The sequence below is a fragment of the Malania oleifera genome, chromosome 5 (genome assembly GCF_029873635.1).
Source record: "Malania oleifera isolate guangnan ecotype guangnan chromosome 5, ASM2987363v1, whole genome shotgun sequence".
Lineage (NCBI taxonomy): Eukaryota > Viridiplantae > Streptophyta > Magnoliopsida > Santalales > Ximeniaceae > Malania > Malania oleifera.
Genome location: NC_080421.1, coordinates 15,627,948 through 15,772,126, shown reverse-complemented (window position 1 = coordinate 15,772,126; position 144,179 = coordinate 15,627,948). Strand labels below are relative to the sequence as shown.

Here is a 144,179-nt window from a genome sequence, read left to right as displayed (position 1 = left end):
TGTGGTTGAAGATTGAATGTTTTATTAGTTGTCTTGTTTATTGTTTAAGAGAAACCAAGTTATTGTTTGATTAAAAAAATAGATAAACAAGTCAAAGAATTGGTTAAATATTAAAAGAAGTTAAGTACTTTAAAAAAGAACTAAAAAGAAAGTTTTAAAAGCCAATTCACCCCCCCTCTTGGGAAGCTATTCCTAATTTCAGATAGCTCCTGAAATTTGGCAGCGTACTACTGCACTATCAGTGACTCCTACGTCAGATTCATGAGTTCCTCCATCTTCGCATTTCTAACCGTGGCCGAAAAATAACATTCAAAGAAGAGCTCTTTGAACCGGGCCCACGTCAACACTATTGGTATCGGTCAGTGCTCCTCCATCTTCTTTACATACGCCCACCATCTCTCAGCCTCTCCGACCAACTTGAACGTAGCAAAGGTGACCTTCTGCCTCTCTGTGCAGTTCAAAACATCCAAGATCTTCTCGATCTTTTGGATCCATTTCTCAGCATAAACAGGATCTGCACTGCTCACAAAGACCGAGGGCTTCAACCTAGTGAACTGCTCAATGGAGCAACCCAACTCAGTCGTAGGAAGATCTTGCCCCCTATTCGTTCGCACTACCTCAACCATAAGCTGCTGTGCAAACTCCCGCAATACACTAGTAGAGTCATTACCAGCCTCATGGCCGGTACCCTCACTACTACTGCCTCTCACATTGGCTGTAATATCCCTGGATTCCATCTTGAAAACAATTACGAGAATATATTAGAAAGGTAATAGCCTAAGAATCGACTGGTACTATCATGTTATAGACTCAATCCCTTCAATTCATATTCCTGATATTGACATACTCCATTAATTTGACATTATCATTCTAACTCGAATTCCGCCCTTCTACTAGGAAACGAAATCGTCGATGGATTGCCGTTATTTTCTAAACCTTTCGACTGATCCAAAAAAACGCAGAAGTCTATCAATGAATTTCCATCTCCAGATATACAAAGCAAAACCCAAGGTTTTATCCTTATCCTATACTCTGGTATATTCTAGACTACAGATTTAGCAACTCCTAAGTCCTGAACATATCCCTAACCAGATAGCATGCATCAAAACACACTTCCGACTGGTTAAGGGCTCTGATACCAACTGTAACAACCCAACCCTTTATATGGACCAGCACCGTTAACCTAAATACAAAATACTTGTACCTGTTCCAGATACATAGACAGCATACCCTAAATAGGGACATACGGGTATAAACTATGCATAATTACAATGTAAATGTAGTGGAAAAATATAACATTCATTGGGATTTCTACTAGACTTATGCCAGAGCTTACTATTACGTCTTCACTTACATAAATCCAGACATAGAATATAACCTGTTATTACAACTCTCCAAAAAAGAACTTCAACTAAGTTGAATACATTATTGGAATGCTTACGCTGCGCTAAAACAAAAACAATCTCTTAGGTCCCTCTAGCTACGAGGACCAACGACCTGATGGACTTGAAAAACAAAGGTTGTATAATGGGGTGAGACACTTCTCAATAAGGAAAAAGATATTACAATAGTGTGTGACCACATACGCATATTTTCATAAAAAAACCATATATATGTATACATAGAACATTTCTTCATAACATTGTAACGTATAAAATTTATCTACACGTTCAAGTATTTAATCATGCATATGAATATTAGAACAACTACCAGCTTGGTATGACAAGTTTGCCAGCATTGATACTTCTGACATTGTCCTGTTCGTGCAAACACTGTTGAGCATCTATCTATAGTCCGACTGCCCCTTGGTCTATTATTTCACCAGTAATTACAACTCCAACGCAAGCCGACTATCTAAAGTATCCACACTGATCCCTCACGTATGGTTGCACTGTACTGCCAGCATCGGAATCGTGCTTATAATAGTTTAGAGTATTTTTCAACCCCATCACTAAAGTTTTTTTTCAACTTCTTTTGGTAGCAAGTCGTGGTTCTAGTATCATATATATAGTTTATAACAAAATATAGTAACCTTTGCAATTCCAGTATTTTCACAAATTCAAATAATCACATCGGGTATAAACCAGCACATATCCTTTCAATTTACCCTTTTCACATATACAGCTTAGCGTATAACCGACATCTATTTTCCACATTTTTAGTCTAATAAAGTGGAACTCCAGCTCCCATATTTTATATATAGAAAATTCATACATTTCCGTTTCAACATACATCACACAAGTTTAATCCAAAAATCCGCTAAATGATGAAAAATACAGTAAACAACATTTAAATGAAAAAGTAAAGGATTCAAGCATCTCCTACTATAGTATACATGCAAATAAGTGATTTTTGAAAAATTTGGAGATTATACGCCAAAATCCTCGTTTTTACCAAAAATCATAAAAGCGTAAAACCGACATTTCTACTTAGTGGAATTTAGAAAATAAGCAGTTAAATGATACATATTAGCATAAACTAACTTTGTAGCGGTTTAGTTTTTCCAAAATTACTGTTGTAATCAAATTCCCCTTACCTTAAACTTGAAACGAAACTTCGTACAAAAATGGTCCAAACCAACAACCTGGGATCCTCGAAACCTAAAAACCACAAAACATAACCTTACTATAATTTCGACTACTATCCAAATATTCAATTGAAATTGAAATCAAATCCTTACCTTGATTTTTAGAAAAACCCAAAAATCCCCTGAACAACGATCTGATCTGCTAAAGTTGTAGAACTTCCTCCTCTGATCCACGCAGGAGCCTCCGTTTTTAGAAACAAACGTCGAATGGAGAAGAATCTTAGAGAGAGAAAGGATTTTCGCTGGTTTAGAGAGAGAGTTTGGAGAGAAACTTAGCATCTAAGCAACCAAAATGGATATTTATAGAGCCTTCGACCGAGTCTTCGTTGACGAGGCGGCGTCTTCGTCGACGAATCCGCCACACAGATAGTCGACAAAGCCATTCCTTCGTCGCCGAGGCTTTGAAGGACTTCGTCGATGAACGTGACCCCTTCGTCGACGAACCCAACTTATACGGTTTTGGGTATCCACATGCTCGCCATTTGATCTACAAGAATTCAAGTATCTGGTTAGAGTATCAACAATAATATTATCTTTTCCTTTAATATGTTCTACATTAAAGGAATAATATTGTAACTCATTCCTCCACCTAACCAATCTTGCTTGAATGCATCGTTTTAACTTAATTACCATGAAGTGCTTTACATAGGAACTATTTGTTCAAACGATGAACGGTTTACCCAAGAAAAGTTCATTGGCCCTAATTCCTTTAAGGACTGCCAATAACTCTTTCTCACAAACTGGGAAATTCAGCTCTGCTCCATTAAAACACTCACTTCAATGTCTACTGAGATGTTTTGTTTTATCAATCTTCCTGATTTTTAAAACACATTCCCATGCAATATTTGAAGCATCTATTTTCAGAATTATATCTAATTTTGTACCGTATGGGTATTCTAATTTTTGGTAAATTCTTGGCTTCTTTCTTTAAGGCCTTTACTACTTCAATATCCTTCGAAGTCCAATTCCAATGATTCTTTACTGAAACCTTTTTTTTGAATTGGTGTTGCCTTTTCTACCAAATTTTTTATAAATTTTTTGATATAATTCAATATTCCTAGAAAGCATTAACACTGCCTTCTATTTTTGAATTCATTAGGAAATTCACATAGTCGTTCTACTATATGAGGTTGAAGTTCCTCTTCACTCCCTTTAATTTTTAAACCTAAAAATTCAATTTGGGGTTTCATCCAAATGGTTTTCCTTTCTGAAAGAACCATTCTTTTTTTTATGAACACTTGTGCCTATTGTTTCAAATGTTCAAGGTGATCCCTAGTATTTTTACTAAATACTAGAACATCATCGATGTAAACTGCAACAAATCCATTCATTCCTTCAAACGCTTTATCCATTCTTCTCTAAAAGATTCCTAGGGCATTCTTCAATTCGAATGGCATAACTAGCCACTCGAAAAGCCCAATTGGCGTTATGAAGGCTATAGGAGCTACTGCTCTTTCTTTGACCTTTATCTGCCAGTACCCTCATTTGAGATCGAATTTAGAATAAACAGAGGGTTTCTCCCTTCTTATTCTATTTCTAAGAGACTCCTGATTAGGCAAGTCATACCCATCGTCTCTTGTTAAGTGAGCATTATAGTGGTAATCCTTGTACTTGTTAGCCAATGCGGGGACGTAGGCAATTTGCCAAACCACGATAACACTTATGCGTGTCACTTTTCTTTATTGCTTTTTAGTGCATACTTAGTTGATTAAATTGCGTTATTTAATTTCTACTAAATATTACAATTGATTTATTTTACTTGCACTGGATTGACTTTAGGGTTGTGAATATACTGCTGTTAGGATACTGACCTAAGGCATTAATTTTAAAAATACCAATTCACCCCCCTTTTGGAATCACGGCAAAGCCAACAAATGTTCTTTGTGTTTTTCGAGTTTTCTTTGAATGTTCCTAGTAGGCTGTTGATTCAAACTTTTGTAAAGCACAAATTGTTTTTCTTCTTGCCCTCTTAAAGTCTAGCTCCCCATGAGGTCTCCTGAGGCTCAGCCTACGCCTCTGACCAACATAAGCAATGTTAGATCATACCTTTCCAATACATATTTACGTGACCTGCATCGCTTATTTGTCATTCTGAACAGTATTCAACTTAGGTTGCCCACCAACTCTAAGTCTACTCAAGATCCAGGCCCAAACGAAATTTGACTATATACAAATAATCTTGACCTTGGTCTTAGGTTGCCCCTTTTCCCTTTCTTTTCTGATATATTCCAATTTTATAACATAGCTGCTTCCCAGTTGGCCCCCAACTCGTAGTTAACCTTAGCATGCTTTGTCGTGCTCCTTATTCAGATAGGCCACCAGCCCACAGTAGTTTTATTTTGGAGCCACTTTAGATGATAAGGCACACCATAGAAAAAGAGTATACTACTTCAATTGCCTTTCTGAATTTAAGATTTTTACTCCCGGTAACTCGTCCATCCATGATTGGAAATTCTAGTTCTTTTTGCATCAAGGAATCTTAATTATCATGGGCCTCGCGTCTGGTCAACCCCTCTCGATGGTGATGCTCTTCACCTTATCCTTCCCTTTTTGTATATACACATAAGCATTTTTTTTTATCTAACACCACCTTCCATTTCAGCCCGGCAACGCCACTTGGCCCCTTCTCTGTCCCCCTTAGAGCAAGCCATCATTCGGGAGCTTCAAACTAGAGCCCGACAAGGGATTATTCCCCACAATGAGCTGCTTAAGGAGCGAGTCCTTGTGCAATGTCGACTCAGCCCCATCTCACCCGGTCTTTACTTCTTATAAGCTTTGTGGCATACATATGTACACCTGCTTTATCGGGTCTTTCCGCCCCCTATTTTTTGTAGGTATGGACTTCAATTGTTACGATACTGTGCTTGCTCAAAAGAAAAGCAAAAGGCAAGAAAAAAGAAGAAGAATATTTTACAAGGTGAGTCTTCTCAGGTGGAAAATGTTCCTACAACAGATGACAAGCAGCTTCCCACCCAAACATCACCGTCTATTGCTGCTGCCTCCGGGGGACCTGCGTTGCAGGATCCTATACTTTCTGGTCCTGCCCTCCGGCATGTGGTACATTATAAAGATGTTCTTCAGCTAAAGATGACTATTCCGAAGAACCTGTCTCCCAATACTCGATGTACTACTTACTAGGCTGTCTTCTTGATTTTGCTTAAAAGTTTACTTTTGCTGTTCACTGCCATATGCTTACGTTGCTTTTATTTTCAGTTGGCAGCTATGGCTTTGTCCATGGAGGATAAAGTGGTCGAGATGTATCAGGTCTTTATGGAGGCAAAAAAGCGATACGTTGCCGCTCAAAATGAGCTACATGAAGCTCAGGCCAAAGCTGTTCTTCAGGAGAGCGCTCTTCAAGAGGAGGTCGCTAAGATTCAGAATGAAGAGATCCTTGTTGCTGCGAGTGTCACGATATTAGACTATCGTAACTCTAACCAGTTTATCTTCAATACCTATTAGCCGTACTAAGAAGGCTTTTAGCGATTCCAGAAGCAGGTTAAGACACTGCAATACTGCATCTTGATCTTCCCTACCCGACATCTGCTCACTTGGTTATGGTAATGAGAGTCATCAGTCAAGGAAAGAGATTGAAGAGGAGGGTTGAGAAGGCAGCGAAGCTGGTGACTAGAGAATTCAGTCTGAAGTTTTATTGCTTTCAAAGCCTATGTAACTTGCTTTTAAAGCATACAATTTATGAATAGCAATTTATGAATAGTACTTCTTTAATATTTCAAAGTTCCATGTGTTTTTTAGCTCCTTCCTTTCTAAATCTTTTAATGTGTATACTCCCAGCTTGATTTATGATGCTATCTAGTATAGTCCTTCCCAGTTGGGTTTTAGTTTGCTTGGCCCAGTTTCTGCAGGGTTGTTTCACACTTTTCTTATGACTAAATCTCCAAAGTTGAATATTTGTACCTTTTACTCGAGCGTTATAATACCTGGCCACCTTTTGTTGGTATGCTGCGATTTTGACCTGCGTTTGATCATGTCTTTCCTTTAAAAGATATAACTCTGCTCTTAACTCATCGTTGTTGTTCTCTTTATTAAAATGTTGCTTTCGCCAATAAGAGATTCCTATTTCTACGGGGATGATCGCTTTTGCTCCAAAGGCGAGCATAAAAGGGGTTTCCCCCGTATTTGTTCGCCTGGTTGTATGGTAGGCCCATATAATTTATGGGAGCTCTTCTACCCATTCGCCATATGAAGACTCCAAGCGTGTTCTTAGACTATGCAAGATTGTCCTGTTCATATTTCCTACTTGTCCGTTACTTTGAGGGTGCGCAACATGTGTGTATCGCCCCGACCTTTAATACGGCCCTAGAGTGCTACTATACATACATATCATGTACAAATCCTGATAACATACATAACTACCCGCCCTAAACAGGGACATACGGGTATTTCATAATGACCTGCACTTACATATATCACAAAAAACATAAACATTCATATGGATTCTAATAGACGTACCAGAGTATCTAACTGTCCCTTACATACATTAACACGTACGTAAAACATAAACTGCATTACATTCCCAAAAAGAAACCCATCCTGGCTAAACAACCCAGAACTCATACAAAAACTTACGTCAGCTAACCAGACTCTACGCTCCAAAGCCTTTCTAGAAGACTATGACCGATTTCCTGTAACTCCCTAAACAAAGGTTGTAAGATTAGGGTGAGACACTTCTCAGTAAGGAGAAAGATATTATATCAGTGTGAGACTGCACAATTATATTGTAACGACCCGAAGAATAATGATATTTAAATAATAAAGAGGGAAATAGAAACAAAAACAGAAGGATGCAGTAGACTAAAGCGTTCGTCGACGACATTGCATTTTAGATATAATAACCCAAGGAATTTTCTCATAGCCTCGTCGATGAACACAGGGGATTCGTCGACGAAGGTACAAAAGGGTCTCGTCGATAAGGGCATGTTTCATCGACGAGAAGATACCGAGAGAATGTTTTAGGCGATTATGAATTTCATCAACGAAGGGGAGAGTTCGTCAACGAATTGCCTATTAGACTCATTGACGAGATGACGTGGCTCGTCGACGAAGACCACAATATAAATAGCCCTAAACTTGATTTAATCGCAGAAAAATCAACGCAAATCTTCCCCTCTCTCTCTCCTACGGTCTCTCCTCCATCTTTCTTTGATTTCGGCCCCATTGTTTGCCGGATCGACGATCGGAGGCCACCACAACGCTCCTAGTAAAGTTCTCTCCAAGTTTACTGGGACGGATCGTGTGATGACCTGCTTAATTTTCACATTTTTTTTTTATTTTTTTCCCATAATATAATACAATATCACAAAACTCAGCAGATCATAATCCACCTAGACCTGTGCGTACAAGAGATATAACAATAACACAGTGAGGAAGGCTAAACAACATGAAACATAAAATCATAAATAACCCATAATACCATATACAATACCATCCATCAATATACCAGAGTTACTACATCCATTATATACACATCCTTAAATAAGAAAGACCTAGGGACATTTCATAAAATCCAATCGTCCGCACCAAAACTTACCCTTCAGAGAGAGCAGATCAATGGTACTATATTAGCGGAGCTTTACCCGCTCTCCTATCAGGGGCTCCTGAAATGGTTATAAAATTTTGGGGTGAGACACCTCTCACTAAGGGAAATAAACTAATACTAATGTGTGGCAACATGAGCATTTCTGTGGTATACATATAATCATTGACATAACCAATAAAACTATATATATATATATATATATATATCATTTATGGGAAAAACATAAATAATCAAAACATGACAGAACATAATGGTTTCCATAGCATAATTCATCTCATATAAATAATAATACAAAACAAACATCACTGGTAGGTTAGCTGGTTGTTGTTATATATTACCCCCACATGACTAGGTTGTGTGACCCGAATGCGGGACCTGACAATGGTTGGCCGACCACTGCCAAGTCAAAAGTACAGTCTGTAAATCTAATGGGTCTACCAGACTTGGTCCGTACACCAGGGGCGCTCACACACTTCTTAAAACCACATCGACCATCCAATCTCACACCACTCCGTACAGCGGCGTTAACAAATATCATGATAAATCATGAACACATAGCATCGGTACCGTGCAAGTGCTAGCCTAGACCAAGCCAACCAGGTTCTAATATCATATACCATATACTGAAACTGTGACACATGGATATTTCATATCATTAATTATCAAATCAATCATATCATTTTGCATATATACATATATCATGAAAATCATCGACCCGTACGCTGGTATTTCCCATTTTACCATAGCTCGGCCCGTACGCCCCAAATCATATCATAGCTCGGCCCGTATGCCGACAAACATATCCATAGCTCAGCCCATACGCTGGCAAATCATACACATAGCACGGCCCGTACGCCGGCAAAACATATAAAAATCTCGACCCGTATGCCGGTTTTTCATTATAAAAATCCATATCTTTATCATATTCCGAGAAAATAGTATTTCATAATAATTTCTACTCATGCCACACAAAACAGGTTTTTCGTATATTTCCATCATTTTCAACAGTATTTTCCAAATATAAGACATATATAAACATATTTATTTTCCTAAAATTAAATGTTGTAACAATGTACATATTTTTCATAAAATACTAGCTTAGTTTATCCCCTTACCTGATTCCTGAAAAGCCCCTAAGAAAATCTATCCTGCACCCATAGGGTTTCTCGTTCAACACCTTGAAAACGGCATTTCCCAGAACTAAAGTTTAATATTTTTACGCGTACTACACTTTCTACAACTGTCAAATAACCAAATATCGAGTAGAAAGCCTTACCTTAGATTTGGGATGATTTCCAACTCAGCCCCACGGACGATCCGCTCTAGCAGACTTGTAGAGAACTTTCCCAAGAGCGTCGTGCTGACTTCAGATCGTCGAATCGGCAAAAATTTGGTCCAAAAACTTAGAGAGAAGGAGGAGAAACCGAAGGAAGAGAGAGAGAAAGAGAATTCTGCACACAAATGAGCTGAAAATCACGTTTAACCACTATTTATACTGCGGCCTTCGTCGACAAGCCACATCATCTCGTCGACGAGGTTATGAAGGCAACTTGTAGACGAGCTCTCTCCCCTCGTCGATGAAATTCAGAATCCCCAAACCCCCGCTCAGTATTTTCTTGTCGACGAATCTTGTCCTCATCGACGAGCTCCTTTTATACCCTCGTCGATGAATCCCCTGTGTTTGTTGATGACAAGCTGAAAAATTCCTCGGGTTATTACAGATCATCGATGGGATCGAGTTGAATTTCTTCTTTGAATCAGGATAAGGCCTTTTATTCTGTTTTTAGCCTTCTAGCAGTTGTAGGAAATGATGGAGATAAAGAAATAATGATATTCTATTATGGCGAATGCTATTTTCGAGGTGTTGAGTAGGAAGCTCTGCGGGTGTTGGACCACTATACCATAGGGGCTTTCGAGTAGTTAGGTAAGAAAAATATGCTATGCTAGGAAACCCTTTTACGATTTCAGTACGAACTATATATTTTTATCAAATTATTATTCGGATTATATATATTTACAGTTTCCAAAACTTGATAATATTGATATTTATTTGTGTGGCTTGAGTTGATAACAGAACAGTACTATATTTATAGAATTTGTGAATGCCATGTTTATAGTTATTAACAGAAATACCATGATATTTGCATGTTTATAGTATGACGAATTTTTCAGTGTACAGTATACTTAGAAATATGCATTTTCAATAATTTCAGAATAACACGTTTATCAGTACCATAACGCCCCAATATACAGATATTCAGACAGCAGTTCAGTTATACATAAATCAGATTTTCGGTCAGTTTATTTAGAATTTCAGATATATTCTATGGGGTTATGGTTATTTTAAAAACCATAGTAAAAACAGTATATTACAAATATCAGTTACCTATATAGTATCAGACCCTGATGGATCAAACAGCAGAGCACGGTACCGTAGCTATAGACATTCAGTTCAGATTGCAACCACTTTACTCAGATAGTAAGTGGTATGAGGTTGATCGTGCCCATGTCGGGATAGGCTCTCCATCATATATGGATTAAGGGGGCCGATCAGACTGTCAGAGTTTAGTTGACTTACCCTGGTAGGGTAGCTAGGATAGGTCCCGCCTTCGGGCCGCGCAACCCTTTCATGAGGGGTTAAATCATGACATACAACCATCCAGGGAAAATTTCTCAGATATTATAAATATAAGTAGATTTCCAGAAATAGTAGTAGTATTATGAAAAGTAAATTTATATAGTTTTAATATATGTTATTTATACCAACATTTACAATTTCAGTTAGCCATTATATTATTTATAAATTAGATTATTAATATAGAAATATAACTCAGTAGCCACACACTAGTAATAGCATGTTTGGTCTTACTAAGCGTTGGCTCATCCTAGTGTTGAATTAATTTTCAGGTGAACCAACTAGGCGAGCGGAGCAGGCTCGCAGGTAGAGGGGCTATTGTACTGCCCTTTTTGAGAGTGAGTATTTTTGGGTGGCATGTTTTTGTAATCCCTTGGTATCGATAAGGGTAGTTTCGAGAGAAAAGTGATGATTGTATATCGTGGGTTGATTTGTCACTCTGGTATTGTATTATGTGTGGATTTATTTTATATGATTGACCTTCTGCTATTTAGGTTAATGATTGGATTTAAAACTAGGGAAAAAGATTTTATTTTATTAGCAGGTCGTTTCATATGTTCTTCTTTGAAAACGGTTACATAGATTGAACATTCTCAATACTATAATATATATATATACATATATATATATATATATATATTTATAGTACATATGTAAATTCCTGATAATGTATAACCCAACATCATTTCAAGTGAGAGTTCCCGAGGTTAGGGTAGGGTATAGGCCCATACAATGTACAATGCCTCTGCCCGGTACTCAGACTTGTGACTTTGCCCATTAAAGTTTTTAAATCATGTATATGCATATTTAGAACACCGTCCAGCTTAAACTATCATAACTATGCCAGTAACTCCCCTTGGTAAGGGTTGTGTGATAAGAAAACACTGATCGAGCCCTATTCGTGCAGGCATTGTTAGGCATCATAACATACTGCAATCCTACTTGGCCATCAACACCTTGATCCCTTTTGACCAGTGGCCCTTTTTACTAAGCCTACTACTAGGTACCCACACTGAAAAATAACTACATGTGGTCGCACTGTACCTCTGTTTTGGCAACGGTACCGAGCCTACATAATATAAGCTTTTTAAGGCTTCATATACTATTGAAACAAGCCGCGGTCTCAATATCATATATATAATTTACATTAAAATATAATAACCTGTGCAATTCCAGTATTATCACAATCTCATTCATGCATACTTTCATTCATACTGCGGTAAAAACTAACTTGTTACCTCTCAGTTTTACCCTTTTCTCATAGTTGGCATGGTATCTAATGTGCACTTGTTTTCTGCTATTTCTGATAGCTACTTGGAACCTTTGTCCTCGTAGTTTATATGCATGCATCTTAAATCAGTATAGAATCAATTCATATCATACGTCACACTTATTTGGTCAAATATACATTTCATATAGATTGGTTTGTAAAATATCATTTCTACTGCTATTAAGAGTTTCAAGCATCTCCTACTTTAGTTTTAGTGCAAATAAAGTAGTTTAAGAAATTTGGAGATCATATGCCAAAACCCCCATTTTTGCCAAAATCGTAAAATCGTGAAAACCGTAAGAATCGACATTTATACTCGGTGAAACTTTGCAAATAAGCAGTCAATAAGTACATATAAACATAAGGTACATATCCTATGGTTTCTTTTTCTAAAAATATTGATGTAAACAAATCCCCTTACCTTAATCTCGAAAATTGAAACCCGAGCGAATCGATCCAAAACAATGACCCGGGATCCCCAAAACCCAAAAACCGAAGAACAATACTTCACTAAAATCTCAATTACTACGTATCTATTGAACCAAAACTGAAATTAGATCCTTCCCTCAATTTTAGAGAAAAACCCAAAACTCCTCGGATCGAAAATCTGATCCGTTATAACTGTAGAGATTCTCCTCCTAACCCACGTAGTGATGTCAAATTGTTGATTCCGACAATATATGACATGAAATCTTAGAGAGAGAGAGGGTTGGTTCGTGTCCTAAAGAGAGAGAGAGAGAGAATTGAGTTTCCCTCATTAAGCAACCAAATGATATTTATACATAAGGTTGACCCAGCCAGACTCGTCGACGAGCCGAAGAAGGTCGCTTGTGGCCCAGAAGGTGACCTCGTTGACAAGCCCGAGATTTCAGAATCTCTGAAAATCCTTCAGTATCTTCTCGTCGACGAGCCTATGCATCTTGTCGCCGAGCAACAAAAGAGACTTCGTCGACGAGAAAAGGAGCCTTATCGACAAGCTCTGCTGTTTTATCCTTTTTGATTTCCTTCCTATTTTATTTATTTATTTTTTTGAATTCAGGTCCTTACAATCTCCTCTCCTTATAAGAATTTCGTCCTCGAAATTCACCAACCGATACCAAGCATACTCTACTTTACGTCGGAGACCTACAAAAAAGTCGGCAGCTACCCGTAAAGCAGCTCCGGCCCAAATTTATTATTGAATGAGATAATGTGTATGATAAGATACCTAAGGAAGTTTTATAGTGGAATTTAGAAAAAAAAAAAAAAAGTGTATGCAGTTGGTATACTGGTGTCATTAAGAATAGGTACGATAAAGTAATAATTAGTGTTGGGACTATAGGTAAATAGATTAGGAAATTTTCAATCACAAAGGTGTGCATCAAGCATCAAATTCTCATTTTTTATCCGTGATGGATGAATTGATTGAGAATATCTAAAATGAGATTCCATGATATATGTTGTTCATGGATAATATTGTCTTAGTTGATGGAACTACGAGTGAAGTAGAATTTAAGTTAGAATTATAGAGAGAAGTTTTGGAATTTAGAGACTTTGGGATAATACAAGTAAGATATAATATATGAAACTTAATTTCAGTCATAGTAGGAAAAATATTGAAGACAACGTAAAATTTGATGATGAAAAGATTAATAACACTAAAAAATTTCAAAAGTTTGGGTTTATTGTGCAAGCTTAATAAGAAATTAAACAAGATGTAATGCATATGGCCAAAGCATGTTGAGTTAATTAAGGAAGTATTTCGAGTGTGTTCTATGATCATAGAATGTCCTTAAAATTAAAAGGGAAGTTTTATAAGACGACTGTAAGACCAATTATGTATATACATCTGAATGTTAGGCGACTAATATACAATAAAAAAAAAAAAAAGTTGACAAGACGAGAATGCTAAAATGGATGAGCTATGTAACATTAAAAGATAAATTAAGGAATGAACATATTTATGATAAGTTTGAAGTAACTTTTGTAGAATATAAGATAGGGGTAAAGTTACACATAAAATAACTTGGAAAGAGATAGTGATGAATAATTTAAAAGTTGTGAATTTATTGAATGAAATTGTTTATGATCGCATAAATTGAGAAAAAATGATTCATGTAATTGACTTCATCTAGTAGATCTTAAGTTTGGTTTGTTATTATTGTTGGTTATATGTGGTCGTCAATTGAGAGTGAATTCAATTTTTACCATCAACATTAAGGAAAAGAAAGAAAAATATGAAATAATCTCATGTATTCATGTATGCTAATTATTTTTATCATGTATGGCTATCAAGAAAAACAAGAAACAAAATAAAATATATAACAAATTAATAAATAATTAATTAATTTTACACACCGTTGACTTTTTGAGTCTGATCTCTATTTTGAAGCTGACAAAGCACATGTTTCTTATGGGTGTATTTAGCGTGTGAATAGGTCCATTAATTTAACACGCACATAAGGAAACGACGATGGAAGCTTGCGGGACTTAAAGACTATACAATCAAACGCATTCCATGAAGTCAGAAGAGCAAAAGGACAAAGAAGATGTTTATTTTATGTAATTGCATTTAATTTTTTATATCTCTGGTCCATAATAATGCATGCATTTGCATGATGTGTTTGAATGCTCAGATAGGCATTAGATTGATCATAGGGAACCAAAAGACCTCAGGGATCATCCGCCAGATTTTTAGGGTTATTTTTTAAAGGCCTTAGACTGACCTTAAGACCCTGAATATTGCATAAAAATATCCCCCATAGTCTTGAAAACAAAAATCATATAATTAAGGATAATTTAATAAAAGGAGAAAGACTGAAATGCCCAAGGATGGTATATTCGGTCGACCGAACTCAGTTACATTGTGATTTTCGGTCGACCGAACCCCTACCGGGTCAACATGCTGACCGATCGGTTGACCGATCATAAGTATATAAACAAGCCCTGGTCGATCGAACCAGCATAGGTCAACATATTGACCACTCGCTCAATCGACCAAAATTATATAGGCAACGCCTTGGTCGACTGAACCCCCACGTGAGAAATGTCAACTTCCCAGTTGACCGAATCTCGTAGTTCAAAATCACCTGATCGATCGAATCACACGGATTTGGAAAATCGCACTTGAACCATGCAAGTCTGGTTGACTGAACCTATAGTTAAAAAATTCCCTGGTCGACCGAACTTGGCTCCACGGTCTACAGAACCTCAAGTTTGGTCGACCGAGCTTCTCGAGTTGGTGGATTTTTTACCGTGGTAAAATGAGGTTATTTTTAAATTAAACATCATTAATCTTTTTCTAAAATGACCTCCGTGTCCCAACGATCATAATTTCACAAACTCTATAAATAACCCCACATTAATCCAGATTAGCAACTTTGATTAACTTTAAAACCTCTAAAATCAATTTTTTAATCAAAGTTCCCCCACTCATATTTTCATTGTAAAATATTTTTGGGATTACAGTTTATTCTCTCCAATCTCTTCAAATCATTATTTTGAAAATCATTTTGAAGAGAACATTTTACTTTGGGTATTTATTTTACACTCATTTACATTTACTCTCATTTGCAACTTCATTTATTAAAATCGTTTTTAATATTTTTCCGGTTATTTTTTTCTTGATAAACATTTTCTTTGGGAGAAATTAATTATTGCACAAATCTTTTTGAACTTAAACTCCAAATTCTCCAAATACTTTTATTTACAAACATCTTTATTGGAGAACATAACAATCATTTTATATATTCATATGTTTTATTTGTGCATTAATTATTTAGATAAACACCCTTTACTCTACTGAGCTCAAATTATATCATAAGAGAGTGCATACATTTTTATGAGTTTGATGTGTACATCTATGCTTGTATTTAGAAGTTTTTTTATATGTACAGAAATATTTTTATTGTAACGGTTGGGTTCAGCCTGGAATTGAACTGGGGAGTCTCAACCCCGTAAATGAAACCGGTTGGGTTCAGCCCAGAATTGAACTAGGGAGTCTCAGTCCCGTAAATGAGACCGGTTGGGTTCAGCCCAGAAATTGAACTAGAGTTTTCCTCGCCCCGTAAGGAGAGGATGTAAACAACTTCTACTCCACCCGTTTAAGTGAGCAGACTTTGTGGACTCCTTAGGGGGTATGCCCAAGGCGGGGACGTAGGCAGTATTGGCCGAACCTCGTTAACAAATCTGTGTGTCATTCTCTCTCTATCTTATTTAAATTTCAATATGTGTATGTTTGTACATGTTTTGTTATAACCATCTTGCATGCACACAAAACTAATTTAAATGAGATATGCAGCACACGTGTATGTATGCACACACTGAAAACTTAATCGTTGTACGCACACGTTTTTAATATTGAATGGGATAAGGACTTTGGTGAATCGGCGTAATTGTTTAAATTAGCGAAAAATATTTTAAAACCCAATTCACCCCGCTTTTGGGATCACACCAATTCCAAAACACACAACATTCAATATTTTTAAAATCTTTTAATCCCATTAAAATAGTTTTGAACAATATTTTAATATAAAATAAAACAAATAAGAAATTTTTATTTTTTCTTAAATAAATAATTTTTTCGAACTGAGTTAAAAGTTGAAAATAAAACTAAATATGAATTTAACATTAGTCAACATTGTGTACCAATTCATCCAACAAACATTTGTTGACAACCACAAGTGTTGTAATTGAGACACAGAGTTCTACTCTTTTTTACCAAAATAGATAAATTATTAGGCAAATTAGATCCACCACGTCATCTATAAATTAATTCAATTAAATGTTGACAACTCTTAAGTAGACACATCAATAAATTCTAGTTAATTGTTCATTTGCCTTTTTTATTTATTTAAATTTATTCATTTTTAAAAGTAAAAAACCACACTGAAAAAAAAAAAAAACATTTTGAGTTTGAGAGGTAGCATTAGTCTTATTTACTTGAAGAAAAGAAAAATAAATTACATTCGTTAGTACCGTGGATCTAAAATTGAAAGTATATATAATTGTTTGAAAAAAAATATAAAGTTGTCCTAAAAAAATAAGTAAATTATAAAAGTATGCTTCTTAAATTTTTAAATGTGTCATGTCAAAATAATATTATAATATAAATAATAAAAATATATTTTTTCTAATAAGTATGAAAGAAGATGATATGTAATATATAAAATCACTTTTCTAATAATTTATCATAAGAAAAAATATATACAAATATGTACTTATTATTAATATTATAATGTTATTTATTTATTTATCTATTTTTTTAATGACTCATAACTCCTTTTTGGGCAAATCTAGGGGTGGTAAAACGGGTTAGCGGATCGGGTTTGAACATATCGTAAAGGAGTAAAGGTTAAATGAATTTGGGTTTGGGTTGACCAATTGATTAACGGGTGATTAACATATAAATTCAAACACGTCCGTTTAATTAAAGGGTACTAGTTAAGAATCCATTTAAAAATATAATTTATTTATTTTTAATTTTTTAAAATATTTCATATAAAGTAACGTTGTAAGTACTCAAATCGTGATATGTGAGTTTAAATAATAAAGAGAAGGGTAAAATTGGAATTTGAGCAGGCTTCGTCGACGAAGCTAGATTTTGTCGACAAAATTTAGAGGCTTGTCGACAAGGAGAAGCCAAGAGATTTTGGAAAACTAGGGATCTCAGGCTCGTCAACGAGGTTACCATCTCGTCGACGAACTGACTACATGGCCTCGTCGACGAGGGCAGCCAGGTCAAAGGGTTATAAGTATCCTTTCTCATTGCTTAATCACTAAGAAAACTAAAAATCCTCTCCCTTTCTCTCTAGAACTCATCCTACTCTCTTTCTCTCTCTCTTTAGATTTCTTCATCGTTCGTCATTGGAATCGACGATCTGACGTTACCACAAGGATCAGGGAAGGATTCTCTACAAAAACTAAGGATCGGAATCCCGTTTTGGAGATTTTCGGGTTTCAGCTTAAAATCGAGGTTAGGCTCGGTTTTCTTTTTTGATCCGGTAGTTTGCTAAATGACAAAGTCGTGAGTATTTTCTGTATTGTGTTTTGTAGATTTTGAGAACTCAGTGCGTTATTTAGGAGCCGTAGAGTTCGGGATTGGTCTTTTGGGGGAAAGGTAAGGGGAATCTGTTTATGTCGGTTATTTTTGAAATCGGACTCGGTAGAACTTTGGTTCACTGTCCTGTGTGTGTTTTGGCTACTCATTTGGGGGGATCTAACGGGGAAAACTATGAGTTTTTCATGATTACAGTTTTGGGAAAAAGGGGACGACGGGCGACATCCTTGGTTTTGTTGAAAACCGTATGTATATGATGATTTGTACTGTGTTATGGGGATGGTCGTGCCTTGACTTGTTTAAACTGTATGTGTTTGTAAAACCATGATTTCTAGATTACCAAATGAGTGTGGTATGTTTGGTTATATGAGCATGCATGAATGTGTTTTGTTGAAATGCAATAGGAAATGGGTTCCAAATTGTTCCAGGTACGAAAGAGTCTCCGGCTCTATATCCGAGGGCGTGTGTTGATCGCCTGCCATGTAGGCAAAAATGTCCGGTTCTATATCCGAGTGCGTGAGCCTATACGGACTGATCATCGAAGGGTGTGGATCCACCAGTTTGCGCCGGTACGATGCCATGGGAGTTTGGGACTAGCCATGTGTCGGTGGCGCCGTGTTTCGCGGGTTGGCTACAGGCCAACGTTGTATGTCGCAGGTCGGCTTCGTGCCGAAGGGTGTGACAACACCGAGATTGTTTGATCATGTGTGTGTGCGTGTATGCACTGTTGTGAAGTTTGTATTGGAACTGCATTTAACTGTATATGTGTTGTGTCATGATAACACTCAAATGCCACACATTGATATAACCTGCATTCTTCCTTACTGAGATGTCTCTCACCCCTCCTATACGTACATTTTTACAGGTCCTTCGAGTAACCGGAACTAGCGTCCTAGAGTTGGGAACGTAGTGGTCGGTGTACTGCGGGCAGCGCTTGGGTAAGTGCTAACACTTTTGTTTCGCGAGTTGCCGTTTTGGGGTATGTTGGCACCCGAATGTATGTTTTGTATGTATGGAGCCTGGACTCCGTTTTGTTTTGGTATAGACTTTGGTATGGTACAATACATGTATAGAATGATATTTTTTGCTGTGTATATGATTTGTGTATGGATGATTATAGGGTGCCTGGTAGCCCCACGGGGTCGGGCCCTCATTCATTATGCTGTATTGTTGTTATTTGTATGATACAGGGACAGGTTAGGTTACTAATTCATCCCTGGGTCCCATTTCCGGGTTTGGGGTGTGATATCTTGGTATCAGAGCCAACCAGGTTGCTAGGTCTTGTAGACTTGGTTAGGTGTAGTTATGTGTACATACTAGAGTATAGGAGGAAAGAAATGGGTAGAGTAGGTCGAGGGTTGTTTTGTTGCTAAACAGGGATTCGTTGGCGGTGTTCCATGTTTTTCCTGGAATGACGATTCTAGTAAAATCAGGGCAAACCATTGATGACTTTCGCATTGATGTGATAAGACAGACCTAGGCCTGTGAGAGAGTAGTAAACATGATTGTGTGTATTAATTACTGTGTTAACTGTCTGTGATATATGAGTCCTAACCAATTCCTATTCTGTTTCAGAATGGAGCCCAAGGATAATAACTTGGGGAGTGGTTCTAAGGAGACTGCCAGCGACGAGTCTCCGTTAGTGCCTCATGGGCTGACGAGGTAGGTTATGCGAGAGATCGGGCGGTGTGTTAGGAGACGCGAGAGCTCTCCTACTATTGTGGGGTGTACCATCAAGAGGTTCACACGCATACACCCGCTGACGTTTTTAAGAGGACCCAACCTGATTATGGCGGAGGACTGGGTCAAGAAGACCAAGAGGATTCTGGAAGTCCTCCACTGTATAGATGAGTAGAGGGTCTTATACGCTACCTTCCAATTGTCTGGGGAGGCAGGGCGTTGGTGGACTACCGTGAATCTGTTGGAAAAACAGAGAGCCGGTGTTTTGGAGATGTCTTGGAGCCGTTTCAAGGAGGTGTTCTTTGAGAGATACTTCCCGGCCTCCACTCGTGATGCGAAAGCAGATGAGTTTTCTGCTCTATCACAAGGAGATATGACGGTGCATGGGTATGTTGCTTGGTATATAGAGTTATCCTGCTTTGCGCTGTGTCTGATCTCGAGCAAGTACGAGAAGACTCGGAGGTTCGAGAAGAGTTTGAGGAAGGACATTCGCAGGTTGGTGGGTATGCTTCAGATCCACGAGTTTTCGATTTTGGTAAACGAGGCCACGGTGATGGAGATCGGCATCTGAGAGGATGAGGTGGATTAGGAATCGAAGAAGAGGACAATATCTTCTAATTCTCAGTCAGGATCTCGTCAGAGATTGTGGAATAAGAGGAATAAGGGCTCGGGTTACCATCAGAATACTGAGCGCCAGAGTACTCAGGCGAGTCAGATGCAAGATTGTTGTACCAAGTGCCTCAAATGGCACGAGGGCGGGTGTCGGTCATTTGGGGGTAACTACTATAACTGTGGTCGGTCAGGCCACATGGCTCGCGATTGTCATGCACCAAAGAGAGATATGCCTGCATCTAGTGTGAACCGAGGTAGTAATCAGATACCTCGAGGAACCGTTCAAACGAATACAGCTCCGACCAAAGTATACTCTCTTACTCCAGCGGATGCTGAACATGCAGGGAACGTAGTGACATGTACCTTATTATTGCTTTCAAATAAAGCTTCTGTTTTGTTTGATTTGTATGCGATCCATTCTTTTGTATCTGTGAGTTTTGTTAAACTGTGTGGGGTTGAGACCCAAGTCATGAACAAGGTATTGTCTGTTACTACACCATCTAAGAGTATATCATTCTGTAGTAGGATGTTAGCAAACTGCCTAGTGATAATTCAGGGAAGGTTGCTATCGGTGAATGTTATGGTATACGATATGTCGGGGTTCGATGTCATTCTGGGGATGGATTGGTTGTTTTCCAGTTGTGCTGTGATCGACTGTCGTAGGAAGGTAGTAGTTTTCAGACCTCCTGGGAAGCAGAAGTATGAGTTTGTAGGATTGTGTGTACGTTCGACGCCACAGGTCCTATCGGCATTGCAGGCAAGGAGGTTACTCTTAGACGGGTGTCAGGGGTACCTTGCTTGTGTGAAGGAACCGCCGCGGGATGAGTTGAGACTCGAGGATATTTGGTTAGTTAGCGAGTTCCCGGATGTGTTTCTAGATGATTTACCCGGTTTACCTCTGGATCGTGAGGTGGAGTTCGCGATAAAGTTGCTGCCTGGTAAGGCTCCGTACCGGATGGCTCCAGCGAAACTTTAGGAATTGAAAGAGCAGTTGCAAGAACTACGGGACAAGGGCTTCATCCGACCGAGTGTTTTGCCCTGGGGAGCTCTAGTATTGTTTGTGAAGAAGAAGGACGCATCGATGCGTATGTGCATTGTTTACCGTGAGATCAACAAGGTGATTGTGAAGAACCGTTACCCATTGCCTCGTATTGATGATCTCTTTGACCAGCTGCAGGGGACGCAGGTCTTTTCGAAAATCGACATACGATCAGGATATCATCAGGTGAGAGTTTGATATGAGGATGTTGCGAAGACTGTTTTTCGAATCAAATATGGCCATTATGAGTTCTTGGTTATGTCGTTTGGGTTGACCAATGCTCCGGCAGTGTTCATGGATATGATGAATAGGGTTTTCCATGAGTACCTGGACCAATTCGTAATGGTTTTTATTGACGACATTCTAGTGTATTCAAAGAGTTTGGATGAGCATGAAAACCATTTGAGGTTGGTGCTACAAATTCTGCGAGAAAGGAAGTTGTATGTCAAGCTGAAGAAGTATGAGTTTTGGTTGAATCAAGTTGCATTCTTAGGCCATGTAGTGTCTAAGGGAGGCATCTCAGTTGATCCTATCAAGATTGAAGCGGTGGTCGACTGGCTAAGACCGAAGAGTGTGCAGGCGGTTCGGAGTTTTCTAGGACTGGCGGGTTACTATCGTCGGTTCGTAGAGAGTTTCTCTAAATTGTCTGGGCCTCTGACACGTTTGACCAGGAAAGGGGTGAAGTTTGAGTGGACCAGTGATTGCGAGCAGTGTTTTCAGGAGTTGAAGCACTGACTGGTTACTGCTCTAGTTTTGACCATTCCTTTAGGGGATGGCGGTTTTGTGATTTATAGCGACGCGTCTCTGAAGGGTCTGGGGTGTGTACTTATGCAGCAGGGTAGGGTAATTGCTTATGCTTCTCGGCAACTAAAAGATTATGAGAAAAATTACCCTACACACGATCTGGAGTTGGCTGCTGTTGTGTGTGCACTGAAGATCTGGCGACACTATTTATTTGGTGTGTAATGCGAGATCTTTACTGACCACAAAAACCTCAGGTACTTTTTCTCGCAGAAAAAGTTGAATATGAGGTAGAGACGATGGCTCGATTTGATCAAGAATTACGATTGCATCATCAGTTATCACCCGAGGAAAGCTAATGTGGTAGCCGATGTGTTGAGTCAGAAGTCAGAACCTATGGCTGTATCTGCAGTTGTAGCTGAACATCACATCAGGCAGGATTTGGAGAGCTTAGGTATTGAGTTGGTCTTTGGGGATCATCAAGCTTTCTTTGCTAGTTTGGTGGCCTAGTCAACTTTGTTTGAGTATATAAAGGGTGCGCAGGCTAGTGATGCGAACTTGGCAGAGGTCAGGGAAAAGGTGCAACAGTGACTCGCTATAGAGTTTAACATCTCTGAAGAAGGTGTATTGAGGTTTGGGACTAGACTATATGTTCCGAACGATGATGAGATCAGAAGGACGATTTTGGAAGAGACGCACGTTCTTTGTATACTATACATCTTGGTAGCACAAAGATGTATCGGGACTTGCACGAGACCTTATGGTGATCTGATATGAAGAGGCAAATTGCTCAGTTCGTGGAGCAGTGTCTGACGTGTCAGCGGGTGAAAGTTGAACATCAGAGGCCAGCAGGTTGCAGCCTTTGCCTATTCTAGTGTGGAAATGGGAGCACGTTTCCATGGATTTCGTTACCGGATTGCTGCCAGCTCTTCACGGGCAGAATGCCATTTGGGTGATCGTGGACAGATTAACGAAATCTGCTCATTTCATACCGATGAAGGTTAGCTACCCTTTGAGTAGGCTAGCGAATCTGTACGTGCAGGAGATAGTTCGAATGCACTAGGTGCAGGTGTCCATTGTGTGTAATAACCCAAGAAAAAAAAATGAATAATAATAATAATAATAGTTAGTATTAAAAAAGAAAGTGTTTCTCTGTTAGGATCCTTGATTCCATGTTTGATGCCTAAGAAAGACCTTGTCTAAGCGAGTGCTCAGAGACCATTGCGGCTCAGTCGCTCCCTGAAGGTCGGCCTGGTCAAAATGGAATTTCATAGGATAAAACAGGGTAGACACTGTTTATATACGTAAATAAGTACATAAAAAAATGTTTTGACTGATATAATTTATAGAAATATATGATAAAATAATAATAATATAGGTATCCTATGCAGGGCCCACAAGACTGTGTGGGGCCCACATGAGTCCCGAAGCCGTATGGAGGTTTACACGAGTCTCAAAGCTATTTAGGATGCATAAAATCGTATAAGAATTATTCAAGTTACGTAGGATCCATTCGGGTCTCGAAGTTGTGTGGGGCCCACAAGACAGTGTGGGGCCCATATGAGTTTTCAAAATTCAAATTTAATTCTTATTCAAAAATAAATAATAAAATAAATAAATACTAAAAATGGTTCAAAATTAATAACAATGATAATAATAATGATAATAATGATTAAGAAAAATAATAAAATAATAAAATAATTAATTAACTAATTGATTAATTAATTAGGTAAGTGATTAATTAAAAATTTATTTAATGGGAATGGTGGCAAGCACTCCCACATGGCCTCCATTCCCATCCCATACTCAACCCATACCTTGCCCATTCCTTGCTCATTCTTTAATTTTTAAAAATTATAATTTCACCCATCTCCCCACACTTTTATAAATTTCATTTCTTCCCCAAAATTTTCCTATAAATAGGGAGCTCTCAACCTTCATTTTTCACAACAATTTTCCAAGGAAGAGAAGGATTAGTGAGTGAAAGAATTTGTGGTGGAGAGAGAATTTTAAGTAAGTTCTCACTCACCCACTCTTTCCGATCTCATTGCTTAAAGATAGTTTTTATGTTCGTAGCACACGGTAAAAGAAGAAGGTAAGTAAATTTTGATTATGTTAGTTTTTTTTTTATTTAAAATTCATACCCGAGTTTATTTTATAAGTAAATTTCAATTATGTTAATTAGTTCCACAAAATTTCCATAAGTTTATTTTTACGCATATTTAATTATACTAGTTCTATCTTTAATATACTTACATCTATTTTTGGGTTAAGAATTGTTCTAATCCCCTCGAGTAAATTTTCAGCATTTCTTTCTATTCGAAAATAAAATTATATATATTTTTAACACAAAAATTGTGTGGCATGAGTTTATTTTTACGTTACATTTTTTTATGAAAATATGAGTAAAGATGAGATTTTCACGATATTATTTTAAATTGCAAAAATTATAATAAGATGATTTTAAAACCCCTTATGGCAACGAAAGTTCAAAGTTATAGATGCTCGGTACCGCAGCTTAAAGTTTATACGGATCAGAGTGCACCCACACTGTTTACAGAATGGTTATTTATGTTAGTGGATTTCTCCTGAGTGCACACCTGGTTCCGGACCAGGACTTAATAAGGAAAATCTCACTTAAAGTTTACGTACGTTGATTTAGTTTGGTCGGCCAGCCAGCTAAGTCCAGTTTTCGGACCGCACAACCCAGTCATGGGGGTAAACATGACTTACGGCAAAAAGGCCTAAGGGTGATTTTTTTTTTATAATATATGTTTATACATATTTAATTACATGTACAAAGTTACTGATGATTTGAAGGAAAAGTGTAAGTTTACGTGAAAAGGATTATTCTGGTGCTTAAATGACGATCTAAGGAAAAGTATATGTATGTTTATCATAAAATATTTTTATAGTTTTAAAGTTAAAAGTTTAATTTAGCAGTTATAGTATATGATTATAAAAAATTTTGAAATTGATGACAAATGTTTTATGCAGAAATTTTTAAATTTATATTTATTCTAAAAGCAGTATTGAAGTTATAGTATTAAATATTGTTTTACGAAATTCTTTAAAAAGCTCATTTTGGCCACACACTAATAATAATCTTATTTACTTACTAAGCGTTGTCTCACCCCAATCGTATTTTATTTCAGATAACTCTGAAGGACATGTCGGAAATCAAGCTTAGCAAGCATGCAGGTGGGGATTAGAAAAATAAAGATTGATTAGAAATATTAGTATGGTTTTAGATATTTATGTTTGTGTAATTTTTCTTCTTTTGAAATAAATGATTGTAATATGGATGATTAGCGCTCTGGTTTAATAAAAATTGAGTTTATTTGCTTCCGCTGTAAATTAGTAGTAAAAAGTTAATATCCCAGGCCCCTCGGGGTCGGGGTGTTACATTATGTCAGATCGAGATCTAAGGTTTACTTCTCGATTCTGGACGAGCTTGCAGGAGGCACTGGGGACGAAGCTTACTTTTAGTACAATGTTCCACCCCCAGACTGATGGACAGTCGGAGATGACGATACAGATCTTGGAAGATATATTGCGAGCATGTGTTTTAGACTTCAGTGGTAGTTGGATACAATTTATGCCACTAGTTGAGTTCGCTTATAATATCAACTTCCACGCTAGTATCGGGATGACACTGTTCGAGGCTTTGTATGGTCGGACATGTCGATCTTCTTTATGTTGGGATGAGGTTGGTGAACGTCAGGTGTTAGGACCTGAACTTGTGCAGCAGGCGTTTGAGAATGTGGGTTTAATCTGAGAGAGGATTAAATTAGTTCAGAGTCGGCAGAAGAGTTACGCAGATGTTTGCCGCCGTGAGTTAGAGTTTGAGGTGGGGGTAAGGGCAAGTTGAGCCCGAGGTACATCGGACCATTCGAGGTTCTTAAGCGAGTGGGTCCGATAGCCTACAAGATTGCACTACCCTCAGCACTCTCGAGGGTCCACGAAGTGTTTCACGTATCCTTGTTGATAAGGTACATGTTGGATCCTTCACATGCTGTCAGTTACGATGGTTTGGAAATTAGGGATACTTTAGCGTATGAGGAGATACCTGTTCAGGTTCTGGACCGTAAATTTCAGAAGTTTCGTACTAAAGAGATACCTTTAGTGAAAGTATTGTGGCAAAACCATGAGGTTGAGGAAGCTTCTTGGGAGCTAGAAACGGAAATACGCCATAAGTATCCATAATTGTTTTGAGTACGTGTACGTCATTCTGCTTTGGATTGGGATAGGCGGTTTGTCTTAGGAGTGTGTGTACTTGTGAACTCCTATGACATGATGTGTATGTAACCACGGTATTCCTCCGCCATGAATGAGGGTATGTATGTATGTGTTATGATGGGGTTGCGCTGTAGTGGTCGCCATTTTTTCTCTAGAGTTGCGAATGTGTGAGTGTTTAATTGTATGTATGAGTTCGTGAATGAGAGATTGCAAATTTCGAGGACGAAATTTTTGTAAAGAGGGAAGGTTGTAAGAACCCGAACCGTGATATGTGGGTTTAAATAATAAAGAGAAAGGTAAAATTGGAATTTGAGCAGGCTTTGTCGACGAAGCCAGATTTCGTCGATGAAATTCAGAGGCTCGTCGATGAGGAGAAGCCGAGAAATTTCGGGAAACCGGGGATCTCAGGCTCGTCGACGAGGTTACCGTCTCGTCGACGAACTGATTACAGGGCCTTGTCGACGAGGGCAGCTGGGTCAAAGGGTTATAAATATCCTTTCTCATTGCTTAATCACTAAGAAAACTAAAAATCCTCTCCCCCTCTTTCTAGAACTCATCCTACTCTCTCTCTCTCTCTCTCTCTAGATTTCTTCGTCGTTCGTTGCTAGAATTGACGATCTGACGTTACCACGAGGATCAGGGAAGGATTCTCTACAAAACCTACAGATCGGAATCCCGTTTCAGAGATTTTCAGGTTTTAGCTTAAAATCGAGGTTAGGCTCGGTTTTCTTTTCTAATCCGGTAGTTTGGTAAAGGACGGATTTGTGAGTATTTTCTATACTGTGTTTTGTAGATTTTGAGAACTCGGTTTGCTGTTTAGGAGCCATAGAGTTCGGGATTGGTCTTTTGGGGGAAAGGTAAGGGGAATCTGTTTATGTCGGTTATTTTCGAAATCGAACTCGGTAGAAATATGGTTCACGGTCCTGTGTGTGTTTTGGCTACTCATCTGGGGGGATCTAATGGGGAAAACTATTAGTTTTTCATGTTTACAATTTTGGGAAAAAGGGGGCGACGAGCTGCATCCTTGGTTTTGTTGAAAATCATATGTATATGATGATTTGTACTGTGTTATGGGGATGGTCGTGCCTTGACTTATTTAAACTGTATGTGTTTGGAAAACCATGATTTTAGATTACCAAATGAGTGTGGTATGTTTGGTTATATGAGCATGCATGAATGTGTTTTGTTGAAATGTAGTAGGAACTGGGTTCCAAATTATTCCAAGTACGAAAGAGTCTTCGACTCTATCTCCAAGGGCGTGAGCCTATATCGGCTGATCACCGAAGGGTGTGGATCCACCAGTTTGTGCCGGTACGATGCCATGGGAGTCTAGGACTAGCCATGTGCCAGTGGCGCCATGTTTCGCGGGTTGGCTACGGGCCAACGTCGTATGTCGAGGGCCGACTTCGGGTCAAAGGGTGTGATGATACCGAGATTGCTTGATCATGTGTGTGTGTGTGTATGTACTGTTGTGAAATTTGTATTGGAACTACATTTAACTGTATATGTGTTGCGTCGTGATAACACTCAAATGACACACACCGATATAACCTGCATTCTTCCTTATTGAAATATGTCTCACCCCTGCTGTACGTACATTTTTACAGACCATTCGAGTAACCAAAACTAGCGTCCTAGAGTTGGGAGCGTAGTGGTCGGTGTATTGCGGGTAGCGCTTGGGTAAGTTCTAGGACTTTTGTTTCGCGGGTTGCCGTGTTGGGGTATGTTGGCACCCGGATGTACGTTTTGTATGTATGGAGCCTGGACTCCATTTTGTTTTGGTATAGACTCCGGTATGGTACAATACATGTATAGAATGACCTTTTTCGCTGTGTATATGATTTGTGTATGGATGATTATAGGGTGCCTGGTAGCCCCACGAGGTCGGACCTTTATTCATTATGCTGTATTGTTGTTATTTGTACGATACATGGACATGTTAGGTTACTAATTCACCCCTAGGTCCCATTTCCGGGTTTAGAGCGTGACAAACATATTTAAAAAAAAAAATAATACTATTTTATTTTATTTATTAATATCTTAATAAAAAAACATAAACTGTAGAAAATGGTACATATCTTTAATTAATATTTTTTAATATAATATATATCAAATTAAACGGGTCACCTAGTGGGTACCCAACCCAAAGCCACCTAACTCATTTATTAAACAGGTCGGGTTTGAGTTGACCCGTTTATAAACGGATCATCTTATGCAAAAATCAATCCTTATTTAAATGGATGGATCATGGGTCGGCCACCGATTTTTGACCCATTTTGCCACCCCCTAGACAAACCTTTTGGACCCACTTAGGTGACATTAAAACCAATGGTTGAAAATATAATAGTCCACTAATTGACTCATTTTTTGATAATTCATCGGAGAAACCATAATACACATTGTAAAGAGTTGAAAAAAAAATTTTATAATCTATTTATATGTTAATTTTATATTTTTTTTGCTAAATATTTTTTTTAATTTATATCTATTTTATTAGGTAATTTAATTTTTTTTTTTACTTTTCTTCAAGTAAAGAAGATTATGTCATTATCTTAAACTCAAATTTTGTTTTTAATTTTCAATATTATTTTTGTTTTAAAAGTATACAAGTTTAAATAAATAAAATGTAAAAAAATGTATTTACTTTTTAAATAAAAAAAAAAAATTTATTAGGCGAAGGAATTAAAATTAAGATTTGCTTCTAACTTTTGCCATATTTGTACCTCACACTAACATGTGTTCTACCGAATAATTTGTTGCCAAAACGAGGCTTGGACAACTGTGTCCAGTTAATTGTAGAGACGAACGCCCACGCTCTCCAGCAGCGAGCGTGAACCACTCTCCGTCCCGCCCCTAACCGGCGGGGCTTACTGAGAATATTCGCGATCCCGCGATTAACGAACACGCGCGGGAGCCCTACCCGAAAACTGAAAATCGACACAAACGAAACTTGAGCAAGTCGAAGCGGACAGTTGACAGAGAGCAGTATGAGAAATTGTTGGAAGCAACGGAGATCATCCCAGTCTCACTGTGTCTAAAATCTCAATCTCCTATTCACATCTTCGACCGTGCACCTCCTGACTCCTGAGAACGGAAATGGAGCTCAAACCAGGTTTATCGGCCTTCGTCACCGGCGGCGCCTCTGGAATTGGTAATTTTCACTTTTTTTGAGTTCGATTTCTTCCAATTTTGTTCGTGTTCGATTGCGTGCGAGAGTGCTCGTTGGTTATTTACTTTGTTATGTTAGAAATTAGAATAGATTTACACATGACAGGGGATTTTGTGCAGGCGAAGCTCTCTGTTTGGCTCTGGGTCAGAAGGGAACGTTCGTGACGGTGGTGGATTTGTCGGAAGTCAAGGGAAAGAAAGTTGCAGCGCTTGTGCAAAAAGAGAACGCCAAATTTCATCCGGAGTTGGATTTTCCATCAGCTATATTTGTGAAATGCGATGTCACGAACACAAGTAAGTCGATCGTTGTCAAGTATGTGCATTTGGTTTTGTCTACTGGTAATGTTCTCGTTTGTCCCACTGATGAGGAATTCTGAAAATAGAATATTGTACCGTTTGAAATAGCATTTATGAATTTTGTTTATAATCTTTTAGTTCTAAATTTTGTACGAGAGAGATTGTTGGGTTGGGAATTTGTATTATTCATGAGTTTATTCTTCTAAATATTTCTTTGACTGGATCCTTCAACTACTTTCCTCTCCTTTTCGGTTCATGGTTTGCAAGCGGTGTATGGTATTGTTTTGTTTTCAATTTTTTTAAAAAATATTTTAGTTGAGTACTAGCAGATTATGACAATGCTTCTGTTTGTTTATTCGGCAGTTTTCACCTTCTGTTTTGGGTATTTCGGTGTAAAAATTGAAAACTGACAGTTTTGTATCACTGTAAAAATTTTAAGAAATAGAAAAATCAGAAATAAAAATTTAAAATTTAAAATTGAAAACTAGCAATGTGGTTGGTTGATATTTTGAAAACAAAAATACATTTAAAGCATAATTGAACTAATTCTGATTTTCGTCCTTGAATCGAATAACAATTAAAACATGTGCTTAAAGTAATAAAAGTATAAAAGAATACTTATAAAAGATAGTATAATAAAAATATAAATTATTATAATTATTTTATTTAATTATTGTCCTTTAAAAGATTGCTTTTTAGTATTATAATAACAATTCTATAGTACTTTAAAAGATTGCTTTTAATTTTATTTGATTGAAGGACTAAAATATTATTATTTTTAATTTGTTCAAGTAGTTTGGATTGGTGCTTTCGAAACTTTTGGGCTGGTAGTATGAAATATTGGATGGTGGTTAGTGTAGCAGACTAGCAGGGGTATGAAAGTCTTTGGAACAGGGCATGGTTTGAAAAGTAAGGGATTTTTTGATTTTGTTCATGGAGGGTCTAAAGGTGACGATTGGCATCGTTTTGTGGAAAAAGTTTAGTACAATGGTTGGATCTCTTCTTCCCAGTGCTTATTTTGAAGGTAGCATAAAGATCATTGATAATTGTTCGTGGAGTCAAGTGGTGTAGAGGAGATATAACATTGCGGGGAAAGGAAATCATTTTCAAAACAGTGTGTCAATCATGGTTTTAAATCTCCTAGCAGGAAGCAGTTGCAGAGGCCACAACCATTCCTAAATTCAATAGTAAGCATGGAGGTTTCTAAAATGTGAATTTTAATGAATTTGACTGGTTTTATTCAACCTAAAACACTCTTTAATAGGCAACCTGATTTTTATATTAAATTTATTGTTCTGTTTAGAGAAAGTCATATCTATATATTTTACTTTTCGCTAGATTAATGACTAAAATTCTGCCTGTGATGCATTTAATGTCCTAATCTTTTCATGCATAGCCGGTCCTAAGGCTAGGTTAAGGAAGAGGGTTGCGTTAGGTAGTTGACAGCCATCGTAAAATTTGTTAGATCACTATGATATAAATTACCGAATTCGTTGGGGCGTCCCCTACGAGTGATGCGTTGCACTTATACTATCCCGGTGTAACGAAAAGTAGACAAGGGTGACTAGGTCGTCGCCTCAAAGCTATGTGCCGTGTTAACGCCCGGGTATGGTGTCAAATATGTGAGGGTTCCCGTATCATTTTCAATGTGAGCGGGTAAAGAAGTTAGTTTAGGAGATCAGGATTAGATTAGTAACTTGAAATATAGCGACACTTATGGGTAAAAGCATGGAAATTATGGATACAATGATTAAAAGAAAACTTAATATAATTTGCCTTTAAGAAACTAAGTGGGTGAGGGAGAAAACAAGAGAAATTGATAAATCAGAATTTAAAATTTGGTACACTGGAAAAGAAAAAAAAACATAAGAATGGGTAGGAATTATTGTAGGCGAAAATTTAAAAGATAAAGTTGTAAATGCAAATAGAGTAGGGGATAGAATTATAAAAATCAAGATGGTCTTAGGCCAATAGATAATAAATATCATTGGTGCTTATGCTCCTCAAGTGGGCTTAGCAGAAAATCTTAAGAGACAATTTTGGGAGCAAATATGAATGACCATGTTGGAAGGGATGATAGAGGTTATGAAAGCATGGAGGATATGGATATGGAGACAAAAACGAGTTTGGGGAGATGATCAAAGACTTCGCTGTGTTATATGATTTTATTACAATGAATACTTACTTTAAGAAGAGAGAAGAACACTTAATAACCTTTAAAAGTGGATAAAATAGAAGTCAATATATTTTTTAACTAGGAGGGTAGATCGTTTATCATGTAAAGATTGTAAAGTTATCCCAGGCGAAAGCTTAGCCATACAACATAGAATTTTAGTGTTAGATATATGTATTAAAAAATGGAAGAGAGAGGATAAAATAAACTAGTATAAGAGAACTAGGTGGTGGAACCTAAAGGGAGAAAATATAATAAAATTTAAAGATAAAATGATCAAAGATGGTGATTGGACTTTAGAGAATGGTATAGATACAAATGCTCATTGGTGTAGGATAGCCAACTCTATGAAAAAGATAGCAAAAGGGATTTTAGGTGAATCTACAGGAAGATTCTCGAAGAGTAAAGAAAGTTGGTGGTTGGATCAAGACGTCCAAAAAATCGTAAAGACAAAAAGAATTTGGTATAAAACATGGCAAAAATGTAGAAATGTGGACTACTTTGAAAAGTATAAAGAGGTGAGAAAAGATGCAAAAAAGGTCGTTAGTGAAGCTAAACATAGATCTTTTAATAATTTGTATGATAGATTAGATAAAAAAGAAGGGGAAAGAGATATATCTAAACTTGCTAGAGTTAGAGAAAGAAAGTGGAAGGACTTAGGTAATGTAAAATGTATAAGAAGTGAGGTTGATATTGTTTTGGTTGAGGAAGAAAATATAAAAGAAAGATGGCGAAGTTACTTTAGTAAGCTATTTAATGAAAACCAAATGGAAGGATTAAACTTAGAATTAACAAATGAGGAAAAAACAAAAAATATTAGGTTTACTTGCAAGGTTAGTTAACGAAGCTAAGTTTGCATTAAAAAAGATGAAAAATAAAAAAGTTATAGGATTGAATAACATCCCAATTGAAGTTTGGAAACGCTTAGGTGATAATGGAATTATATGGTTAAATAATTTATTTAACATTATAAAAGCAAAAAAAATGCCAGATGAATGGAGGAAAAACACTTTAATATCTATATGCAAAACTAAAGGAGATATTCAAAATTGTAATAACTATCTGACGGAATTATATGGTTAATTAATTTATTTAACAATTATAAAAGCAAAAAAATTCCAGAAGGAGATATTCAAAATTGTAATAACTATCATGGAATTAAACTTCTGAGTCATACGTTAAAACTGTGGGAACAGGTAGTTGGACAAAATTAAGGTTAGAAATGAAGGTGTTAAGAAAATCAATTTGGTTTTGTCTGGGAGATCTACTATAGAAGCTATATATCTTTTTAGAAGATTAGTGGAAATGTTTAGGAAAAGAAGGGGGGTTTGCATATGATATTTATTGACTTAGAGAAAACGTATGATCGGGTACCTAGGGAAGTTTTATGATGGGTTTAAGAAAAAAGGGTATATGCAGTAGGTATAGTGATGTCATTAAGGATGTGTACGATGGAGTAATGGCTAGTGCTACTATAGGAGGAGAGACTAGAGAATTTCCAATCACAATTGGTGTACATCAAGGTTCTGCTTTGAATCCTTATCTTTTTACTTTAGTGATAAATCACTTGGCTAGGAGTATCCAAAGCGAGGTTCCATGGTGTACATTATTCGTAGATGATATTGTATTGATTGATGAAACTAGGGGTGGAGTAAAGGCTAATTTAGAATTATGGAGAGAAACTTTAGAATTTAGAGGCTTTAGGATAAGTAAAAATAAGACAGAATCTATGAAATTTAATTTTAGTAATAGTAGGAGGAATATTGGAAGACAAAATTGAACTTGATGATGAAAAAATAAATAACACTTGTGGATTTCGATACCTTGGATCTATAATGTAAGCTGAAGGAGAAATTGAAGAGGATGTAATGCCTAGAGTTAAAGCAAGTTGGGTAAAATGGAGAAGTGCTTCAAGTGTGCTTTGTGATCATAGAATACCAACTTTGCTTTAAGACCAACTATGCTATATGGATGAGAATGTTGGGCGACTAAGAAACAACATATTCAAAAAGTAAAAGTTGCTAAGATGAGAATGCTTGGATGGATGAGCAGTATAACATTGAAAGATAAATTAAAAAATAAACGTATTCCTAGTAAGTTAGGGGTAGCTCTTGTAGAAGATAATATAAGGGAGGGACGACTTAGATGGTTTGGATATTTGCAACGTAGGCCACATAGTGCACCAGTAAGGAAAAGTGAGTTAATTACTGTGAGGGGTGTTGTGTCGGGCACCCCACTTGTGCCAAACACCAATACTAAAACTATTGCTATTGAATATATAAGAAATTAAAGTAATGCAGAAACTAATAATAAAGCAATAAAAAGAACAAGACAAGAAATTTACGAGGTTCGGTATAGAATTACCTACGTCCTTGGGCGCCGATGATCGATCCACTACTTCTTGACAAAGTACAACTTTGAGGTGTGTTTTACAAATGAAGAGTTGAGCTCTTTATATAGCTTCAACCTCAAGTCTAAAAAACACTTCTCTCCAATGTGGGACAAATAATATAAAAAATTCAAAACAACCTTTTATACTAATGTGGAAGTATTCTACCAATGTGGGATAAAAACAACAAATCTCCACCTTGACGATAAATTCAACAAATTTTTCAGTCACCAACATTTTCTTGAGTTCCACATCATCGGCGCCTTCCAAAAATACTCAGATTTGCAGGATATTGATCAAGTCCAAACAATGTTTGAACTTGATTGTTGTCACAATCTTGGTCAACATATCTGCGGGATTTTCAGTTGTAGCAATCTTCTGAAGAAGTATCTTGCCTCCATCAATAATATCCCGCATAAAAACCAAACGTCGATGTGCTTCGTTTGTGCATGGTAGACTTGGTTCTTTGCCAAGTGAATAGCACTCTGGCTATCACAGAATACAACCATGTGCTTCTGAACAACTCCCAAATTTTCAAGTAAACCCTGCAACCAAATAGCTTCCTTAATAGCCTCTGAAGCTGCCATATACTCTGCTTCTGTTGTAGACAAGGCAATGGTAGACTGTAAGGTACACCTCCAACTCACTGGACCATTAGCAAATGTAAAAATATATCCAGTAGTTGATCGACGTTTATCCAAATCACCTGCAAAATCTGAATCCACATATCCAACAACACGTTGATCAATAGTATTATTTTTCTCAAATACTATACCAATATCAATCGTATTCATAATATATCTCAAAATCCATTTTACAGCTTGCCAATGTCCTTTACCCGGATCATGCATATACCTGCTCACCATACTAACAGCTTGTGAAATATCAGGTCTAGTACAAACCATTGCATACATCAGACTACCAACAACACTTGCATAAGGAACCTGTGACATATACTTACGTTCCTCATTTGATTTAGGAGATAAAGCAGCACTAAGTTTGAAATGAGGAGCAAGAGGAGTGCTTACTGGTTTTGATTGCTTAAACATGCCAAAACTCTCTACTACCTTCTTCAAATACTGTTTCTGAGACAAACTAACTCTTCCTCTCATTCTGTCTTTGCGAATCTCCATGCCAAGTATCTTCTTTGCTTCACCAAGATCTTTCATCTCAAACTCTTGATTTAACTGACTTTTCAACTTGTTGATTTCTTCCCTATTCTTTGAAGCTGTCAACATATCATCAACATACAAGAGTAAATATATAAAAGATCCATTTTGTAGTTTGCGAAAATGAACACAATGATCATGTTTATTTCTGATGTACTTCTGACCTATCATAAACTGATGAAATCGTTTGTACCACTGTCTTGGAGACTGTTTTAAACCATACAACGATTTACCCAGTTTACATACCCAATTTTCTTTTCCAACAACCTGAAATCCATCTGGCCGAGTCATATAGATTTCCTCTTTCAAATCACCATGTAAAAATACAGTTTTTACATCGAGTTGAACTAGTTCAAGATCAAATTGTGCTACCAAAGCTAACAAAATTCGAATGGAAGAATGTTTAATAACTGGAGAAAATACCTCATTATAATCAATGGCTTCCTTCTGTGCGTAGCCCTTAGCTACCAATCTAGCTTTGAAGCGAACATTATTTGCATCTGGAAATCCTTCTTTCTTTACATAAACCCATTTACAACCAATTGCTTTCTTACCCTTGGGCAACTGGGCTAGCTCCCAAGTCTGATTCTGATGAAGAGACTGCATTTCTTCATCCATTGCTTTTTTCTACTTGTCTGATTTAGAGTTCCTCATTGCTTCTTTGAAAGTGTAAGGAACATTATCATCCACAACTGGAAGTGCATAGGCCACCATATCAGTATACCGAGCAGGTTTTCGTATTTCTCGTCTTGGCCTTTGAGAAACAATTGATTCTTGTTGCTGTGAAGATTCTCGAATTGAAATCTCCTCTTCTTGTACACTATTCCCCACCGTAACTGGAGAGTTACCTTGTGTAGTCTCATTTCTCACTGGGTTTCCCAAAATTGTCTCAACCTCCACCTGTTGTTGAGTACCACTGGTCTTCTCTTCAACTCGTGACTCCTTGCGTATTGTTTTCTTCATCATCGCAAGTTCATTAAAAGTTACATCTCTACTTAAAATCATTTTTTTCGTCTCTAGACACCAAAGACGGTATCCTTTGACTCCTGCGCTTATCCCCAAGAATATTGCTTTCTTGGCTCTTAGATCCAACTTAGATTCTTTAACATGATAATAAGCCATAGTACCAAATACATGTAAAGAATCATAATCACTAGCAGGCTTTCCAGACCATACCTCGTAAGGTGTTTTTCCTTCTATTGCAGATGATGGTAGACGATTGATGAGATGACATGCATACCTAACAGCTTCAGCCCAAAACCTTTTGTCTAACCCAGCATTAGACAACATACATCGAACTTTCTCCAGCAAAGTCCGATTCATGCGCTTTGCCACCCCATTCTGCTGTGGTGTATTTCGAACTGTGAAGTGTCGAGCAATACCTTCATCCTGACATACCTTCATAAATGGGTCACTCGTGTATTCACCACCATTATCTGATCTGAGCCGTTTAATCTTTTTGCTAGTTTGATTTTCAACTAATTTTTTCCACTTAAGGAAAATATCATACACTTCATTTTTATGCTTCATAGAATACACCCAAACTCTTCTGGAAAAATCATCAACAAAAGTAACAAAATAATGCATACCACCCAACGAAGCCGTTTTTGTGGGCCCCCATACATCTGTATGGATGTAGTCTAAAATACCTTCAGTCTGGTGGATTGCTGTGCCAAATTTCACTCTAGTTTGTTTTCCCAGAATGCAATGCTCACAAAATTCAAGTTTGCACACCTTTGCACCTTTTAACAAACCTCGCTTAGTTAATTCTTGCAAAGATTTTTCTCCTGCATGTGCTAACCGCATATGCCATAACTTGGTTGTATCTGAACTTGCATCTTTCTCAGAAACAACAGTTGCTGAGCCAATAACTGTACTACCTTGTAAATAATACAAGTTATTTTTTCTTATTCCTTTCATCACCATCAGCGCACCTGATTTAATCTTTAAGGTTCCATCTTTCAAAGTGATAGTGAACCCTTTAGATTCTAAGGCACCCAATGAAATCAGATTCTTCTTTAAACTTGGAACATACCTAACATCAGTCAAAGTCTTAATAGTTCCATCTTGACATTTCAACTGTATTGATCCTATTCCAGTTGTTTTACAAGTATTATCATTTCCCCTAAAAATAACCCCACCATCTAATTTTTCAAAATTAAAAAACCATTCCCTATTGGGACACATGTGATAGGAACAACCAGAATCCAAAATCCACTCACCAAAATAATGTGACGAAGATGTTCCAACAAGAGAAAAATCTGACTCACTTCCATCATCATTGGCTATATTGGGCATTAGAATGTGCTTTGTCCTTATTCTTCTGCTGTAATTTAGGGCAATCTTTCTTCCAATGCCCTCTCTCACGACAAAAGGCGCATTCATCTTTAGCAGGTCTCCCACGAGATTTGCTCCTTCCATGAGATTTACTCTTCCTTCCAGGCATACGACTCTGAGAACGTCCTCTTATTGTTAGTGCTTCTGCTGTTTCCTTATGGACCCTTTGATCCTTCTTTCTGCATTTAGTACTAATCAATGCAGTACAAACAACATCATAAGTAACTTTATCTTTCCCATACAATAAAGTGGTGGTCAAATGTTCATACTCATCAGGGAGAGAATTCAGTAACAATATGGCTTTATCCTCATCTTTCACCTTTTCATCCAAATTTAACAAATCGGCCAAAATTTTATTGAAAGCATTTATGTGGTCATTATTCGAAATACCTGGTTGATACTGGAAGCGAAACAATTTCTTTTTCAAATAGAGCCGATTTTCCAGACTCTTGGCCATAAATGTATCTTCCAATGTCTTCCACAATTTCTTTGCAGATGTCTCCCTCATAACACAATATTTTTGATTTTTGGCGAGACACAGACGAATCGTACCACATGCTTGACGATTGATCTTTTCCCAATCTCTGTCACCCATATCTCCCGGTTTATCATCCAAAGCAATATCTAGTTCTTGTTGATACAAGATGTCCATCACCTCACATTGCCACATACCAAAATTATTGGTACCATCAAATTTCTCCACCTCTAACTGAGCATTAGCTATCGTCTTCAATGATGATGTCGAAGCTGAAGGGGTTAGAGTTCGTGTGGACAGAGTTTCTTCTACTGCTGCACTAGTTTCTGCCATCTTCTATATATTTAATAGCAACCAATAAAGCAAAAGGCCTAGGATGAATAGTACGTACCAACTGTGTCTACTCTGTTTTATCCTATGAAATTCCACTTTGACCAAGCCGACCTCTAGGGAGCGATTGAGCCGCAATGGTCTCTGAGCACTCGCTTAGACAAGGTCTTTCTTAGGCATCAAACGTGGAATCAAGGATCCTAACAGAGGAACACCTTCGTATCAACACAATTCAACCTAGCTCTGATACCAATTGTTGTGTCGGGCACCCCACTTGTGCCAAACACTAATACTACAACTATTGCTATTGAATATATAAGAAATTAAAATAATGTAGAAACTAATAATAAAGCAATAAAAAGAACAAGACAAGAAATTTACGAGGTTCGGTATAGAATTACCTACGTCCTCAGGCACCGATGATCAATCCACTACTTCTTGACAAAGTACAACTTTGAGGTGTGTTTTACAAATGAAGAGTTGAGCTCTTTATATAGCTTCAACCTCAAGTCTAAAAAATACTTCTCTCCAATGTGGGACAAATAATATAAAAAATTCAAAACAACCTTTTATACTAATGTGGAAGTATTCTACCAATGTGGGATAAAAACAACAAGGGGTAACAACAAGGGGTAATAGAAAGGATAGGGATAGACCTAAAATAACTTGGAATGAGAAAGTAAGGATTTAACAACCCTGAATTTATTGAAGAAATTGTCCATGATCGCATAAATTTGCGAAAAAAGATTCGTGTAGCCAATCCCACCTAGTGGGACTTAAGGTTTGGTTTTGTTGTTGTTGTTGCCACATTAATGACTAAAAAAATTATAAGTATATTTGAAAGTGACAACAATTAATTATAGACATGAAATGAGTCTATATACAATTTATATACATGAAATTCATAGTACCATGACAATTTTACAATACAATTATAAATTCACCAACAAAGAACGATGTGGTGGTTGTTCATAGTCTCCATCTCTATTGTCAACTTCGGTTTGAGATTAGGAATTATCTCTGAGAATTTAGGTATACTTCCAAGAGGGGGGGTGAATTGGGTTTATAATTTTTTTTTGTAACTTTGGTTTATAAATTCCTTAGTTAAGTATTAACACCAGCAAATTGTTTTTTAGCAATCACACACTCACAATAATATCGATTAGCGACCACACAAGTATAGCCTACAATTCTTAGTATGACAATGTAAGATTTCAATCCAAATTCAATCTCTTATATGAATGAATGATTTTAAAGATCAGCTGGTAAATTCTAAGTACCAATATAAGATTGATTAAAAAATCTCAGAACTTTTTATATTCAAAATCAGAATTTATCCTTCAACAATGAATAGTGATAATATCAAAAATATTTTCAAAAAGATTAATTTTATAAAGCCCTGCAACTTTCCTTCAATAGAATAATGGATTTAGCAAAATTAACTTCAGCTTGTGATATTGAAAATCAGTATTCAATTTTGAACTTGTTAAATCAACCAACAACCAACAAGATAGTGTGCTGATTTCAAATATGAACCACACTTAGTATTTCAGCAACTTCCAATATGCAGCAAGTGCTTAATAATCATACGTGCGGGTTATATACTTGCAACAAAATAAAGAGATTAGGGAAGAAGAGTTGAAGACCAAATTTTTTACAAGGTGCGGCCAGCAGTCTACGTCCTTGCCCCAAGCAACCGCTGTGAGAATTTTCCTTTCCAACTTTTTACCGGGCAAAGTTACAACCTCTCTTTGTATGAGGTGGAGATCCCTCTCTAACAAGAATACCCCTTCTTGCTAGGCAATGATCCAATATCCCTAAATCGTCAAAAATAGAAACAAGAAACAATTTTTGTTCATACAAGTAAAAACTCTCTGTTAGAGCAGATTTGTACAAGTGAAAATCAATATACTTCAGCAATAATCAATATAAAAGAGTAAAGTTCAAATGAATATCACCGGGGTTCTGATTTGATTTGAAAATCTCAGTAGAAAACAATCAGAAACCGTGAGTTGTATCAGTACAAGCACAGCAATTTCTTCAGAAAAATTTCTGCAAGAGAGCTTTGAATTTGTAGCTTATTTGTGCTTTGATTGTTGTTGATTGTTGTATGTATTTTGTGAAAACAACAAGTATTTATAGAGTTGAAAAGTATATGAACGTATTCCCCAAGTTACTTGCAGTGTTTCCCTAGTTTTCTCAAAGTTTGGGAGTCAATAAATCAATTTTGGAAACTTTCCCTCGCTGTTTTAAAAGTTAAAATACGAACTTCAGTCGAATGTGACCTGAGGGTCAGTTGCCTGAGCCTTTTAAGTTCAGAGTAATTTGAAACACAGTGTTGAGTCAGTCGCCTAGGCCTTAGTGGTCAGTCACCTGTCTCGGTTCTGTTTGCTCAAATTTATCAGCATAAGAATGTCAGTCGTCTGATGAGGATTCATCAGTCACCTGTCCTGTCTTGCAACTTATATGCTTTCAAAATTTTGTTTCCAAAACTCTTGTCTTTTAAAACTTGAAAAGCTTAAGTGAGACTTTAAAGATATTTTCCATGGTTTTAAAAAACAAGTCTCTAAGTCAAATATAGTTCTTAAGAGCTTTGAACATTTATATTAAAATCGTGAAGTATTTACATGAGACTTCTTAAAGACTATAACTCTCTAAGCGCTAAGTCTTCATGCATTTGCTTTCATTCTTTGTGTCTATCTTGAGCTCTTTCTTTAGCTTCATCAATACTCATGTCTTTAAGCATAATCGTCATTCAATCTCTTCAAAACACTTGATCTTGGTCTTTATGAAATCATTTGAGCCGTGAAACTTAACTTAACCAAACATGTTAAGTACCCTTGATTTGTTATCATCAAAATAAGATTCTAAGCCTTGTTAGGCCAACAATCTCCTCACTCCTATGGAAATGCATAACTAAATAACCCATGTGCACATTGTTTTTGTTCTTGCCACGGACCGGCAGTGAGAATCCAACTAAAAAAATAGGTGTATAATCTCCTCTTTGACCATATCCATATCTGTAGGTTGTAGTTAGGGTTGGTTCTGGGTAGTGGTTAGAAGAGCTAAAGATCACACAATAGACCCGCTAGGATAAGGTCTATAAGAATATGCAAGATGTGAATCATGATAATTATTTGGTGGTGGAGGTGAATACACTAGCTAGTAATTGCTATCATGAGATCTATGATTGTGATGAATCATTTAATCCAAGGTCTCCAAAATTAAGAACCACATGACATAAATCTTTAGCATTGATGATCTTAGCGGTGATGACTTCCTGTAGGTAGTGCTCCATAATTCCCACTAGGACCACTACTAGTAGCACTCCTGCTCCAAGGTTGTGAAGATTGGTACTGAGGAAGAATATCCAAATCACAATTTTCTGGCCCATCTTGTAATCCATAATGACTAGAATGTTTTGTGTCTGCTACCAATGATGTCCCTATGATACCCATAGCCTCTGATTTGGCCTTACTCATAATCATACTTGGCACTTTCACCAGCAGCAGCAGCAGCAGCACCATCATTGTTCATTGGCCTCAAACCCATATTATCATCTGTGTATGTTCAGAATTGGATTGAATCTTGCACATTTATTGGTGGCTCATCACCTACTTCTGAAGTACCACCAGCTTCTTCATCTAACCATCGTATTATCCTGATTGTTGGATAATGGTGTTTCTCCTCTTTAGCCATGGACTCAAAGGATCATCTTTTTCAAAAATATAGTTCAAATTGATGGGGTTAAAATAGTCTTCTATATCCTACTAGTTTCTCCTAATTGTTTGCCTCAACTTTAGCCTAATGTTGTAATGAATGAAAACAAGTTTTTTGTAATCTTATTACTTTAGTTTATTCCATGTTTTCGCGTGGATGAATCTAAATATGCTCCAACTACTCAAATGTAGTGTTTGGGAGCATGGATATTGGGGATTTGCTTTGGATTTTTGTGGATTTAGTAGAAACTCTACACAATTTTATGCTATGATTTGTGTTAGTTTTTTGGGTTCCCTTCTTAAGTGGAGAATAGCTCAAAACTTGTTTCTTATTAAAAAAAAAAAAATACTTTCTTGTGGACAACACCCACAATTTGGGTCCACTTTGGATCACTAGATATATATCTCATAAGCGTCTTAGGATTTTCAGCTGCTGTTGGTAGAACTGTAGAAGAGGAGAGGTTTGGGAGAGAAAAATGCATTTTTCTTACCCTCTTTTGCAGCGCCATTCAAACGATCAATCTGAAGTGATCCACTATTAGATTGAGCTGAAATTTTAGCTGGACGTTCCCAACTTGTGGTTCCTCAATTTGAATGGTAGAATTGGTGATTGGAGTTCTATAGCTATGGGTTTTGTGGCCGAACAGCAGGCTCGGTTTTTTTGGTGATATTTCTCCCACCTTGTTTACACTCGTTGTTTCATTAAACTTTATATATATTGAAGTAGTATTTTGTGCACTTGCTTTTGAGTGCCGTAAATTGGTGATTGTAAAACTAAAATTGGCGATAGTGGAGCTCATTTGATGGACCTTTGGTCTAGTGGTTTTACCATTAGTCCAGTGGTTTACTGTTTACATTGAGGGGTGTTTTTCTACGTTAAAATTCTGTATTCTTCGTTTGGTTGTGTGTGTGTGTGTGTGTGTTTTTTTTTTTTTTGCATTCTTGGGCAGATAGCGTTGCTTAAATTATTGTCTTTGTCCATAAGTAAAAATCCTTAAAAAGAATAAGAGAAGTTCTGGGTTTTTCTCCACGTAGAAGGGAACTAAAAAATCCAACTCTTCTCCCCCTTCCTGACTAGGTGGAGGCACTTGCCAAATCGGCAAACAAACGACTAGACTTAAACTTTCCTCTAGGTAGGAATTTTGTCAACATGTCTGCACCATTATCATTGGTGTGAATTTTCTCAAATTCAAGCAACTTGGAATCCAATACATCATGTGTCCCTTGATATCTTACATCAATTTGCTTCAACCTACCATGGAAGGTTGTATTCTTGGCAAGGTGAATAGTATTCTGGCTATCACAAAATAATACTTTGTTTTTGTGTAAGCCCAAGTTCATATACAAATTTCTTCCTCCAAAGCAACTCTTTTGCATGCTTTGATTGCTACAATAAATTCAGCTTCTGTAGTACATTTTTTTCGACCTAGATTGCCAAGCCACAACTCTCTTGCAAAAGTTATCAAATACCACGAAATAGACCTCCTTGTGTCAATATCCCCAGCCATATCTCTATCTATATAACCATCAAGAATAGGTTCTTCACTTCCAAAACAAAGTTGCAAACTAAAAGTGCCACGAAGACATCTCATAATCCATTTCACTGCATTCCAATGCTCTCTTCCTGGATTATAAAGAAATTTGCTTACTATACTAATTGCATGAGCTACATCAGGTCTAGGCCTAGCCATTGTATACATTAGACTACCTACTACTGATGCAAAAGGAACTCCTTGCATGTCTTTCTTCTTCTTCACCTGAAGGAGATTGTTTTAAAAATCTAGTGTGTAGCAAGAGGAGCACTCACCGCTTTGGCTTTATCCATACGAAACCGCTGAAGTACCTTCTCAATGTACCTCTTTTGAGATAGCCACAACTTCTTATTCTGTCTGTTTTGAGATGTTTATGCCTAGAATTTTGCTTTGTTAGTCCTAAATCTTTCATCGCAAAAGACTTGCCAAGCTCTTACTTCATAATCCTAGAAGAATTATGACCAACAATAAGCATATTGTCAACATTGAGCAATAAAATGATGAAATCGACGTCAGAGAATTTCTACAGAAAGACACTGTAATTAGAGATTTTCTTGTAGCCTTGTTTAGTCATAACATACTCAAACTTCTTATACCATTTCTTGAGAGCTTGTTTCAATCCATACAAGCTCTTCTTCAAATCTCTATGGAGGAAAACAGTTTTCACATCCATTTGCTTGACCTCTAAATCTAGTCTAGCTGCCAAATCCAGAACATCTCGGATTGATGACATTTTCACAACTAGTGAGAATATTTCCTCTAAGTCAATCCCTTCCTTTTGGCTGATGCCCTTGACATGTAGTTGGCTTTGAATTGTGGATGTGAAGTATTCTCTTCATGCATCACTATTAACCCACTGATTTTCAAAGTTCTCTTGGCAACTTGACTAGCTCAAAAGTATGATTTTCGAACAAAGATTTCATTCATCTTTCATAGCTGCTACCTCTCCTTTTTCTATTCACTTTCTATAGCCTCTTGGAAATATTCAGGTTCTCATTAGTCAGTAGTACATACTCATTAGGTGAGTATTGAGTAGAGGGTGTTTGTTCTCTAATAGCCTAAGTGGAACTGTAGATTTCTCAACAACTTCTTTTGGTTGATCATCAACAATCTTATGTGTTTTGGAGCATTTATCCGCAACTTCTTGGTCCCTTTCATCTTCATTTTTCTGAATGTAATTTTGCATACCATTTTGATTGTCATCAAGCGCATATGTGATAGGAGTTGGATCCAACCATGGTCTTAAATTTCCACGAAACTGTCGAAATTTCTGTCACCTTCGAAATCGAAATGACAGTTGATTTCTGTCTTGCATAATTTTTGTCGAAATCTCAACGAATCATCCGAAATTTATCGAAACCTCGAAATTTGAGCGAAATTTGTCGAAATTTATCAAAATCTCGAGAGTGAAGTGAAATTTCTCTTTGAATTTATTTTATTGAAACAAAAGGTTATCACAAGTGCTTTTGAAATTATATGAAAAAATAAACTTATAGTAATATTTTATTTAACCATTCATGTCTAAATTATCAATATTTGTATAATAAATAATATTTAAATGATTTATGAATTTCATTTGCATTAACTGAATATGTTTAACGTACATTATCTTACAAACATGTTTGATTCACATACTATTTTACAACTTTTCCACCTCATACAAAACATAGATGTATTTAATTTGTAATATATTAGTCTTAAAACTTATATTTTATGTTTGTTAACCATTTCTAAAGTTTCACAAAGAATTTCATGCTTTACTACTAGTTTCCGTTATTTTTTCAAATCAAAATCGAAATCGACATCGAAATCGAAATTTCCGTCGAAATTTCTGTACTTTTGGAGCTTCGAAATTTGAGTCGAAATCGAAATTTAAGACCTTGGATCCAACTCAATCAAGTCATCATTTCTCTGAGAATCTGACTTCTATGAGTTGTCAATATTTCAATGGTTTGATTCGCCATAAAAACCATGTCATGACTTTTAATAAGTTTCTTTTCAAATGGATCATAAAATCCATAGCCAAACTCATATTGACATAGCCAATGAAGATACATTGCCTCGTTTTGACATGTAATTTGGACCTGTCATCTTTAGGCACATGTACAAAATCTATAGCCAAACACATGCTGGTTATCATAAAAGACATCCTTGCTATACCAAACTCTATCAGGAACATCAATTTACAGTGCTGTCAGTGCAACAGTGGGAGAGAAATTAATCACATGTGCAACTGTATACAATGCCTCACCTAGAAAGATCAAGGTAACTTTGCTTCTGAAAGCAAAGATTTTACTCTTTCCACTAATGTTCGGTTCATCCTTTCTGCCAGCCCATTCAACTGAGGAGTCTGAGGAGGTGTCTTTTGATGTTTAATGTCCTGCTGTCTGCGATGCACATCAAATGGTCCATAGTACCATTATTGGTAAAAATACATTACAAATTCTTTCCCATTTTCCTCTCAATAGAAGCCTGAAATTTTTTAAAGACATCAAGTACCTCTTTTGACTTCAAGGAATAAACCCAAAGTTTCTTTGAATGATCATCAAAATAAGTTACAAATAAAGTGCATCACCAAGTGACTTTACCTTCATTTGGCCATAAACATTTGAATGTACCAGGTCAAGCAAATCTGATTGTTTGGAAGAAGGATGACACTTGAAAGAGACCCTCTTTTGTTTTATAGACAAGTAGTGAACAAACATTCTCAATTTTTCTCCTTTTAATTGTGAAAGTAAATTCTTATTGGCTAGACAATGGAATCCTTTTCACTAATGTGACTAAGCTCTTGTACCACACTAAAGTATTATCACTTGCAATTACATTCACTAAATTGGTATAAATTGAAGCATGCTTCAAGTACAAGCATGAATGCTTCCTTTTGCGGTCCACGACTGAAGAGCCTTAGTGAGCTTCCATTCTCCATCTCTAAAAATGCTGCAGTATCCCTTGTCATCAAGCCGTTCTATTGAAATAAAATCCAAACAGATTTTTCTTGTTGGGGAAGAGGAATTCTAGTACTTCCCTATAGGAAAGTATGTACTTGGCTTCTCTCTAGTGTAGAAGTGAAGGGATGCCTTTCTCAAATTTTTAGAGAGATTGGAAGGCAGTTTTATTTTGACTGTTTTCTAATCTTTTTTGGTTTCTTCTTTCCATATTAAATGTCTTATTCTTGTTGTACATTCTTTTCTCTACACTGAACATTAGTAGAGACGAGATATGTTTTTTATAAATATGTTATATACTTATTTTTTAAAATTCTAATTTCAGCTTCAACTGAGTCAAATTACAAATTTCAAACCAGATTATTTGGCGTAGATATAAATATTTCAGTATCTCCTTTATATTCTGAACGTTTTACCTATGCTTTTACCTTGAAAATTCATTCACATTATATATAACAATCAGTGAACTACATGAATCATAAGGAAGGTTGATCTATAGTAATGAAAAAAGAGAAAGGCTCATTAAAAATGCATATGAATAATAAGTAGTCAGATTGAAAGTTAAAAAAAATTTCAACCAACATAAATTTAGCTTACAAATTTTAAAACGTAAATGAATTTTTATTATGTAAAAGATTATGTAAAATGTTATGGAAGAGATGTCAAAATCTTGATATTTCATATATTTTGGGGGGGGGGGGGTTATTATCATGGGTTCTAGTTGAATTACCTCTGAGATCACTGTTTTTCTTATTATATTTTGCATTCTGAGGATGAGAGTAGACTGATGGTGGAAGGACTAGAACGGGATTCTTTGCCTGTTGAGGATAGCCTGCTTAAAGAGACCTTTTGAGGAAGAGAAAGTTAGGGCTACAATTTTTGGGATGGAGAGGGATAAATCTCTTGGGCTGGATGGTTTTAATTTAGTCTTTTATCAAGATTGTTGGACGGTGGTGAAGAATGACCAGATGAAGGTTTTTAATGAATTCTACTGGGATGAGGTTTTAAGAGTATTAGAATTTTATCACTTTAGTTCCTAAGAAAAGTAGGCTATCAAGATTTCTGGTTATAGACCGATTAGCCTAGTTTCTAGTTGATGCAGGTGCAGCATCAAGGTTCTGCAGCCATGGAGAAATTAGAAGAGAGGAAGGAAGGGGAAAGGAGGAGAGAGGAGATACTAGGGGGGAAAACTCGCGCTCAATTCCAATTCAAATTCATCAACAACTAACTTACAACATGGCTTTCACACACTATTTATAAGAAAGCCTAAACACATAAAATTACACACATACCCCTAAAAGTACATGAATTACAAACAAACCCATACTTTACATAAATATTACAAACAAATCCCCAAAATACACATAATACTATACTAATTAAACTAAACACATAATAAACTACTAATTAAACCCAACAATTATCAAACCAATTGTTCTTAAGTAGTCCCCAACATGGATATTCCCAAGGTCTTGCTTCATGGCCTACATCAACTCTCCTCTATTTAGAAAAAATTCGGCCTCGAATTTTGAAATGTTGGAGGATCAAAAGGGAGAATCAAACTTGGACTCTTTGAAAGCTAGCACTTGAATGAGACAAGAAACCACGTTCCTTTGGTAATACCATAGACTTGACTTGAGAATTAGCATCAATGAACTCGTTGGAGATGACAAACTCTATAATAGGAATGTTTGAAGGACTTTGAATGTCTTCAGATACATTCATTGCCTTGCTTGTAGTGTCTTCAAGTTGAGCAACTTTGACATGATCAATAATCTCAAATTCTTTGTCTTGGTTGGTTGGTAGAGCACTTCAGAATGATTTTCTTCCATTATAATGGAAGACATGTGTTCTCATGTCCTTGAGTCACACCCAACTCATCCAACCAAGGAGAACCAAGAGTGGCCCATCTTCATAGGTATGATATCACACCGTATATTATTAAAATAGTCACCCATTTGGTTAGGAACCAAACATCTTTCATAAACATATATGTTAGTGTTATCAATTCAAGATATGTCATAAGGCTTTGGATGGTGTTCCGAATGAAGTTGCATACGAATAACTCCAATTCTAAAAATCACATTCATATGGCATCTTCCACCAAAAATGAATTTGCATACTTTTTCCCCATACTTAAGAAGGTATGGAATGGCTTGATATTATGCTGGAACTATATATCACCAAAAGCCTTAACACAGTTTGCCCACAACCCTTGCTCTTAATTTCTCAATAACTGTCTTCAATTCACCTTTGATATTGATTGTCATGCTGAAATGAAATAAATTAACAAAGATAACTTGCGAACGCAGCGATGCGAGCTGATTTTTTTATTGGTGGCAGTGACAACTCCATGCTTCAAAGTGCCGATGGTACAAAAGTTCTTCAACTTCTGCTGTTTCTTGTCAAATTATCACACCTGCATTATGCGGTCAGTGATCAAAATACCATGCTGCATATCAAAATATCGTTTCTTGTTGCTGGGAACCAATTTCTCACAATTCTGGCAGCAGGAGGGGAGTTTTGCAGAATTCCACTCACAGTCCCTGGTGTGCGGGGCGCGAGTCACCAGTAGCAACTTTCCAGCAGTTATTTTTGGGGCGAATGGAGATCAATGAATGGGGAGGACAATGGTGTTGGTGGTGTGATGAGAAAAGCGCAGGAGGATAGGGCTTTCAAAGAGCCAGTGGCTGGAGATGTTTTGGCCGGCGCGTGAGGGTTCCTCTGGTGGTCGGACGGTGATGAAAACTTGAGGGTGAGGGTTTTTTTTTTTGGGGGGGGGGGGGGGGGGGTTATATTTTCAATGGGATGGGTGGTGTTGCAGGAAGGGGTCTGGAATGTGGTTTGTGAAAAATGGGGACACGGATGGAATTTTAGGAAATGTTCAGATAGTGCAGAACTGCTTTTTGTTTTTTGTTTTTTTAAACTGAAATTCAGAAATATATAGAGAGAGAGATAGAGAGAGAGAGAGAGAGAGAGAGTCAAGAAACTGAAGGAGAGAGAAGAAGAAGATGGGAGGCTGTGGGAGGTTGGAGGAGTTGCTGGACAGAAACTGCCAAGAGACATCAACAGAATTCAGAAATGAGAAAGGAGTTGTGAAAGTTATGGGAGAGAATTAAAGAGAAGAAGAAGAAGAGAAGGAGAAGAGAAACAGAGAAGAAGAAAGAGGGCAGAAGGCTGCTGGGCAGCAGAGGGTTAGGGACAGAACAGGAGATCAGAACAGAGAAGAGACAAGAAGAAGAGAAGACATCAGAAATAGAGAGAATTGAGAGAATCAGGAGAAAAAATTAGAAGAAGGTTAGAAGAGAGGGGGAGAAGAACTGGGCAGAAAAGAAGAGCAAAAGGGATAATGGAGGGATTGAAGTGGAAGAATGGAGATTGAAGTTGGGCTCTGATACCAAGTGATGCAGGGGCAGCATCAAGGTTTTGCAGCCATGGAGAGATTAGAGAGGAATGAAGGGGATGGGAGGAGAGAGGAGATACCAGGGGGAGGACTCATGTTCAATTCCAATTCAAATTTATCAGCAACTAACATACAACATGGCTTTCACAATTCACACACTATATATAAGAAAGCTTAAACACATAAAATTACACACATACCCCTAAAACTACATGATTTACAAACAAACCCATACTTTACACGAATATTACAAACAAGCCCCCAAAAAATGCATAATATTGTACTACTTAAGCCAAATACATAGTAAACTACTAATTGAACCCAACAATTATCAATCCAATTCTTCTTAAGTAGTCTCCAACATGGATTTTCCCAAGGTCTCGCTTCTTGTCCTGCATCACTAGTGTTATAAAATAATCTCTGAAGTGCAAGCTAGTTGGTTAAGTGTGGTGCTTGATAAAACTATTTCTAAGGCCCGGAGTGCATTTGTTGGGGGAAGATAGATTGTGGATGCAATCCTGCTGTGAATGAAACCGTTGAGGATATTAGGAGGAGGAAGAAGAAGGGGCTTGATTTTAATTTGGATTTGTAAAAGCTTACGATATCGTGAGGAAGGGATGTGGAGAAAGATGGTGTAGATGGATGAAGGGTTTGTATGCCTATTGTGAATGTTGCAATGATAGTGAATGGTGAGCCTAAATTTATCCACTTTCTCTGTTTTTGTTTGTGTTAGTGGCTGATGTTTTGAGTAGGATGGTTGAAAGGGCGGTGGATAGAGGTTTAGTGAAAGGTCTATAAGTGGACAGGGAGGAGATCATAGTGTCACACCTTCAATTTGCGGATGATGCTATCTTTTTATTGGAGGATCAAAAGCCTTCTTTTGTAAATATATTAGGGCTTCTTCAAATTTTTGAAAGGGTCTTGGGGCTTAAGATTAATATGGGTAATAGTGGTATTGTGGCTATTAGTGTACCTGTAGCGATTGTTAGCGAATCAGCCTTGGAAGTTTTTTGTGTTGAGTTGGCCTGGCTGTTGTCCTATGTAGGGGTTCCTTTTCGGGGTATTCCTAGATCAGCTAGTTTTTGGGATTTGATGGCGATCTTCCGAAGATGATAGTCGATCAGTCGATCTTGGTTGTTGGATTCTTTGGGTGTTTACTCTTGTAAATATTTCTGTACATTCTTGGTTGGTATCAATTTCTCCTTCCACTCTACAAAATAATCTGGAAGGTCTAAATCCATCCCCCACCCCCCCCCCCACCCAAAATCAAAGCATTTCTTTGGTTGATTGTGCTTAATAGGATAAATACTAATGACTTGCTGCAGATGGGGAACCTTTAAAGGCTCTCCCTTCTGATATATGTATGCTTTTTTTTGATTGTTCAGAATCTGTTTCACATCTTCTCTTGCATTGTGATTTTGCATGGAAGGTTTGGAACAAGCTATTAAATTTTTTTTTTGAGAAAGCTGGGTTTGTCATAGAATAGTGTAGGAGTTTTTTGGCAATATCTTTTGTGGGGTTTGGGAGGAAGAAGGAAGGAATTGTATTATGGATTTGTTCTTTATTTGCATTTTTATGGGGCTTGTGGAAGGGATGTAACTTGCGTATTTTTTTGGAGAAGAAGTTACCACATTGGTTGGTGTGGGAAAAGTTCTTTTCATGACTTCTTTATGGTGTGTGGGTAACGGAAATTTCGAGGGGATGAGTATTATTACAGATGTTCAGCGCAAGTGGGAGTCTCTTTTAAGGGCATGCTGATTTTCTTTTGCTGTTTTTATTTTTTGCATTTTTCTTTTTCTGATTTTCTTGGGATTCCCAGATTTCTTTATGTAGATGTCTTCTCTCTTGATTGTACATTCTTTCTCTATCTAATGAATTTACGTTTCTATAAAAAAAAAAAAACTGGAATCGATCTTGATAACGCCATTAATCACAAGACAAATTCAAAAAAATTTAAACACAATATCAAATTGAGAAAAACTATATCCAGCCTTAATAATTTATTTAGTCAAGTTCCATCAATTTCTATTTATGAGAATTGAGCGGAAATAATATGTTAATTAATCGTATGACATTATAATCAACTTGAAATATAAATTTTATACATTGTTAGAAAATGAGTAGGATTCTCACACATGAACATGTACATCAATGTAAGAGCTTACATTCATAATGTCGTTAAAATATTTGCATGATGAACTTACAAAACAACCTCCACTTTCATTCTTTGCAAATGAGGCAAAGATGAAAGGTTAGCCACATGGCATCCATTAGATTTGAAATGTAAACCCAAACACTTCAAATATCAGTGCATCATCAATTAATTCCATATTCTTTGCCAACAATCTGTTAAGCAAAAAATGGACCGGAGAAAAAAAAAAAACTTTTGGCCAAAGAAATAGGGAGAAATTGAGAGAGAGAGAGTCATTGGAGGAGACCCATTGTGGTAGCAGCAGTGATGCCACAAAATGAAGGGGAAGGCATTAGAAGCTAGGATTCTCTTTGTAGAAGAGCGGAGGAGAGAAATACAAAAAGTTATTATAACACCAATGAATTTGTTTCTAAATTAACTTAGGCAATTCTTATATATCTCTGGATCATTGTAATAAATGTTTTTGATTATTTATTATATTAAATTAAACAGTTTTGATGGGCTCTCATAATTTTTTATGTTTTCAATTCAAAATACCAAAATAAATATTATTTCTTATCAATCATTAAGTCAAGTAATTAGTTTCCTAAATTAAAAAAAAACTCTTACATTTGAAATTAACTAAACATAATAAAGTTGTTTATAAAAGAAATAATATAGTCAACTAATAATTTTATTATTACACTATAATGGAAAGACAACTGTGGTCAAAAATGAAATTTAATACACTAGCACTTCGTAGGGAAAGTTGATATCTGATAAAGGAAAAACTCATTAAAACTACATATGAATGATAAATAGAAATAAGCATTGAAGGGTAAAAAAATGAGCTAATAAAAATTTTACTTAAAGTTTGAAAAATGTAAAAAATTCAAAAATTCTGGATTGGGCATTCATTATTATAATTTGTTCAAATTTCAAATTTAATAGTAAGAAAATCATGATTGGAATTTTAAAATTATGAAAGGAAACGGATGTTATAGTTGGAATTTGGTTACAAATTTGCTCAAATTTCAAAATTCCGGGAGTAAATTATAGGCTGGATTTTAACATTATGAAAAAAAAAAGTTGCAACCAGAGTTTGTAATGGAGGAAATTTAATGTAGTAATAATATAGATGTTTTTTAAAAAAATACATGTAATAATGAACCAAGAGGGTTGAATGATATAGAGTTTCAGCCAATAAAAATTTAGCTTAAATTTAAAAATGTAAAAAATTCCAGAAGATAAGACTTGGGAATTGGGAGGTTCTCAAGCCCTTACCATTTTGTAGTCTATATACAGTATAGATATTTTCGTTTTCTTTTTGAAATAAAAAAAGATATGATTTATTAGTGTTTTATAGATGATGAACCTCACCTACCACATACTTGTTATTGATGTATTTTTGTTTACAATATTTTACTTCTAAATCTTGCATTCTGTTTTTTTTAATTGCAAAAAAATTAGAGGTATATTAATAGTGAAAGAATATACAATACATGAGAATAAGGAATCATCCAAAAAAATAAAAATTAAAAACAGAAAAACTGAATTAGAAAAAACAAAATTAGTACAAAACAGTGGACCAATGTGATATTCAAGACATAATCCCTTAAAGAAGACAAATACTGAATCTTATCCCAAATGAAAACCCAAGAAGTCTTCTTCCCCTTAAAATGTGATATTCGTTTCCATCCAAACACCCCACAACACTGCAAACAAACCACATCTGCAGAGCAGCCTTGTCTTTTCTTCTTTGGAAGAAATAGTTAGCATTCTTCTGACTTCGTTCAAATCTAACTTTCCCCAGTAAAAAACCAAATAACATGTTCCAAATCCTTCAAGAGAAAGAACAATGCAAAAGCAAATGAGAGGTAGATTCAAAACCATCAAAAGAAAGAACACATACCAGGGGATAATGGCTTAGAAGGCTGCCTACTTCTGCAGATTGTTAGTATTAACTCTATTAAGAACAATCAACCAAATTAAAGTCTTAATTTTTCAGAGGGAACTTTGGCCTTCCAAATCATACGAAAGAAAGAAAATGATCTCCTGTCAAGAAGAACGAAGAATTGCTAGAAAATTCTCTTGGAGACTCCAGCACCCCACTTCCTCGCCTATTCCCTGTTGGAAGGACAGCAACACTACAATAAACTCAACAAAGGTGCAAGGTCCTCCATCTCTCTATCATTCAAAGATCTACGACAATGAAAATTCCATGAAAAATTCCCCTCCTTAGAAAGCAAAAAAGAACACATAGGGCCATTATGTGATGAAAGACAGCCGATAAATAAAAGCACAAGGAAATGACACAAAAAGAGGTGAATCCTCCAGCCAAGGGTCTTCCCCCCCGTAACAAATACTCGTACCATTGCCCTCAAAATTGGTATTAGGAATAAAACTAAATGGCCGAGGAAGATTAAATATCACAACTCTCAATTTTCCAATGACATGAAATTATCTTACAAACATCTTTTCAATTATCAAAGAATATATAAATCTTTAAATTTAAACTTGATAATTCAGAATATAAATTCAAGATGAGTAGGAATGAGACTTGAATGGGGACCACATGAGTATAAATGAACAAAGATTAAGAGAAGAGAGATAATCACCCAACATTCCGTGGATGAATGTAGCATGCATGTATGCTTGCATGGTCACTGCACGAGAGCTTGCAAGTGCTTAATTTGAGCCCTGGGCCTCAAAACATGGATGAATGTAGCATGCATGTATGTTTGCATGGTTGCTGCACGAGAGCTTGCAAGTGCTTAATTTGAGCTGTGGGCCTCAAAACAATCATCCTAAAACATAAAAATCAATGTGTAGTGCAAATAAGAGCAATAAAATTCGTCTCATAGTTACCTGGGTCGCTCCCCACCCCCCACAAACTGTGGTCCTGATTGCACATACCAGTTTGTGGGTCAATAAATCCCCAAAAGTGGCGACTCAGATTTGTTAATCATTTTCAAATAGAAAATCGTAAGAAACTATTCTCAGTTTTAAAAACTCATGGGAAAAATATTCACTGTTGCTGTGAAGCCTGCCAGAGATAGAGAGAGAGAGAGGGGAGAGCTTCATGTTGCTGCGAAGCCTGCAATGAGAGAGAAGCTTGTAATGAGAGAGAAAGGGGCTTTCGTGCTGCTGCAAAGTCCGCATGGAGAGCGAAAGAGGACTTTTTGCTGCTGTGATGGTGATAGATTTGAACAAATGTGTGTGAGAGAGAGAGAGAGAGAGAGCTGTTAACTATTCCATCCTAGGTAAACAATTCAAGATATACTGCAATCTGACAGGGTATCAATTGACCCAAATAAGTGGTTCATGTCAACCATAATCCGAAATGGCGTACCAAGTCTTCCCCCAAGAACCGTGTACCTCTTAAGTAGCGTACTCCATTCCCATACCCCTACTATGGTGAAATGCAGCACTCCAGGTAACTATGATTCATCTTGAGGATGCTCACATCAATGATCAAGCTATAGAAGATTCACAAACCAATTATTAAATAATTTAAATATATTTTATTATCATCAAAATATTTTAATTTATGAGCTCAAGAAGTTCTTGTTGTCTCTTTCCCATGGTTGAGTGGTTCAAGAGCACGTGGTTCAACTGGTTCAACTAGCTGTTGAGAAGTGATAAAATGAGATGTAAAATCTGCAAGAGGAGTTCAGATGCAACAAAAATTTCAGATCCAGGTGAAGCCAATTTGTATTAGTCAATATTAGAATAATAATGGTTAGTTTAGCAGAATTTGAGGTACACTGGATTTCTGTTAATACAAGAATCTAAAATTTCCAACAGGGCTTTATGTATTTTTTAAGTTGAAATAGACTAGATTATTTAGGAATTTTTTCTTGGGCTCCAAGCAATTATATTTATGTAAGTAAGAAAACACTGGGGACATTGTGGAGCCGCATGATGAAAGTGGTGACCACGGAAATATTGTAGATTTGAGGGGAAGTTTTGAGTTACACATTTTGCATTCATGAAACTTTGAGATAGGCCAAGTAGGTTTGATACACTGTGGTAGAGGTGTTGCTATTCATACGTTCAGAAGACATACACGGGAGTTGGTTCAAGGTGTTACTCCGTACTCCTTGTGTTTTCCACTGTTTCTCTGTATTGCATTTTTTCTTCCACAGTAGTAGCCATATTTGTGTGAACTGCGTTTATTCTTATTGTGTGTTTAATTGTGTGTTTTATATAATTTATCTTCTTGTTCTATGTTGCATCATGCTTATGCTGTGTATAAAGTGGTCTCGGAGCTGATGGTTTGAATTGGTTGAAGTCACCATGCATGTGAACTATACAATGCATCTGCATGTTATCCTAACCATGGATGAGGAATCATTGTATTCAATGGATGCTAACCATGTGGAACAATAGACTACCATGGTTTCAGCCGTAGGTGGATTACATGGCATCTGAACAATCATAAGTGGTTTCCATTTGATGAAAGTGACCCTGGTTTACTGTAGGATATTTGAACAATAATAAGTGGCTTCCATTTGAGGGGAAGTGATAGAGAGTCACAAATGACGGGAAATTGTTGTGAATATTCACTTTATGACTAGTCACATGTTGGAAAGGAATGAAAAATAAAAAGAGTAAAATTGGCTTATATACATGGATAAAAGTGGAACCAAGGTCTAGTTGCTTATGCTTTTGGGTCATTTTGGCGTGCATCCAATCCTGCCTAGAAGGAACAATTTTGCTTCCTCAACATCCAGCATAACTAATATTCTTTTGATAAATGAAGAAACATATTAATAGAATTAAGGAGGAAGATACAAAGAGGATGACAAGGCATCCTTTTCACCCTCCTAGCAATTGGAAGCAACTTCATTGACCAAAATAGAGGGAGAATCTGCACGTAAACTTGAGTACTAAACTTTATAGGAAGAAGATTGCCAGCATAAGCAAACAATCTAAAATAATTATAAGGGCAGTCCTCTGAAGGCCTCTGTCACAAAATTTAATTAACCAAATGTTCTTCTTTTCCCTTCAAAAAGCACGAAAAAAAGGAGGATAATGGACTTTTTATGGCATAATTTTTATCATATTGTTCAGAATGGTAAAAAAGGATTCATCTAGCTGACCACAACTATCGGACTTAATGATTGGGTATTGTTTTTACTATTATCTTCCGCCTTCTTTTTTGAATTATGTTTAGTCTATGGATATTAGACCTTATAGGCAGAAGCTGAATTTCAACTTGTAATATTTATTTTCTGTTATGAACAGCGGACCTGGCTTCTGCTTTTGAGAAGCACTTAGCAACATATGGAGGTTTGGATATCTGTATCAACAGTGCTGGCATCAGTACTCCAGTACCATTTGATAAGGATGCTGATGGCATGGGTGCTTGGCGACATGCTGTTAATGTGAACTTGATTTCTCTTATTGATTGCACTCGGCTTGCGGTATGCTTCAAAGTTTCATGTGACTTCCTGAGTTTCTTTTATGATGAATATACAGCTCATGTCTGCTAGAAATTTGACATTGCTGAGAAGGCCCTTCTTAATTTCTGAAGTTGAGATGAAATGTATTATTTAACTTGCATCTTACTTTTAAAAAGCAATTTCAAGGCTGAGAAAGCTGTCCTCTTATTCATTTATTTATTTATTTTTTTGGGTGGGGTTTGTGAAAGGTGGAGGAGGTCATCTTGTTACCAGAAGAAATGTTCCCCTCTCCCCTTTCCCATTGTGTTCCTTTTCCTCCTTTGCCACCTCTTATCTCTTGCTTTCCTTCCCCTTATCATTCTCCTTCCTAGAAAACAAACTCAATCATTATGAATGGTAGAAATTTTTTTGATAGAAAAAGAAACTTCATCAAAAAGCAGGAGAAAAGGATATAAAAAAAACAAGAGAAATCCACATTTTACCAAGCACCCCAAATAGAGAATTTCACTGATTTTGGACAAGCCCACATTTCACCAAGCACACCAAAAAGAGAACACGGATACCAAGCCAAAGAACAATGAATAAACAAGTGAGACACATCCTATGGACTGTTTCTACACGTAAGACACATATCTGGCAATGTAGCTTTAGAGGACATTCTACTCTGCAGCAGATTGTTGGTGTTTACTGTATTAAGGGCTTCCAACCAAACAAAAGCCTTTATCTTAAAAGGAACTTTGGCCTCCCAAACATTCCAATAGAGAGGAAAGATCACATCAATCATGGTAAGACAAGAAAAGAAAGATCTATAGGAAAATTCCCATGAAGTTTCCAAAGACTCAACTCTATCATCACTCCTGCTGGAGAACTGAGAGCCCCCTTCAGTAAAATGAGTAAAGAAGACTGTTCCTCCATCTCTCTATCACTTAATTCCCTTTTAAAGTGAAGTGTCAAGTAAAAGCATCACTCTTAACAGTGAGATTTGTGAAGGACTGTGAAGGGTTATTTGCTATTAGAGTTATTTCCCCAATTGATAACTGTTGTTAATATGAAATAAATTGAAGAATCAAAGAAGAAGATAAAGCACTTTTGGTTAGAGATGAAGGGAAGAAGCAAAGAATATTTTCCTGGAGCATTATGTACTGCTCTAGATATGCCCTCTTATATATTAATGAAATAAAAAATATTTAAGGACAAAAATACCCCCACACACAAACTAATTACTAAAATAGCATATTTTCTTCTTAGACTCTCCTCTCAAGCTGGAGGTGTTTAAATATCTCCTAACCCCAGCTTGTTACAGCCATTAGACAAGGTGGGTTTGCCTAATTGATCCACTTGTTGTGGAGTGTGTGGAGGTTGGGTACTGAAATAATCCTTAGCTTTATCACTAGGATGCATCTGCACAAGTAAATCAAATTGTGCCCTTTATCTTTGAACAAAAAACATGCAATGTATGAAACAACTCAATATGACTGTTTATAAATAAAGCTAAGTTATTCATGAGTAGTCCTCTACAAATGAGACAATATTGGAAACCCAACTTTGGAACGACCAGACTATGACCCCAAACATAACATGAAATGGCTTATTGCTAGTTCATTGGCTTATGAAGCAAATGGAACACGATGATGCTTTCCTAATTTCCAAGACTTAACTCAAGATTAGACATGAAAATTAGAGTGGAAACCATTTTAATTTGTCCAAAGAAGAATGACCAAGTCAACAATGAATGGATTTTGAACATGCAGTGTTTACTAGGATATTTCCCTTGCAGCTGCTGGCTGGTTTAAGGTCTATGGTGGTGGTGTGGTGCTAGCGGCTCTCCTATGGTGGTATACATGCAAAGGATTTGGGGTTTTAGGGCTTGATTAGGAAGTGTTGTGACACTTACCCCTCGTTTGGTTTGTGGAATGAAAACGACGTAGGAAAGGAATTGGAATAGGAATGGAATCAAGAAGGTAATGGAATTGTATTTGAAATGTAACTATTATGTTTGGATGCTCATTTGGAATGGTGGTAGGAAAGGAATAAAAGTTAATAAATTTCCAAAAATACCCTTCTAATAAAAAATACCCTACTAATTTTTAAAATAGCAGATACTGGTGACGGTGGCTTATCCCTCCTTCTGGATCTGCTGCAGTGTCTCTCTCGCTGGTGCTGCTCTGATGTCAACAACGGTGGAGTTATTGGGAATGAATGGGTAAGGAAATGCGTGGGGTTAAGGCGTAAGGGCTCAAGATGATCGTATTGGCCACAAGGGCTCACGGTGAGGGTTCACTACAGAAGCAATGACTCACAGTGGTGACAGCAGTAGCTCACGACATCAGTGGCGGCAGCTTATGGTGGCGGTGGTGGCAACAGCAGCGGTAGCTCAAGGTGGCGTCATCGGCAGTGGCTGCTCATGGCAGCAGCAGCAGCAGTAGCAGCTCACGGAAATGAGGGTTCGGTGGTGAGTGAGTGATGAAGAAGAATATATTGGAGGGTATTATGAGAAATGGGTTTGATTCCGTGGAATGGGAAATGATTCCAGTCCATTTGGGCAGGAATCACAATTCCCCCAACTGATGGAATTAGCAGCATTCCAGGCGGAATATGATTCCATCCTTAATTCTGCAAACCAAACACAGGAATGCGATTCCATTCCTGCTATTTGATTCCATACCAGCCCTAAATCCGCAAACCAAATGACGGGTTTGGGTTTAGGTCTTGGGACCATGATCCGATACCATGTAACAGTGTTCTGTAAATTGGAAGACCCAATCACAAGTTCTCCCCCTCTTTATAGTATATGTCAAGTACACCACAAGGAAATACCCTCACTGACTCTTCATTTCTGTTAAAGCTTGGTATACATTGTTGGCCCATGACCTAATAGCATAAGCTTTTAGGTGAAGTGGTAATCTAATGTGGTATCAAAGCTGGTTACCAAGGTCTTGGGTTCTAGTTTTGTTGCTTGCATTTATTGTGTGGTGCTTTGTTTATCTCTCCATGTGCTGTCAGGCTGCACGTGCAGGGGAGTGTTAAAGCTTGGTATACATTGTTGGCCACAACCTAATAGCTTAAACTTTTAGGTAAAATGGTAATCTAACAATTACTAACATGCGTAATAGTACTAACCAATAACCAATAATGCATGTTGATAGTATTCTTTTATTTTAACATTCTTTGAGCTAAAAGAGTCACATTGTGGATGTTGAGTTCATTTTTTTTCTTCTTGAGAACAAGGATCCTAAATGTATATACATTGTTGATGTGTTCACATTCCATGATTTCTCCATTATTTTCCTTGGATTTATTTCTGCTTAACATTTTGTTTTGTAATTTCCTATGAAGCTGCTGCATGCTCTCTTATTATTGACTGTGGCTTCTATTTGAAACAGTCACATTGGGGTATTGAGAGAAATGTTAAGTTAATATTGAGGTCAGAAGACGCTGACCTCTCCTGAGGTTTGTGGAAAGATCTTAAAAACGTGAATCTCTCAGGTTTCAAAAATTCTGCGAACCTTTCTTTGGTGACAAAAAGGCGTGGACTTCCCTTTGAGGTTTTGAAAATTCACAAACCTTTTCTGAGGTTTGGCAAAAAGATGTGGACTTATCTTGATATTTGGCCAAAAAAAGAGAAAAAGAAAAAGACAAGACAGGGAGGGAGTGTAAGTGTCACAAAATCAAAATCTTAGGGAAGGTCTACGTCTTTTTGCCAAACCTCAGGGAAGGTCTGTCTCTTTGCTAATAATAAAAGTCAGAAAAATGCCACTTTGGATAATGCAGTGATGTGATGTATTGTGAAACTGGAAAAAAGTATTTGCCTATGATACTTCTAAATTTGTATTTTGATGGTGATGTTAGATTTTAAAAGAAGGGTGACTACCTGGCATGCTGTTTTTTTATGTTTTATTTTCTTCCATGTTTGCTTGCGGTGTTTATTTAAAGATATATAGATTGGTTTAGCCAAGATATGTTTTGAGTACAAATAAAATTCTATTGCTTGTGAAATACTCTGTCTTGTATCAGCTGCATAATCATCTACAGTTTGTTGGCAGATTCGAACCATGCAAGCTGCACGAAAGCCTGGTGTAATTATAAATATGGGGTCATCTTCAGGTCTTTATCCATTTTATCATGATCCTGTCTATGCTGCCACCAAAGGTTTGCCTTTGTGTTAGTGGTTTCTTACAGTTTCTAATAATATCTTTGTATCATTTCTATGTTGCTTCTTCTTATGCCTTTTTGTTATGTGAAGATTCTTCCAATGTATCGATTTGCGCACATATGGAAATCTGATAGTTTTTACATAAGTTTTGGGCGTCTTTGTATTCTTTTGTTCTTATAAATCACAGGTGGCGTCGTTATGTTCACAAGATCCCTTGTTCCATTCAAACGTGAAGGAATCCGTGTCAATGTACTTTGCCCAGAGGTGAGACATTATTCTGGATGTGGAAGTCTCTCACATGAAAGTAATAGTTCACTTTTTTTAACAAAAAATCAAGGAACATTGTATCTCCAACTTCGAGGAAATTCCAGCATGGAGGAATATGATCAACAGGTTGTTGGTAATAGCACAACTTTCTCGTGACATCCTACTGTAAAAATTGTCTCTGAAAATTATATTTATTTCCAGGCTTCTTCACATTCTCTCCCACTGCCCCCTAAATGGGTAAAAAAAAATCCAGAACTCTCGAAACTAGAATCTAAGTGTCCTTTTTTTTTTTCAAGGTTTTTTTAGAAGAAGGGGGGGGGGGGGGGAGAGGGGGTTGGAATTTGGATCTTTAATAAAATGGATTTTTTTAAAAAAAAAATGATTCATATTTACCCTCCCCTAGAGATTGTAGTTTGTTTCTTTGAACCATGACTCCAGGAAGCAGGCTCATAGCCAGGTTTATTTTATTTTATTTTATTTATTTGTTTATTATTATTTTATTCCAATGGGTTCATTTTAGTAACTTGTTCCACGTCAAAGAAGACCACCATATGTAAAATAATTTAAACCGAAATCTAAAATAATAAAAATCTTCAAAAGAAATATAACCATGAAAAATTGACATGAATTTCATTCTTCAAAATGAAACTCTTAAGTTAGTGAAGCACAAACTTTGACCTAGTACTATTAGCAAGCAAAGTAACAATTAACAGCAAATCATGAACAATTGGCATGAATTTATACTGATATCATACATGCTTCAAGATGACAGAAAAACCTTGTAAAGCATGAAGTAAAAAAAAAAAAGAGAATAGTTACTAATTGCTTTGGAGATTGAGTCCTTAGGTCATCATCCTTCTACGAAGAGCCAAATTTTTGTTTGTTGTTGTTGTTGGTGGATTGATAAGGATCCAAACTTGATTGATAGGTGAGTCCTCAAAGGCCAGAGGCTATGCTCCTCAGATTTTTTTTAAAAAGGCTACGGCTAGAAACAGTGAATGCGGTGACATAAGGAGTGATATGGATTACTATTTTATAGTTTAAATTTTTACTAAAAACCCCAATATTTTCCTCATAAATTTTTGATTTTTTTGGGGAACAATTGGGCTATAACAAATCCTGTGTGCCTTGCTCATTGAATTGATATTAATCTGTACTCTCAGTATAATACTTCGAGAATATGACTTGGGGAAGGATATTGGTCAATCTTGGAAGAAGCCATTTGAATCTACAATAGGGGGTCATATTTAAGCATAATTTATCTGTAATTCCTCATTTATGGCCTTTCCAAGTTCCCGGTCAATGTTTGAAGTATGTTAATCATGTGATACTTCTAATTCGTACAAGTGATGTTTTCTCAATGCTTCATAGGAGGGAAAGAGTAAAGATGGAAAAAGATGAGTGAAAAGATCCTTTTTCCTTTGCTTGGTAGGATGGAAAATCGAGGAAGAAAAAATGGTTGAGAAAAAAAATGGGACTTCCTTGGAAAACTAGTCCCTGCAAAAGTGGTAGGAAAATGGGCAGAAAGAGACCTCCCCATTAAAATGATAAAAAATTTCTTTCCTACCATTTTTTTTTGGTTCATCGGGAAAAACAGATAAGGGTTTCTTTCCTTTCCTGTCCCTCCCTTGCATGTTTTCCTTTCTGTCCATTTTCATTCCTTCCTACCAAAGCAAAATTAGTCTTGTGGCCTTGAGGGAAATCCAAATTGTGTTTCTCAACTCTATGAGTTGATTGCCATAGTAAATATTTATATATTACATCATTGGTTCCTAGCTATGTTGGCAATTCTCATTTCTTCAACCTCTAATCAATTGTCTTTCAATGTGCTTTCCACTTTTCCTTATTTTGGTTCTTAAAAATGCTGTTTCTTTTGGTTACTTTACTTCACCAGTTTGAATTCCAATGCCAGTCCTTACCTTAAAAATGATCTGCATTGTTTGCATGTGCTGATTTGAGCATTCATCCAAACAAATTTCATTTAATGCACGACTCAAAAATATCTGTTTATTGCATTCTGACTTTTAAGTATGAGTTAATCAGAATTTATGTAATCATGCGTGCAGTTTGTTGATACTGAGTTGTCATTGAAAATGGATCCTAAATTTATGGCCTTAATGGGTGGCTTTGTGCCTATGGAGATGGTGGTGAAAGGTATGTTTTCCCCTTAATTTTTTCTTTGTTATTTGCACGAGACTGGATGTTGGACAACATTTATGGTAAATGAAAGTTTGGTTCTGAACTAATTGCTTGAAATATTTGTTTGTAGAGATTTAATGGGTTTTAAGGGTATAGAAATATTCAACTTCTCATTATCTTGTCCATGTCAAGATTCCCAATTTAAGCAATGTAAAAGTTTCTTGTAGTGGATACCTGTCCTTAGGTGCTTGAGCAAAAAGATAAAAGATGAAAGGTCAGTATTTCACGTTAAATTGGGACTGAAACTATTGGGATTTAAATTACCGATATTTTTAGTTTAGGCCTATCGCTAGTAACAAATGTATTGAGTAAGAATGGAAGATTTACTTGTACATATCAGCTTAAGTTTCTCTTTTGATTTCTGGGGTTGAGATTGCATAATCAATTTCTGACTCTAGAATTTGCAATTTCTAATTTGTGAACTTATAGTTCCTTTGTAGAAAGTAATTTTGGTCCATAAATGCAAAACCTTTTAGGGAGGCCTTTGGATGTATTATTATATTTGTTATTATTCTGTTGTTTAGGTGTTTTTGAGCTTATTAGTGATGAGAGCAAAGCTGGAAAGTGTTTGTGGATTACAAAGCGCAGAGGCTTGGAGTATTGGCCGACACCTTCAGAAGAAAAAAAATACATGGTGAAACATTCAAAGTCTGGACAAAGATTGTCATTCACAGCTCCGTCAAATTTCCAAATTCCTCAAAGTTTTGAAAAAGTGTAAGTAAAGCTATGTGAAATTTAATATATAGAAAATGCCAAAAAGGAAAATCTTAGTTGTGTGAAACAACACTAGGTTGTACTTTTTGTTCGTTAAAGGATGGAAACTGAAAAAAAATTGAATTGCTTCAAGAATACATACATGAGACTATAATTTTGAGTTACCATGTAATGATGTAAGGGTTGTCTACAGTTATTGTTATTTTGTAAGGTTTTGATTCAAGTGCGTCTGCCGTAACTAATATCATTTAGATGTGAATGTTTTTGCAGCTCAGGAAAATAATGTGAATCGATTGACTTGCCCTTTTTGGTTATATGTTTCAACCTAAGATGTGGCACCCTCCAATCTACCCTCCTTATCACCTGGCCTAGTTTCCAGGGCATCTCTTGACTTACTTTGATTTGCTTCTCTCCTTACCAGTGTTTCCATGGCTTTCTTTGAGGCGTACCTTGATGCGCTTTCAGGCTAAAATGTCCCAAGGCATATTTCAAAACCTGATACTCCTCAAATGTGCACACCTTTTGAATCTGTGCGTACGCCTCAACCAAAAATTTGTGCTTTAAGAGTTCAAGGTGTATGCCTTCTGGTTCCCTATCAATATGTTTTCTAAAAATATAAAAAAAATATTTGAAAAAATAGAGACAGCAAATTAGGGCACAAATGGCCTTCGTTCATTCAAACTCCACAGCCCTCCTCGATGAAGCAGCTTTGCCAAAGCATCCCTTTGATGAAGCAGCTACCTCAATGAATCATCCCTTGACGAAGCTGCTTCTCTTTGACAACACTTTTCTTCAGCGAAACTGCTCCTTCGACGCTGTATTCTCTCTTCAGCAGCCAGTCTTCTCTTTTGGTTTGTCTCTCTCTCTCTGATGGGGACAACTAGGGATCTCCGTGAATCCCATACTTATCTCGAGTCTCTCTCTATCTCTCTCTCTCTCTCTCTCTCTCTCTCTTGATAGTGATTGTATCTCGTCAGGTTCTCTCAGTCCTGATGAGTCGCATGCCCACCCTTTTTTGTGTCCTTATTTCATTTTTACTGGGTGTGAATGACATGGCTGTCTCATTACAGTCTATGGGGTATGGGCACATGGCTGGTTTATGTGACTATACTTAAGATTTTTTTCCTAAACTATTTTTAAATTTTAACATTCAGACATCAAAATTTATAATTTATTTAAATAAATTTCATATTTATTTTGGTATATATAATTTATAAATATATTTGAAATAAAAAATTCAATTCTCAAAAAGTCTTACACCTCACCTCACCTCACCTCACCATGGGTAAAATGCCAAGCCTTCTCTTTCTAAAACAGCTGATCCTTACTTTGGATAGGTTGGCTTGCTGGACCATTTATTACTGGGGTTAGACTTTGCTGATATATTTTTGCATCAACTAGAAGTATCCTGAGATCCCTGATCAACTAAAATGAAGACTAGTACAACTATTTGTGATAGCAAACTTCTTCACGTGGCATTACTTTCTTGATAAAAGTGATTCAGTTGAAGATTGAAACAAGTCACTTTTTTACTTAATCAATGACAATAAGCAAGTAATCAGAAAATTGCTGCATGTTATTTTGATATATTGTTCAGTTGATGAAATTCTCATGTTGTTTTTGCATTAGCAAAGGGTTCATAGGTGTTGAGGTGGCTAACCATTATGCCTAAGAAAAGGTTGGGGTCAGTTCGTTGCTTGTTGCTATGCAAAACCTGCTTTTGTTTAGTCATCGGGTACTTTGTAAACACTCAAGGATATCGTTGTACTCATTCAGATGTTATATTGAGTCCAAAGCCTAACAAGCATGGACATTTTCTTCTAGCTTATTTACACTTATGTTTTGCTGTTTGAATGTGTGAAATTCACTTTATTGAAAAATTTGTCTATTCTTTGAACACTTGACATTCACTTTATTGATGGGTTTCATTTATTCTGTCCTATTGATAAATATGCCAACTAGAAAATAGTAATTGGATGGCTCTCTCACGAAACCCTCCTCTCTCCTCCCTCTTCTCTCTCTCTCTCTCTCTCTCTCTCTCTCTCTCTCTCTCTCTCTCTCTCAGAGACGGCTTCAAAAGAAGGAGACAATTAAAAATCATCTGATGCAGGTCGAAGGGAAGACCTTTTATCTGAGAACCGATAAGGTGGGGGAAGCCCCTTGTTTGTTCTTGAGAACAATATTTCTCGTAATAGATGGGTAAGATTCTCCAAAGAGGCTGTTAGTTGGTTTACTAATGCTCTATCAATTTTTGGTCGGATGGAAAGGAGTTTTCGTAGGGTTTGTCTTGGAAACATACAGTACTGGCTGTCGATTTAATGGACTAAGGTGGGAAAATTTCTGGAGTTTGGACTGGGAGGGAAAGGTAAGCAGTATTCAATATTCGTCTCTGGTGGCACTAAATGAGAAGGATGGCGAAATTTTACACAGGGTTTCTGTGAGATAATTGAGGAATTTTGTCATGAATCTGAAGGTAAAGGTGAAGCAAGCCCTTCAGCTTCGAGATCGTGGAGTCAAGTGGTGTCAAAAGGGAAGAGAGGTGAAGGCGAAGGTAAAGGTGATGGTTGTTGAAGTTGTATCCAATCATGGAAGCAGAGTGTGAAGTATGGGAAAGGCACAATTTGTTTTCAGTGTGGGGGTGAGTTGCAATTGAAGGAACCCGTAGTTTTGTTGCAGGAAATAACAGCTGATCGATCAGAGAATGTCCACAGAGTTGGGGGCATCTAGGGTATTGGAAGAAGCTGCAAACATAGCAGAGGTGGCTAGGGTTGTACTTGGAGAAGATGAGGCAAAAAATTTTGGGCCAGGATGTTTGGTTTTTGTTTTGGACCTGGTCCAGGTTATTGAAAAAGAACGAGTTGCTTTTTTAACTAAGCTGGGCCAATTAATTGAACAGGCCCATTGTCTTGGTAAAAAGGATTTGGGTCATTTTTTAAAATATAAGAGGTTTCATCTCAGATGGGTCATTCTCAGTTGGGCCATTCTTTTAAACAGTTGAATAATGCTGATAAAGCCATACAGGCTGAAACAACTATTCTAGATGTTCAGTTTACAAATAAGGACCAAAAGGACTGTTCTTCTGATATTTTTAAAGACCAGGACTGTGCATTTGGGAGTGAAGTATTGAAAAGAGAGCACACTCGTGAGAAGATGTATTTAAAGGAAATTATCAGTTGGAGCAGCAGCTAACAGAATTTGGAGTACAAATTGAGGGAGTTCAAGAGCAGTCTACATTTCAAGCCCAGTTTTCTCCCATTGATGGGTGTAGACAGCTTAGGGACTTAACAGATATGATGTCTTCCAAGCTGAATCGAGGTACAAACAGTGTGTTGCAATGCTCATATACTAAGCAGAATAATGATGATCAAGATTGTTCTCATTCTTCATTAGTATGAAGCAAGAGTACTGAAAGGATTAGAGGGAAAGTGGTGGTAAAGGAAAGTCTTGTTCCAAGAAATTCTGGAATTTTTGTTGATGATTCTACTTTTTTAGTGGGACAAGAGATTCCAATAGCAGAAAACACCTCCAGTGGGTATTCTAGTGTGGTTAAAAAAAGGAAGGGGTTTCATTAAAAATCATGATTCTTGAGAGGTCGATTGTCAGGGGAACAATGTTGGCTTTTTTTTTTTGGTTTTTTTTTTGGGGGTGGGGGGGGTGGGGGCGAATCAAACAGTAAGAAAATTCGGATACGTTCAGGGTTTACACTTGTCGGAAAGCAGAACTAATGGGTGCTGAAATGAGGAAAAAATTTGAAGAAAAGTGAGCAACTGTGGAATGACGGCCAGCAGTGTGAACAACGGCCACGGTTGGTCAATGACGGCCACCTACCATGGTAGGTGAGCCACCATCACCTACCATGAGATCTTGTCACAAGCCAGATGCTATGAATTGAGACCCCCCACCGAAACTAAAATACACACATCTCAACTGCAAGTTGTGTCTTCTTCTGTTTTTCCATATTTTATTCTCTGTATGCATGTTAAATAGGGACCCGAGTATGTAAAGAATACACAATTGAATATACAATTGATTCATTCTCATTCTCTACAGAAATCATTCATTCTGATTTCAGCTAGCTCTGCTGAGATAACAAGATAAGTGTTGAAAAGAGATCCAGGAGGTAATTTTAGCATAATGGAAGAAGCACTAGGCCAGAAGGGTGGGATTAGTGAGGGGTTGAGTAACTGCAAGGGAAAAAAAATTGGGGAGATTTTTCAGATAATGACAGTGAGGACATCAGTGATTTTGATTGTGATGGGGGTTTGCTTTTAGATGAAATTCGGGAACAGTGTGGTTATGTTTCTGATTCATCTGATAAACTTGGGGATTTAACATATGTGCCACCTCCACAGTAGTTTTGAAAATGTTGGTACAGAAGAAAAGCAATTGGAAAAAGATGGAATTTTGCCCTTACTTCTAGAGGAGATCTTTGAGGAAAATTTTCAAACTCAGCAATTGTTGGAGGAATTGGGTCTACACATGTCAGATTACAAAGGAAATGAAATTCGGATGGATACTGGTAAATCTAAGGTTAAGAATGGTCAGAGGGAATTAGCAAACTTGAAGTGTTTGGTAAATTATGACGGGAAGGGTTTGAAGAGGGGTTTCCTTGGGTAATGTTTGTGTAATCTATTTTTATTTTTATTTTTTGTTTGTTTTCGCTTTATTGAGGAATTCTTGTCCTCGCATATGATGTAATCTCTCTCTCTCTCTCTCTCTCTCTCAATACATCTTCTTTTATATAAAAAAAAATGCCAACTACAAATCTCAAATGAATAAGATATTTAGTCATATGAAAAAAGAATAAATAGCATTAAGAAGTATAATACAAAATTTTAAGAGGAGGTATTACTTCTAACAAGATATTTTAAATAAAAGATGAGCATGATATATTTTGATATTATATATGAGAGAGAGAGTGTGTGTGTATCTGTCTAATAAATTCATAGTTCCAATAACCTACTGATGCAATCCAGAAACACGCACAAAAGAAAGATAATGTCAAAACCAGTGGGGTTTCGTCCAAGGAAAATATAACAAGGGATGCCACTCAACAGGAGGTGACAGATGCCACTCAATGTCACCAATCACAGATGCTGCTCAACGCGATCAAGCCACAAACTTGATTAGATGAGGAGGAAAATAATCACTCCAAGCAATAATACTTGCAGAAATGGATTTATGGAACAAAGTACTGCTGGATTTATTCACTTGAACTGAATTTTTGCAGAATGTGACTCTTAGATTTCACATAATAAAAGCTAGTTTGACCCAAGACTAAAACAAGTCTCTATACCCATATATGGTTCCAAGACATTAGTTACTGGAAAACAATTGAAATGCCAGCAAGAACATTAAATGACTTAAACCAAATTCAAACCACATTAATGGAAGACACTCTAATTGAATTTATTTATGGCTATGCAAGTTGCAGCTATGCTCCTGCATCATTCTCCCCTGCCTGAAAAAGTTCAGTTTAGTGCTTGAAGTCAAATTTTCCCAAAGTGCTTCATCCACCTCCTTGAGCTCGTGATCTGAAATCCTCATCTTCTGGACTTGGTGTTCCACTAAAATGAACCAAGTATTGAGTATAACTCCACGCCTGGTTGTAATACTTCTCACATCCAATGCATCTATCATTTCTTGAGTTGAATTTGTTGTTTTTGCTGCAAGTTATGGGGCTTCATTGCAATTTGATCTGCATCACCACAGAAAGGATATAAATCATTCACATTAAATGCAGGAATGATTGATAGGCCATACGGCAGCTCTAAACGGTAGGCACCTGCCCAAGCTTCTTAAGTATCTGGCAAGGTCCAAACTTCCTTTCCTTGATCTAGTTATATGTGCCAGCAGGAACCTCTCTTTTCAAACATAAACCATGATGAAATCATCCTTTGCTTCATTAGTCCATCTGAGCTCTTTGCTCTTTAAAACATCCACTATAGGAGCAACAAGTGTGCTGAAATTTTTGATGAACTGACAAAAAAATGAAGCTAAGCCATGAAAGCTTCGAATATTGGTGAAGCTCTTAGGTGTACGCCAATCATGAGGCTGCAAGCCTCCTGCACTTGCAGCATATCCTAGAAATACAACTTTATCAGTTATAAAACAACACCTTTTGAGGTTGACATATAACTGATTGTCATGGAGGATCTTAAACACATTGGCTAGGTGTTCAGGGTGCTGAATTTTATCTTGATACACCAAAATTTCATCAAAATAGGTGATAACATATTTTCCCATACACTCCTTCAAAACCTGGGTCATTAACGTCATAAACTTACTAGGAGCATTGGACAATACAAATGGCATGACAAGCCAGTAATACAGCCGCTCGTTAGTTCTGCAAGCTATTTTCCATTCATCACCCTGCCAAACATGGATTTGGTGATAGCCACTAAGAAGGTCAATCTTAGAGAAGACCTTTGCTCTAATCAACATGTCAAACATATCATCAAGTTGAGGAATTGGAAACCCATACTTTGTTGTGATTCTGTTTATGGCTCTACCATCAACACACATTCCCCAAGTTCCATCTATTTCTTTTTGGGTGTTTAGAGGGCTGAGACAGCACAGGGACTAAGTGACTCTCTATTAGTCCTTTAGAGAGAAAATATTTCACTTGTCTTTGCAATTCAGCATGTTCTTTTGGAGGCATTCTATAATGAGGCAAGTTAGGAAGGATAGCACCTAGAACGAAGTCGATTTGATGTTGAATATCAAGGAGAGGAGGCAAACTAGCTGGAAGGTCTTCAAGGGCTAAGCCTTCAAATCAGTCAAGTAAGCTTTTTACTTCCTAAGGAGCTTCTTGGACATGATTCTGACCAGTGATTTAAAAGGCATACGCCTCATGGGAGAAGGCATACGCCTCAGGTGTAAAGTCTCGCCTTTTTACGCCTTAAATGCCAAGCGTACGCCTTTTGGGATTCTTGGCTTATAACATAAATTAAACAGGGCAGAACCCAGAATGCTTCGAAAGCCCTATCCTCCCTCTCTCCCATGAAGCTTCCTTTGTTCTGGTCCCTCGACGAAGCCTCTAGCGAGTCTTCTCCTCGACGATAGCCTTTGCTCTCTCTTTGACGATTCCTCCAGAACCTCCTTTCTCTCCGACAACTTGACGGATGCTTCCAACGATTCCTCCAAGCTTCTCGTCTCTCTCGGACAAGTCGATGTTTCCTTCCAAACTCTGATCTGCCTCCGACGACTCCTTTTGACGTATTTTTTCCCTTCGACGAACCCTTCGGAGCTGTCGTCTCTCTGCAGTCTCTCACCTCTCTCCGCGACCTTCTCACTCTGTCGTACTCTCTGCCACTGTGTTGGTTGCAGCTGGCTTTTAAAAATTAGAGTATTGGGACATTTTTAGTTTGGCTTTTTCTTATGGCTTATGCTTATATTTTTAATATATATTGTTTGTGTTTGTTAGTTAAAAGTTAAAACTTAAAATTGGTCTATATGATATTTAAAAATTATGTTCTTATATTTCTCTATTATTTTAAAATTTTTCACATTTTTTATTATTTATAAATTAATTTTATTTATTAATTATTTAAAAAAAATTTAGTCCCAAAAGGCTTACGCCTCGCCTCACGGAGGGTAAAACACCTTGCCTTTTAAAACACTGATTCTGACCATCTCCTACAGCCAGCAAAGTAGTTGTCATTCCTTCTTTGCAAGAGATCTCAAATTCTTTGGAAGTGATCAAGCTAATTGAGCTTTCGGGTTGCACATTAGCACGGTATGCCTTCCAGTGCTGCTTATAAAATTTCACTCCATTCTTGATAAGGGAACAAGTGTTCTCCCTTCTGTCATGTTGAGCAGTGCGAACAAATTGCCATGGTCTACCAAGAAGTAGATGACATGCATCCATGGGAAGAATGTCAAAGTAAATTCCATCTTCATACTTTCCAATGGAGAATTTGACTTTGCACCTTCGAGTTACTGGAATTTCTCCTTTCTTGTACCATGACACCTTGTATGGTTTAGGATGCCGAACACATGAAAGTTTCAATTTGTCCACCATAACCTTTGAGACCATTTTTTCTATACTACCTGAATCAAATCATTAGAACACACTTCTTCCATGAGACAAGCAATAGGTCTTGAAGGTATTGTTTTGTAACCATTGATCATCCTCTTGAGCAGCAATGAAATGTTGGATAACCAAGCTTTTAGTATCAAAATCTTTAATTGCATATTCAGATTCCTAATCATAGATAGGCTCTTTCTTTTCTTCATGCTCTTCCTATGCAAGATTAAATTCAGCCTTCTTTTTTGGATATTTATAGGAATGATGACCAGCTTCACCATATCTGAAACACATGGGACTTGAAAACAGGGCAGCTTTGCCTTGCTCTATGTTTCCTCCCCCAATGTGAGGGTGTGGACACTTCAATGCTGTTCCTTTCTTTCCTTAGTCACTAGCTTCTCCTTTCCAGCCTTCAAGTTTTCTCCTTTTCTAAAAAAAACTCAGTTTGTTCTTCTCTTCAGCCTTGAGTGCCAATTGATACACCTCTTCAAGAGAATGAATGGATTGCATCAATAAATCTGACTTTAGATTAAAATGCAGCCCACTTGAATATTTTGTGACAAGTTGGTCATCACTTTCACGCAAACTTGCATGACTCATTAGCTTATAAAAAAATTGTGCAGTATAATCAGAAACTGTTGATCACTACATTGGCGTAACTGATGAAACTTGCTGTAAAGAATTTAAGGATGATGTAAGGGGGGAGAAACTTCTTATCTAGCTTTAAATTCATTTCAGCCCATGTACTAATCCTTGGAACTCTTCTTCTGCCCATACTTTGATATTTTTGCCAATTTAGTTGCCACATATTGAACATGTCACGCATCAGTAATATTTTTTTCCACACAAAAAATTCTTCTAAAGAGGCAATCTAGTCATAATACCCATAAGGATCAAGCTTGCATTCAAAGTCTAGCACATTAATTTGAATGCTTCTATCCATTCCTTCGAGAGCCTTCACTAATTCATCCATGAGCCAATGATCGCCGACTACTGGTTCTGACTTAGCAGTAGAACTGGAAGAATTTGTCTCACTATTCCTTTGACAGAATGGCTCCTGCGACTTCTAGCGGGAGAACCCGGAATTCTTTGAAGAAGATCTGCTAACATTTGCTGCATAAATTCATGAGAATGCTGTAATTCCCCCATTTGAGCTTGCAAATTAACTACCTCAACATTTTGTCTACTTGGGAGGCATCTAGTATAGTTCAATCAGAGAAATTGAACCAGAATGAACACAGAAGAGCAGATCCTGCTCTGATACCAATTTGTTGCAGGCCAAAAACACACAAAAGAAAGATAATTTCAAAACCAGTGGGGTTTCAACCAAGGAAAACATAACCTGAGGTCTCACTCAACCTGGGCTGATGGATGCCACTCAATGTCACTAATCACGAATGGCACTCAATGCGACCAAGCCACACACTTGATTGGATTAGGAGGAGAATAATCACTTTAAGCAATATACTTGCAATAAATTTCTGGAACAAAGTACCGTTGGACTCATTTGCTTGATCTGTATTTAGATAGAATGTGACTTTTAAACTTCACATAATAAAATCTAGTTTGACCCAAGACTAAAACTAGTCTCTAGATAGCCCATATATAGTTCCAATATACTAGTTACTGGAAAACAACTTAAATGCTACCAACAAACATTAAATGACTCAAAAGAAATTCAAACCACATTAATGGAAGACTCTTCAATTGAATTTATTAATGGCTATGAAAGGTGCTGCTATGTTCCTGCATCACCTAGAAACAATAGTGAAGTTTTTGAAACATTTTTCCAATATAGGAGCATTCTGAAGGAATTTACCATGATAGGTGCTTTCATGCAAAAGCATACAATATTTCACAAGAAAAGGTTTTGGTGAGCAGTGAGTCCAGTGACATTGGTGGTTAAGGGGTTGTTTATCCAATGTATGGTTCTCTGTTGTTGTGAATGGGGAACCTAAGTCTTGGTTTAGGGCTTCTAGAGGCATTAGACAAGGGGACCCACTCTCACCTTTTCTGTTTGTCCTAGTAGCTGATATTTTGAGCAGAATGGTGGATAGGGCTGTGGATTGGGGGTTGGTCAAAGGTTTGAAAGTACGGAAATGATGTGGTGGTTTCTCATCTTCAATTTGCCGATGACACCATGTTTGTTCTAGAGGACCATAGGCCTTCTTTCAGATGTATTTTGGGTATCCTTCGTGTTTCTAAGATGATTTCAGGGATGAAAATAAGTTTGGGGAAGAGTGGTCTAGCCAATATTAATATGCCTCTTGAGTGTGTTATGCAGTGGACTTTAGAGGTGGGGTGCGGTCTTTTAGATTGGCCTTTGACATACTTATGGTCACTTTAGGGGGCAATCCTAGATCCATGAATTTTTGGAATCAGCTGGTGGAAAGAGTGGACAAGAGGTTGGATGGTTGGAAGGGGGCACCTTTTTCCATTGGGGGCAGAATTACCCTATTCAGGCTTGTTTATTTAGCGTTCCCTTATATTATATGTCAATTTTTAAATTCCAGTGGGTTTTGCAAATAAGATTGAGAAAATAATGAGGGATTTCTTATGGTTAGGAGTTGGGGAGTTTTTGGGATCATTTAGTTAGGTGCGAGGAGGTCTGCAGGTCTGTGGGGTTTATGGTTGGACCAAAATGTACAGTTTTTTGTAGGGATAAAATTGAGCAGGCGGCTGGTTTGGGAGAAGATTCATTATTTGGCTTCTCTATGGTGCATTGGCTCTGGTTGTTTTAAGGGAGTAAGCTTTTAAAAAATTCAGTGAGATTGGAGCATTTTTTTTGTGTTTTTAGTTTCTTCCTTTTAAGGATATTTCCAGAATTTCGATGGGGAAGGCCTTATTCTCGTGTTTGTTAATTCTTCTCTTTCTAGTGAAATCTCTTCTTTTGCAACCAAAAAAAAGTTGCTACTTCAGACTGGATATAAATTTTCATATACTTGTTAAATAACTCTTATTGATTCTATCATGGGTGTGGTTTTTGAAACTGGAGATGCATTTTGAAAATGCAAGTTTAACTTTTGTTAGCATGTATAAAGGGGAGCTCATGCGCCACCTTTTGACCATGCTAGCATACCAGCTTTTGGTTGCCTTGAAACTTGTTATTTGGAAATGTACTGTCACTATCAACAATGGTGATGTGGATGATGTGATAACACAGGCAATTCCTTGTGGAATATTGGTAGCGGACTTATCCAGCAGATCCATGAATCTTAGTGTGTTTCATGGCTGGCACCCACTTTTCTAAGAGCTAACAAGACTACTCACAATTAACACATTTCTGATAGCCACTTGTTTTCTTATCCATTCTTTCCTATATGAAGGACAGTAATCGGAAGTTCCCCTTTTCTGTAGCACCAAGTGTTGCAATAGTTATGTCTAGCTCTTCTCCTACCATGTTTTCAACCACCTTTGCAACCACTATGCTGTTTAGTAGGTTGTGATGTTGGAATTTCATCATTGAGATACATGAGGATGCCATGCAATCTTGAATGTGCATTTTAACTTCCACAACTGAAAATGAAGCCTCAAAGGGTGGTTGTTTTCCTCTTTTTGTCTTTTATCTTTTCTACTTACCTTTGAGAAGCCATTCATTGGTGTAGTCTTGACAACTCTGTACTCCCAGTTCTGCCTTATGTGATAAACTATAAACTTTTTCTTGTTCGTGAATATTAATCCCTTGTAAACTCTTTGTAACAGTGAGTGTGACTCCATTCCTCAATCATATTGGGTGCTGAGAGAAGATGTATTAAAATATCAGAGTATCGAGCTTGTCTTATTTGCAAATCTTAATCTCTTGTGTAAATTTTGCAATACATCTCATTATAGCAAGTGTGACTCATGCTTTTGAGTTTCCCTCCTATGTGGAGGATTGCCCACATGTGTGGAGTGGTCCGCTTGGATGTTTTGGTTGATGCCCAAGTGGAGCCCTTGCCCAAGTAAAAGTAGAAAAAATTTATGCTTGGTGGGGATCCACCCTAGTTGTCTTGCAATGGGGTGTTTCATTTACTAGTTGGTTGTAGCTTACTTTGGAAGATGAATGGTGGCCTTTTAAGATAAATCAATTGACTCGGGAAGCTATTGCTGGAAGAATGTGAGCTTCGTGCATCTTTGGGACAGTCAAGAACATGGTTGTTAAAATCGCGACTTGAATCGGAGAATCGTACGATTCTACGATTCAAAATTACCCTAACGATCCAGCTCCCATGGAAAATTGCATTTCAGTAGAATCGTTACAGAATCGTACCTGAATCGGTGGAATCGTGGAATCATAATTGTGAGTGGAATCATAACAATTCTTCCTGGAATGGGTTTTTTCCCTCTTTGGGCTTGAATTGTAGGGCCTAATATGTGTTTTTACTGTAAAAGAGGGCCCAAAGCTTTTATACATTAAGCCCAAAATCTTGAAATATAGGGTAAAATAGCTCCTCTGTTTGACAGCTTCAGTGTTCAATTCTTCGATCAGCAGCAAGGCAGCAACCAGTGAACCCTTCAAGCACTCTCGTCTCCCTCTGACTCTCCTTTACTCTAGTCGACTACTCCTGTAAGGCTGTAATAGTCCTGTTTGTGTTCGATGTGCAGTTTAACATAATGAGCATGGTCCGAACAACATCTAAAATATGACGATTCTTTTGTTCAGCTACTCCATTTTGTTGTTCAGCTACTCCATTTTGTTGTGGAGTATATGGACAAGAATGTTGAGAAATAATACCTTTATATTGCAAGAAAGATTGGAACTCATGAGACATATATTCCCCACCCGAGTCGGACCGAAGAATTTTAACAGCAGCTGAAAATTGAGTGTCAACAAGAGCTAAGAACAGTTTGAAAGTATGAAAAACTTCTGATTTGTGCCGCAAGAAATACACCCATGTATATCTGATGTAGTCATCAATAAATGTCACAAAATATTTGTATTGGGCATGAGAAATAATAGGACTAATACCCCAGACATCACTATGAATGATCTCAAAACTGTGGGTGGCTCTACTCCCTTCAGAAGGAAAGGGTAAAGTTCTACTTTTTCCAAGTTTACAAGTTGCACAATCAGGAAACATAGTGGAAGAAGAATGCTCTTTATTATTCAATAGACCAGATTTCAACAAATAAGATAGAACCCTAGAATTAGGATGACCAAGGCGCTTATGCCTGACTTCATTTGACACTTTAGACTTATTACAAAGTAAAGACAGTACAGAGAAAGAAGGTAAGCTTTGTGGAGCAGGTAGTTGTAGAGAAAAGGGACGTCGATGCTTAGGCCCCTTCGCTATCAACTGCCCTAACATCTGATCCTGCACAACACAACCACCATGAGTAAAATGTACATCATAATTTTGGTCCACAAGCTGGCCAACAGAAACTAAATTCACAGAGAGATTAGATGATACAAGAACATCCTTAAAGGAAGAAGATACATTACCAACTGCCACAATGGGTAGAGCACTACCATTGTTTGTTTGAATATGTGAAGAGCCACAATATTTTCTGACATTACTTAAACCATGGAGAGAATTAGTCATATGATTAGAAGCACCTGAGTCTAAGATCCAAGAGGGAGATGAAGAACCAGTACCATGAAGACCCAATGCTGAAAATGCACTCACAATCATTTCTTGCACCGTTTCTCGAGTTAGAAAAGGGGCTGGAGGCTGTAAAGCAACAGCAGAAGTTGCAGCAGTAACAGCAGGCATAGCTGGCTGTAAGTCACCAGTAACAACAGCATGATAGACCTTGTTGGAGCATGAAGGATGAATAGTACAGTCCTTAATAATGTGCCCTGGCTGCTTGCAGTAATTGCAAAATTTCTGACAGTTAGGGGCAATATGGCCATATTTCTTGCAACTATAACGCTGTGTGGTGCTCATGTCACGACCCTTTCCCTTGCCATGAGCAGCATAGGCAACTGAGACGGTATTAGAAGCAACATGAGACTGCTCCATAATATTCTGAGTATTAAGGCATTGTTCCTCACGCAAGAGTTCTCCAAAACAGGCCTCCAAAGTCGGAACAGGATCTCTATTTACTAGAGAGGCACGAATAGATTCAAAGTCAGGCCTCAATTTCATTAGAAATTGGTCTCTTGGGCTGGTTTTGTGTACGTGTTGTACTGTCATCCAATCCTTCTGCAGAGACTCTGGCTGTAACAAGGTTGGAATAATCATTCCACAAAATCAGAAAACCAGAGTAGTAGTCTTGAACTGATAGATCCCCTTGAGTATAGTTACCAATGACCAACTCAAGCTGGAAGCACCTAGCATTGTTGTCTTGGTTATAGACTTGCTTGAGATAATTCCACATAGCCTTTGCAGACCTATGAGGATGCAGAGAAAGAATCAGATGTGGCTCCATAGAACCAAGTATCCAGGACATGATTTGATTATCTTTGGCATCCCAAGCTGCCTTGTCAACCACAGACCTTTCCGCAGTAGATCCCCCTTTGCTGCTGCCATCTATATGTCCCCACAGCTCTTTACCTTTGAGAAAGGTCTCCAATTGAAACTCCCAAGCAGCATAATTTTTGCCAGTGAATCTGACACAAACATTATTTGACTTCTCCATAAGTACTGAGGCTATGACTGAGAAAACTAGGACTGAGATTTCTTAGAGAATAGCTCTGATACCATAATAGAATGGTTCGAATTGTCCTCTCTTTTGAGAAGGTCTTTCATTATATGGGCAAGACTGCCGGTTATGCAAGGAAACTTAAATATGTACATGCTAATTACACAGAGTGATCTTAGGAAGCTATATATGGTAAGCCAGCTAATATACATAAGAGTGATTTTAGGAAGCTATACATGGTAAGTTAAATCTCCTCTCCTATTTATGAAAGTATATACATCGTAGATTAATAGCTATTAACAAGGCATAATTTATGGTCTTCTATTGACACAGTTCAACACTCGCCAGCAGCTCTGTTCGACTGCTGAGGTGTTAGATACTTAGATCAACAGCAGGGCAGCAACCAGCGAACCCTTCGAACACTCTTGTCTCTCTCAGACTCTCCTCTACTCTAGTCGAGTACTCCTGTAAGGCTTCGATGTGCAGTTCAGCACTCGATAGTCGACTCTTCTGTTGGCACCAAGTTCTGATTGTTCTTTGGTGGTCGACTCCTTTCTTCAGTCTTCTTCTCTCTATCGATTGCCTCAGCAGCCAGCAGAGTCAGCACTCTTCTCTCAATCAAATCCTTTCCTACTCTTCTTTTTTGCAGCTGTGCTTATTAAACTCATAGTCTTAAGAATCGTCATAAAATTCCATATACATTTATTTTAAATTTTTTTCAACTAAGCTTATTAGTTGACTTATTAATTAAGCTTATAGTCCTAAGAATTGTCATAAAATTCCATATACATTTATTTTAAATATATTTTTTTTACATTGAAAGTAAAATCTTACAATTCTTGATCCAATTTTACGATCCGATCCTGCAGACCCCTCCAATGGTCCTACATAGAATCTCGATTTTGACAACCTTGGTCAAGAAGAGAGTGAGGGGTAGAAGAAAATTCTTTGCTGAAAAATCTGGGTTAAAGGTACCTGCGCAGTTAGCTTGATCTTGATGATCAGATGGTGATTTTTCGCCCGATTGAGCAGAAATTGATACATTGCTCGTGACTCATCCTTATTCATTATGGATGGTTTGAATGTCATTTGCATTTGGAGCCCTATAGAACTGGTTTCATTGCTAGGACATCTCTATTTTTGGGTGAAACCTCCCTATTGTTCACTCTAATTTGATTTACCTTCTTGTTGATGACTCATATTGCTTTGCCAAGAATTTGTTATTCTTGATGATTTTAGTGATGTATGTCTCTAGTTTCAGCTAGCAAAGACCTATTGTAAATTATAATTTTGATATACTAGAAGATAGAAAGCGGACTCTTTGGTCCCATGGGTTTTTCCTTCTCGCCAATGGTTTGTCCATGTAAATCTTGGTGTTCTGTTTGTGTTTGTGTGGCCAATTTGCGTTGTTGAATGCTGATTACTTCTGATTTTTGGTAATTGGTTATTATACTTCGTATTGATTTAAATAAGGGAAGGATTATTTTGGGCTATTTTTAGCCATCACCTCCTTACAGTATCAGAGCTTGGTTAATGTGTAGCCATGGAATTGATCACTAGTAGAGTGATTAGTTTGAATGGAAGTAATTATCACATTTGGCAAAGGAAAACTGGAGGGCCTTTGTTTTTGCAAAAATTATTGTAGTCCCTATTCTTGGTGGGTCGGGCCAAATCTAGTGACAAAATTAATGATGGTTGGAAGTTGTTAAATAGAAAAGTGTGTGGTTATATTCAACAATGTGTTGATGATAATGTTCATAACCATGCGGCCAATGACATTGATGTACACTTACTTTGGACAAAACTGGCTGAGCAGAGAAAATAAATTGTATGTGATATAGAATCTTATAAATTTGAAATACAGGGATGGTACTTATATTTCTAATCACTTGAATAAAATGCAAGGAATTATAATCTGTTTTGCCTTTGTGAAAATTTCTTTTGATGAGGTGTGGGCTTTATGGATTCTTGATTTTTTACTGAATAGTTGGGAGACACTTGAGAGTTTCCATCACAAACTTGGCGTTGGAAGGAGTTGTGTTTGAGTTTGGTAAAAAGCAACTTATTGAATGAAGATATAAGGAGAAAAAATGAAGGTTCTTCATCCTCTTAAACCGCCCCTCCAATGTGGATATCTGGAGAAGGGGAGCGAGAGGCAAAGAAAATAAAGGTTCTTCATCCTCTAAGGCAGTCACATAAAATAGGGGGAGAATAAGGTCATATTTTGCTTGTAGTAAGAAAGGTCATATAAAGAAATATTGTAGAAGGTGGAAGAAAGAGCAAATAAAAAGAAAGAGATGACAAGACTATTACTTTTGGTAGTTTTCTTATTGTTTATGACAATAATGAAATTAATCTTGCTCGTGAGGAGACTAATAGGGTGATAGATAGAGGTGCCTCCATTCATGCTACTTCCGGAAGTGATTTCGTCTTATTACATGCCCAAGGTGATTTTGATGTGATGAGGATGAGAAATGATGATTTATTTAAAACTCCTAGCATAGGTTGTGTGATTGATAGTATTAAGGTGATATGCACTCAGGGGGGTCTTGAACCAGAGACTTATTGTTTTTTGTGATTTTAAATCCCAAAATTTGTCAGTTTCTATTTCCCCCCTTATTATTTGTTTTAAGAAATTTCTACTTTCTTATGGATTTTCTGAATTTTTGGCTTTCTTTTGATTTAACATAGTTTATTACATTGTATGGCCATGGTATTAAAAAAAACAATTGGCTGAGCTGGGCTTAAAAATTTAAAGCTCTTTCTTATTGGTGTATATTTGGCCTTGATAGATGCATGATTATTAAAATTTAGAAATATAGGAACATAGGGTGTGAATTGAACTTTTCTTTGCCATCTATGCTCAAGATCTCTCAGACAAAGCTTATTAATTTGTGTCTCTTGACTCACCCCGATTTTTTCCTTCCTTTTTTTTGCTATAAAGTAGTAGTGCTTTTTTTGCACCATTTTAGAAATGAAACGCCTATGGTTGGTTTTAGATATTATTTTTTGAATCTAGGCCAACTTTACCTGTGATGGACTCAATGCCTTTAAATATTTTCCATGTAGCCGGTCCCAAGCCCAAGTAAAGGGGAGGGTTGCATTAGGTATTTGACAGCTAGCGTAAAACTTGTCAGATCACTATGATTTGAATCCTTACCCAATTATTTGGTGGGGTGTCCCATATGAGTGACATGTTGCACTTATATCACCTAGGTGTAGCAACAAGTGGGTGAGGGGTGGGCTAGATCGTCGCCCAGAAGTGAAACGTCGTGTCGGCACCTGAGTATGACATCAAATATGCGAGGAAACCTACATCATTCTAGATGTGGGTGGACAAAGAAGTTAGTTCAGGAGACTAGGATTATATTAGTAACTTGGAATATAGGAAAAATTGACGGTAAAAGTATGGGGATTGTGAGCACAATTTAGAAGAAAAATTTATCTAATCTGCCTTAAAGAAATTAGGTGGTAGGGGAGAGAGCTAGAGAAATTTAAAAATCAGGATTCAGACTTTGGTACACTGGAAAAGAAAAATATAAGAAGTAGATGTCAAAAGACTAGGGAATAGAATCTTAAAAATCAAGATGGTCTTAAGCTAAGAGATAATAAATGTCATTAGAGCTTATGCTCCTCAAGTAGGCTAGACAGAAAACCTTAAAAGACAGTTTTGGGAAGATATGGATAGTATTATATTAGGGATATCAAGATTGAGAAAACATTCATTGGAGCAAATTTGAATGGACTCATTGAAAGGGATAATAAAAGTTATGAGAGGATACACGGAGGATATGGATATGGAGATAAAAAATGAGTTTGTGGATATGATCTTGGACTTCGCTATGTCATATGATTTCATTACAATGAATAATTTCTATAAAAAGAGAGAACAACACTTAATAACCTTCAAAAGTGGACAAAATAAAAATTAAATAGATTTTTTCTTAATTATGAGAAGGTAGGTTGTTTATCATGTAAGGATAGTAAAGTTATCCCCATGAAAGAGTGACCACACAACATAGAGTTAGTGTTAGATATATGTATTAAAAAATGGAAAAGAAAGGATAAAATAAGTCGGAGTGAGAGATTTGAGGTGAATCAAGGGCAAGATTCTTGGATGGCAAAGAAAGTTGGTGGTGGGATCAAGAAATGTTCAAAAATCTATACAGACAAAATGAATTTGGTATAAAACATGGCAAAAATGTAGAAACATGGAAAACTTTGAAAAGTATAAAGAGGTGAGAAATGATGCAAAAAGGCCGTTAGTGAAACTAAATGTAGATCATTTAATCATTTATATGCTAGATAATATACAAAAGAAGGGGAAAGAGACATTTAAACTTGCTAGAGTTAGAAAAAGAGTAAGGACTTTGGTAACGTAAAATGTATGAAAAGTGAGGATGATATTGTTAAGGAAGAAAACAGAAAAGAAAGATGGTGAAGTTATTTTAATAAGCTATTTAATGAAATTTAAGTAGAAGTCTTAAACTTAAATTGACAAATGAGGAAAAGGTTAAAACTATGAGATTTATTTTTAAAATTAGAGTTAGAGAAGTTAAGTTTGCATTAAAAAAGATAAAAAAATGGAGAAGTTATAGGATCTGATAACATGACAATTAAAGTTTGGAAATGCCTAGGTGATAATGGAATTATATGGTTAGCTAATTTATTTAACATAATCATAAAAACAAAGAAAATCCCAAACGAATGGAGGAAAATCACTTTAATACCTATATACAAAAATAAAGGAGATGTTCAAAATTGTAATAACTATCATGGAATTAAACTTATGAGTCATACAATGAAACTATGGGTAAGGGTATTTGAACAAAGATTAAGATTAGAAACGAAGGTCTCAGAAAATCAATTTAGTTTTATGCCTGGGAAATCTACTACAAAAGCTATTTATCTTTTAAGAAGATTAATGGAAAAGTTTAGGGAAATAATAAGGACTTGCATATGGTATTTATTGACTTGAGAGAAAGCACATGATAGGGTACCCAAAGAAGTTCTATGGTGGGTTTTAGAAAAAAAGGGTACCAATGTCAATAAGGATATTGATGGAATTAGGGGTGGAGTGGAATCTAAGTTAGAGTAATGGAGAGAAGCTTTAGAATCTAGAGGTTTTAGGATAAGTAGAAATAAGAGAGAATATATGAAATATAATTTCAGTAATAGTAGGAGGAATATTGGAGACAAAGTTAAACTTGATGATGAAGAAATCAATAGTAATAGTAGATTTCAATGTCTTGCATATATTATTGAAGTTATAGAGTTAAAGCAAGCTGGGTAAAATGGAGAAATGCTTCAAGTGTGCTATGTGATCGTAGAATACCCTTAAAATTAAAAGGGAAGTTCCATTGAATGGCTGTAAGACTAGCCATACTATATGGATTAGAATGTTGCGCGACTAAGGAGCAACATATCCAAAAAGTAAATGTTGTTGAGATGAGAATGCTAAGATGGGTAAGTGGTATAATGTTAAAAGATAAAGTAGGAGTGAATATATTTGTGGAAAATTAGGCATAGCTCATGTAGAAGATAAGATAAGGGAGGGATGACTCAGATGGTTTTGGCACTTGTAATGTAGGCCAAATAGTCCTCGTTGAGGAAGAGTGAGTTAGTTACTGTTGAGGGGCAGTAGAAGGGATAGGGGTAGACCTAAAATAATTTGGAATCTGATAGTAAATAAGGATTTCATAGCCCTGAATTTGTTGAAAGAAATTTCCCTTGCCCACGATTGCATAAATTGGTAGAATGGTATTCATTTGGGGGACTTAAGGCTTGGCATTTGTTGTTGTTGTTATTGTTTTTGAATCTAGGCTAACGATATATCATTGTCCGTTGAAAAAATAAAATCTTACCATCAATCTAGAAATTCTAGCTTATATGCATCATCAACTCCTAATGCATACTGCGTGTAGAATTGGTATTTAAGTAATGAAAAGGGACTCCTTTTGGTCATCATGTTTCATATAATGAATGGAGGAAAAGAGGGGTGGGGTTATTATGGTCGGTGAAGCGTGACTGGAAAAAGAAGTGTTGTTTTAAAGGGACTTGAGAATTTAGAAGCTGTTTTAGTAGGAAGTGAGGTGTTAGAAATTGTAAAAGATGAGTTATTGTAAGCTTTCGAAACTTTTCGTGGGAATTGATTGTATAGTTGGTTATAGATTGCATTTCTAGAATAAGTAGTTGCTAAACAATCTGTAAGAGTGGTTTATTTTGCCCATGAGCCTTCTTGTTGGAAAATGGAAAATTTGACTGACTTTTGAAAAAAATAGCTTTTTGTTGGAATATTTCAAAGCCCATGACTCAAAACTCTTATAGTTAGAGTTTATTATGTGTGTGGTTTTCGGTTAATGACAAGCTTAAAAACTCTTATGATATGATCTCTGTCTTTGTGTCGATATGACTATTCAGCTTATGCGTCCCTTTCTTATCCATTCATTTATTCTATATCTGTTATTATCTCCCATATTATTATCTCATTCAGTTCCTCATGAACATGCAAAAAATTCTTTAGGCCAGCTGATTTATTCCTGAAGTTTTGATAATGTTACTTAAGGCAAGATATTTGTTTATTGGTGTTTGATAGTTATTCTTGTTCTCCAGAATTGTCCACACTCTAAGCCACAATTTTCGTGCTGCTACCAGCATTGTGCGTGCGCCATTGAAATTACCTGTCAAACCACATCATGTCCTCGTAAAAATTATTTATGCTGGTGTAAATGGTGGCGATGTAAGTTTTCCTTTCTTTATTTTCTTCCACCCTTGTTGTCTTCTTTTAATTTTTTACATTACCACATTATCTAAAATCTTAAGCTGCTCGGTTGTGGGCCAATATATCAAGCCTTGACGCACCCCCCATGTGCCTCTTGCGTGTGGAGAGAGAACAAATTTAAGTAACACCATTACAAGAAATACAATAAATTTTAACAGCCATACAATTAATGCAAGGGACAAGAATAGAACCCACCTCTTTGTAAATATGGCTCAAGTATCATGTTAGGTTACAATTTTTCCTAAAAGCTTAAGCTATTATGCTGTTTGCCCAAGTGTATATCATGCATTTTGAGATTTTAATTAAATGAATGACCTAACTCAAAGATAGGTCTCTCTCTCTATTTATAATACAAACCAAATACATTTTAATGACCATAATTCCCTATCTAACTCTCATTAATTAATACACTAACACAATAATAACACTAAAAGACTAAAATAACCATTAACACTCCCCCCCAAGCTGGAGCATAAATATCATATGCTCCTAGCCTGTTACCACTAAGACTAGAGGATGACATCCTAATGATAAGATAGCAAGTGGTAAGTACAACATCACTCCATAATACTCTAGGTACATGCATTTGATTTAGTAAGGTGCGAGTGATTTCAAGGATGTCTACTTTCCCTCTTCGCGATCCCATTTTGTTGAGGAGTGTGGGCACATGATGACGGATGAACAATACCAAACTCAGTCATGTAAGTAGTGAATTGAGTATTGAAATAATGTTTAGCATTATCACTTCGAATTATTTGAACTGAAAAACCAAATTGAGTCTTTATTTCAGAACAAAAGGCGCAAAATATATAAAATAACTTAGAATGATTTTGTTTAAATATAGCCAAGTCATCCTTGAATAATCATCCACAAAAATTACAAAGTACCGGAAACCCAACTTGGACACAACTTTACAAGGACCCAAACATCAGAATGGACTAACATGAAAGGGCTTTCAGCCTATTTTTTGACACACAAAGCAAATGAGACATGACGATGCTTTTCCAATTGACAAGACTCACGATCAAGACTAGATGCATGACTCAACTAAGGAACTAGATGTTTCAACTTTTCCAATGAAGGATGACCAAGGCGACAATGAATTTAGAGAGGTGTGGCAGCTGCCGTGCAGGTGGTTGAAGGAGATAGCACCTCAAAGTTATAAAGTCCACTAGCTTCACGCCCTCCACCAATTCCTCATCTTCAAATCCTGAATAATCACAGAATCAGGGAAGAATGTTACTGAATAATTTATGGTTTTGTTAATCTTGCTAATGATATAAGATTGAAAGAAAACTTGTGAATATACAAAACCGAAGGAAGAGAAATAGAAGAAATGGGATTTACAGTTGCAGTAGAGTCTATAACCCAAGGACTAGGACGAGAATTATTGGATGATATACATGCTATGGGATTACCTGTTTGGGCAAGAGATGCAATGGGAAGAGAAGCTTGTTGTGACGCTTGATACTATTGGAACTTGGAATACTCTTCCTCTGAAATAGATAAAGTATTTTGCCCCCCACTTGGCCCCAAAGGTGTGGAGTTGGTGTTGCTGCATTGGCAACACTTGAAGGTTTACCATGGAGATTCCAGCACTGCTCAATAGTATGATTACCTCATCTGCAATGAGCGCACTTGCGAGGAGTACCTCTACCTTGCCCATCTCTACCACCATGATCGCTCAAACCACCTTGATAACTTCATCTATTGTTTGGTGGAGAACTAGAATCACCATATGTGGCAAAGGCTCTCTTCTCCAAGCTAGATGCAAGAGCAGGAGAATGTGCTAAAGGAAGCACAAAGGACATGAGAATAAGCATTGGAAAATGATGGCAACACTGCACTACTAAGTATCTGGACAGGACTGCCTTAAACTCAAGTTTCAAGCCCGCTAAAATCGAAGAACTGTCATATGCTCCCTCTGCTTCTGCATCTTATGAATGTCAGCAGTTATAGGTTGCACGGCGTTAAACTCCTAATGAAATACGTTTCATCTCTCCAAGATAATCTGCAGTGCTCCTCCTATCTCCCTGTTGTAACTGAAAGTACTCCTTGTATAAATCATACATACGTGTAGTGTTACTAGAGTACAGAAGCTTGGCATAATCCTAAATCTCCTTGCATGTATCTTGATGCATGCACATCTGTGCAATATGGGGCTCCGTTGAATTCCACGAGAGGGAAACAATCAAGGCATCTTCCTGAATTCACACTTCTTTTCTCTTCTCATCAGGAGGATCAAATTGGAGCAAGTGGTAAGATTTTCCTAATCCTGCTAAATAAACCTGAACAACCTTAGACCACTGAACAACATAATTTTTTCCATCCCAACTCTTCAGTTGTTATCTGTGGCAGCGATGAAGGAAACATGTTTTTGGGATTCATAGACTGCATCCCAACACTCACAAACCTGTAGCCACACCAATGTCAAACAAGAAGAACAATCAAAACTAATCGGGAGAACCACAAATGAGGTGAAGCATTGAAATAACCACGGATAAGGTGAACCACCCTCACACTGATATAACACTGCCACTGCCTCACAAATCAACTTTTGAACACTGCCACTGCTCCAAGAAACTTGCAAAAAGCCTTTACGAACACCAAAAACAACAAACGGATTATCACCAGTGCATGGTAAAAAAGGTTGGATCTTTGAGCAAAAAACATGCCCAACAACTTGATGATATGGTCTAGGGTAGGAATGAGAACATGGGGGAAAAAATTAGAGAAGGAAGTGTGAATCTCACTCATGCGCCAGCACATGGGTTCAGGACTGCTGGCAGTCGTCCGGTGTGTGGGAAGGTTTCTAGCGATGGGATTTTGTATGGTTATGTTTCAGAGGGATCCTCTGAAACATAACGATGCATAACGTAGTTAAATGTCGCTAGTCAGCAATAACTATCTTTCAGTTAGGTCATGTTGGTGTTCAGCATGACCTAACTCGAAGATAGGTCTCTCCTTCTATTTATAATGCAAATCAAATACATTATAATGACCATAATACCCTTACTAACTCTCACTAATTAACATGCTAACACACTTAATAATAATACTAAAAGACTAAAATCATCATCAACGATGCATAGCATAGTTAATGTTAGTGTTCAGAAGTATCATGTGAGATACACTCTTCTATCTCTATCATATTATGGATCTAAAAAATTAGCTTCCTGACCAGCATTTTGCAAACCAGACTGAATTAGGTGGTCTAATAATGTGGTTGGATGTCACAATAAGCGTTTAACTCGATAACCTTGTGGCACAATTTGGCCCAGCCATGCGCACATACATAGTCAATGATTATGGACAGCTATGATTGTCTTATAATTGTTATTCTTAGACATGCTTACTTAGTCTAGACTTATATTTATTGTTTGTTGAAGATATACTTCTATTACCAAGGTTATGTGAAAATTACCTTATTTATTAAAGATATTAAGATGTTACACATCCAGAGTATCATTTTCAATATTTTGGAGCTCTCTTTGTATCAATGGTATTCTAAAATGAGCCATCCAAATGGAGTTTTTTGAGTAAAGTTTCTTGTACGAGCTATTTGCCCTGCACTGTCTTGAAAATGGACAAGTACTTCATACTGTGATGTGGTCCCCTTGGAGTTGCTTCTTAGGTTTATTTTATTTACTTATTAATGTGCACCATCTTTTTTATTTTTTACTGTAATATAACCACTGCCTAAGATATTTAGAGTTTACCTTGCTTACAAACTCCCCAAAGGCATAAACCATTCTATCTGCATGGATGTATCATACCCTCGATGACTAAATCTGAGAGCATCAGCCCCATCAGGGGTAGCTGTTGCTAATTTGGGGAAACAGCCACCAAGCTATGTGGGGTTGGAGACTGTTGTGGGAGGTGCCTTACATCTTCAGACCTTTTGTGTTGTTTTTATTCTACTGTTTTCATTGTGTATTATTTCCTCTTTTAATGAACTCTCTCTCTCTCTCTCTCTCTCTCTCTTGCATGTGGATTTGTGTGGGCAGGTGAATTTTAGCTCAGGTCACTATTTCAAAGATAGTGGCTCCCGACTTCCGTTGGATGCTGGTTTTGAGGTGCGGAATTTATTTAACTGGTTTGGTGTGAATCTCATTATTCACCTATGTTTCTTATCTTGATTTATGATTCAAATTGTGCTACATATGTTAATTATTACTGTGTAAAATTTGCTGATCTCCTTAGGGCCTTAGGGCTAATGCTTCAAACAGCTGGAATTTGATGTCTTAGGGGCGCTTCAACACTGGACCGGTTATCATTTTTTTTTTAAAAATATTTAAGCACTTACAGTTTGTGTAGCATTAGGGAAGATTTATTAAATTTTTTCGTCCAAATTTTACATAACCTCACAGTATACACCAGGACCACAATAAATTTTCTTATCGTTTCTATTCTTTTCGTTTTCTTGAGGTTTTACTCAAGGTTCTAAAATTTCATTTCCACTACAAACATTTTAATGGACATTTTTTTTTTTTGATTTTGATTGCAATTTTTAAAAATGATGACTTGTAAAGCATAGAATGTGTCTTAATGAAACTGTAGAAACTGTTATCAGATATAATAACCCAAGATCTGAACTACAAAATTGTAAGTAAAACACATTAATGATAGTTCTGTTGTGTATTAGGGGCAATAAGTGCGATACAATAATTATGTATTAAATTAATATAAATTAAAATTCATTAATCAGTTAAACAATTGTTATTTAGACAAATATAAATAATTTAAATATAAAATATTGAATAAGATGTTAATATCTAAGTTCAGTTTTGCATAAATTTCAAGTCTTAGGAGCTATCATTCATATCCTACTAGTAGTAATCTTTGTTTTCAATAACATAAAGATCTATTAAGAAAACTTCAATTTGTAGGTTTTTGAATCTCAAGTTTCATTTTCAATGAAATTTTGTTCCATAGTAAAAAACATGACAAATTTCATTGAAATTTCAATATTTCAATAAATTTTGGGTGATTGTGGAAATTCTGATTGAAACTGACCACTATTATGATATTGAGTGCGGTAGAAAGGAAACGTACATAACTGTATGTATGTATGTTTGTCTATATGTTGATATAAAATACGTCACTCTAATATGCAATTATATGTATGTGAATTTGTGATAGATTGGCATTCTAGAAACACCAAATATCTTCATGCAAATGTTACCTTACATGTATGCTTGCAAGTATATCTAGGTGCATTTATATGTCATCTGTACATGATACCTGTGTCCACAAGCCCTATCTATTTTTTTCGCTTAACATCACATACTTGTATTTCATTATTCAATTCAAGGTCTTAAATTTCGATTTCGACTCAAATTTCGAAACTCCAAAAGTACGGAAGTTTTGATGAAAATTTTGATTTCGATGTCAATTTCGAATTCAATTTGAAAAAATAACGGAAATTAGTAGTAAAGCATGAAATTCTTTGTGAAACTTTAGAAATGGTTAACAAACATAATAATATACGTTTTAGGACTAATATATTACAAATTAAATACATCTATGTTTTGTAAGAGGTGGAGAAGTTGTAAAATAGTATGTATATCAAACATATTTGTAAGATAATATACATGAAACATATTTGGTTAATACAAATGAAATTCATAAATCACTTAAATATTATTTATTATACAAATAATGATAATTTAGACATGAATGGTTAAATAAAATGTTGTTGTAAGTTTATATTTTCATATAATTTCAAAAACACTTGTAATAATCTTTTTTTTTTCGATAAAATAAATAAAATAAATTAAAAGAGAAATTTCACTTCACTTCACTCCTAATTCTCTTATTTGATTTCCGACGAAATTTCATTGTATAGTTAAAATTTCAACAAGTTTCGCTAAAATTTTGAGATTTCGATAAATTTCGAATGATTTGTTGATATTTTGAAGGAAATTATGCAAGACGGAAATCGACTGCCATTTCGATTTCGAGGGTGACGGAAATCAGAAATTTCGACTAAAATTTCGACAATTTCGTTGAAATTTAAGACCATAATGTATATATATATATATATATATATTTCTAAAATGTCATTACATGGTTGGCACATGTATTAGCCAGGCTTTGGACCAGTGACCTGGTAATGGGGCCCTTTTTCATATTTTATTTATGGTGCTAGTCTGACTACTGTAGCTGTTAATATTGTTACGGTTAAACTATTCAAAATACAATTTATGATTCTTTGGAAATCAATTGACATTTAATTGTTCATCTTTCTTGATAACTGAGAAGTCATATTTACATGGTATGTGCCTCTCTAATATTTCTGCTTGGAAATTATTCTGCACAAGAAAAAAATTGCCGGTAAATCTTACCCTTCAAAGACTTCTAAATTTCCGTAAAGAAAATCTAAGGTTATGTTTGGTTTATCAGGTTGTCAATTCCTAGGAATAGACTGGTCATAATATGAGGATTTAATAGATTACAACAAAAGTATGTCGTCTCGTAAAACAAAAGACAATGCATTTTTTTTTTCCCCAAGTTTGCAATGCGGAATAGACAAGGATGACTTTTCTCAAGAAATGACTATCCTCAAATTTCAACCAATTTGTAGTTGATAGTCAAGGCCGTGTAATTAATACTTGGGCCGATATCATTAACTGTGCTAATCTTGGTATGGAAGTTATGCATGAACGTAATGCTCATATCTTCCTTAGCTGCTGTTGAAGCTTCATCTACTTCTATTGTTCATGTTGAATGGAATAATACAAGCTTTTGCGTATTTTTTTTTTCCCTCTAAATTACTATATCCCTATACAATTTTTATTTCATTCCCATCGCATTCCATTATATTCATAGGAATGGGAATTTTCCCAAGCATAACCTAAAAGTAAAAAGAAACACTAGAATGAAAATTATTCATAGTGATTGATGTAAGGGAGATTTCACTGAGGCTTAAGCCACTTCGGGATTGCATGAATCATATTTACTAGAATTTTGGTTAGAAGTTACACAAGTGAACACATTTCTTGTTCTGTTTTGTGCTCGGACTGATGGGCAGTGTTTGCGTCAGGCATTGGCTGATAAAACTTGTTAGATAAACAAAAGAAACAAAAAACATTAATAGAGAAAACAAAGATTTGATGATAGTTCTGTAATATTCTTGGGAGAGTGAATCATTCCTATCTCCTTTTGGGCACGGAGTCACTACCAAGATAAATGTTTCTATATGTGAGTTTCATGCTTATTTCTCTGTTTGTTGTTGTAGTACAGGACTCAAATTGAGTGGGGGCTTAGGTTTTTACCATTGTCCTGAAGATGGTGAGCACCAAAGCTGTGGTGTAGTCACTCATTGAAAAGAAAAATTTTGGATTTAAATGCGGAAGAGTAAAAGATTTTGGCACAGAGGGTGGTTTATGAAGCGTTGCAGTTAAAATTGGAGAAACCTTATAATTTATGATGAAGACTGGAAAGTTGGACATGTTTGTTGGTGTAGTTTGAAGTGTTTTTTCTGGCATATTTTAACATCATCAGCTAGAAAATGACTGAAAACATTGCCCAAAAATAGATGGTCTACTAATGATTTCCTTGTGGGCAAGCAGTCCTATAGAAACAGTTGTCTAGGTTTTTTAAGGACAGGAACATTTTTTAATTTTTTTCTGGAGCAGCTAAACATTATTCATGTGCTTATCAATAATTTTCAGAAATTTGAGATGAAGATCGAGGAGGAAGAAACATCAACAGGTCTATGTCTAGCTTCCTTCCTCCTTCTGCAATTGTTTAGTTATACAGTTGGTGTAATGGCAATTGCACTTTATGGCTTTCTTGAAAAACAGTAAAGAGGGAGAAGCAAGATGATTAGGATCCTTAGGCATACAAAGTTTTTGGGAAATTTGAGTCTTAGTTGATGGTGATTTACGATCAGCAAAAACTATGAAGTATTTTATTGCCACAGGAGGGCATTTGAATAGGCTTTGCTAACAATTCAGAAGGCATTAAAAGTGTCCGTCTTCAGTGTCAATAGCTTGAGTTTGAATTTTCTCTACATGATTATTGATTTTTTAAGAAAACAATGACATTTGTTAACTCTTCTGTGTATGTAACACCAACTCATATGAAACATGCATAGAACACTTCGACCTAGGCAGGTTAAGAGGTAGAGCATTCAATTTTTTCAACGTAACTGATACAAATGTAGTAAGGTACTGTTAACCATTCCAAGGCCTAATTTTAGGGTCCTTTCCTGTCTGATGACTTTTGTTTGGTGGACGAGAACCCTCACCACAGAAAACGAGGGAGTTGCTAATGTGTTTCCTTGGCAGAAAGAGTTGGAAAAATTGATTTCACAAAAGAATGACTAGCTAACTTCTCAAAGAATGGTGATGGATGTTCAAGACACTTAAACTCAGAGGCCCATTTTGTATGGGTTAAAGAAACCCATGCTCATATGGGTCAAAAAATGAAGGGCTTCCACTTCTAATGAGGCTGGCGACTTAAGCCCAATCAAAGCTATGGTGCATGGTAGATACTAGCGCCAAACGAATGTTGCTTCTTCGAACATTAGGGAGGAAAATATCATTTCATTTAGGGACTCTCAGCATGCTCCACAGGATTAATTCCACCTTGACCAATTTTCTCCTTTATGCTCAGTTCCTAAGAAGAAACAGAAGGCTTTGCCAAGAGGGGGAACCAGAATATGATTTTCTTTTGACTTGGAGGACTATCTGAGCAGTATTTGTGAGTCTCAAAAGGAATTGCTAGTCGATCAGCTGAGAGCCGACTTTGAAATTGCAGAAGAGTGTGTACTGATATAGCTCTTTGAGGGGAATATTGGAGATGAAGATGAGGTTGGTCCAGGTCAGGATGTAAATCCTGAAAAGAATACACAACAATTGAAGAAATATTCTCAGCACCGGGATCCTGAATTTGTGTAAGCAGATGAATTTTTTAATCACTGTTCTGATCAGATGATAGCCTTAAATGATAAGCAGATAATAAATTTTTATTCATTATTCTGATCAGATGATGGCCTTAAATAATAGGGGTCTTGCGTTCTGATCCTGAGCTTAATATCTTCCTTGGTAAGGAGGTGAGGCTGGGTTTGAGCCCTAGAGCTTATGAGAGAAAGAAGAAGAAAGTCCTTAAAGAATTTAAAACTTGAGTTTCGTCAATAAATTATGAGGGTGGTAAGCGTGTTAAGTATGAATTATGATGGCCTTATTAGTTGAAAGTGTGTTAGTAATAGGAGCTTGATTAAGGTAGTTTTGTCTAGGTACTCCTTGGATATTGTTTTAATTCAGGAAACTAAATAGGAAATGATAGATGGTGGGAATGAGACTTCTTACCTTCTTGGGGTGCTTTTGGGGGTATCCTTGTTGTGTGGGATTCTAGAGTGGATAATTCAGTCGGGTTTTTTTCCCTTTCTATTTTAATTGAAGTGAGAGGGAGAGGTCAATGGTGGGTCTCCTCCGTGTATGGTCCTTCTAGACCAACCTTAGGATTTTTTGCATTGAGGTTTTTGCTTACTAGGAAGTGCGGGATGAGAGATCTCCCTTTGGAAAATGCTTGGTTTTTTTTGGGGGAGGGGGGGGGGGGGGTGTGGGTGGGGTTAGAGTGGTGGCTAGTAGGGTCTCCCAAATTGTTCTTACGAGACCTATTTTTGATCATTTTCCTATTATCTTGGAATCAAGCAGGGTTTCTTAGGGTCCTACTTTTTGGTTTTGAGGATATGTGGCTTTATCATGTGACTTTGAGCTGCTGATGAGGAGTTCTTGGGAATTGGACTTGTAGAGGGGTTGGGAAGGGTTTAGGTTTATGAGGAAGTTGAAATGTCTAAAGGAGGAATTGCAAGTATGGAACAAATGAACAAGGAGGTGTTTGGTGATGTTATAATTAGAAAATCCAACATTTTATGTGAGTTTGATTCTTTGGGTGGAAAGAAAGAGGAGATCAATTTCTTGGAGAGTGAGAAGGCAAAAAAGATTTCTTTAAAGAATGAGTTGGAAGAGGTGTTTTTTAAGGGAATGAGGAGTTGGGGGGCAAAAGGCCAAATTTAAATGGTTTAGAGACGGTGATTGTAATTTTTTTTTTTCTTTCACGGGCTAGCAAATGGGAAAATGATAAAGAATTTGATTAGGGAGTTGGATGTGGGGGGAGGGAGAAATATCAATGAATCTAGTTGGATTGCTTTTGAGATCACTAATATTTTTGATAATTTGTATTCTAATGTTTGTGACTGATGGTTGAGGGTTAGAGGAGAATCCCACTTCTAGAGATTAGATGTGATGGTTAGAGAGACCTTTTGATAAGGAAGAAGTTGGGGAGGTAGTTTTTGGGATGAAGAGGGATAAGGCTTTGGGTCAAGATGACTTTAGTTTTAGTTTTTTTGCAAGACTTCTGGGGTGTCATAAGGCTGGTTTGGAACAAGAGTATTGACTCCACTTTTATCGCTTTGGTGCATAAAAGTCTAGATCCATTGAGGTCAAGGACTTTGGAAATATTAGTCTAGTCTCTAGTGTTTATAAGATCACCAAAGTACTAGCTAACAAGTTGAGGGTGGTTCTTGATAAGACTATATTTACTACTCAAAGTGCGTTTATGGGGGGAAGATGAATAGTGGATGCTAATTATGATGGCCTTATTAGTTGAAAGTGTGTTAGTAAGAGGAGCTTGATTAAGGTAGTTTTGTCTAGGTACTCCTTGGATATTGTTTTAATTTAGGAAGCTAAATAGGAAATGATAGATGGTGGGAATGAGACTTCTTATTTTCTTGGGGTGCTTTTGGGGGTATACTTGTTATTTGGGATTCTCATTCTACTTCTAGAGTGGATAATTTGGTTGGGTTTTCTTTCCCTTTCTATTTTAATTGAAGTGAGGGGGAGAGGTCAATGGTGGGTTGTTGAAATCCCGAGTATCCTTGGGTATATTGAGTAAATTAGGAAAGTAGAAAATGTAGAAGATTGTATATTTTTCTGTAGGAAGATTGTTTACTTATTTAGAATCTTTGATTGTATTATATATTATAAGATTGGGATGTACAAAATATTCAATTGAAGAAATACAGAAATTGAATTCTTTCTTCATGGTATCAGAGCTAGGGTTTCTAAACCTTAGCTAACTATGACCAGCAGCATCGTCAACAACAGAGGATCGATTTCCTCTGAAAATCTCGACAGCGGCTCGGAAGCCACATCCATTGGGGGTTCGAATGGGCTAGAAAACTCAGCCTTTCCACTCGTAGTGGAGAAATTAAAAGGAAAAAATTTCCGTGAGTGGGCTCAATCCATCAAATTGGCGATTGAAGGAAAAGAGAGGTTAGGATATCTTACTGGTGAAAGGAAGAAACCAACCTCTACCGATGTTGTAGCCCTGCATAAATGGAGGTCTGAAAACTCCATGGTTACTGCTTGGCTCGTGAACTCGATGAAGCTGTCAATCGGGAAGATCTACTTGTTCTTGCCAAGGACAAAGGACGTCTGGGACGCTGTTCGTGAGACATATTCTGACGTCGAAAGTTACTCTCATATCTTGAAGATAAAGACCCGACTGTGGCAGATGAGGCAAGGCGAGAGAGACGTTACCGAGTACTTCATGGAGATGACCCATCTCTAGCAGGAGCTCGATTTGAGCATCGAGGAGGAGTGGGAATGCTCCGGTGACAGCACACGCTACAAGAGATGACTCTTGAACAAACGGGTCTTCGAGTTCTTGGCCGGCCTCAACCATGATTTGGACGACGGGCGGGGAAGAATCCTTGGCCGACCACCCTTGCCATCGACTTGAAAGGTGTTCGCAAAAGTGAGGCGTGAGGAGAGCAGAAGACACGTGATGCTGAGACCACCGATGGGCCATATTGGGCCTGAAGTACCAGCCCCGAATTCGAAATCAAATGGGCCTGAAGTCTTGGCCCTAATTTCAAAAGGCCCTGTGGGATTTGGGCAAAAATCACAAAAGGGAAAATTATGGTGCGAGCACTGTCGTAAGCCAGGTCATTCAAAAGATACCTGCTGAGAGATTCATGGAAAGCCTGCAGATTGGAAGTCGAGGCAATATCAAAAAAATCGTGGTTATCAGGCTACTACTAATAATTCAACTGAGAAGTCCCAAGGCGAGAAAAATAACAATACCACTCCAAGTGGTGTATTCAGTCCAAAGCAGTTGGACCAGCTATATAAAATGTTTTCCCGATCAATTCAAACATTGGGTCAGTCTTCCCACCGAGGTAATTTTTTATCAGCCTTAAATTCTATATCCCATTACAAATCACCATGGATAATTGACTCAGGTGCCTCTGATCATATGACTGATTCTTATCAATTGTTCTCATCCTATTCACCATATGCTGGAAACCTGAAAGTTAAAATTGCAGATGGATCTCTCTCACCAGTTGCAGGAAAAGGAAGTATTCGCATATCTGATTCTATAACTTTAAAATCTGTCCTACATGTCCCTAAGTTATCTTGCAATTTGTTATCCATTGGCCACTTGACAAAAGATTCCAGTTGCTCTACTAAATTTGTTTCATCTCACAGTGTTTTCCAGGACCTATCATCGGGGAAGATGATTGGTAGTGCTAAGGCGTGTGAGGGACTCTACTACTTTGAAGAGGCAAATACGAGTGAACACTGTAATGCTGCAATTTGTAATTCTGCATCTATTTCTAGAGATAGTGAACTTTTTTTATGGCATTTTAGGATGGGTCATCCAATTTTCAATATTTAAGACGTTTATTTCCTTCTTTTTGTTCAAATAAAACGTCTTCTGATTTTCAATGTGAAGTTTGTGAGCTTGCAAAACACCAGCGTTATTCTTTCCCAAAATCCACATACAAACCATCCCGCCCATTTACTATGACTCACAGTGATTTATGGGGCCCCTTATGCTCCCCTAATCGCACTCATACTAAATGGTTTGTTACTTTTATTGATGATCATACTCGTATTTGTTGGGTTTACTTGTTGAAAGATAAAACTGAAGTCCGTTATATTTTTGTCAGTTTTCACTCCATGATTCAAACACAATTCCAAACTCGCATTCAAATTTTATGTATTGATAATGGTATGGAATATTTTAATGATATCCTGGGACATTATCTTCAAGAAAATGGAATTGTTCATCACAGTTCTTGTGTGGATACCCCTCAACAAAATGGGGTTACTGATTGAACAAACAAACATATACTTGAAGTAGCTTGGGCATTGATATTCACTACAATTATGAAAAACTATTTTTGAGGAGATGCTATCTTAATAGCTACACATCTCATTAATCGAATGCCGAGTCAAGTTCTTTCTTTTGCCACTCCTCTCAAGAAATTCCAGGAACATTTTTTCTACCTCTTGACTCCACTCCAATCTCTCCCTGAAAATCTTTGGATGTACTGCATTTGTTCATGTTCATGCTCACAATTGGGATAAATTGGAACCTCGTGCCATTTTAATGCGTCTTTATTGGTTACTCTCCTACCCAGAAAGGCTACAAATGTTATGACCCTGTCTAAAAAAAAATGGTTGTCAACTTTGATGTCACGTTCTTTGAAACCACTCCTTATTTCCTGAAGCCCTCTCTTCATGGGGAGAAGTGGAGTGAAGATCGGTTCTTTGATTTCTCTTCTACTGAATCCATGCCATCTAATGAGTCTCCTATTGCATCATTCCCTGACCCATCTACCGAGTCTCCCATTGCATCATGTCCTGACTTGTCATATACAAATGATCACTTAAACTCGGGGGGAGATGCAGAAAAAAAAAAGTAATTACTTGTTTACTCAAGAAAGGAAAAAACAAAGAATAGGGAGAATCTCATACCCGAGGCACCAAAAGAGTTGGAACTGGTGATAGCTCCGAGCAACCATGAGTCCACGCCCACTCCCGGTCAGGTAATCAATGACCATGAGCTTTCTTCTGATAAGTCTGCACCTGATGACATCAATTTACCCATTGTAGTCAAAAAGCAAACTAGATCATGTACTCTATATCCCTGGTCAAAATACGTGTCCTATAAAACTATGTCTATAGGGTATCATACTTTTACCTCTAACCTTGACAGGATAAAAATTCCAAAGAATATTCAGGAAGCCCTGGAAATTCCTGAATGGAGGGAAGCCGTCATGGAAGAAATGTGGGCCCTAGAAAAATAATGGAACTTGTAATGTTATGAACTTTTTGAGAGGAAAGAAACCAGTAGGCTATAATTGGGTCTTCACAGTGAAATATAGAGTTGATGGGACAGTTGAACGATATAAAGCCAGAGTTGTTGCAAAAAGGTTTACACTGACTTATGACATTGACTACACGGAGACATTTGCACTAGTGGCAAAATTGAACATAGTTTGGGTACTCCTGTCCTTGGCAGCTAACTTAGACTGGTCACTACAACAACTCGACATTAAGAATGCATTACTAAATGGCTAGCTAGAAGAAGAAGTGTACATGACTATACCACTAGATTTTAGTAAGAAAGGTGAAGAAAATAGAGTATGCAAACTCAAGAAGTCCTTGTATGGACTCAAACAATCTCCCAGAGCTTGGTTAGATAGATTTGCAAAAGTGATTAAAAATCAGGGATATCAACAAGGACAATCAGATCACACTATGTTCTTCCAACAGTCTGAAAGTGGTAAGAAAACAATTCTGATAGTATATGTTGATGATATAATCCTAACTGGAGATGATACAGTGGAGATGGAAAGATTAAAGAAAGTCTTAGCTGCTAAGTTTGAAGTTAAAAGACCTGGGACAAATGCAGTATTTCTTGGGAATGGAAATTGCTAGATCAAAAAAGGGTATCAATGTCTCTCAGCGAAAGTATATTCTTGATCTCCTAACCGAAACTGGCATGCTTGGTTGCAAACCTAGTGAAACTTTGATTGAAGCGGTAAAGAGGGTTGAAGAATGTGGGATACTAGTTGAAAAAGATAGGTATCAAAGATTGGTTGATAAACTAATTTACCTATTGCATACCAGACCTGACATTGCATTTGCGGTAAGTGTGGTAAGCCAACACATGCATTCATCGAAAAAGACACACCTAGATGCTGTGTATAAGATCCTCAGGTACTTAAAGGGTTCTCCGGGCAAAGGACTTTTCTTCAAAAAAATGTGAAAGCAAGGAAGTAGAAATCTCCACAGATGTGGGCAGGATCAACGGAAGGCAGAAGGTCTACCACTTGATATTGCACCTTTGTATGGGGAAATTTGGTAACTTGGAAGAGCAAAAAACAGAATGTAGTGGCTTGAAGTAGCGCCGAAGCTGAATTCAGAGCAGTTGCACAAGGAATATGTGATTGACTGTGGTTACAGAAAGTCTTGGAAGAGTTACAAATTCAGGTGAAATTCCCTATCAAACTCTTTTGTTACAACAAAGCAGCCATCAGTATCACTCTCAATCTAGTTCAACATGACATGACTAAACATGTGGAAGTAGATCGACATTTTATCAAAGAGAAGGTTGAAGAAGGAACCATCTGTATGACTTATGTACCTACCAAGGAACAAACTGCAGACATTTTTACTAAAGGGTTAACACGACAGAACTTTGATGATTTCATTGGCAAGTTAGATATGATTAATATTTATATTCCAACTTGAGGGGGAGTGTTGAAATCCCAAGTATCCTTGGTATATTGAGTAAATTAGGAAAGTAGTAAATGTAGAAGATTGTATATTATTCTGTAGGAAGATTGTTTACTTATTTAGAATCTTTGATTGTATTATATATTGTAAGATTGGGATGTACAAAATATTCAATTGAAGAAATACAGAAATTGAATTCTTTCTTCATGGGTCTCCTCCGTGTATGGTCCTTCTAGACCAACCTTAGGATTTTTTGGTCCCCTAGGTGGATCATGGGTGGAGATTTAAGTGCAGTGAGGTTTTTGCTTACTAGGGAGTGCGGTATGAGAGATCTCCCTTTGTAAAATGCTTGGTTTTTTTTTTTTTTTTTGGGGGGGTGGGTGTGGGTGGGGCTAGAGTGGTGGCTAGTAGGGTCTCCCAAATTGTTCTTACGAGACCTATTTTTGATCATTTTCCTATTATCTTGGAATCAAGCAGGGTTTCTTAGGGTCCTACTTTTTGGTTTTGAGGATATGTGGCTTTGTCATGTTACTTAGAGTTGCTAGTGAGGAGTTTTTGGGAATTGGACTTGGAGAGGGGTTGGGAAGGGTTTAGGTTTATAAGGAAGTTGAAATGTCTAAAGGAGGAATTGCAAGTATGGAACAAATGAACAAGGAGGTGTTTGGTGATGTTATAATTAAAAAATCCAACATTTTATGTGAGTTTGATTCTTTGGGTGGAAAGAAAGAGGATATCAATTTCTTGGAGAGTGAGAAGGCAAAATAGATTTCTTTAAAGAATGAGTTGGAAGAGGTGTTTTTTTAAGGAAATGAGGAGTTGGAGGCAAAAGGCCAAATTTAAATGGTTTAGAGACGGTGATTGTAATTTTTTTTTTCTTTCATGGGCTAGCAAATGGGAAAATGATAAAGAATTTGATTAAGGAGTTGGATGTGGGGTGGGGGGGGGAGGGGGGCGGGGTGGAGGGAGAAATATCAATAAATCTAGTTGGATTGCTTCTGAGTTCACAAATATTTTGATAATTTGTATTCTAATGTTTGTGATTGATGGTTGAGGGTTAGAGGAGAATCCTATTTCTAGAGATTAGATGCGATGGTTAGAGAGACCTTTTGATAAGGAAGAAGTTGGGGAGGTAGTTTTTGGGATGAAGAGGGATCAGGCTCCGGGTCAAGATGACTCTAGTTTTAGTTTTTTTTGCAAGACTTTTGGGATGTCATAAGGCTGATTTGTTTAAAGTCTTTACTAGATTCTAGGTGAATGGGGTTTGGAGCAAGAGTATTAACTCTACTTTTATCGCTTTGGTGCATAAAAGTTTATATCCATCGAGGTAGATGACTCCGGAAATATTAGTCTTGTAACGCCCCGACCTCCTAAGTGGGCCCGGAGTGCTACTAATCAATTCATTTACCAAATAATCTACATTCTAATATCATTTATGCAATGGAAAACATAACTAAAATCTTTCAACAAATACAACACCAGAGTTTTTTACGTCCATCTACATTCTAACATGCATCATACATCCACCTGTATTCACATAAATACATATCTCCAAAACATAATCCCCAAATATTAGTATGTTTCACAACCATCCATCACTCAGAAGACTTAAACATAATACATAAAATATTTACATCCCCAAAAACATCAAAATTATACCCTTTTTCCTCAAAGGTGCTATAACAGTTCGAGCTTTCTAAGCTCGATCTTGTGGAGGTCTTGAAAAAGATTAGTTCATATTCGGGTGAGACATATCTCAGTAAGGGAAGAAACAATATATTAAAACAGTGTGTGGCCAACATGAGTTTATAATCAATATAATATTTAACATTTGCAAATCTTTAACATAATTTCTGAAATCATTTTCTGATCCTATTCAAACACATGTAAGATATTTTACCCATGAGATTACCCAAGGATAAGGGTGATTACCCGCCCATACAAGTAGCACCCCTCTGCTCTGACACATTTGGCAACCCAAATGTCACAGTTAAAGCATACCAGGGCACTCACCTTACTCAATAAGCCCTCAAGTGATAAATTGATCTCGTACTCACATAGTTCATACAAAAGTTTACCGGCGAAGGCTCTCAAGAATAGGGAAATCTACCCGCCCATACAAGTAGTTTCCCTTTGCCCTAGCACGTTATGCAGCCTACTGCTACATCTGATACAATCAGGGCACTCGCCTTTCTTAGCAAGTCCTCGGGCGAAGAGTTGACCTCGCCCAAATGTAACATGTTCTACTAGCATAAATACTGCTAATACCATTATACATTATTTTGTTTGCCATTATTCCGCATCTCTCAACTGTTCATGTTCTCATCTTTTACTTTTTATTTCATTTCACTTTACGTGACTCTTTCCCATTTTACATTGTTCACATTTCACATTTCATTTCCATTTCATTCATTTCCTTTTTCATTTTATTTCATTTCATACCCAGCATCTTTCAACTGTTTTACCCAACATTTTTTAGCTGTTATACATTTACCCAGCATCTTTTAGCTGTTTTACCTAGCATATTTCAGCTGTTTTACTTAACATTTTTCAGCTGTTTACTCAACATATTTCAGCTGTTTACATGGTTGCATTAACACACACAAGCAGTATATTTCATTTAACATTTTCGTAATCAGTTCGTTCCCTGTATATCATGCATCTCATACATATAACATAATTCCACACAGCATTCCTATTTACTCATGCCACACAATTTAGCAGTAAAATTCATACATTGCTTGAAAATAAGCCAACCCATATTTAACATTCATATACTAGAAAAATACTTTTAATTTCTTGCATAATTATTCTGAAAAATATTTCACTTTCATCAGTTCAATTTCACATATACATATCTAATAAACAGTCCTAAATTCAGAAAAAACATAATTTAAATGGTTGGCATTTTAAACCCATACCGAAAAATTTACACGTACATATAACACAATTTATTTTTCATTTAATTCATAAAAATTCTGATTTAATATATATTTTTCCCCTTACCTGATTTCTTGCACTACGCCAACAGGGACCCTGAAAAGATGCCTGCGGGGCTTACCTGGACTCTGAAATTAAATTCCTAATTCCAATAAATTATTCCTATAAAATACTATTTAAATATTTTCTAGGGCCATAATTCCCAAATAAATAGTAATACCTGCAAATATACCCAATTTGCCAAAATTTTCAAATCCCACTCTCGCTTTGGAGTGGGGTCTAGAAAATCCCAATTGGAAGTTTACCTATGTCAAAATGATGACAACCGTGATTAGGATCACGTGGTGGTGCCCGATTGTCGATTTAACCGCATATTTACAAAGAAATAAGGAATATAGGGAAAAATTACCTTTTCCTAAGAGCAGTGTCTAAGCCGTTCCCACGACAAATCTACTCCAGTAGAAATGTTGGCAGCGGAACCAGGAATCCAACGGCACCTTCCGTTTTCCGATCCGTTGCAAATCCGCTGAGAAATTGAGAGAGAGAGAGAGAGACGGAGACGGAAGGAGTTGGAGCTGGGTGCAGGAAAATATTTCAGAGGGGGGGGGGGCGTGAGTTTCTTTGTGCTTCCCAAATTCATCTCCTGAAGCTTAGAAGCTTCAGGAGAATTACTTTTTTCTTTATATATTATATATTATAATAGTATATTATTATATATTAATATGTTATGTTATGTTATATAATTTAATTAATGATTAACATTACTTAATTAATTATTTAATTTATTTAATTATTTAATTCAATTTAATTTAATTTTAAATTTAAATTTTATTTCATCATTTATTTATTTAATTTAATTTAATTAATTTATTTTTATTTTTATTTTTGGATCACTACAAGTCTAGTCTCTAGTGTTTATAAGATCACCGAAGTACTAGCTAACTGGTTGAGGGTGGTGCTAAATAAGACTACATTTACTGCTTAAAGTTCGTTTATCGGGGGAAGATGAATAGTGGATGCTAATTTGGTGGCTAATGAGGTGATAGAGGATATTCATAGGAGAAAGAAGAGGGGGTTCATTTTCAAATTAGATTTTGAGAATGCTTATGACAGAATTTGTTGGAGTTTCTTGAATAAAATCTTTGTGAGAAAGGGTTTTGGAGATAGTTGGCGCTGGTGGATGAGGGATGTTTGTCTAATGTGTGGTTCTTGGTAGTTGTGAATGGTGAACCCAAGTTGTATTTTGGGCTTTGAGAGGTATCAGACAAGGAAACCCCCTTTCCCCTTTTTGTTTGTCCTAGTAGTTGATGTTAGTAGGATGGTGGATATGGAAGTGGATTGGGGTTTGGTGAAAGAGTTGGTATTAGGGATAGAGGAAATGGTGATTTATCGTCTTAAATTTGTTGGTGACACAATTTTTTTTGAATAATCATAGCCCTTCTTGTGGAAGATTTTTTTTTTTTTTTTTTTTAAAAGTTTCTAAGAGGGTGTCGAGGAAAAGTGGTTTAGCAGCTACAAAATGTGCTTGTTGAGCGTGCTAGTGAGTGGTCCTTTGATGTGGGGTTTGAATTATTGGATTGGTCTTTGACTTATTTAGGGGCCTCTTCGGGGGTAATCCTAGTTTGCAATTTTTGGAATTCAGTAGTGGAAAGGTAATTATTAAGACTAAGAAAATGCTAGACGAATGGAGGAAAAACACTTTAATTCCTATATACAAAAATAGTGATGTTCAAAGTTGCAATAAATATTGTGAAATTGAACTTTCGAGTTATACAATGAAGTTATAAGAAAGGGTAGTTGACCAAAGATTAAGGATAGAAATGAAGGTATCAAAAAATTAATTTGGTTTTATGCCTAGGAGATCTACTACAGAAGCTATATATCTTTTAAGAAGATTAATAGAAAAATTTAGGAAAAAGGAGGACTTGCATATGTTTTTATTGACTTAGAGAAAACATATGATAAGGTACCTAGGAAAGTTCTATGTTGGGTTTTAGGAAAAAAAAAGGGTGTATGTAGTAGGTATATTGATTTCATTAAAGATATGCATGATGGAGTATGACTAGTTGAGAGGCTAGGGAGTTTCCAATCACAATAGGTGTACATTAAGGATATGCTTTGAGCCCTTATCTCTTTGCTTTAATGATGAACTCACTAAGAGTATCCAAAATGAGGTTCTATGGTGTTGGGTGTATGATGAAACTAGTAGTGGAGAGTGGAGTAGAATCTAAGTTAGAATTATGGAGAGAAGCTTTAGAATCTAATGGTTTTAGGATAAGTAGAAATAAGACCTAATATATGAAATGTATTTTTAGTTATAGTAGGGGGAATATTGGATAAAAGGTTAAACTTGATGGTCAAGAAATCAATAAAACTAGTAAATTTCTATATCTTGGATCTAATATGCAAGCTAAAGGAGAAATTGAAGAAGACATAAAACATAGAGTCAAAAGCAGGTTGAGGAAAATGGAGAAGTGCTTTGAGTGTGTTGTGGGATTGTAGAATACACTAAGATTAAAAGGGAAGTTCTATATGGTTGTAAGACCAGCTATGCTATATGGATCAGAAAGTTGGACTAGTAGAAACAACATATCAAAAAAGTAAAAGTTGCCGAGATGAGAATGCTAAGGTGGATGAGCATTATAGCCTAAAAGATAAACTACGGAATGAACTGTTTGTAGTAAATTAGGGATAGCTCTTGTAGAAGATAAGATAAGGGAGGGGTGACTTTAATGGTTTGAGCATCTGCAACGTAGATCAAATAGTGTGCTAGTAAAGAAGACTGAGCTAGTTAGTGAGGGCTAACAGAAGGGATAGAGGTAGACCTAAAATAATTAGGAATCAGATAATAAGGATTTAATAGCCCTGAATTTGTCGGCAGAAATTGCCTATGATCATGTAAATTGGCAGAAGTAGCCGACCCCACCTAATGGGTCTTAAGGTTTGGTTTGTTGTTGTTGGTAGTGGAAAGGGTGGCGAACCATTTAAATGGCTAGAAAGTGGCTTTTTTCTCTTTTTCAGGCTTGTCTGTATAGTATTCGCTAATATTATTTTTCTTTAAGATTTGAGTGGGGATTGCTGGTAAGATTGAGAGAATTATGAAAGACTTCTTGAGGTCTGGAGTTGGGGATCGTAGGGATCATTTGGTAAATTGGAAAGAGGTTTGCAGGTCTAGAAAGAAGGGAGGGCTGGGTCTTGGAAAGTTGGTGTCTAAAGACACCACTCTTTTAGCTAAATGGTTATGGTGTTTTCCCCTATAAGATTCTTCCCTTGGGCATAGAGTTATTAGAAGCAAGTTTTGATTGAATGAGAAATGGTTGGGATACCAGTGTTACTTTAAGATTTTCTTTGGAGAGTCTATGGAGATCTGTCTCTCAGATTTAACTTTTATTGGGGAGTGGTTCTTAGTTTCGTTTGTGGACCTGTGGCTGGGGAATGATGTCTTATCCACATGTTTTTCTCATCTCTTCCGATTGAGCTCACGGAAGATAGTGTTATTTCCTTCTTTGTGGATGATTTCGTTGGCCCTTTTGTCTCTTGGAATTTCATTTCAGGAGATCTCTTAACAATAGAGATCTGGTGGAGTTATCTTCCTTCTTGTCTTTATGAAATAATCGTCATCTTTCTTTAGGCAGGAATGTTTGGTCTTGGTTTTAGATCATTCTGGGGTTCATTCTTGCAAATCATTTATGAGTTCTTAATCTGTCCCAACACCTTTTCCCTCTATATTCATTTATTTGGAAGGCCAAATAATCGCTCGAAATTAAGGTAATTGTTAGTTTGGTTGTGCTTAATAAAATCAATACCAATAGCTTGCTGCAGATCAGGAGACTTTTAAAGACTCTTAACTCCAGTTGTTTGTATGCTGTACATTAAGAATTCTGAGACAGCATCTCATCTTTTTTGGCATTGTGATTTTTCTTTGTGGATTTGGAATAAGTTATTAGGTGTTATGGAGAAAATTGGGTTCGTCTTGTATCAGTGGAGGAACTGTTGGCTACTTCGTTTGAGGGTTTTGGAAGGAGGAAGGATAGGGCTGTGTTATGGAAATTTTGGTATTTTTCTAGTGTTGTGGGGTTTATGGTTGGAGCATAATGCACGGATCTTTTTGGGGAAAAATTTGAATTGGCAGCTGGTTTGGGAAAAGGTTCACTACTTGGCCTCTTTGTGGTGCATTGGGTTTGGTGTTTTAAGAGAGTTAGCTTTCTGGAATACAGTGAGATTGGAGGAATCTTTTGACCTTCCTTTTCTTTCTTTGTTGTTTTTAGTTTTTTCCTTCTGATTTGTTCCACAATTCGGGAGATGTCTTATTTCTGCTTTTTTGTAAATTCTTCTCCTATTAATGAAATCTCTTCCTTTAAAAAGGGGCATCCCTGGGCCACAAGGCTCCTTTTTTTTTTTGCAAGGGTAGGGGAAAGGCCGTTGTCACAATGTAGGCAGCCTTACCTTGCTTTTATGCCGAGAAGCTGTTTCCTTGGACTTGAACCCATCAACCTAGTCACGAAGGAGCAAACAGTTACTGTTGATCCAAGGCCTCCACTCAATGAAATCTCTTCATTTGCTTATAAGAAAAAAAAAGAAAAAAAAAACGACACTCCTGGACTCTATTCAAAGTATTCTTCTTCTTTGAGGTCAAAAAGCTGTCTTCTAAAGAAAAATGTTTTTATTGTTTTAGCTGCAACCCGTTTTGCAAGGAGAGTTTATTATTTTCAATTTTTTTTTTCATACTTCTTGATATTTATTTTACAGTTTATCTCTATAGTTCTTCTATATTAGTATCCAGGGCATGTTGTGTGGGTGCACGAGAATACTATGTGCTCCACTTGTGCATTTGCGAGGTTTAAATTTTGGTGAATCAAATATTTTGATGAATTCCTGAAAGAAATAGCAGTTGATCTCTGTTCATATTATGGCCTTTTTGTTCTGATGCTAGCCAATATGTATTCAGCTTGAATTTGATGGGTGTTAACTACTAAATTTAGAGCTTTGATTGCTAGTCGAAACTTGAGAGTGAATTTTATGATATCATTTACTTTGATCTCTCAATATTGCAGGCTGTGGGGGTAATAGCTGCAGTAGGGGATTTCGTCAATGACTTGAAAGTTGGCACTCCTGCTGCTGTATTAGCTTTTGGAAGTTATGCTGAATTTATAATGGTACACTGTCTCCAAAAAAATGTTAATATTGTTCTTGAATTGATTTCTAATTTTGCTACATAATCTTCTTAAGTTTCCATTGCTCCTTAATTCTCATTTTTGAACCTTTGTTTTCTTCCTTTTTTTTTTTTTTTTTTAATTTTTAAATAAATGTTTAGGTTCCTTCAAAACACATCATTCCAGTGGCAAGGCCAGTTCCAGAAGTTGTTGCAATGCTAACTTCAGGACTTACAGCCTCAATTGCTTTAGATAAGGTTTAGTGCTTATCTCTTCATCAGCTTTGGTTATTTTCTTGTCCAAAATGTTATGTCACTTACCTACTTAAATCCCTCTTCCAACATAAGGAAAAATATGATTGATCATTGTATTGATTTTTTGGCCTTTTGAACTGGGTGTATTGTCTAATATTCTTCATTCAGATGCTTCATGTAACATCTCATGACATTGTTCTTTTATGGAACTTGTAGGCAGGCCAAATGGAACAAATGGAATCTGGAAAAGTAGTTCTTGTCACTGCTGCTGCTGGAGGGACTGGACAATTTGCAGTCCAGGTTTACTTTTGAACATACAAATTGATTTCTGTAAATAATTTTCTCAATGTTTCATCTCATCACATATATACAATATTTATTTGTTAGTGCAATTGTGTAAACCACCAAATTCCTGAACAGAGGCAGTGTCTTGGTGCATTTATTTACTTTGTCTGGTTGGTGCAATGAGACCAATCACTTTCTCCTATATATATATTTCTTATTTTGTTTATTATTTTTTCTAATGATTATCTCTGTAGCTTGGTTTTTACCTGCTTTTTCTTTGTCAATTAACCTCTTTTTATAGAGCATAGTTATTTTTTTTTTCCCTAGGAACAATATTCTGGACGCATATTTGTTTGTGGTTTTTTTTATTAAAAATTTTTATTTATCCCCATAAAAGTTCTTACTTATAGTGATCTTTTAAAATTTTTTTCATATTTCCACATAAGATGTGTATCATACAAGCCTTGTTGTCTAGGAAGAGAAAAGAGCAAGGGGTTGGAGGAGTGGGATAGAACATGGGGAGATAATGACGCTTTGGAATATGATCTATAGGAGCTTTTTGGTGAACACTGATTGCTGAACTATTTTAGCTTTTCCATGAAAGCAGTTTTTCTGAAAAAATAAGTTAAAACAGTGATGATGAAGTAAATTGGTTTAAGGCTTACAAGATCAGTGCACATTTCTTACAGTAAGAAATATACACTTGTGCACAAAGAAAAGAATAGATACACAACTCCTTCCATGTTTTGCCTCGTGTCTTTATCTTTCACGTTGCCAATAAATCTAGACATTGAGGGGGGGACATGTTTTGAGATTTTATACCAATAAATCAGTGCAGGGCAGCGACATTAATACTGCAGTCCGCAGACACTATTTCAACTATTGACACTGACAAAATTAGACAAAAAAAAAAGTTATAAGAGCGATGATGAAGTAAATTGGTTTAAAACTTACAAGATTAGTGCACATTTCTTACAGTAAAAAATATACATTTGTGCACAAAGAAAGGCATAGACACACAACTCCTTCCATGTTTTGCCTGGTGTCTTTATCTTTCACATTGCCAATAAATGTAGACATTGAAGATGCGTGAGGGGCATGTTTTGAAATTTTATACCAATAAATCAGTGCAGGGCAGTTCGCAGACTATATTTCAACTATTGACACTTACAAAATTAGATCAGCTCTTCATGGGCATTCTTGAGCTCTGTGATGCTGTGATTATTACCATGCTCATTTTGTTATTCTTTCTAAATATATAATTTTTCCTTGTTTTCCCATAACAGTCTTCTTATTCTTTCATCATGGTGATATGATGGTTGCTAATTACAATTGCTGTCATTGCAGCTTGCCAAATTAGCAGGCCATACTGTGGTTGCAACTTGTGGAGGCAAGGAAAAAGCTATGCTTTTGAAAGATTTGGGAGTTGATCGAGTCATAGACTATAAATCTGAAGACATTAAAACAGTGCGATTTCTTAATCCCCTCTTTTTAAGGGTTTGGAATGGGGTGGCCTTCAATTTCTGTGCATCTGCTCCATAATTCATAGTTATCCATGTTCTATTTTCTCACAGGACCTGAATTACATGCTCACAATCGTATTAAACTTACTACTATTCAATTATTAAAAGATCCAGAGAGGAGTGGGATCCTATCTTTTCGTTGGGCTTATTCTGTTGAAGATCTGACCACTCCTATAAAGACTCAATCAAATGTATTTTGACGTCTGCCTTTCTGATTTTTTTTTTCATCTGTTTTTTTTTAATGCAATTCAGTACTGCAAATGGCTTGCCTTTGGTGGGTTGATGCAATATACATGTTCCTGGAAAGATCTGATTTCTGCAGAGGGTGTTGTGGAACTGTGGAAGCTTTAGATTCTTCTCTTAGTACCTGTTTAGAGTGGAGGATCATTGTGCGTCTCTGGGTTTTTGTGTATTTGTTATTTAAGGTGAACCAGGGAAAAGGCCCTCCAGATAGTTAAGCTGCTATTGCTCTCAACTTCAACCCTTTTGATCATATTCTATAATTCTAATCTTGATTGAGTGAGAGCGGAGGGGCAGAGAGAGAGAATGAATGGAGGGCGTGTGCTAGGAAACAGGAGGGAATAAATATATAACAAAAGAGACTGTTCCAACTTTTGTCCCATTAGTGCAGCCTTTGCTCCCATTTGAGCTAGAAGGGTCAGTCTAGAATTTTGGACTACTTTCCAATTTTTGCACCCAAGAAGAAATTCTACAAGGAATTTCAGGCCCCCTCAGGTTGTCTTCATCATCATCATCATCAGCATTCAGCTCTCAGTGGAGCAATGTGTTGGGACAATGTTTTAAACAAGGAGGATAAGGGAAGGAAAAAAAGGGGGGGGGGGGGGAGAGAGAGAGAGAGCACTCACTGGAGCAGCGAGTGGAGGCTAAAAGAGACTGCATTGTGGTCAGGCAATGAGACCATGGTGGCCAGAAAGAGTTAGCAACAGTGGCTTCAGCAGCAGGGTGATGGCGGTGATAGAGACACGCGGTGGAGCAAATTAGATATAGGTTTTTTTTTTTCTTCTTATTTAGAAATAAATAAATATAAAGTATAATTAATAAACGAAAAATTTGCTTTCAAATAAAAAAAATTATTCAAATATGATTAACTTGAACATGTGTCTGCTATGGTGTGACCCAAGCTGCCTTAAGAAAGGGCAGCCCGGTGCACAAAGCTCCCGCGTATGCGGGGTCTAGGGAAGGGGTGGATCATAATGGGTCTATGGTACGCAGCCTTACCTTGCATTTTTACAAGAAGCTGTTTCCACGCCTTTAACCAATGACCTCCAGGTCACATAGCGATAACCTTACCGTTGCACCTAAACTCCAGATCACACAGCGACCCAAGCTTGCCATGCAGGCCACAAATGACTTCCACCTCAGTGTATGTGATGGAGATTTGTTTAGAAAAAATGGTAGTTGGGTGACCCCACAATCTCTTTGTACTATTTCTTCGTTTACACTCTCAGTCCTTCTCTGATCTTCTTGTCTTCTTTTCTTCATCATTATCATTCTTGTTCTGTTTTCTTAGGGTGAGAGCTGGGCCTAGTCCAGTAGTTCTCGATTTGCTGTTTTCTTACATATTTTCTTGCAGGTGAATATCTCTGCAGAAATTTTATTCAAGGAGCCTTTAGGAATCATTTCATTTCTTTTTTCTGTTATTTATTTGTACGGGTAAGTATAGTTTTAAACCTTGCAGGTTCTGAAGAAAGAATTCCCCAAAGGTGTTGACATCATCTATGAGTCTGTTGGTGGTGAGATGTTTGATTTGTGCTTGAATGCTTTGGCAGTTCATGGACGACTCATTGTGATTGGAATGATTTCACAGGTTATTTCTTTTTCTTTATGAGCTTCGTGCATGAATGGTTCATTTAATGTACTTTCTGTTTTTGTTGAGTTTTTCTCCTTGTAACATGAAAGAACAAAAATAAGAGAGAACAGTGAAAACCCATGAATCATGCTTGGGTGTTCACTATTCAGTATTGCCAAAGCAGGGGCTTCAAGTTGCAAATCATGATTGATAATTTATTTATTCATTGTTTCAAAAATCTTCAAGCACTCGGCTTGAACTGTCAAACCTGGGGGCTAAGCAAACTTGAGGAGATGTGGAACTTGGAAAATTGGGCTACGGCATGTCGTGAAACCCAGAACATTGCTTAAGAAACTGCTCCGAGTCACTTGATAAGCCTGGAAAACAAAAGCCGATTGTTTACTTCAGTTTATCTAACTATGAGCTGACAGTTAGAGCAATCATTAGGGCATCATAGTATTGCAGGAAAGGTTTCCATCATTGTGGGGCGTAAGCATTGGGCATTTTTTTGTTTCTTATGGTCATTGTGCTAACCACCTTAGAACAAAAAGCACCAAAACAGGGGAAAAAAAAAGGAAAGAAGATGCTGACCACTTACATAGCTAGAACTAAAATATAGTTGTATGATCTTTTTCTTGTTCCTATTTAATTTTTGAGAATGTACCTCATGTTCTGTCTTGGTTCTTGATAACCTGGGGCCATGGAGCTTGGCTTGAAAATTTGATAATTAGGATTGCGGTGATGTCATCAAATTTATTTAAGTCACTCAACCTTAAAAAGACACCTAGTGCACCCACATCATATTAAGGGTATGACCATATGAGTGGGCATGATGCATGCAGCCTTGCCTCCTCTATTTTGGAGAGTTGTTTCTACTTCCCATGACTTCAACCCATTTCCTTTGAAATTGGGTAATACAGCATAACCCTTGCCATTGGGTCAAGGTTTGCCATCAAATAAAATTCAACACCTGGTGCACAAGGCTCCCCATGTCATATCTTAGGGGTTTGGGAACATGATATATATGCAGTTGCACTCTCTAACTCCATCTTTGTACAAGCTGTTTGCATGAGATGAACTTGTACCCCCCAGATTTCAGTGCAACACCCTTACTGTTGGGTCAATGCTTGCCTTCAAAACTGTTGTATGCAGCAATATCATTTTTTTTTAATTGTTGTATGTTTTGGTCAAGTGTGCATTTGTTGGATCTTGTCTGTTATATTTTACAGACAATGAATTAACTCATTCTGGTTTCAGTATCAAGGAGAGCATGGATGGAAACCATTGAATTACACAGGGCTCTGTGAAAAGATTCTGAAAAAAAGCTTGACTCTGGTATGGAGCTACTAGAAAAATTGCTGCTGTAATAATCTGAATTTTTTCCAATTATACTCTGCTTTTTCTGTCTTTTGTATGCGTAATCAACTTTTCACATCACTGGGGATCATTACTTCATAATTTAACTGATAAATATTTTAAACCATTATCCCCATCATAAGATAATATTGCACTATATGTCTTGGGTGACAAGTTAGACATAACAATTTATTGTATTAGGCTGAGCTTATAGTAATACATTTAAAAAGAAATTTGTTTACTTTAAAATTTTTGTGAAATGAATATCTACAATATGCATAATTGTAAGGGAAGCCTGGTAAAAAAATAGAGGTATTCTCTTATGATCTTTTCAGCATGCATTGATGTAGATACATATTAAAAATTTAAAGGAGAAAAAAAAAACTTCTACATGCTTTCCATACTTATTATCTTTGTAAGATCTTACCATAAGGTCAGAACTTAAAACCACAAACATTGATTCTATTGAAGTTATTGAAATTTTGTATTATTGTTTATTGTGTAAGTGTAAAAGATGAGAAAGCATTGCCAAATTCTTAACACCACTTTCTCTTAAATGCTAATATATTCTTTTGCTATCTAAAACCAAAACTATGGACTCTTTAAAAATTTTGAATTATTGTTTATCTTTTAGGATATAAAATATATGAAACCTTGCTTATAATACATATTCCTTTTATAAAAAAAAAATAGGGATGGTCTTTGGCTTCATCTTATTTAGTGTTCAGTTTGCCATCTATAAAATGTAGGGGTAGTCTCCGCCCTTCTTCCCTCTCTTATTCACATAGATTGGCCTAGGGTTTTGAATTTTGATCTTCAACTCCAGCATGGTTTCTCAATTTCAGTCCTGTGCATTTTCACCAATCAGCTTTGGGAGGATAGATCTACAAAGATGATGTATCTGTGATGATCATGGCATAGAGAACTTTGCCAATGCCTCCGGTGACTAGGGTAGAAGATGATGGTATATGTTTTCATTAGTCATCGATTTTTGTGATGATGAGGGCATAATCATCTTTCTATTTTTGCTTAGCCCCTTTGGATGATGAGGGGAACCAGCCAGCCTTGTCCCACATAGATGGGTGTCACGGGCTAAGCTTGTTCAGGGCATTATGCTTGCCTATGACCGCTTATCTCGTGTGTTTGGGATGGGTTTCCATCATGTAAATACTAGTGTAGGGTTATTTTCTAGTATTTCTTTCATTGTAAGCCAAATAAGGCAGTATGACTCCTCGGTCACTTTGATGTTTCCTAGTGCTAGAGTGAGAATGGCCTAGAAAGCTCTTAAGGGGAGGGTGAGTGTTCATCAATCATTGTAAAACTCACTAGCAATTGTCAACGTGCTTAGCCTACTTGCCTCCCTCGCTAAGTACAACATGTCAACGGAGGATTTGTTAATGAATTACGTTTGCTTCAATATTTACTGCTTGGTTGCCACGGCTTTCATGAATTGATTATAATTTCCGCTGCTATCTGATTGAATGTTAATGAAAGTGCTTCGTGGATGAATGTTGGTAAACAAAAGGCTGGCTAGTTAAGCAAGAGTGCTTTAGCTAGCGCCGCACGGCCCTTCACAACGGTGTGAAAAAGGCGGACCGTGACATTTGGTATCAGAGCCCAAGTCGGTGACACTTGGTGAGAGCCCAAGGTTGAAGTGCTACGTGAATTCGATTGCCTTCGTTGTTGGGTTTGGAAAGCTTTGGTAAGTGACCATGGCACCAAACAATGCTGAGAGGATCAGCGTGCTGGAAGCACAGGTTGAAGAGTCAACCAACACTATGGCCGCGGAGGTGGCCCAGATGAGAGAACTTGTTGATGAAGTGAGGGGATCACAAAAACATCAAGCAGGTTTGATAGGCGACATGTCAGAGGACTTTCGCCACACTGTGGAAACTTTGCAAGCCCGGATGGCAGATCTGGATGCAAAGGTAAATGTGATGGTTCTTGCTATGGGGAACTCCAACACTCCGGGAGTTAGCAAAACCAAGGTGCCAGAACCCAGGACGTATGGGGGTGCCCGAGATGCCAAGGAGTTAGAGAACTTCTTGTTTGATGTGGAGCAGTACTTTCGTGTTGTGAGGATGGCCTCAGAACAGGCAAAGGTGGATACTGCAACAATGTACTTGGTTGGTGATGCCAAACTGTGGTGGCGTACCAAGTACAGAGAAATTGAAAATGGAAACTGTGTGATTGATAGTTGGGCAGACTTGAGGAGAGAGCTCAAGGCCCAATTCTTTCCTGAGAACGTTGAGTATAATGCAAGGAGAAAACTGAGAGATCTCAAGCATACGGGGTCAATCAGTGACTATGTGAAACAATTTTCTGCTTTAATGTTGGATATTCGGGATATGTCGGAGAAGGACAAGTTGTTCTATTTTCTAGAGGGGATGAAACCGTGGGCAAGAACTGAACTTCATAGACAAAGGGTTCAAGACTTGTCAACTGCACAAGCGGCTGCAGAACGCTTGACAGACTACGCTGGTGATGAGACCACTTCGTCCAAACGGTTTGGCGGAGAGGGAAACGGTGGAAAGTCTTTCAAGAATGGCAAACCCAAGAGTGGGGGAGCCGACCCTAATTCATCAACCTCACAAGAAGCTTCGTCGTCTCGAGGGTTCAACACACCCAATGGAAAGGGGAAGAGTAAAATTGAGTGTTTCTTGTGTCGAGGTCCTCATAGAGTTTTTGAGTGCCCTCACAAAGCATCACTTAATGCCTTACAGGCTTCCATTGTAGAACAGGCAGTGGAAGACGATGGGGAAGAGGATGAAGCCCCGAGGGTGGGTTCAGTGCGGTTAGTGAACGCATTGGAAAAGCAGGCCAAAATGCCGAAAGTTACACGAGCAAAAGGGTTAATGTTTGTGGACTTGAGGATAAATGGGAAGAGTACTCGCGCTATGGTGGATACGGGGGCTACTCATAATTTTGTTTCGCAGTTGGAAGCAGGAAGACTCAACTTATCCTTAGAGAAGGATACAGGACGCGTGAAAGCAGTTAACTCTGTAGCCCAGCCTACTCTGGGAGTAGCCAAGCAAGTGGTTATAAAGCTTGGACAGTGGGAAGGTCATGCGAATTTCACAGTGGTGCCATTGGATGACTATCCAGTCATTCTAGGAACGGAGTTCCTAATGGGGACGAGGGCAGTGCTGATGCCTTCGGCTGGTTCCCTGTGTCTGATGGGAGATCACTCGTGCATGGTGCAAGTCGTTGCAATGAAAGGAGACGAAGGGAAGTCCCTTTCAGCCATACAACTCAATGAAGGATTGGGTCAGGGTGAGCAGACACGTCTAGCCACGGTGGTGGTAGACAAAGAAGTAGGCCAAGAGATGGAGCCTACGACCATCCAAGCGGTGTTGGATGAGGATAAGGAGGTGTTGCTGGATAAGCTGCCTCAAAATTTGCCTTCACGACGGACTGTGGAGCAAGAGATCGAGTTGTTATCAGGAGTGAAATCACCTACTAAAAGGCCATGTTGGATTGCGCCTAGAGAGATAGTAGAGTTGGGGAAACAGCTTGATGAAGTGGAAGCGGGATGCGTTCGCCCTTCCAAAACACCGTTGGGAGCATCGGTGTCGTTTCAGAGGAAACATGAAGAGCATCTACGGAAGGTGTTCGACAGGCTGAAGGGAAACAGTCTGAATTTGAAGAAGGAGAATTTCTCTTTCGCTCGGTGGAGCAACAAATTCCTTGGTCAAGTCGTTGAACAAGGTCGTATCCGGAGGGGTATGGAGAAGGTAAGGAGGATTCAAGAACGGAAGATCCCCACGACAGTGAAGGAGTTGCGTTCCTTTCTTGGCCTTACTGGTTACTGCAGGAAGTTCGTTAAGGGGTATTCGCGGAGAATGACTCCAATGACAGGACTACTGGGAAGGTATTATTGGCCGCACACGCGGGATGATGTGGTTAATTATACCAAAACTTGTCTCACTTGCCAACAAGACAAGGGGGAGCGGAAGAAGTATGGTACTTTCATGGCCGCACCAAAGTACTGTTCGGCAGAGGGGACGACACAATTGTTCCTTGTGACTGTTGTGAAACATTGGGGTTTTCCCCAAGTTATTATTTGTGACCAAGATTTAATGTTCGCTGACAACTTCTTAACAGAGTTTTTCAGGATATTCAGGTCACGTCTTGACATCTCTTCGAGTCATGATCGACAGACAGATGAGCAGATGAAGAGATTCAGAGAGCTGCTAGATAAGTACTTGTGCCATTTTGTCAACGACAACCAGAAGAATGGCGTGCAACTACTTGATGTGGCTCCATTCTGGGGCAATGCCCAAAGGCGCTCAACAACCAAAAAGAGCCCTTTTGAGCTTGTTATAGACCAGCTGCCGCTGTTACCTCACACAGTGGGCGAGCCGTACAGACGAAAGAGTCCTAAGGCATACATCTTCACCAGTGAAGGGAGACAGAATGCAGACTTTGCCCAAGCCTATCTGGATAAAGCTTCTAAGCAGATGAAGAAGTGGGCAGATCAGCAGAGAAAACCGCAATTTCATGTCAATTGCCTCAAGCCATTCAATGCCAACACCAACGACCTGAGCAGAAGTCAGTCAAACAGCGTAGAGTTGAAGACAGTGCAACCTGACAGACATGATGTTGAAGAGATCCTTGCAGGCAGAAAGTTCATATCCTCAAGGAAGAAGCGGCAGAAGTTCCTAGTGAAGTGGAAGCGCCTTGATGACAAAGAAATCAGCTGGATTTCTACGGAAGATTTGAAGCCATTCGTGGACAAAGTTGAAGTGTACCTATCGCCAAAAGTCTACGAGGCCGTCGACCGCATAAGTGGGGGAGAATGTCACGGGCTAAGCTTGTTCAGGGCATTATGCTTGCCTATGACCGCTTATCTCGTGTGTTTGGGATGGGTTTCCATCATGTAAATACTAGTGTAGGGTTATTTTCTAGTATTTCTTTCATTGTAAGCCAAATAAGGCAGTATGACTCCTCGGTCACTTTGATGTTTCCTAGTGCTAGAGTGAGAATGGCCTAGAAAGCTCTTAAGGGGAGGGTGAGTGTTCATCAATCATTGTAAAACTCACTAGCAATTGTCAACGTGCTTAGCCTACTTGCCTCCCTCGCTAAGTACAACATGTCAACGGAGGATTTGTTAATGAATTACGTTTGCTTCAATATTTACTGCTTGGTTGCCACGGCTTTCATGAATTGATTATAATTTCCGCTGCTATCTGATTGAATGTTAATGAAAGTGCTTCGTGGATGAATGTTGGTAAACAAAAGGCTGGCTAGTTAAGCAAGAGTGCTTTAGCTAGCGCCGCACGGCCCTTCACAACGGTGTGAAAAAGGCGGACCGTGACAATGGGCTAAGCTCCTTCTTTTTGGCCAGCCTTATTCTTCTTGTATATTACATCAAACTTAGACTAAGGGCACTTAGCCTTGTGTAGCCGGGGAACCAAACACACGCTTAGGGTTTGTTGGAATATACAACAACAAAACAACAAAACCAAGCCTTAAGGTCCACGAGGTGGGGTCGACTATATGAATCATTTTCCGCCGATTTATGCGATCATGGACCATTTCTTTTGACAGATTCAGGATTATTAAATCTTTACTCACTCTCTCCTTTTAGGTTATTTTAGGTCTATCCCCCCTTCTACTCTCCCTCATAGTAATTAACTCACTTTTCCTCCTTGGTGCACTATGTGGCCTACGTTGCAAGTGTCCATACTATCTTTGTCCCTCCCTTATCTTATTTTCTATAGGAGTTACACCTAACTTACCATGCCTATATTCATTCCTTAATTTATCTTTCGGTATTATACCACTCATCCATCTAAACATTCTCATCTTGGAAACTTTTACTTTTTGGAGATTCTGTTTCTTCGTCACTCAACATTTTGATACATATAGCATAACTGGTCTTATAACCGTCCTATAAAACTTCCCTTTTAATTTTAAGGGTATTCTATGATCACAAAACACACTTGAAGTCTCCATTTTATCCAACTTGCTTTAACTTTATGCATTACATCATCTTCAATTTCTCCTTCAGCTTGCACAATAGATCCAAGGTATCAAAATCTACACGTGCCATTTATTTCATCATCATAAAGTTTAACGTTGTCTCCAATATTCCTCCTACTATTCCTGAAATTACATTTCATATATTCTGTCTTATTTCTACTTATCCTAAAGCCTTTAGATTCTAAAGCTTCTCTCCATAATTCTAACTCAGCCTCTACTCCGCTCCTAGTTTCATCAATTAATATATATATCATTTGCAAACAATACACCATGGAACCTCATTTTGAATACTCTTAGTCAGTTGGTCCATCACTAAAGTAAAAAGAGAAGGGCTAAAAGCAAATGCTTGATGTACACCTATGGTGATTGGAAATTCTCTAGTTTCTCCATCTATAGTCCGTACACTAGTCATTACTCCATCGTACATATCTTTAAAGACATCAGTATACTTATTACATATACCTTTTTTTTCAAAAACCCACAATAGAACTTCCCTAGGCATCCTATCATATGCTTTCTCTAGGTCAATAAATACAATATGCAAGTCCTTTTCTATAAACTTTTTCGTTAATCTTATTAGAAGATATATAGCTTCTGTGGTAGATCTCCCAGGCATAAAATCAAATTGATTTTTTGAGACTTTTGTTTCTTGTTGGGCTTTTGTGGAGTCTAGTTGTATTAAATTTGGATGATGACCTGACCTTTACTTAATGAGAGATTTCTATACGGCCCAAGCCTTCGCTCCATGGACTAAGCGGCACAAGCCGTACTTGTGGGGGTCCAGGGGCAACAGCCTTGGGAAAATTTTTTTGGGCCCATTCGGAACGGAACCCTATGCGCAACATATAAACGGATTGCTTTTGGGTGATTAGGGTTTGTGATAAAACTTCACGAGGGAGCGAGAGGGAGAGGATTGTACCGCTGCACTCTCTGTAATATTTCTCCTTGATAATAGTGAAATCTCTGCAACTTCGTGGACATAAGCAAAATTGCCTAACCACGTAAATACTGTCTTGTGCGTGTGATTCATTTTTTCTTTGGCGTGTATTCTTTCTCTATTTTGTTCCTCACAGGTTTCGGAATTTGTTTTAATTCCCAACAGTTTCTAACCTTAATCTTTATTCAACTAACCTTTCCCATAGTTTCATCGTATGACTATAAGTTTAATTCCACGATAGTTATTACAATTTTGAATATCTCCTTTATTTTTTGTATATAAGTATTAAAGTGCTTTTCCTCCATTCATCTGACATATTTTTTAGTTTTTATAATTATATTAAATAAATTAGTTAACCATGTAATTCCGTTATCATCTAAACATTTCCAAACTTCAATTGGGATGTTATTCGGTTCTCTATAGTTTTCCCATTTTTCATATTTTTTAGTGCAAACTTAACTTAGTTAACTCTAATTTTGTGAATTAATCTCATATTTTTAGCTTTTATTCATTTGTCAAATCTAAGTTTAAGCCTTTTATTTGGTTTTCATTGAACAACTTACTAAAGTAACTTCGTCATTTTTCTTTAATGTCTTTGTCCTTAACCAAGACAATATCATCCTTACTTTTTATGCTTTTTTCATTTCTTAAGTCCTTATTCTTCCTTTCTCTAGGTTTAGCAAGTTTAAATATATCTATTTCCCTTTTTTTTTTGTATCTAATCTATCATACAAACTATTAAATGATCTGTATTTAATTCACTAACAACATTTTTTGCATCTTTTCTCGCATCCTTTTCAAAGTTATCCATGTTTCTACATTTTTGCCATGTTTTATACCAAATTTTTTTTGCTTTTACGGTTTTTGGGACATCTTTATCCCACCACTAATTTTCTTTGCTATTCGAGAATCTTTCCCTTGATTCACTTAAAATTTCTTTTGCTATTTTTTTAATAGACTCCAAAAAGTATTTTTATCTATCCCATCCTCTATAGTCCAATATCCATCTTTGATAATTTTATCTTTAAATTTTATTATATTTTCTCCTTTTAAGTTCCACCACCTAGTTCTCTTACCCTGGTTTATTTTATCTTTTTTCTTCCATTTTTTAATGCATATATCTAACAACTCTATGTTGTGTGGCTAGACTTTCACTTGAAATAACTTTAAAATCCTTGCATGATAAACGATCTACCTTGTTAAAAGAAAATCTATTTGACTTCTATTTTTGGAACATACTACTGGAAATAAATTTTCTAATATTTTACAAGTCTCATTGCAATTTTGGATTCCTTTGTGGTTAGTTTTGTCAACAGTGCTAATGTTTTCAGGCTGGCTTTTACCTCCTACAATATACTCATTTGTGGCAAGAACATCTGAACAAGCTTATCCATCTTTTCTCCTTGGGGAAGCTCAAGGTAAACTTATATCTGAGTACCCTTTTTTATATGTAATGGATTAGTGCTATTTCTTTTCATTACAGATTCCTCAGTTCAAAATTTCATTACCCTGCCCTCCGAAAAACAGGCTCTGGACTACCAGTTGATAGCCTATATTTCCCCTCGTTCTCGTAGCTTTTTAAGATTTCCCTTTTTTGATCTCAGGCTTTTGTACTTAATTGCTGCTTTCAGCAATTTGTTCTCCTTTCAACAGATTAGTCTGGGAAAAAATGCCTGGGATACTGTTTTTAATCCAAAAAAAATAGAATAGCATTTGTTTATATCAATGCTGAACTTCATGGTGATGCAAAAATGCCCTCAATTTGCTCAAATTGATTGAAATAGGTTGCTGTCGACCCGAAGAGTTTTTTGGGCCTCAATGCTGTTGCTGATGCTGTTGAGCATCTCCATTCCGGTAAAAGTGTGGGCAAGGTGTGCTTATTTCCTAACTTTTAACACAACCTTCTTATATGCTTCTAACTTGTTTTGATATTCTCACAGTAGAATTGACATTGATGCATACACCTGACATGCCTCTTCCAAATGAAAATTTTACAGGTGGTTGTTTGTGTTGACCCAACCTTCGGTCAACAACTGGCGAAACTTTAAGCAGTGGCTCTGAGAAACCACTACTTATAGACATATGGCTTCCTCTAGTTTTAAAAGTAATGCTGTAAATATTAACATATGAGTGCAGGAAAAGTTGCTATACCAGTCAAGTGCCAAGGGAGCCCATTGACGCCAGGCGTTGCTTGCTTTTGGCAGGGTTAAATAAGTTCAAAGCCCCTCAAGTGTTCAGGGCTTGTTTGATACCGTTTTCTGTTTTGATTTATTTGTGTGCGCGCACTGTATAAAACTAAATAATGAAAACTTGTTTGTTCACACACTTAGATTTTTATTTCTGTTATTGCTTTTTTGATTGTTTGTGAAAAAATTGAATAGTTATTTCGGCAATATGTTAAAATATTGTAGTATCTAAAATTTAGTTTTTTAAAAAAAAATTAAATCATTTATTTTGTAAGATACTTCTAGTGGACGTGTACTTGCAATTTATTCAATGTCCTAACAAAGAAATGTAAGACTGATTTGTAAAAGACTAAACTTAAAATTTAAGATTGACTTGTGAAGGACAAAACTCAAATGTCCTTCCAAAATTCAATAATTTAGACTGGGTGAGCATTCGACCCCTATGATGAATTTGTGTAAAAAATATTATTAACTGAATCGACTGAAATTTCATATTTAATCGAACTCAAAATTGATTGAATTGAATTTTAGGTAAATCGGTTTAATTTAATTGATTTAATATTTTAATATATATATATTTATATATATATGTATAATTTAGATTTTTAATATATATAATATATACAACAACAAAAAAAAAAGATCAAGTCCTTGTCTTTTTAAGTGGGGTCGGCTATGTGAATCTCTTCTTGCCAATTTATGTGATCATGGATTATTTCTTCTGATAGATTCGAGAATATTAAAATTTTAATATCTACTCCAAAGTTATTTTAAGTTTATTTTTACTAAGTCAAACTTTCTCAGGGTTCCACTGTTAATTTAAGTGTGATCTCAAGAAGGGGTGAATTTGATATTTTAAAATTTGTGTAGTTCTAATTTTGAACTACTTATAACTATACATGTACAATTTAGATGACAAGCAGTGCAGTTCAATATTTTTCAACTTATCAATTTTAATGTGTGAATTTATTAATCAATCAATCTTACCCAATTACTATACTTACGTACTAACTAGTTAACACATACACAACAACCATAGAATTAAGTGCAAGCGGAAATTAAAAGAGTTGAGGGAAGAGAGATGCAAAAATAGTTTTTACAAGGTTCAGCCAATCTGGCCTACATCCTCACCTTGAGCAATCCACTCAAAGATTCTACTAATCTTGCTCCTTCAATTGGGACAAAGCTTCCCATTGCAATTCGCTGCTTACAAGAAGTTTAGCTTCCTCCTTATTTCAGTTTACAACCTGAACCGTTAATACAATGATATAATTACAATTTTTTTGCAAAACTCAAAACGCTCGTTAACAAGCTAATAAATACAATTGAAATCCTAATACATACTCAAATGATATAATATGAAGTTCAATGAGTGTATGTGATGTAGTCAATAAAGTCTTTTAATAATCTTTGTATAAATATAGATATGACAATTATGGTTCAAAGATTGAATCCAACTAAATAATCTTTGTAAAAATATATGTAACACAACTTTGCTCCAAAGATCTAAAACAAATAGTTATTTGCAAAAATGAAGCTTTTATGAAATCTTTGAATAAGATATATAAAACTGAAAGATTTCAAAGATTTACGCTTTAATAAGTTCCTTAAAAAAAAATTCGTCAAGTAATATATATATAAAACGTTCTTACTCTCAAGGAATATTTAACAATATGATTGTGAGAGTATAAACACTTTGAGAATAAAGTTCAATATATCAAAAAAGATACTTTGTTTATTAAACCTTAATACCCAAGTTGTTTGTAAAAGATATGAGTGAACGCCCTATGATTTTGAAAATCAACGTACGAACTGCCCAAACTTGATGTGAATGCTTTGAAGTGCAAGCAAGAATTTTGTAATACGTTCAAAGCACTCAAGAAGTATGCAAAATGTGATACCCTAGGGTTTAGAGGTTATCTTTATAAGTGTTCTCGCCATATAGAAGATTTCTGACCGTTGGATCGTTTAAAATAAAAAATTTTTGTTTGTGTCCGCACTGGAGCGTTGTTCAACGAGACGTACTTGTCGACGAGTGCAAACATTCATCGACGAGTGTTCAACACTCGTTCTATAATGACCTGATTTTTCTTGCCATTTATATATATATATATATATATATTAATTGTAAAATTTCACTTCTCTGATACCTTTTAATTTCAAATCAAGCCAACATCATAGTCCAAATAGGACCCGTGGAATCTGAGACACCATAATTACCTAAGCAGCGAGAAGCAGAATACATACAACCATAATAATATATACAATACCAGAGTGTCAGAATTCTTCCCAGAATATAAATACATAACCATTTCCAAAATATCCTCATCTGAACCTAGGGACTACTCAAAAATAACTACCTAAAATACTCACCCTACAGTTAGGGCAGTACTGTAGTCCTCTCTACTTATGAGCCTGATCTGCTCGCCTAACTGGATCACTTGAAAAATGTTAAATCACTGGAATGAGACAACACTCAGTAAGACGAAATATACTATTGTTAGTGTATGACAAGTGCGTTTACATATTTGTAAAATCTGATTTATAAATATCATAAATAACTGAATTTGAGAAAACACGTATAGATAATGTATAGTATAACTTATACCTATGTTACTGTTAATAAACTGTTTTTCTAAATTTTCTATTCATAATATTTCTAATATTCATAGGTATGCCTACAGTTTCTGTAAAAGTAGATATACATATAATAATTGAGAAAATTCCCTGAATGGATAACTGAAAGTCATGATTTAACCCCTCATAAAAAGGTTGTGCGGCCCAAAGGCGGGACCTATCCTGGCTGGACGATTAGGATAAGTCGACTGAACTCCGAAAGTTAGATCGGCCTCCTTAATCCTAACTGACGGGGACCCTGTCCACAACGTAGGCACAATCGACTACTGATATCCACATACTATCTGAGTTATGTGGTTGCATTCTGAACTGAATATAGTTATGGTACCGTACTCTGCTGACTGAATCTGGTCCATCAGGGTCTAATACCATATACATATGTAACTGATATATCTATATTACTGTTTTACCATGATTTTAAAATAACCATAACACTGTAAAATTGATATGATAATCTGAATAACTGGTTGTATATTTAATATCTGTATATTTGAATATCTGACTGAATATCTGACTATCTAAGTGTTATAGTTCTGAAATCATGGTATTCTGAAAAAAAATATATATATATAAATCATGGTATTCTGAATATTCTGTAAAATTTCTATTTGTAGGTATACTGAAACTTTATTATTTTATAGAACATATGTATATTCCATGATATTTTCTATCTAGTATACTGTAAAACATGGTATTTGTAAACTGTATAAATATTGTACTAGTCTGTTCCAAGCTAATGCCACACAATTAAATAATAAGATTCACATGCTCAGAAAACTGTATTTTTCGTTATACTAATATTTTATGGTCTGAATAATATTATGGTATAACATATAATTTATACTGAAACCATACTAAAATTTCCTAACATAGCATATTTCCCTTACCTGACTATCTAAATACTAGCTGCTATTTACAGTCTCACACGTGCGACATTTATAATTCCATATAACCCTGAAAATATTATACATATATATCTTGTCAATCAACCAAATACCCAGAATATTCTTCATTTTTCCATCTTCAGAATTATAAACTATCCATTATTTACCTGAGCTTCCGAAAAGATATCCACTGGGGTCCTCAACCCATTCCTACAGGGTCCCTAAAACGCCCTATTTTTGAAAATATAATACCCTAATTTTATTTCACAAAACTCTAGTATATTTGCATATAATACAGAATCTGACCTCAAATGAACTGGGTAATACTGAAAATACTCAAATAATCCATTCACCCTAGTTTTGGGATGGTTCCCAAACTTCTCAAATGAACATTTTGCTCCGGCTATATTATAGAGAATCTCCCCAGGATCACCGTGGTAGCTTCTGATCGTCGAATCGGGGAGAGACGAAGCCAGATTTCTCGAGAGAACTCAGAGGAACTGAAATTAGGAATAGCTCCCCAAGAGGGGGGGGGGTGAATTGGCTTTTTAAAACATTTTAAAACATTCTTTTAATTCCTTTTAGAATTCTTAAACTTATTTTATTTCTTTTAACCAATTCGTAACTTATTTGTTTAATTTGTTAAGCACTTAAGAACTTAGTTTCTTTATTCAATCCTTAACCATACAAACATCCAATCATTCAACCAAACCAATCAACTATAATTAGAAAACAAACAAACAAGCCAATACACAGCACTTATGTAATATAAAAACTCAAAATTGTTGTTTGTTGATATTAGCCAAATTTGAACCAAGCCCTGTAGTGAATGAGAATTTATGCTTGCTGATGTAAAGGCCTATATAAATGAATCCAATCACTCTTTCCAAATATTAGAATCCAAATAAACTCTTGGTAAATTTATCTTTAGGATGTTAGCCAAGTAACGTATTCCCATATGGTTTCCGCAAGATATGGTGTAACCAATGTACTCCCTTTCGGTTTCCGCAACCCAAATCAAAATTTGACTTTAAGTTTACTTGATTTCCAAATATACGTAGTATATATAATTTAGAAATTTAAAACATCCACGTAGTTGTATATGAACTGAAAATAAAGAATAGGGAAAGAGAGAGTGAGACGAAGATTTTTATGAGGTTCGGCTTATACCTAGCCTACGTCCTCGCCTTTTGAAAACCACCAAAGGATTCACTAAACCTGTTCCGTTGACGTGTGGAACAAACCTTCACAATACTCCTTGAGTAAGGCTAGAGCCCGCCTTCTCCAAATGATATCCCCTCGTTCGGTCACTCCTTACATAGGCTAGAGCCCGCCTCTCTAAGCAATATCCCCTTGCTTAGCCAACGATCCAAACAATCCTTGGAATCGTCTATAAACAAGAATCAAGATAGAGAAAAGTTTGTGTACAAAAGACACTCTCACAGCAGAGTAGGTTAGTACAACATTCAGCACAAGTATACTTCAAAGTAAATCAAATATAAAAGAATTTGAAGCTCAATACTCAATTAGATCACCAAGTATCTTCCAAAATTTGAAAAATTCTGACTTTGAAGGCTTTACTTCGGAGTTTGAATAAGTAGCAATTCAGTAGTTGAAGATGAATGAACACAAGAGAGTTTGAGAGCCTTTTAGAGAACTTTGATTGCTGAAAATTTCTTGGTGTTTAAAATCTTTGAAGTTTGGGGCTATTTATAGATGTTTAAAAGTAATTCCTTACCCTAAAAGTTTTCTTGAAGTAGTTTCCAAGTTTTTCAAAATAATGGTGTCCAAAAACTTCATTTAAAAAATCTTCCCGTTAAGAGTTTTTAAGCTAACGTTCGAGTGTCAGTCGCCTGCCACGACTTGGCAGTCGCCTATCGTAGAACAAACTCACAACATAGAACACTGGCAGTCGCCTGCCAGAACCAAGGCAGTCAAGGCAGTCACCTGCCATGACCACCCCAGGCGCCTAGCTATGTTCAGGTAGTCGCCTGGCATGCTACTGTCTCTTTGTAAAATTATTCATTTAATTTGGCAGTCGCCTGTCACAAGAGGACAGTCGCCTTGTCCTTCTAATTTTGAAAAATTTTTCTTTTTCAAAAACCTTTCTTTTCTTTGATTTTAAAAAAATCTTTAGAGCTTCAAATCAGTTTATACTTGAAATTAACTTGAAGTACTTACATTCAATCATTCTTAAAATTTTAATCCTTTAATCTTCAAGTAAGTTCTTGTTCTTCCATCATCTTTGAGTTTTTGATCTTTTCTTTGAGCTTTCATCAAGTTATCTTTAATTCTCATGCTCTTCAAGATATCTTTTTAATCCATAAGCTTTATCATCCTTTTGAGCTTTGTTACTACTTTAAGCTTTGCCTTTTTCCTAAAAAACTTTCACTTGAACCACATTAAACATATCATGATTTGTTATCATCAAAATAAGAATTGTAAGCCCTATTAGGCCAATAGGAACCATGTAGAGAGAGAGAGAGAAATGTAAAAAATGATTTTCTTTCATCAAAATCCACTTTAGAGCTATATATAAAATGTTGTGCATGTGGCCTCGTTGACGAGCCACGTCACCTCGTTGACGAGTCCAAGTGGTAGTCTCGTTGATGAACGCCTTCTCCTCATTGACGCTATTTAGGCCGTGAAAACGGCTCTCTCAGTAGTTTCTCGTCGATGAGACGAATGTCCCCATCGATGAACCCTATAAGCATGCTCGTCGACAAACGCCCTGTGTTCGTCGACGAGACCTTATGATTCCCTTTTAGAATTTTCCTGTTTCTCTCTTTTTCTTTATTATTTAATTACTATAAATTCTCTAGGTCTCTACATTCTCCCCTCCTCATAAAATTTCATCATTGAAATTTGCTATCTGAATTGAACACCATTCTTAGCATAAAACGAGCTACTTATTTTATTACTAACCCTCACTTATGGCAGAGGAATACCGTAGTTACATAAGCAGTTCTGGAAGATTGCAAATATACTCATAAAAGAAAATTCTCCCAAAACCAAAACACTACCTATCCTATATTCTAAATTACAATCACACATTCATTACTCTGTACTAAACAAAATAAAACCGTTATTATTTAACTTACAAATCCCTACTGCACCTTACTAAACAGGTGTGGGTATTTCTATCCGATTTGCTCTTCAAGCTCCCAAGAAGCTTCCTTCACGACATGATTCCTCTATAGGATTTTTACTAATGATATTTTCTTACTACGCAATTCTTGTTCTTTTCTGTCTAAGAGCTGCATTGGAGCTTCCTCATATGCTAGAGTATCACTGAATTCTAATTTTGCATAACTGATGACATGGGAAGGATCTGAGACTTATTTCCTTAACATAAAAAAAATGAAATACGTCATGTATTCTGAACAGTGCTGGTGGTAAAGTTAGCTAATAGGCAACTAACCCAATCTTTTCAAGTATCTCAAACGGGCCAATAAACTTAGGACTCAACTTACCCTTCTTCCCAAATCTCATGACTCCCTTCAGTGGTGCTAGTTTCAAAAACATATGGTCACCCACCTTAAATTCCAATTCCCGGCGGCGAGTATCTGTATAGTTTTTCTGCCGACTCTGAGCTGTACTGATTCTATCTCGAATAAGTCAGACTTTATCATATGCCTACTGCACTATTTCTGGCCCCAAAGCTTAGCTCTCTCCTAGCTCATCCTGGTATAAAGGAGAACGACACCTCCTACCATAAAGCGCCTTGTACGGTGTCATGCCGATGCTGGCCTGATAACTGTTATTATAGGAAAATTCAACTAGCGGAAAATACTGATTCCAACTAACCCCAAAATCCAATACACACGCTCGCAATATATCCTCAAGTACCTGGATCGTTCTGTCTGCTTGACCATCTGTCTGAGGATGAAAAGCGGTGCTGAATGCTAACTGAGACCCCAAAGCTTCTTGCAAGGTCTTCCAAAATTGTGATGTAAAGCGCGGGTCACGGTCTGAGACTATAGATATTGATACTCTATGGGGTCAAACAATCTCCTGAATATAGATCTCTGCCAACCAGTTCATAGGGTAACTAACTTTAATAGGCAGAAAGTGAGCTGTTTTCGTCAGCCGATCAACAACTACCCAGATGACATTTTGACCATGCAACACTGGCGGTAGCCCAGGAACGAAATCCATGGATATGTGGTCCCACTTCCATTCAGGGATATAAAGTGGCTCCAACTGCCCTGTCGGCCTCTAGTGCTCAGCTTTTACCTACTAGCACATCAAGCACTGCTGCACAAATTCGACAAACTCTCTCTTCATGCCACTCCACCAGAAATACTCTCGCAGATCCCTATACATTTTAGTATTGTAAGGATGAACCGCATATAGAGATTTGTGAGCCTCCTCTAAAATCATTATCCTAATATTATCATCTACAAGCACACACAACTTGGAACGGAACCTCAAAACCTCTTCATAAAAAATGTTGAACTCTTTTCCCCGACCATCCTGTACTCTGGCTATTACTGTTGTCCTTACAAGGCTTAATATCCTGTTTTGATACTAACAAACAAGTAGAACTTAGCATGCTTTGTTTAAGTGATGTATTTTAATGACTCAATGATGAATGCAAGGTTAAAGAATTCATGAAAGCTTGTACTTCAAATAAGGATGATTATATCAAGCTTGAGGCATGGATTTAAGTATAAAAGCTCAAGTGATCCATAATGAAAGCTCAGAGAAGACTGAAAGATCAAAGATCAGCGACAAAAAGAACTTAAAGCAAAGAAAGTGTCAAATATATTTTTAGAACTAGCTTTGTAAGTACTTCAAGTTGATTCATGTATGAATTTTCATTTTGAAGCTCATTAGGCAAAGAGACTTAGAGACCTTAGTTTTTAAGACTTGGAACATATTTTTCAAAGAAAACCAAATTGAGATTCTAAGTATAAATAAACAAAAGAGATAGAAATCAAAAATATCTTGAAATGAGAAAATCTGGTTGATAGACGACTGTCTGCCTATGGACAGATAACTTACATTTTAAAAGATATTAAATAAAGAGACAGAAGCATGACAGACGACTGTCAGACACTTGATAGACGACTGTCAATGACAAATGAGACGTCTGCATGTGTTTTGTCAGACGACTACCACCCTTCTGAATGTTTAAAAAAAAACTGAGTTGTTCAGTGACAGACGACTGCCACCCTAAGGACAGGCGACTGCCACCTTTCTGTTTGTGAAAATTGTATTTGAAAAACACGGACAGACGACTGCCAAAGAGCACACAGTTGTCTGGCTCGCAGCAAAATTCAAAATACTCAACGGGCATATTTTTAAAATTTCAATTACTTGAAGCCCAAATTAATCTAAAACTTGGACCCTACTCCAAGTAAACTTGGGGAAAAAAGTAAGAAACCTTTCTATATCTATAAATACCCTCAAGTTGCATTGATTTGTACATCAAGAATTCAATTCAGCAATCAAATTTCTTTCAAGCATTCTGAAATTCTAGAGGCTCTCTATTGCTCACATCTTGCACAAAATATACTGAAAGTCTTGTTGGTTTTCTCACTGAGATTGTGCTTCAAATACTAAATTCTTTCATCTATTGAAAGAATCATAAGGTGAAAAATTTCTAGAGCTTCAATCTAAATTTCGTATTGTGAATTTACTTTGAAGTATATTAATTTCTGAATTGCTGTATTAATCAGCTCTTTGAGGAGCAAATTCTTTGTACACAAATATTTGATTTGTATTTTGTAGATTGACAATTCCAATGATTGTTTGGATTATTGGCTAAGCAAGGGGATATTGCTTAGAGAGGCGGGCTCTAACCTAATTAAGGAGTGACCGAACGAGGGTACATCGTTTGGAGAGGCGGACTCTAGCCTACTGAAGGAGTGTGTAAAGGTTTGTTCCGCCTGGTGAAGGAACATGTTTAGTGAATCCTTTGGTGGTTTTGCCGAGGGCAAGGACATAGGCTGTGTTGAAGCCGAACCTTGTAAAACCTTGTATTTATCTCTTTCTTCCCTTACTCTTTATTTTTCAACAAAGTTTATAAATTGCACGGATGCTTTATAAAAATCTAAATTCTAAGTGTTTAGTTGTTAAATAGACAGGAAGATAACTTGTTTTGGTTTGATCAACATTGATTGCAGAAACCGAAAAGAACTACGTTGGTTGATCATTCTTATTAAATTGAAAGTTTATTTAAAAGCCGAACATTGGGAAGAAGTGTGTTTGTGAATTTTGACACAGGGCTTATACATATTTAGCAAGCATTACATATTGCTATAGGGATATTGTTACAAGAATCAAGTGATTAGTTATTTTGATTGAATGTTTTATGATTGTTTGGTTTGTATGTTGTGCTTGATTGATTGGTTTGGTTGAATAATTGATTACTTGTTTAGTTAAGAAATAGTGTTGTGGATTAAAAGAACTAAGTCTTGTATAATTGATAAATTAAACAAACAAGTCAATAATTGGTTAAGAGAGATAAAAAGGAAGTGTCCAAAGGAATTAAAAGTAATTTTTATAATCCAATTCACCCCCCTCTTGGGACTACACCTTACTTTTCAATTACCTCTGCTAATTCTGGGTCATCTCCTTGAGTAGCTTTAATCTTTTCATATAACGTAGGCTGCACAACCAGGCTGGTAATAAATTCTTGGTGATCATCCTCTACTAACTCCACGCTGAGCATTTCCAAGTCCATCTAAATTGGGTGTTGAATTACTGTTGCTAACTGCACTGTGCCCTCTTATTTACGGCTCAGTGCATCAACCACCACATTTGCTTTACCTAGGTAGTAGCTGATGGTGCAATCATAATCCTTGATAAGCTGTAACCATCTTTTTTGCCGTATGTTCAACTCTTTTTGTGTGAAGAAGTATTTTAGACTTTTATGATCAGAGAATACCTCGCATCTCTCACCATATAGGTAATGCCTCCAAATCTTTATTGCGTGTACCACTGCAACCAATTCTAGATCGTGGGTAGGGTAGTTTTTTTCATACTCTTTCAACTATCAGGAGGCATAAGCTACAACCTTACCATGTTGCATCAACACATAGCCAAGCCCTTTCAAAGATGCGTCACTGTAAATTACATAACCATCACCTCCAGATGGAATCATCAGTACTGGTGCAGTGACGAGCCGCTATTTTAATTCCTGGAAGTTTTGCTCGCATTCATCATCCCATGCAAATCTGGCGTTCTTCCTAGTCAGTCGCGTCAAAGGCCCTGATAGTCCTGAGTATTCCTTTACAAACCGACAGTAATATCCCACCAATCCGAAAAAACTCCCGATCTCCTAAACATTTGTCGGCCTTTCCCAATTTACCACTACCTTTATCTTATTGGGATCCACTAAAATTCCATCCCTTGATATAACATGCCCCAGAAACGCAACTTTCTTTAACCAGAATTCACGTTTACTAAACTTGGCATACAATTCCTTTTCCCTGAACGTCTGAAGTACCAGTCGTAAATGTGCCCCATGCTCCATCAAACTCCTCGAGTAAACCAGTATATAATCAATGAAAACCACAACGAACTGGTCTAAATACTTATGAAACACCTGATTAATCAAATCCATAAATACTGCTGGTGCATTAGTCAATCCGAATGGCATCACCAAAAACTTGTAGTGCCCGTATCTGGTTTGAAATGCTGTCTTAGAGATATCTTCTGCTTTAACCTTCACCTGATGATAGCCTGATCTGAGGTCAATCTTGGAATAGACTCGCGTACCCTGAAGTTGATCAAATAAATCATCTATACGGGGTAAAGGATATTTGTTTTTAATGGTTACCTTGCTTATTTCTCTATAATCTATGCACATCCTCACAGACCCATCTTTCTTCTTTACGAATAGCACTGGTGCTCCCCAGGGTGATACGTTGGGTCTGATAAACCCTTTATTCAATAGATCTTGTAACTAGTCCTTTAATTTTCCCAATTCAGCTGGAGCCATACGGTAAGGAGCCTTAGAGATCGGCGCTGTCCCTGGAGGTAAATCTATAGCAAAATCTACCTCGCGATCAGGAGGCAGCCCGGGTAGCTCTTCTAGAAAAACATATGAAAATTCCCTTATCACTGGTTTACTGTCAACCTTCGTTTCATTTTCTGACACCTCCTTTACAAAAGCCATAAACCCCTGACCTCCATCTAGGAGCAGTCTGCTTGCTTGCATGGCTGATACAAACTATGGCGGGGCACGCACACGTGAACCAACAAATCTGTATTCTTGTTCACCAAGGGGTCTAAAAATTACTTCTTTCTGATGGCAATCAATATTGGTGTGATTAGCTGCCAGCCAATCCATACCCAATATTACATCAAACCCCTACATGTCTAATATCACAAGATCAGCTGGTAGTACTTTCCTTTGAATAGTCACTGGAAAATTTCTAAGTACCTTCCTACATTTCATAGTAGATCCAGTCGGCATGGCTACACCCAACTCAACATCTAATAATTGTGCTTCAATCCCATCTAACTTAGCATACCCCGATGAGACAAAAGAATGGGTGGCACCTGTGTCAAATAAAATAACAACATGATACAAAAAAGCAGTAAAGATACATGTAACAACGTCTCCAGCTACCTTAGCGTCTCTTGGCGTCAACGTATAAATCCTCGCCAGAGCTACATTCCTCTGCTAGACTCCCCGAGGTGCTTGGTAACCTCCCTGGTTGGGTTTGGGAGGTAGAACCTGGATCGGCGGTCCTAGGCATGCTTGTGCCATATGGCCGAGTCTCCCACACTGATAACAAACGTCTCTCCTAGCTCGGCACTTTCCTAGATGTTGTTTCCCACACGTCTGACACATAGGGTAGGTCTGCATAGTCTGATTCTCACGAGGTCCCATAATCTACCTCTGACCTCCCCTGTAACGATCTCCTTTCCATGGGCCCCAACTGGAACCCGCCTAAAAACCCTGAGGTGTAGACCTCTTTCTCTAACTCTGAGTTGTAATGCCTTTCTGCATGCCACTCTCAATAACTACAGCCCTATCCATGACCTTTGCGAATGTCTGAACCCGGAACTTGATAACTTGCTAAAAAAAAGTTATGTCTCAGGCCTTCCTCAAACTTTCTCGCATTCTTTTCCTCTTCTGGTGCTAAACGCGAGGCAAATCGAGACAACTCAATAAATCGAGCTGCGTACTGTAATATTGTCATCTGCCCCTGAACTAAATGCATAAACTCTGCTTCCTTGGCACTCCGAACAATAGCAGGAAAATATCATTCGAAGAATAGCTCCTTCAATCGAATCCACGTCACTAGCACTGGATCCGGCCTCTCCTATCAGTTTGAACGTCGCAAATACTACCTTTTGTTCATCTATACATGGAAGCACTGCCAATGTCTCCTCAATGTCTTGGACCCAATTTTTAGTCATAATCGGATTAGCTTCTTTAGCAAAAGATGAGGGCTTCATCCACGTAAATTGCTCGATCGTGCAGCTACGCTCTCCTAAGCTCCTGGCCATCTTAGCCATCATCTGCTGGGTGACGCTGCGTAATACCGCCTCAGTATCTCCACCTCCATTACTGGAGGGTCCTACTCTACCACCCCCAGCATTCGTACCACTGTTCCTTGGGTCCACCCTGAAAAGACAAAGAACACTATTTAAGGACCTTATCTCCCGTACAGGTCTAATTTATTTCATTCAACTAAAATCTCATATTCACTATTAACTATCCCCCTGTTCTAAATTCAAAATCAAATCTTGTAACCTAGACACACAACCCGACAATAGTTTACTATGGTTTTCCTGAAATCGTCACCCCAGGAAAAACACAGAAATCGCCACGGAAATCCTGTACCCAGACTACAGAACAAAACCTCAAATCTTTTCTTATACTCTGGTATTGCTTCCGCTGCATTCTAAAGTTTACATAACATAACAACCTAGGCTCTGATATCAAACTGTAACGACCTGATTTTTCTAACCATTTTAAATATATATATACTAACTGTAAAATTTCACTGCTCTGATACCTTTTAATTTCAAATCAAGCCAACATCATAGTCCATATAGGGCCCGTGGAATCTGAGACACCATAAACTACCTAAGTAGTGAGAAGCATAATATATACAACCATAATAATATATACAATACCAGAGTGTCAGAATTCTTCCCAAAATATACATACATAACCATTTCCAAAATACCTTCATCTAAACCTAGGGACTACTAAAAAATGACTACCCAAAATACTCACCCCACAGTTAGGGTAGTACTGTAGTCCTCCCTACCTGTGAGCCTGATCTGCTCGCCTAGCTGGATCACCTCAAAAATGTTAAATCACTGGGATGAGACAACACTCAGTAAGACGAAATATGCTATTACTAGTGTGTGGCAAGTGAGTTTACATATTTGTAAAATCTGATTTATAAATACCATAAATAACTGAATCTGAGAAAACACGTATAGATAATGTTAAATCACTGGGATGAGACAACACTCAGTAAGACGAAATATGCTATTACTAGTGTGTGGCAAGTGAGTTTACATATTTGTAAAATCTGATTTATAAATACCATAAATAACTGAATATGAGAAAACACGTATAGATAATGTGCAATATAACTTATACCTATGTTACTTAACATAAATGGTTTTTTCTGAATTTTCTATTCATAATATTTCTAATATTCATAGGTATTTCTACATTTTCTGTAAAAGTAGATATACATATAATAACTGAGAAAATTCCCTGAATGGATAACTGAAAGTCATGATTTAACCCCTCATAACAGGGTTGTGCGGCCCGAAGGCAGAACCTATCCTGTTTGGACGACTAGGATAAGTTAATTGAACTCCGAAAGTCAGATCGGCCTCCTCAACCTTAAGTGACGGGGAGCCTGTCTGAAATTAGGATAACTTTCCAAGAGGGGGGGGGTGAATTGGAATTTTAAAATTATTTCAGGTTTAATTCTTGTTTTATATCAACAATCACAACAAGTAAAAACAATTCAACCACAACCAATCAATAAGATAATTAAAAACTTGATCTTTGTATCAATAGCCCTGTAATAAATTTTAAGGCACGCTGATTTTATGTAAGCCCTGTGTTTATTCCAAACTCACAATTCTTCTTTGTGTTTAGCTTTTAAACAAACTTTCAGATTAATAAGTTTAGGATGATCAACCAACGTAGTCTCTTTCGGTTTTCGCAATCAATGCTAATTAAACCAAAAACAAATTATCTTCCGGTCTATTTAACAACTATACACTCAGAATTAACAATTTAAAGTATACACGCAGGTTGTAGGTATTGCTGAAAAAATAAAAAGTAAGGAAGAAGAGAAACACAAGATTTTACGAGGTTCAGCTTATACCCAGCCTACGTCCTTACCTTTGGCAAACCACCAAAGGATTCACTAATTCAGTTCCGTTGACAGGTGGAACAATATTGATTACAATCGCTCCTTCCGTTAGGCTAGAGCCTGCCTCTCCAAACGATATTCCCTTGTTTGGTCCAACCCTGAATCGTCTATAAACAAGAAACAAGATAGAGAAGAGTTTGTGTACAAGAAAACACTCTCACAACATAGTAGGTTAGTACAACATTCAACAAAATAATACTTCAAAGTAATTCAAATATAAAAGAATTTGAAGATCAATACTCAATTTAGATCACCAAGTATCTTCCAAAATTTGAAAGATTCTGACTTTGAAGGCTTTACTTCCGAGTTTGAATCAGTAGCAATTCAGTTGTTGAAGATGAATGAACACAAGAGAGTTTGAGAGCCTTTTTGAGAACTTTGATTGCTGAAAATTTCTTGGTGTGTAAAATCTTTGAAGTTTGAGGCTATTTATAGATGTTAAAAAGTAATTCCTTACCCCCAAAGTTTCCTTGAAGAAGTTTCCAAGTTTTTTAAAATAATAGTGTCCAAAAACTTCATTTAAAAAATCTTCCCGTTGAGAGTTTTTAAGCCAACGTTCGTATGGCAGTCGCCTGCCACGACTTGGCAGTCACCTGTCATAGAACAAACTCTCAACACAGAACATTGGCAGTCGCCTACTAGAACCAAGGCAGTCACCTGACATGACCACCCAGGCGCCTGGTTATGTTCAGGCAGTCGCCTGGCATGCTATTGTCTCTTTGAAAAGATCTTCATTTAATTTGGCAATCGCCTGCCACAAGAGAACAGTCGCCTAACCCTTCTATTTTTCAAAAACTTTTCTTTTCAAAAACCTTTCTTTTCTTTGATTTTAAAAATATTCTTTAGAGTTTCCTTAAAAAATATATATTTTTGAGTTTCTTTTGATTTTATGAGAGCTTCAAATCAGTTTATACTTGAAATTAACTTAAAGTACTTACATTCAAAACATCCTTAAAATTTTAATCCTTTGATCTTCAAGTAAGTTCTTGTTCTTCCATCATCTTTGAGTTTCGATCTTTTCTTTGAGCTTTCATCAAGTTATCTTTAATCCTCATGCTCTTCAAGATCTCTTTTTAATCCATAAGCTTTATCATCCTTTTGAGCTTTGTCACTACCTTTAAGCTTTGCCTTTTTCCTGAAAAACTTTCACTTGAACCATATTAAACATATCATGATTTGTTATCATCAAAATAAGAATTGTAAGCCTTATTAGGCCAATACTGTCCACAACATATGCACAATTGACTGCTGATATCCACATACTATCTGAGTTATGTGGTTGCACTCTGAACTGAATATAGCTACGGTACCGTGCTCTGCTGACTGAATCTGGTCCATCAAGGTCTAATACCATATACATATGTAACTGATATATCTATATTACTGTTTTACCATGATTTTAAAATAACCATAACACTGTAAAACTAATAATCTGAATGACTGGCTGTATATTTAATATCTGTATATTTGAATATCTGACTGAATATCTATCTAGGTGTTATAATTCTGAAATCATGGTATTCTAAAAATATATATATATATATATATATATATATATATATCATGGTATTTAGAATATTCTGTAAAATTTCTATCTGTAGGTATACTGAAACTTTATTCTTTTATAGAACATATATATATTCCATGATATTTTCTGTCTAGTATACTATAAAACATGGTATTTGTAAATTGTATAAATACTGCACTAGTCTGTTCCAAGCTCATGCCATACAATTAAATAATAAGATTCACATGCTCAGAAAACTGTATTTTCTGTTATACTAATATTTTATGGTCTGAATAATATTCTGGTATAACATATAATTTATACTGAAACCATACTAAAATTTCCTAACATAGCATATTTCCCTTACCTGACTATCTGAACACTGGCTGCTATTTACAATCTCACACGTGCGACATTTATAATTCCATATAACTTTGAAAATATTATACATATATATCCTGTCAATCAACCAAATACCCAGAATATTCTTCATTTTTCCATCTTCAGAATTATAAACTATCCATTATTTACCTGGGCTTCCGAAAAGATATCCACTGGGGTCCTCAACCCATTCCTGTAGGGTCCCTAAAACGCCCTATTTCTGAAAATATAATACCCTAATTTTACTTCACAAAACTCTAGTATATTCGCATATAATATAGAATTTGACATCAAATGAACTGGGTAATACTGAAAATACTCAAATAATCCACTCACATTGGTTTTGGGATGGTACCCAAACTTCTAAAATCAACATTTCACTCCGGCTATGTTGTAGAGAATCTCCCTAGGATCACCGTGGTAGCTTCTGATCGTTGAACTGGGGAGAGACGGAGCCAGATTTTAGAGAGAAGTAAGAGGAATTGTGTAGAGAGAGAGATAGAAAGAGAGACAAATGTAAAAAATGATTTTCTTTTATCAAAATCCGCTTTAGAGCTATATATAAAATGTTGTGCACGTGGCCTCGTCAACGAGCCATGTCACCTCATCGACGAGTCTAAGCGGTAGTCTCATCGACGAATGCCTACTCCTTGTTGATAAGATTCAGGCCCTGAAAATGGTCCTCTTTGTAGTTTCTCGTCGACGAGACAAATGTCCCGTCGACGAACCCAATAAGGATGCTCGTCGATGAACTTCCTGTGTTCGTCGATGAGACCCTGTGATTCTATTTTAGAATTTTCTTGTTTCTCTCTTTTCCTTTATTATTTAATTACTATAAATTCTCCGGGTCTCTACACGTTCGTCGACGAGAACATGAGTTCGTCTCCGAATGGTCTATCTAAGATTTTTGAGCTCTCTGTATTTTCTTGTCTATGAAAGCAGATCATTTGTCGCTGAGTGTTCATAAGAATTCGCCGACGAGACCAGGATGTTCATCGATGAGGCCTCTATTTTTTCAGAATTATTTTGCCTTTAAATTGTTATCCAACCTAGAACTAATGTAAATAGATTTTCCATGAAATGCGTGAGTCCTAAGGTCAGTTAGGATCTTTTTGAGCTTCTAACTATATCATATGAGATATGCAAATACAAGCAGTACCAAATATCCATTACAATTGACAACTCGAAGCTTCTCCATCCTTTCGCTCTTCTAATTCCATGGAGTGTGCCAAGTTGCTTTAAGTTCCTCATGGCTTGCATGACTTCCTTACCTTCTGTGCATACTAAGTAATGATCATGTTCACAATCTCAATGCACATGTAAGATCCTATGTGATTTGTCATTATCAAAACATGATTGGACTCATAGAGTCAACAATCTCCTCTTTTATGATGATGACAAATACACGAACAAAAATTTTGGGTTTCGGCTAAACAAGCTCCCGCTAAGAATATGCATGATAAACAGTGTTGCAAAGTAATCCAAACAATTTGTAGAATAAAAAATAATAAATTTTTCAGGATTGTAATTTGAACCATTTATTCTCCTTTTGTCTTGAATTAATTTCTCCTCCTTTGTTTCAAAATTTTACTTTACTGCCCGGGATATTTCTCCCCCTTTTGACATAAAAAAAAAAGGTATACAAAAAGATACAAAGTTAATAATTTCTTTGCTTTGTAAAAAGAAATTATCTCTCCCACTGTGTTAAACAGTTTTTCTCTCCCCCTTTCTAAAGATATAGCTGTTTTGTTAAATCAAATTTCATGTTGAACATACACAGCATTTCAATCAACATTAATATAGATAAGTAGTTCAGTTCATTAAAATTCAAAATTCATGTGCGCATCAACATGTATCACATATCCATAAAAAATTTAACATGCAATAGCCATTACTTATTTTTAATTTAAGTTGCTGCCCCTAGTTATGTATTCTAATATATCTTTAGGCAACTTCTCTACTATGCATCGGGCCTAATTCACATCTAATTTGGATAAACCTATCATTCGTAAGTGAATTCGTGAATATATCTGCCCATTGTTCATCTATGCACACAAACTCAAGTTCCACATTCCCCTTTTGCACATGGTCACGAAGAAAATGATGTCTAATTTCTATGTGCTTGGTTCGAGAATGTGATATGGGATTCTTTGAGATATTTATTGTACTAGTATTATCACATTTTATAGGAACAATTTCATAGTGCAATCCATAGTCCATTAGTTGTTACTTCATATATAGTGATTGAGCACAACTTCCAACCGCTATGTATTCTGCCTCGGTTGTGAACAATGCAACTGAGTTCTGTTTCTTGGAGAACCAAGAAACTAAGGATTGTCCTATAAAGTGACAAGTGCCTCTCGTGCTTTTTCTATATTATCTACTTTACTATCGGCAAAGTTAGCATCAGAATAACTGACAATCTCAAGAGATGTGTACTTAGGATACCATAATCCAAGTTTAATAGTTCCAATAAGGTATCTAAGTATCCTTTTAGCAACTAATAGATGTGACTTTTTAGGTGCAACCTGAAATCTTGCGTACAAGCATACGCTAAACATAATATTAGGCCTACTAGCCATTAGGTATAATAGGCCACCTATCATTCCATAGTAGAGTTTAACATCCACCGATATATCTTGCTCATCCTTATCTAATTTTGTGGAAGAACTCATAGGTGTTTCTAAAATTTTACCATCTTCAATGTTAAACTTTTTGAGCAGGTCTCTAATGTATTTTGATTGGTTTATGAAAATTCCATGTTTTGTCTATTTGATCCGGAGTCCTAGAAAGAAGCTGAGTTCACCCATCATGCTCATTTCAAATTCACTTTGCATGCAATTG

At 36.8% G+C, this 144,179-nt stretch overlaps 1 protein-coding gene across 1 annotated transcript; it reads left to right on the top strand.

Moving 5' to 3' along the window:
• The first annotated feature begins 29,114 nt into the window (after positions 1–29,114).
• On the top strand, positions 29,115–124,686 carry LOC131156677 (uncharacterized). Its single transcript, XM_058110541.1, has 18 exons — positions 29,115–29,548; positions 29,686–29,859; positions 57,716–57,894; positions 61,917–62,022; positions 62,214–62,290; positions 64,360–64,447; positions 65,017–65,206; positions 86,412–86,538; positions 90,588–90,656; positions 110,117–110,218; positions 110,377–110,472; positions 110,686–110,769; positions 112,102–112,221; positions 113,977–114,105; positions 115,345–115,422; positions 123,697–123,783; positions 124,150–124,236; positions 124,363–124,686. Exons 1-18 carry the CDS (start codon positions 29,494–29,496, stop codon positions 124,411–124,413), a joined length of 1,899 nt encoding a protein of 632 aa, XP_057966524.1. The 5' UTR covers positions 29,115–29,493; the 3' UTR covers positions 124,414–124,686.
• Positions 124,687–144,179: the final 19,493 nt, after the last annotated feature.

What these genes read in the sequence shown, in the direction of transcription:
- LOC131156677 (XM_058110541.1), top strand. Translation starts at nt 29,494, where the DNA reads ATGGAGCTCAAACCAGGTTTATCGGCCTTCGTCACCGGCGGCGCCTCT. An exon ending in ATGCGATGTCACGAACACAA is followed by an intron (nt 29,860 to 57,715) that starts GTAAGTCGATCG and finishes TGTTATGAACAG; the next exon opens with CGGACCTGGCTTCTGCTTTT. An exon ending in CCTCAATTGCTTTAGATAAG is followed by an intron (nt 110,473 to 110,685) that starts GTTTAGTGCTTA and finishes TGGAACTTGTAG; the next exon opens with GCAGGCCAAATGGAACAAAT.